The 130,445-nt window shown below is 44.2% G+C and overlaps 2 protein-coding genes across 3 annotated transcripts; one reads left to right on the forward strand and one right to left on the reverse strand.

Moving 5' to 3' along the window:
• Positions 1-18,905: 18,905 nt before the first annotated feature.
• Positions 18,906-113,908, reverse strand: BICRAL (BICRA like chromatin remodeling complex associated protein). Of its 2 annotated transcripts, none has more exons than XM_075925436.1 (12): positions 113,861-113,908; positions 68,513-68,561; positions 61,052-61,100; positions 60,884-60,952; positions 54,562-56,262; positions 50,261-50,366; positions 49,166-49,260; positions 34,572-34,633; positions 34,279-34,424; positions 33,995-34,089; positions 28,635-28,737; positions 18,906-26,243 (listed from the first exon to the last, which is right to left on the reverse strand). In XM_075925436.1, exons 2-12 carry the CDS (start codon positions 68,554-68,556, stop codon positions 25,444-25,446), a joined length of 3,270 nt encoding a protein of 1,089 aa, XP_075781551.1. In that variant the 5' UTR covers positions 68,557-68,561; positions 113,861-113,908; the 3' UTR covers positions 18,906-25,443. The 2 variants fall into 2 exon arrangements, with proteins under 2 accessions (XP_075781551.1, XP_006122149.1); XM_006122087.3 differs by lacking the exon at positions 113,861-113,908 and adding an exon at positions 92,740-93,129 and having other exon boundaries at positions 18,907-26,243.
• Positions 113,909-113,935: 27 nt separating this feature from the next.
• TBCC (tubulin folding cofactor C) lies at positions 113,936-116,328 on the forward strand. The gene has a single exon (XM_075925437.1). It carries the CDS (start codon positions 113,978-113,980, stop codon positions 115,061-115,063), a length of 1,086 nt encoding a protein of 361 aa, XP_075781552.1. The 5' UTR covers positions 113,936-113,977; the 3' UTR covers positions 115,064-116,328.
• The last annotated feature ends 14,117 nt before the right edge of the window (positions 116,329-130,445 follow it).

Here is a 130,445-nt window from a genome sequence, read left to right on the forward strand (position 1 = left end):
AAACCTTGAGTCTGGACACAGCCTTAGAGAGCCAGGAGTTTTCACATTTGTTGGTAAATAAAAAAAATGACATCAAAGAAAATACCAGTCTCCATCAATTTCTACTTTCAACTGGAACCCAGAAAGCTAAATTCAGTCTGGCATAAGCAGGCATTTCTCAGACTGAAGTGCATACTAGTGGTGCCCCTCAAGGCCAGAGCTAATTTAGTCTTACATCCTGAAAATAATCTCTCCTGCAGAGAACATTATTGTTGACTCTATTAACCCACAAAGAAGAGTTCCTGAATTAGCCACTGCTGTCTGGTTGGGCAGTCATCATTGCATAAGATACTTATTACATTACATTTTATTGTCACTGCAGGCCTGTTTCTTGCATTTGGTACTTTTCACTTATTTTAAAGAGGAAAAAGCACACAACAGTTATGGTTCTGAGAGACAGCTGGTCACATCACAGAAGTACAGAGTAACAACCAGGCAACCTGCAAAAAAAATGTTGTTATTTTTAGTATGACTGCAACAAAAGGATCATCTCATTTCATCATTTGAGCCTGATTTTGCATAGGACATCCTGAAAGAGCAAGATAAAGGAAAAAAATAATTTTCATCATAGTGGAATTTTTCTCTGTGTGACCTAAATATTTTCACTGCTTCCTCTGATATTTGCCCAAAGTGTTCCACTCTCTGCCATTATTTAAGTCCTTGTACAACCAGCCAAACCCTGTACAGACTTGCCAAACAAGCAAAACCATTTCACAGACTGATACAAATTCACCTTCCCACTGAGGCCACAACTCACCACATATATAGAACTTAATAGAGAGAATGAAATGGGGGTACGTCTACACTACAGCGCTAGTTCGAACTAACTTAGTTCGAATTAGTTAATTCGAACTAAGCTAGTTCGAACTAACGCGTCTAGAACTAAAAACTAGTTCGAACTAGCGTTTTGCTAGTTCGAACTAGTAAGTCCACATTGAGTGGACTCTGAACAGGGCTTAAGGATGGCCGGAAGCAGTGCCGGCAGGGCATAAAAGGAGGACTTAGAGCATGGAGATGCTGTCTCAGGCTAGCCGAGGGCTGCGCTTAAAGGGTCCCGACCCCCACCCCGGACACACAGTTCTAAGGGGTGCCCCGCTTCCAAAGAAGTTCTGGCTTGGAGTGCCCGGAGTACCCACACTGGGCACATCACACCACTCGGCCATCAGCCCGGCTGCACTTGCCGCAGGCTGCCATCTGGGGAGAGGGAGTAATTGGGGGGCTGCAGGAGAGCTTCCACCCCCAGAAGCCCACAGAGCCAGCCCAGTCCTCCCCATCGGGGGCTCGTACCCCATTCCTTCCTCACCTCCTTCCACTTACCCTTCCCTAGCCCCTTTTCTTGATGTACAAAATAAAGGACTATTGTGTTCAAAAATGGAATCTGTCTTTATTGACCAAAACTGGGGGAGACTGGGAAAAGGAGGTGGGAGAGGGGAAGAGAGAGGCTGGGAGAGGGGAGGGCAACTAAAATGATCAGGGGTTGGGAACAGGTCCCATGTGAAGAAAGGCTACAGAGACTGGGACTGTTCAGCTTAGAAAAGAGGAGACGGAGGGGGGACAGGATAGAGGTCTCTAAAAGCAGGGGTTGGGTGGAGAGGGTGCATTCAGAAAAGTTCTTCCTGAGTTCCCATAAAGAAGGACTAGAGGACACCAAAGGAAAGGAATGGGTAGCAGGCTTGAAACTAGTAAGAGAAAGTTGTTCTTCTTGACAAAGCAAATAGTTAACCTGTGGAACTCCTTGCTGCAGGAGGCTGTGAAGGCTACAACTAGAACAGAGTTTAAAGGGAAGTGAGATAAAGTGATGGAGGTTGGGTCCATGGAGTCCTATTAGCCAGAGGGTAGGAGTGGTGTCCCTGCCCAAAGTTTGTGGAAGGCTGGAGAGGGATGGCACGAGACAAATGGCTTGGTCATTGTCTTCAGTCCATCCCCTCCAGGGTCCCTAGGGTTGGCCGCTGTTGGCAGACAGGCTACTGGGCTAGATGGACCTTTGGTCTGACCCAGGACGGCCATTGTAAGCTCAGGGCTCAGTGTCGGGGGTCTCAGTGGACCCCCTTGATTTTCATGCACACCTGGTCCTGGGTGGCCAGGCTGGCAGCTCTCCTGCCCTAGACAGCCACTTTCCTGTGCCTAGTGCGGAGATCGTGGACGAGGTCCACGATGTCCGCACTAGCCCAGGAAGGTGCCCGCCTCTTGCGGTCCAGGGCAAGCTCCCGGGAGCCGCCAGCCTGGTCCCGGCAAGAGGGGGTGGGCTGGGGGGCATCGGGTGGGTGGCTCTGTGCCGTGCCAGGTGCAGGGTCTGCTAGCTGGGTGCTGGCAGGCTTGCACCTGGCACGGGCACCGTAGCCAGCCCGTGCCCCTTTAAGGGGTCCGGGGCCGGGAGGGGGGCATAGAGTTTCCCTGGTGTTGGCCAGAGTGGCCACCAGGGAAACCTGGGGAGGGCTAGCCTCCCACTAGTTCGAACTAAAGGGCTACACAGCCCTTAGTTCGAACTAGCTAGTTCGAACTAGGCGTTAGTCCTCGTAAAATGAGGTTTACCTAGTTCGAACTAAGCGCTCCGCTAGTTCGATTCAAATTCGAACTAGCGGAGCGCTAGTGTAGCACCTATTAAAGTTAGTTCGAACTAACGTCCGTTAGTTCGAACTAACTTTGTAGTGTAGACATACCCTGACTCTTTCCATTTTCGGGCTGGAAACCCACAACATATGGTTTGAATTAAAGATCCATCATGCTGAAACAAATAACTAAATGAAAAGACATGGGAGTCTTGGAATTGCATGCAAATCAAATTTGGGTGATAATTAGCAGCAGACAACTGAAGTCTAATATTCATTTGCACAGAAACTGATGTTTCTGAGCTGACTTAAGTGGACATGTGCAGAGCTGATTGGACTATTCACTACATTAGAAATTAACTTGATTGAAGTCATTGTGATAATTAAAAGCTACAGAAGTGTAAGGGTACATCTACATAGCAGGGCTAAAATGGAATTAAGCTATGCAACTTGAACTATGTCAACTGCGTAGCTGAAGTTGAAATAGCAGCAAAAGCTGAATTAAGCTATCTCCACAGCAGGGAAGTCAAAGGAAGAACACTTTTCCTTCGACCATAAGAGTAAGAAGTCCTTCAGCCTGACATTATTTCGAAATAATGGCTTGCTGTGTAGACGTGCACTATGTTATTTCAGAATAATGTCAGTTACTCTGAAATAACACTGATGTGTAGACGTACCCTAGTTGGGCAGGCAAGGAGACCAGAATTATCCCCCTCCTTTCCATCAATTGCTTTCAGAAACAAAATAGAGCTATCACAAATCATTCTGTTGCTCTTACCCCACACATTCCAAAATAGCCTTCTGAATAAAGCAATATGCTGGGATACCAGGACTGGGAAGTGGAAATATCTTTCCACACATATTTTAACCACTATCTTAGACCTGCTTTATGACTATCCTAAACCTGACCTTCTTTTCAGGCTAGTAATACTCTTAGGGCATGTCTATACGACCAAGTTTTGTTGCCGAAACCCACCTTTTGGCAAGAAAATTCCAATAGCGGTCACACTACCACATTGTGAAAGTCACAAAAAACACCCAGTTTCAGAGACAAAAAACTTCCACTTCCACAAGGGGTTTTTTTCATCTCCCTTCCCTCTACTATCAACAATCAGGCAGTGTGTATTACAGGAGGCTTTTTTTCTTCTTTATTGAACTCCAAACTGTACCCAACTAGCTACTCTGGCTAGCGCTTTAAACTCTGCTGCACTGCAGCCAGGTACACAGCAATCTGCCCCTCCCCCTTGCAAGCCCCAGGAAAAAACTGTTACTTACTTTGTAACTGTTCGAGATGTAACTTCGAGATGTGTTGCTTATGTCCATTCCACCTAGGTGTGTGCACACCGTGTGCATGAGTTCCCGATACTTTTTACCCTTAGCAGCACCCGTTGGGCCAGCCAGGGAGCCCCCTGGAGTGGCGCCACTATATTGGCTCATAAATACCCCAGCCCTCCACTCCCTCAGTTCCTTCTTGCCAGACATTCCGAAAAAGGGGAGGTGGGTGGGATTTGGAATGGACATAAGGAACACAGTTACGAGGTAAGTAACCATTTTCTCTACTTTGAGAGCTTGCTTATGTCCATTCCATGTAGGTGATTCCCAAGCTGTGCCCACAGAAGAGGGGTCAGAACCTAAGAGGAAATGGATTGCAACACAGCCTTGCCAATGGTTGCATCCTCTCTAGCTTGCTGAGTAATCACACAGTGGTTAGTGAAGGTATGAACCGATTACTAGGTAGCCATCCTACAGATGTCTAGAATTGATACCTGCACTAGAGGGGCCATAGAGGAGGCCTGAGCTCTGGCAAAATGGACAATAATAAGAGGGGCCGGTTTCCCCTCTTGGTTGTAGCACACCTTAATATACACTGTGATCCATGAATGGCTTTGTCCTGACTAAATAAAATGCGAGAGCTCTCCTTATATCTAATGAGTATAGTGCCTGTTCCTTCCAGTCTGAATGGGGCTTGGGTTAGAAGACCAGTAAGAAAATGTCCTGAGACATGTGGAACAGGGATACCACCTTGGGCAGAAAGACCGGATGTGGGCACAGCATCACTTTGTCTTTGGAGAACACGGTGTACAAGGATTCTGATGTAAGGGCTCTCCACCCCAAGACCCTTCTGGCCGATGTTATAGCCACGAGGAAGGCTACCTTCCATGAGAAATGGGAGAGCAAACACGTGGCTATAGGCTCAAACTGGGGGCACATGAGCCCCTTGCGCATGAGATTTAGGACCCACTGGGGAACCGGCTATCTAATCTGGTGATAGAGTCTGTCCAGACCCTTCATGAAATGCTTCACTATAGCACTGATGAACACAGACCCTCCCCAGTCACCGGGGCGAAAGGCCACAATGCCGGCTAGGTGTATCCTCACTGAGGAGATGGACAAGCCCTGCTGCCTAAGCTCGAGGAGGTAATTCAGGATCAGAGGGATAGGGGTCCAAAGGGGATCCTTCTGGGCTACCCAGGTCAAGAACTGCTTCCATTTGGCCCTATAGGTTGTGCTGGTGGAGGGCTTTCTATTCTCCATCAGTACTCGCCTGACCAGGTCTGAACAGAGAAGCTCCCTCAACCACGGATCTTCCAGGCCATGAGGTGGAGGGATTGAAGGTTTGGGTGGCACAGGTGACCCTGCTCCTGCTCCTGCATTAGCAGATCCGGCTGGAGCGGCAGAGCGATGGGGCCCTCCACTGATAGCAACATCGGAGTGGTATACTAGTATTGCCATGGCAATACTCTCCATACCCTCAGAAGGACCTTGTGTATGAGTGGAAAGGGTGGGAGAGCATACAGGAGACAATGGGGCCACCACATTAACATGGTATCCCCCACTGACCTTGGGCACTGGTTCAGGTAAGAGCAGAACTGGGCACATTTTCTGTTGGCCCGTAAGGCAAACAGATCTGAGGGGGAGTCCCTCTCCTGCAGAAGAGATGATACACCATCCTCCCTGAGGGACCACTCATGGGCTGAAAATGCCCTGCTGAGCAAGTCCGCCAGAGTGTTGAGAGTCCCTGTTAGGTAGGTGGGCTGGAGGTGGATCCCCTGTGCGATGCGGAGGTCCCAGAGGGCTAGAGCTTCCTGCCAGAGGGGAGAGGATCGAGCACCACCATGTTGATTGATATAAAACATTGCTGTTGTGTTGTCCATCAGAACCAAGAGACAATTGCCCCTCAGCCAAGGCAGGAATACCTGGCAAGCCAGACATACTGCCCTCAGCTCCCTGGCATTGATATGCAGTAACCACTCTGCCTGGGACCACATACCTTGCATCCAGAGATCAGCCAGATGGGCTCCCCTTTCTATATCCTATATCTGTCACCAGCTGCATCAAGGGGGGTTGCTGGGCCGCACACCTCGCTCTTCTGCAGCCATCAGTCTAGCATAGGCAGGAAGGATCTCCAGTGGGACAGTCACCACCATGTAGATGTGAGCGCAGGCTGGCCTGTAGACCTTCACCTGCCAGGCCTTTAGTGGGCACAGGCACAATCTGGCGTATTGCACCACGTAAGTGCAAACCTCCATGTAACCCAGCAGTCTCATGCAGTTTCTCGCTGGGGTCAGAGGCACAGCCTGGAAATTTAGAATGTCTCTCAATGCCGCAAACCTGGCGCTCAACAAAGACGCCTGTCCTCTCATGGTGTCCAGCCTTGTCCCCAGAAAGGGGATAGAGTATCTCACTGCTACCATCTCGAGGACCCACCGGTCCATAGCGATGGAATGCCAAGAATGGTGGAAGGGGGACAGTCTTTTTGTGAAAGGATGGTCTAGGAGTGAGGCTGATAATCCACCTTTGGAAGCAACTTCAGAATCCTGATCTTCAGCCCTGGATCTCATTCAAGGGCCCCTGCACTTGATCAGGGGCCGACCGAGATTGTCTCTGGTTGTCCCTGCCATTGTTGCCCCTGTTCCGCCTCCTATTACCATTTTGTCTGGGGCCCTGCGGGTAGGGCCCCTGCAGCCTAGGCTTCAAGGGACGATATTGTGGGGCAGGGCTTGTGTATGCCCAAGGACTTCAAGGTTGCCCTGGAGTCCTTCAGGATGTGCAGTTTACTGTCTGTTTACTCTGAAAAAAGCTCTGACCCCTCAAAGGGCAGGTCTTGCTGGGTGGTCTGGACTTCAGGTGGGATAATGAGTTCTGGTGCATCACTGTGCCTGTGGCCATTGACCACTCTCTGACAAGTCTGCAGCGTCCAACACAGGACACCACCCTGCCCTCTTTGGGAAGGCCTCCGAATTCCTGCTGTGACTCATAAGAACATAAGAACGGCCGTACTGGGTCAGACCAAAGGTCCATCTAGCCCGGTATCCTGTCTGCCGACAGTGGCCAGCACCAGGTGCCCCAGAAAGGGTGGACCGAAGACAATGATCAAGCTATTTGTCTCCTGCCATTCTTCTCCAGCCTCTGACAAACAGAGGTCAGGGACACCATTTCTATCCCTTGGCTAATAGCCTTTTATGGACCTAACCTCCATGAAATTATCTAGCTTCTCTTTAAACTCTATTATAGTCCTAGCCTTCACAGCCTCCTCTGGCAAGGAGTTCCACAGGTTGACTACATGCTGTGTGAAGAAGAACTTTCTTTTATTAGTTTTAAACCTGCTACCCATTAATTTCATTTGGTGTCCTCTAGTTCTTCTATTATGGGAACTAATAAATAACTTTCCTTTATCCGCCCTCTCCACACCACTCATGATTTTATAGACCTCTATCATATCCCCTCTCAGTCTCCTCTTTTCTAAACTGAAAAATCCCAGTCGCTTTAACCTCCCTTCATATGGGACCCGTTCCAAACCCCTAATCATTTTAGTTGTCCTTTTCTGAACCCTTTCCAAGGCCAAAATATCTTTTTTTGAGGTGAGGAGACCACATCTGTACACAGTATTCAAGATGTGGGCGTACCATAGTTTTATACAGGGGCAGTAAGATATTCTGTGTCTTATTTTCTATCCCTTTCTTAATAATTCCAAGTATCCTATTTGCCTTTTTGACCACTGTTGCATACTGTGTGGAAGTTTTCAGAGAACTCCAAGATCTCTTTCCTGATTTGTCAAATTAGCCCCCATCATACTGTACGTATAGTTGGGGTTATTTTTCCCGATGTGCATTATTTTATACTTATCCACTGCTTCTTTTACATGGTGGTGAAGCCACGGTGACTCTTTTTTAGGTTTCTTGCTATGTTTTTTAATTTGGGGAATACATTTAAGTTGGGCATCTATTATGGTGTCTTTAAAAAGTTTCCATGAAGCTTGCAGGGATTTAGCTCTAGTCATTGTGCCTTTTAATCTCCGTTTAACTAACCTCCTCATTTTTGTGTAATTCCCCTTATTGAAATTAAATGCCAGAGTGCTGGACTGCTGAGGTGTTTTTCCCACCACAGGAATGTTAAATGTTATGATATTATGGTCACTATTCCCAAGCAGTCCTGTAACGGTTATCTCCTGGACCTGATCCTACACTCCACTCAGGACTAAATCGAGAATTGCCCCTCCCCTTGTGGGTTCCTGTACCAGCTGCTCCAAGAAGCAGTCATTTAAGCCATTGAGAAATTTTATCTCTGCTTCTCTTCCTGGGGTGACATGTATCCAGTCGATATGGGGATAATTCAAGTCCCCCATTATTATAGAGTTCTTTATTTTGGTAGCTGCTCTAATCTCCCTCAGCATTTCAATGTCAGTATCGCTGTCCTGGTCAGGTGGTCGGTAATATATCCCTACTGCTAATTTCATATTATTGGAGCATGGAATTACTATCCATAGCGATTCTATTGAACATGTTGATTCATTTAATATTTTTATTTCATTTGATTCTACATTATCTTTCACATACAGTGCCAAGAGGTCAAGCTTTTTGGGCTCCTTATTCTTAGGGATAGATCCAGGCTGACCCTGCCCTTCACTGTGGTATGTGGCCTGTACCACAATGGAGCTGAGGAGATGGGTGGGCAAACAGGTGTTCATGCCTGGACTACGGAACGAAGTACCACCTCTCTACCCCTTTCTGCATCAGTGGAATGGATGCCGGTGCCTGCCAAAGAGACTATATAATTTTGGCCACTGTCTTATTGAGAAGAAGGGTAATTCTGGCCGGGGCATTTGCCGTCAGCATGTTCACCATCAAGTCAGACTCCACCACCTCTTCCGCCTGTACCCCCAGGTTTTGGGCCACTCTCCTAAGGAGCTCCTGGTGAGTGTGAATGTTCACGGCAGGCATGCATTGTTGGGGGAAGAGGATGAAGAGTCCCTGGGCATTGCCAGTTCCTCAGAGGCATCTCCTGTTAAGCCTGCAGCAGGTGCAGCTGAGGAAGGACCACCAGGACTGGCTGCTGAGCGAGCAGTTCTTGAGCCCATACTCTCCCTGATGGACTGGCCCTGAACTCTAAAGGCAGAGCACGGGTAAGTAGGGTGACCAACGGGGTCCCCCATTCCCTGAATACATCAACACCAAGGCCAAGGCTGAAGCCAACCTTGACACCCTGCCCCAGGGCCTGATGGTATGCCCAGGGGATCCAAAAAGGCCACTGGGCCAGCAGTTGTCACTAAGGCAGCCAGATCTGGGACAGCAGCAGGCTGGCAGGCCTGGAGTGGCGACCCGATTGGGATCAGTGCCATGAACGGGACCCAGTGTGGCAAGCAGGATCATTGGGATCAGGTGGGCTGATGTGAGGAAGCCCTCAACACCATAGACTCCGACAAGTACTCCAACAGCGACCACAGCGGTGCGGCAGGCGATAATGGAGCCCAGTGACGGCTATAGTGAGCCATTGCCACAGGTTTCCTCCGGTGTGGTGCTGGCGGTGCCAATGGTAGCATGCTGCTATGCCCCAGTACCAGTCTAGCCTGAGGGCAAGGTGCCATTGGTACCGGACAGACCCCATTCTGAGCATCAGTAGACACCTTCATTGATGGGGCCAGAACCAATGCGGAGGCCAGTGCTGGGCCTGAGCCCTGAGTCATCATGGGAGGAGACAGCACAGTAATCAGTGCCAGCGGTGAACCCCATGTGAGCTCGATTAGCTCATGAGCCATGGCAAATGTGTCTGGGGTCAATGTTTCCAGGACCTCCTCCACTTACAGGTTCTGAACCTCTGGACTGTTTGCCCACATGGAGCATGACCTGCGCCAAACTTTCAGGTGACTGCAGTTTCAGCTGCTGTGGCAGTTGGGACTGAGTGCCTGACCTTTTGTTCCCTTGATTGCTCTCTTGATTGCACCTGGTCAGCCTTCCCCTGTGTGACTCACAAGGGGTCAGGCCTGGCCTGGGCAAGCAGGCTTTAAAAGCCAGAGGCAGAGAGCGACCAGGGAGCGAAGTGGACAGGAGCTGCATACAGGGGAGTTTGGCAGAGGGAGGCCTATGATGGTCAGGAAGACCCGCAACACCTGTGCCAGCACTGCTTCTGCCTCCTCCACTGGCACCTGTAGCCAGACAGAGCGCCTGAGCATGGATGCCTCTACCCAGATCCTGGTGTGGTTTTGCAGGGACTGTGGCTTGCAATTCCCACTTATTGATATCCAGGCTGGGGAGATCATCCAATGCGAAAGGTGCCTGCTGGTGGAATCTCTCAGGCAGCAGGTGGGAGAGCTACAGGAGGAGGTGGCTAGGTTGAGGTACACCCGCATCCATGAGGAATTCCTGGACCGTGTTCATGAGGAGACAGCTGAGGTAGCTGTCCCGGTACACAGGACTGCGGGCACACCACTGGTAGAGGAGGAGACGGCTCAGGGTAGACAGTAGCAGCTGGTTACTTCTGGCAGCAGGCACTGCTCCACCCCTGCTCCAAACCCGCCCTCCGTGGTACTAGGAAACCGTTACGCTCTTCTTTATACAGGAGATAAGCAATCACCCCCTACACCGGAGGAGAAGCCCCGTACCTCCAAGGCTGGGAGGTCTGCTGCCACCACTGCGAATAGGAAACGTAGGGTAGTGGTGGTCGGAGACTCTCTTCTGAGGGAGACGGAGGCGCCCATATGTTGTACTGACATTTCATCTCAGGAGGTATGCTGTCTGCCGGGGGCCCGTATCCGAGATGTTACGGAGGCATTGTCAAGGATTATCCGGCCCTCTGACTACTACCCCATGCTACTCACCCATGTGGGCACAAATGATACTGCGAGGTGTGACACTGAGCAGATCAAGAGTGACTACAGGGCTCTGGGAGTACAGGTGAAGGAGTTTGGAGCGCAGGTGGTATTCTCTTCGATCCTTCCTGTCGAAGGTAGGGGCCGGGGCAGAGACAGGTGTATCCTGGAGGTGAATGCCTGGCTGCGAAGATGGTGTCGCCAGGAGGGCTTTGGCTTCCTCGAACATGGGATGCTATTCCAGGAAGGACTGCTAAGCAAGGATGGCGTCCACCTTTCGAGGAGGGAGAAGACCCTATTTGGACACAGAATGGCTAACCTAGTGAGGAGGGCTTTAAACTAGGTTTGACGGGGACAGATGAGCAAAGCCCACAGGTAAGTGGAGAACATGGGGACCTGGGAGATGGGTCGAAAATGGGAGGGAGCGTGGGCTACAGTGGCAGAGAAAAAGGAGGGTCAGGGCAAAACTGGGAGGCAAGGTCAAATCAGGATCTTAGATGCCTATATACAAATGCGAGAAGTATGGGAAATAAGCAGGAAGAACTGGAAGCGCTGATAAATAAGTACAATTATAACATTGTTGGCATCACAGAAACTTGGTGGGATAATACACATGATTGGAATGTTTCTATAGAAGGGTACAGCTTGCTCAGGCAGGATAGACAGGGAAAAAAGGGAGGAGGTGTTGCCTTATACATTAAAAATGAACACACTTGGAGTGAGGTGGAGATGAACATAGGAGACAGAAGTGTTGCGAGTGTCTGGGTTAGGCTAAAAGGGATTAAAAACAAAGGTGATATCATACTAGGAGTCTACTACAGGCCACCTACCCAGGTGGAAGAAGTGGATGAGGCTTTTTTTTAATCAGCTAACAAAATCATCCAAAGCCCAAGATTTGGTGGTGATGGGGGACTTCAAATATCCAGATATATGTTGGGAAAATAACACAGCGGGGCACAGACTATCCAATAAGTTCTTGGACTGCATTGGGGACAACTTTTTATTTCAGAAGGTTGAAAAAGCTACCAGGGGGGAAGCTGTTCTAGATTTGATCCTAACAAATAGGGAGGAACTAGTTGAGAATTTGAAAGTGGAAGGCAGGTTGGGTGAAAGTGATCATGAAATCATAGAATTCACAATTCTAAGGAAAGGTAGAAGGGAGAACAGCAAAATAGAAACAATGGATTTCAGTAAGGCGGATTTTGGTAAATTCAGAGAGCTGATAGGTAAGGTCCCATGGGAATCGAGACTGAGGGGAAAAACAACTGAGGAGAGTCAGCAGTTTTTCAAAAGGACATTGTTAAGGGCACAAAAGCAAGCTATTCCAATGTGTCGGAAAGATAGAAAATATGGCAAAAGACCACATTGGCCTAACCACGAGATCTTGCATGATCTAAAAATAAAAAAGAAGTCACATAAAAAATGAAAAGTAGGACAAATTACAAAGGATGAATATAGGCAAACAGCACAGGAATGCAGGGGCAAGATTAGAAAGGCAAAGGCACAAAATGATCTCAAACTAGCTACGGGAATAAAGTGAAACAAGAAGACTTTTTATAAATACATTAGAAGCAAGAGGAAGACCAAGGAGAGGGTAGGCCCACTGGTCAGTGAGGAGGGAGAAACAGTAACAGGAAACTTGGAAATGGCAGAGATGCTCAATTACTTCTTTGTTTCAGGCTTCACCGAGAAGTCTGAAGGAACACCTAACATAGTGAATGCTAGTGGGAATGGGGTAGTTTTAGAAGGTAAAATAAAAAAAAGAACAAGTTAAAAATCACCTAGAAAAGTTAAATGCCTACAAATCACCAGGGCCTGATGAAATGCATCCTAGAATACTCCAGGAGCTGATAGAGGAGGTATCTGAGCCTCTAGCTATCATCTTTGGAAAATCATGGGAGACAGGAGAGATTCCAGAGGACTGGAAAAGGGAAAATATAGTGCTCATCTATAAAAAGGGAAATAAGAACAACCCAGGAAACTACAGACGAGTTAGTTTAACTTCTGTGCCAGGGAAGATAATGGAGCAAGTAATTAAGGAAATCATCTGTAAACATTTGGAAAGTGGCAAGGTGGCATAAGGAATCTGTCAAAAAAAGCTTTCTTCCTTGACAGATCCCCCTCTAGACTGCCTCTTTTCACTGACAAAGTGCTGAGTCAGCAAAAATGGTGGCCATTTTTATGCAAATTAAGCATGGGATATTTAAATCCCCGCTTCATTTGCAACGTCGACCTTCCTAACCTGCATCCCTCTGCTGACAGAGGGATACAGTTTAAACCTACCCATAGTGACACATTTCTTGATCCTTGTGTGAAAAAGGGTGTCTCGGGATGGGAAGCCTGGCCCCCTGGGAGGCAGATCTTCTTAGGTTCCATCTGGGTTGCTCCACCCCATAATCATTCCACCCATCTATGGCCACTATCAGCAGGGCTGTAGGCCCAGCAGCCCAGTCAGTAATACCCCAGTCAGCAGGGCAGTAAGGCCCAGTGGCCAAGTCAGTAAAGTAGTTGAGACACCCCTTCCCTTCCCCTTTGGGAGGTCGAGATGGGGTAGGGGGACCCAGGCCCTCCCTCTCCACCATGCTCCAGCCCAGGGCCCTGTCAGTGGTGGGCATGTCCCACCACTAGCTCAGCGGGGAATCTGCCAAAACACTCTGAGCTCACAAGGCCCTTCCAGCTCCCCACTGGGCTACTTCCTACCCTGTCCGATGGCCAGTGTCTTTCCCTACCTGCGTCCTCTGGGCTAGTCGTTCCCCCCACTCAGTTCTTGCTGGCAGGCCACCACCTCCATCTGCAGTAGCTGCTGCTGTGGCTGCAGCTGTAGAGCCTACGGCTGCGGAGGCTGGTGGTGGTGGTGGGCATTTGGGGGCTCAACCGGGCAGTTTTTTGCTGTCCCAGTTTCCCCAGGGCTGTGGCGAGGGCCTTGTAGTAACTGCCCAGCTGCTCTGGGGGCCAGGGCTACCTAGCAGCAGTGGCTGCTCCTCTGGCAGCTGGGGCTGGAGCCAAGGCTGTATGGTGGCAGTGGCCGCTCAGGCTGCAGGGGCCAGGGCCACATGGCTACAGTGGCTGCTCTTCTGACAGGCAGAGCTGGGACTTGGGACGTGGAAACATAATTGATCCATGGTTAAAAAAGCATCATGGATATTTTAAAATTGAATCACAGGCAATCAGAATCCTTAGAACCAATCTGGGATTAAAAGGCATTAATTTAATACAAAGCTGCATACAACCTGAGTGACTGACCAATGTAGAAATGTAAGAGGGCTGGGGAGTTTACATTCACTTTCCACTTACAACCAGAGCATTAGGCTGCAAAAAGACCCTTCCTGTCCCAGGGCTACTGTTCCACTCTGTGCTACAATAGTGGCCACTGTACTCCACTTATACTGCAGCCAACACATTTACTTAAATATGGATCTGATGATCCCTCCTCTCACCAGCACAGACTGTTTTTGAAGTACCCAGGATACGTGCAGAGCTCCCGGCAAAGTGGCTACTGTGCACATAACTCGCCCTCGTATGGCCTCCAACTTGGGGCTTAAATATTGAATGTGGCTGATGTCCATATCACTAGTGCTTTTCATCCTTAATGTATAGTGCTGACTGGAAAAGCTATTGCTCTGACAATCTCCAGGTTCCCATACATGCACTGGCCTGGTGTTACTCCGAGGCACCCAAAGCCAGAGGAAGGGAAGAAAAGCTATCAAAATAGTATATTTTAAAAGTACAGAAATCCCAGCAGCAGGAAGAATTGGTTCTCAGCCAATAATAGTGGTATGATTGACTTTAAAATGTATCAGCGGCATGCAGATCTATAAATATAAGTTAAATTTCGGCACACCACTTCTGAAAGGTTGCTGACTCCCTGCTCTAGGGTCTTCCAAACCTGTTTCCTATGCTGAATTTCACCCTGAAAGTAATCTTGTTTCTTAATATTAATCATATGTTTTTATTTTGTCTATTTACCAGCAGATGGTGCTACAGGAACACTGAATAATGAGTATATTCAAATCCAGCAATTAACAACAATGAGTTATTACCAAAATTTAGTTTGTTTTGCTTGTTCTGCAACAAGCTAAACACTTTAGGTGCAACCATTTAAAACACAAATTTCATAGGTAATGGTCAATAAATAGTAACAAAATTTGAATTTACCTAGAAATTTAATAGATCACCTGTTAAGCAAGTTGTAAAATATCTGAAATTAAGAAACATAGCAGAACCCAACTGATTTCTGTATGTTGCAAGAATTAGTACTGTGGTAACCCAGGGCTACGTCTAGACTGGCATGATTTTCCGGAAATGCTTTTAACAGAAAAGTTTTCCCTTAAAAGCATTTTCGGAAAAGAGCGTCTAGATTGGCACGGATGCTTTTCCGCAAATGCACTTTTTGCGGAAAAGCGTCCGTGCCAATCTAGACGCGCTTTTCTGCAAAAAAGCTTCGATCGCCATTTTTGCGATCGGGGCTTTTTTGCGGAAAACAAATCTGAGCTGTCTACACTGGCCCTTTTGCGCAAAAGTTTTGTGCCAATGGACTTTTGCCCGAACGGGAGCAGAATAGTATTTACGCAAGAACACTGACAATCTTACATGAGCTCAGCAGTGCTTTTGCAGAAATTCGAGCAGCCAGTGTAGACAGCTGGCAAGTTTTTCCAGAAAAGTGGCTGATTTTCCAGAAAAACTGGCCAGTCTAGACACAGCCCAGTTGAATTAGCAAAAGTGAAACAGATCTAAAGAAAACAATTGTGACATTAATAAATACTTTGTTATCGCAGATCTAGATCAATATAATTCACTAAGATGTATCTGTAAATGGAATTTTAGAGACTGCGTCAAGTTGCAGTAATGAAAAAGGTCAGAGAAATTACATATTCAGACACATTTTCTAAACCTGACTTTCAATGTTTGCAATTTGTGTGTGTGGAAACAGGTAACTGTGTATACAAATCAGATTAGTTCAGTACCTGCTTGATAAATGTGAGTAAAAGAGGTATTTTCTCACAAACTTAGTTGCATCAACCAGTGCCATTTTAGAGACTGGTAGGAGAGATGTTGGAAATTACATTTGAAAAGATTCATAAATGGTGTAATGGTATTTTAACAGAGTATTAGGAGGAACTGATCATCAGCACCTGCAGCCAGGCACTGTAAGATGCTACACAAGATTGTGCAGGCACCTCAGCCAATGCACTTCATTCCTGAGCTACAAGATGCTGCTATTGCAGACTTGCACCTAAGAATGTAAGAACAGTCATACAGGGTCAGACCAATGGTCCATCTAGCCCAATATCCTGTCTGCCGATAGTGGCCAATACCACATGCCCCAGATACCTATCTCAAGCATTATATCTTATCATTCAGTAATGTTGTTACTCAGTTCCAATTGTGTCCAATGCAGGCTAATGCATCAATGGACTGCATGGCCTCTCTCTGTACCATTTCTTAACAAATATTAATGATATATAGTCATTAATTATGACCATTTTTGTATAGTGCTAGATCTTGGGATCAGCATTTGGCCCAGAGTTCAAACTTGAGGTGAAGTTCAACTTTCTGCTTGGCTTTCAAAATCATCTAATTATTGCAAAAGGGTTACTACTTAAAGGAGATAATAGGTAGTCAATAACTTGCACATATAAATCACTGATATTTCATTTATTCTCTGCCACCACCCAATAATTTTAATATAATCACTTAATAATTCTACCAGCTATCTCTGTAGATACTTACATGATGCCCATCAGTGCAATATTTCAGCATATTCACATGGTATTTTCCACTCAAGGATGTCAAAGGCATTTGCAAATATTAATTGACTTCACACATTTCTTTGAAGAAGCAGAATCCTCCTCATTAACACAAGCCTGACTTGATTAGCCTCATTAACACAAGCAACGTTTTCCTTATATTCACCTCTGAATCTATTACTTCCACTCCATTTCATCGGATGAAGCAGGCTTTACCCACAAAAGCTTATACCCTAATTAATCTGTTAGGCTACGTCTACATTGGCCCCTTTTCCGGAAGGGGCATGGTAATTTTTGAAATCGCAATAGGGAAATGCGCGGGGGATTTAAATATCCCCCGCGGCATTTAAATAAAAATGTCCGCCGCTTTTTTCCGGCTTTTAGAAAAGCCGGAAAAGAGCGTCTACACTGGCCCCGATCCTCCGGAAAAAGCGCCCTTTTCCGGAGGATCTTATTCCTACTTCAAAAGGGCGCTTTTTCCGGAGGATCGGGGCCAGTGTAGACGCTCTTTTCCGGCTTTTCTAAAAGCCGGAAAAAAGCGGCGGACATTTTTATTTAAATGCCGCGGGGGATATTTAATTCCCCCGCGCATTTCCCTATTGCGATTTCAAAAATTACCATGCCCCTTCCGGAAAAGGGGCCAATGTAGACGAGCCCTTAGTGTTTGAGGGTGCATCTACACAACACAATTATTTCAAAATAACTGAAATTTTGAATTTGTTTCAATATAATGGAAATGCTGTGTAGATGCTTGCATTATTATTTCAAAATAACGGACGGCTTATTCTGACTTCTGTAAACCCCATTCCACAAGGAATAACGCCTATTCTGAAATAGCTATTGAGGATGCTCAACTGCTGCTATTTCAAAATAGTTCCTCCCCAAGGCCATTCAAAGTAATTACTCCCCAGTGCTTCCCGGGGCTCTAAATCGAGGTAGTGCACCCACATTAGGGATCCCCGCCACAGACTAACTTTGAGCTTGCCACAAATTATGGGTAGTGTGAATGATTAGCGTGAGTGAATTAACAGTAAATGATACCCATTTGCAGGGCTCGACAAACTATGTAATCTATTCGTCCGTGGCGAGTAGATTACAATCCGGAAGAGCCGGGTTCGGGCGATCTGCGCATGCGCAGATCGCCAGACAGCGTGACTGGCGAGCAGGGCTCACCGTGGTTCGGCGAGCCCTACCCATTTGGACATGCTCTGGGCAGAGATAGCCTTGCCCTTTGATCATGAGCAATAGATATAAAAAGCTTAGGGAGCTAAGTGGTTTTGTATTGTTGAGAGAGAAAGATAATACTCTGTGAATGTAAAGCATGTGCATTGCTGTTTCAAAGGCATTAGCATGTGATTTTGGAAAGAATGTTGGTAAATGGATAGGTTCATTTAGGTGGAAGGTGGAGTGCACTTTAGGCAGAAATTTAGGGTATGTAGAGAGTGTGACTTTGTCAATGAAGAAGGTAGTATTTGGGGGTTCAGCTATAAGTGTTCCAAATTCTCCGATGCATCTGGGAAGACATAACTGCTACTAAAAAAGGTGGTTTTCATGGATAAGTGGAGAAGGGACCAGCTGGCAATAGTTCAAAGGGTTTGTACATCAAGGCCTTGAGAACCAGGTGCAAATCCCAGGGCTCAGCCAGTGGTCTTATATCTAGGAATAGCATTTAGATGCCTTTTGGTGACAAGGTGAGCAAATACAGTGTAAGTATCAACCTTATGGTAGAGTCTTATGATTGCTACAAGGTGAACCTTTATGGAACTAAGAGAAAGGCGTGATTCTTTAAGTTCCAGAAGGTAATCCAGAATTGTTGGAAGAGGGGTGGAAGCCCATTGACTAGCCAGGCTTTAAGTTGAAGACAGTTTATGTGGGGTGATATAACTGGCCTCTGTGATGTTATGGTTGTGAAGTAGGGAGAGGAATCATGGGTTGGATGAACAATCTTGATAGAAAGGGGTATCATGATTATCTGAACCATGCTGGTGCTATTAGAATGATGTGGCATCTGTGTGTCCTTATTTTCTCTATCACTCTGTTCAAGTGGTATTGGTGGAAATCTATGTGCCAAACACTACAACAGAAAATGCTACGGTATCTATTTAAAAAAAAAAGTCTACTAGAGTTTTCTCATCCTTCTAGTAAAACCAGAGCACCATTGAATTCCACCCCAATCACAGTAAAAAGGTACTTTAAAGGGAAGACAGCTGTGTAATAATCTATGTCTCACAAGTATTGGATATCTGGGAGACTTTCTTGGTGATTCTATCGCTGAAAACAATGCTTAGCCACACTATTTAATAAAAGGATGCAAACAACATTTAACCAAGTCATAAAGCCAACTTCATTTTGTTACAGGATGAATCCATGTGAAAAGCATCATGTAATTACATTTAAATTCTTTGCCTTGTTGACACAAATTAAAGTAGATTATAATATAAATCATGAAGATTTCTAATAACTGATTTCCTTTTGAGCTCCAGCAACATTTTCACAAGAGATGATAAGCAATGATATTCATGTGAGTTCATGCAAAGTAGCTGTGTTTAAATGAGGGGTAGACAAGCACCTTGTATTTTCCTTGGATGTCAGTATGCAGCTGTCCTCCTTTAAAGGTGATTTGGATGCTGGTTTCATTAATTGCAAATACCGTCCCTCAAGAGGACCACAGCATGGCTTAAGAATGTCTTTCATTATTAATGGGGAACCCATGCAATTCCATGATTGTCTTCAGACCTTTTAAAGGCATCAGGCACATAGCACCAGAGTAACTGGGCAATCGGCTGTTATTACAATGGTGAGGTTCCTAGTTTCCCTATTGTTGTGAGCACTGGTGTATGATTCTATCAAAATTTTCTGATGTTCCACTTGCAGATTTATTGTTACCTCTGGCCAAGCCCCTTTCATAGTTAGTAAGTTCTGTAAAAGCTAAATACTTCATTAGTGTGGCGAATTAAAGCAAAGCAAACCAGGTGGAAGGGGGTTGGTACCCCGCTCCCAGTCCTCCTTTTCATATGGTATACTCCTTGCTCCCTCAGTCAGGCTCCATAGGGGTAGCAGGAGCTGCAGCAGGAACGGTCTCATGGTTACCCTTTAGTTCCTTTTCTTGTTTACCTGTGGAAACATTGTTAGCATTCACCTAGCTTAAACAATTACTAAACTATTATCCTTCCACTAAGTTTTTTAGAATTGCTGTTTGATTGGACTAAACAGTTTTTTTTTCAGTTGCTCTTCAGCTGGTACCAGCACTTTCTGATGTTCTGAAAGACAAAAGAACATTTTCCTACCATCATGGAGGTGGCACATCCTATTTTTAAATGTTTCTTTCTGTTACAAGTATTCTTGCTGACTTCTTGATCAGCCTGTTGTTACCCAATAATTACTTATGCTTTTGTTTTTTAAACCAGCTTTTAAGGGTTTGGGTAAAGTACTTCACTGCTCAATTAAGTTAAAGATGGTATGCCTCAATTTCCCTTTTACACTACAAACCAGGTTTTTAATAATCTATCTGTTGTGAAGCTCCAAATGTATTCATAGGTAGTAACTGAGAGGCTTTACTGCTATAGTGATTTTCCTTAGCACAAGGTGTTTGCTAGTTACCTTTCCAGCAAGCCTAAAAGGCTTTCTCTTTGAAGTACATCAGGTGTTTTACAGGTTTTATGTAGCTTGTTAGCATAAAAGTTTGTTTTCTTAGAACCACCTTAAGAGTTAAATGTCCCAAGAGAAGCAGCACTAGTCTGGTACAAAGTGTCTTGTCAGTTTGCAATTTTAAGTGAGAGGGCATTATCCAAAACAAAATAAAACCAATTCGTTTGAAACCTACCAAACAGATTCACAAATTTACAATGCATTCCCTGTTATGCATCTGACCAGTTAAATTCCAGTAGAATCCCTTATTTCCCATTTAGCAAATTTAACAATAGTGTCCATAGCCAACTACTTAAATTAGTAGTTTCGTTGCCTGTATTATTTACACATTGCTTCAGAGAGAGGCCACACAAAAACAAGTAGTCCATTATAGCAGATTTCCTTCTAATACATTACAATTACTTAATATCTTCCACACTCCCACAAAGTCAACTTCACACCTTCTCATACCCTTAAGCATTTGCATTATCCCTCAAATGAAAACTTTCCTCATTTCCTAGTAATTTAACTTTCTAATGCCTGCACTACTGCTTTCCTTATTCTTTCTACTATGCCCACACAGGGCCCCAAACCTCTTACCCCTTTTATACAGGCTTATTTCCTTCTTATGGTCTGTACCTGATTCTGCTTTTCCTGCTAAATGGCTACTTTCCATGGACACAGGTTTTGTCCATTATTAATTTAGTAAGAAGGATGGGCTCCTTGATTAGCTATCAGACCTTCTGATTCCTTTACTTAGGTAAAAATCCAAATGTTCATTTTTGCAGTCAGCTAATTTTTCTTAAAATACTCCTCAGTACATGGTTTTTCATAACAACCAAACTGCAGCAATATCTTTTGAGTGAGATTAAGGGTTTGTAAACATTTGCCAATTTGCTTTCAAGATCTGCATAATATAAACAAGCTAAAGTATTGTCAGACCATAGGCCATGCCTAAACTTTTGCAATACTCGTTTTAAAAACATAGTTTACTCCTTCTCCTCTTCACATACACTGCAGAATGCACTTAGGAACAGCCATCCAGCCTGACACACCCTCTTATCCTTCTTATGCACTTCCAATGCCTCCAGTACCTTTTGGATACCAGCAGGACTGACCCCATCAGCTAACTCCCCCTCAAACCGCATGGCAGGCATTACATCATACCAGATTTGAGCAACCGAACCCCAGGCTGATGTGCACAGCCAGACTAGAATTTGGCACTCTACCCTACTCTCTCCCTCGCCCATCTGCTTCCCCTTCTTCCACATGCTGAGCGATTTTTACCAAGAGAACCCTGCTTGCTGCGCCAAAATGTTGCCGGCAAGACTGTCTCAGGTCCGACACTGGGTTCTCAAAGTACAAAGACATGCTATCCAGGTATCTGTCAAACACAAGCAGTTTATTTCCTGATAGCTATCAGCTGTGCCCCTTAATTAAAAGAACAACATGACAGGAAAAGCAGCATTTCTTACATCCCTTCTGGTAGCTGGGGAACCCATTTCAGCTGTGGATGAAGTGGGAGACTGTCTCAGCTTCCGAGGCACCGGTACCCAAAGTCCATCGGTGAGGTCCAAATTGCTGTGCTCTGATGCAGCTTTAATCTGTGTCTCTACCTTGTTTGTGTCAGTTTAGAAATTTCCGGGGTTACTCATTGCTTGTTACAGTATGGCTCAGTTGTACTGCTTGTCCTTTGTCTTTATTTACATGATCAGTACATTTAGGTAAACAAGATTGTTATGTTCCTGCCCTTATCTACAATTCGTTCTTGCTACAATGGCGTATGTTCCTAGAGCCTTGCTTCTGGCTCATCAGTAGTAGGGAAAGGGGGGAGAATGGGAAAGGGAGGGAATGCAGGCCTCACCACCCCTGTACTTCACACGGACAGAGTTCTTCCGCAATTGACCCCTACACGTGGCATCACTCATGTTTCACCAAGATATGCCCTCTCCAAGGCAACTAGCACTCTTCTCACCTGAATTTCTTAGTCCTAAAAGTTTATGCCTCCATTGTGTGAAGATTTACCAGAGGAGGAGAAAGCACTACCTGTACAGCACACCGTGGCAGAGGAGAGATGATTTAGTCCATAATACCATATTGTTCCTTCTTTCAGACACCATATCACTTTAAGAAAGGAATTTTGTGATAATATACAAGGCATAGCCAACTTGAGCACTTTGAGAGAAAAGATTAAAAATAATGATGTTTTTATGCTCCACATGACCCGTGGCTTATTAGCATTTCTTTAAAAAATTACATGCACAGCATGAAAAGATGGGCTATTAAACAGATTATTTCTTAATACAGTTGCACTATAAAAAAAACTGCAAGTCAGAATGTTCTGCAACCATATTACTTGAAACTGAAAATAACCCCTTTTTTGGAAATGTTATCACTCATCTTGGTTAAATCAAGACAATCACAGATATTCTTTTTTCCCAAATCTTTGGCTGTATTGCAATGGTTGTTTCAATCTGTAATCTCCAACTAAACATTTCCTATCCATGGATTAACAATATATTTACTGACTTGTGTCTTTTAACAGTATTTATCCAACATAACAAAATAAACTGCAATTTGTTATACTTTTTTTTACAAAACATTTTATAAATATTTTTACAAAATGTATACAAAGCAATTTCAAGTGAGACATACTATACAAATGAAGGTATTTAAGCAAATAAAGTCCATACCACACTGACAATAAGTGACACATCCTCTTTAAGTGAAGTCAGTCTGTAAGGCCTCCCTAATCTAACAGATAAATTATGCTAAACTTTTCAAAGTTAAAATATTTTTGTAATTGCCAGTTTCAAAATTTATTTCAACTTTAGGCAGTAGTATTCAAGAACATTGGAAATCATCTTGCTGATCCAGCAAAATATTTTAGCATGTGCTTAAAATCATGCGTGTTAAAAATATTTGACTGGATCAGATTCCAATTCATACTTTTTAAAACCAATATTTCATGTATGAGATTATTTTATTTCATTATACAAAGTACAATTATTCCTAAAATTCAATTCAAATTAACGAATAACAGAACACTAATGATCCAACAGTAAGTTTGCTGGCCTTTGCTCAATGGATTCCTGACATAAAATGTTTGGACAAACTTTTGTCTGAACTAATCAACAATCATAAAAAACATTTCTTAACCTTAATTTTTCACTCTCTGTAATTTACTGCCCAGAAAAAATAAATTTACATAGTGGACAAAACTTTCTGATATTTGGGTTATATGTTTGCTATACAAATGCTTGAAAGTTTATATGCTATTGAGAGGATACCAAAAGTGACAAGGTCCATAAACATGCCTTTTTTCTCATAAGATAAAAATTAAACTAATTTATGTGGCTGATATAATTTACAGCGTTCCTTTCTAGACTGCTCATACTGGCAGAAACAGAATGAGCAATAAGATACATAATCCTCAGGATTCACAATCACCATCAGTATCTTTACGAAATTTCAAAGGCAATCAGCAAAGACTATACTGTCAGTATCATTAACTAGAAAACAGCTAACTGCCAAGTCTACTGTAATGATGCCCAGCTAGAAATTTAAAACTGGCAATATTGTGTTATTATTTTAAATGTTTTATGAGACATTTGGGAATGTTGGATTTTGACAAATTTGTACTTTAAAATTGGCACAATTTTTTTAAATGGCAATTAATAATGTACAAAATATTTATATTTCCATTCACATTGAAGGGGAACTGAACCTTAATTATATATTAAATATTGTTATCTTTCTCAGGTTGCATTACTAGATTTGGTTTTCTTATGTTATCACATAGTAGACTGCAGTTCAGCACAATGAAGTGCATTATAATTTTGTGCTCTCAAGGGCCAAATTCTGCTCTCTTTTATGAGGGTACAAACTCAGTGTGTAAATGATAGCAAAACTTGACTTTTTGTTTTCTTTCCTGGAAGTTCTGGCAATCTGACTGACAACCACAGTTTGTCACAATGAGTCTCTAAATTATGATAATGGCAATCAACAAGTTCTGAAATGTGGCTGTTTATTTTTGTGAGCAACAGGAAGTAAGAGGGAAAGAGAGAGAGAGCATGCCTTAGAAATCACAACCACTCTACTCTTCTGAGTATGCTAGATTCATTTTGCTAATGGCAGAAGACTGTATGCACAACAGTACTAATGACCAAAGTAAGCCATTAGAAAAGAAGCACAGGGCATTAAAAGGGAAAATGACAGATATTAAAAATAAATAAATAAAATAACAAACTTCTATTTCATCAATGTGAACACCAGCCAAATACAAATCACACAAGGATTTCCTTTGGCTCTGAAAGGTGAATTAAAAATTATACAAGTTTAGATATGTTTTAATAATGGGACAGCTGATTAACTTTGGTCTGTACATATTTTGGTAGTTATGACTGCTGCTGTGGATGACTAATATTTTCTGGCCGCGAGAAGCAGAAACAAGCAAAAACACTGGCCTTTAAACTTCTCAGGTTAAGGATAATGTCCTCTTGAAGTACAAACTACTAATTTAATCTGTTTTCAAATAAAAGTGCTTTTGACACTTGTTCTTTAAAAAACATTTATACCTCTTCAGAAAGACTTAGTTTGATCTAATTCAATTATAAAATGCAAATCCTTCTCCTCAAGTGTTAACATATCTGTATTTATATATATATAAAATTCATGGTGCTATTATGACCTCTTGCCACTTATTGGTTTCTGTTCTTCTTTCTTTAGTCGGTCATACATTATTTCATATCATACCGTTGTGACTAAGATTATACAGTATCATTCCATAGACTAAATTCACTCACTACAGATATACTCATGTTCTTTCTGCTCAGTGACAACAGAAAAGCACTTCCAATATGATTCCCTACAAATATACTGATGACATTCTTCCAACTTGAAATCCTAGAGCAGTTGGATTCAGTAATGAATCAGACAATCATTTCTGAATAAAGGTAAAATGGGTATTTAACAACTAAATTTTCTTGGAAAAAAAATTAAAATCTAGTGATTTATGAAAGGGAGAAAATTGTTGCTTCCATTTGTCTTTTAAAGTTTTCTTGAATCTGTCCTTTCATTTGACTGTGATTGTCAGTATATTACCTTATTACGTAGGGCCTGGTGAACTGCAATCTCATTAAGTTGCAGTGTTAGACAATTACCATAAGCACTGTCATTATAATACTTGAAATGTGTAGGCCCCAACAGACTGCATTCTAACAAGGATTAACTTTACTGTATATCTCACTGTAATCACAATGAGTATTGCTCTCAAACACAGAACAGAATCTAGTTTAGAAAGATTAACCTTTGCCATATGTCAGGCTGTACTTGCGGTGTCATTCACATTTGCTTCTAATACGAGAAACAAAATTTGTTCATAGTACTGTAACTATTAACACTCTAAGATACTATTTACAGCTGCTTCTAAAATAGAGTCTGTTTCTACAACACCTTCACTGTGATCCGGAATAAATTTTTCCAGGCAGTTTTCCTGTGAAGCAACTGGTGAAAAGTTTGAAAAGTCTAATTCTACAGAGCCACTACCAGTGGCCTCACTTTGTGGCTGTCTCCCAGTTTTTTTCAGTTCCAGAATGTTTTTGAATGTAGTTTCTAAACTCTTACTCAGGAGTAATTCCTGTTGGGGTTCACCAGAGCCTTTCATATTGTCAGGATGTAAAATCTCATTCTTTGGAAAGGTCCTCTGAGTTTTGTCTTGAAGGGAGTTATTACATATTCCTTCTGAGTGAGATTCAACTGTATTCCTTGACATTTTATTGTGTGTACCATGATTGGCTCTTGACAAAGGTTTTGACAGTTCTTCAGAACTTGAAGAATTTTCACTGGTCTTGGTAAGACCTTTACCAGCTAATTTCTCTTCATAAACAGCCATGTATTGACTGTCAGGAGAACAGCTAGCCTTCTCAAACTTTAAAGCTTTAGTGAGGCTTTCTGGTTTTTTAGTAGAAAGTTTTCCTTCTTGTGTCATAACGTTGTTAGGCACTAAATGAAGTTTATCGTGATTTGTAGACTCCGCTGTGCTAGATTTTGATCGGTCTCTTGTTTGGGTCTTGGTAGTTTGACTGTGAGAAGTCAATGTTTTACTACACTGATGATCACTTTCATTGGGCTGGGCTTCGTCAGCAGTTTCATCAAATTGTTTAGCGGAACAACAAAAATCAGCCAGATAACCATCTGAAAATTTAAAAAAAAATTAATATGGTGATATGAAATATCAGATAGTAAAACATAAAAAGTTCTAATGTGCTAGCATTACTGACCGTGAATAAACAATTATTTGCTCACATTGCCATCCTTTGTTTGAAAATGGCTCTAGTATTTACTGTACATTTACTGGATAACAGAACCTATTCAGCGCTGAAAGTCTTTTTTGGCTTTCACAAAAACATTTGTGGCAAACCAGAGCTCAACTCAGCAAATAGACCATTCATCTGTTGATAGTACTCTAGGAAAATGACTTCTACAAGTCAGCATTTAAGCATGTGACTTTAATGGAATCATAGACATATGGTTAAATATTTTTCTGGTTCAATGATTAATATTTGAAATTTTGACCTAATTAACCATGGGCAAAGTTTAGCGCACTCTACTCTCAGATAAAGCCAGATACAAGCTGGACAAATTATGTATGATGGGGAAGTTTCAGTATCTGGAACAGTCTCAGACTTTCCCCTTGACAATTTCTAACATTGCTCTGAGCCTTATATGTACTGGCTGTTTCAAGATTCTGAAGCTCTTCTGTCCCTATTGAAAGTTTCTGAGTAAATGGGGGATATGCAGTTTTCCATGACAAATATCTTCTCATAGCACATATTAATTCTACAGAAAATGAGCTTGTATTCAAACTTCCTATTTTGAGTTAATTCTCAGTAGGGTTCAGAAATGGTTGGGTGAAAAATCAATAAAATCCTTTTTGTCAAAATTTTCCAATTTGTTCAAATAGAAATGCTCTTCAATACATTGAAGATTTTTTTAAAGTCATGTGTTCCAGGCTCATAGCTTTATGGCAGTCATGGTCTTCAGGATCCCCTGCTCCTGGCATTCTGCCAAAACGTCTAATAGACCTGAGCAGAGAAGGGTAATTCTGTTTTACAGGCAATTTCAAAATTTTTTGTTTTCCTTCTGAACTGGAATTAAATCAAATTTCAAAATCATGAAATCTTCCCTGAAACAGAATTACTGGGTTCTCTGCCCACTTTGAACAGGATGATATAAAGTGCTTAGCAAATAAAAAGGAGACCCCATAATTATAGTAAGATGCATGCATCTTTCCTTGTGTATTTCCATTACCCAAGATATCTCTCAATCCATGCTATATTCCCTGAAGTTTTGTTCTTATAGCAGTCTTTTTCATGTTTTACTTTCATTACAAATAAATAGTATGTTCTTAAAAGAATTTTAGTAAAACTAACATTTCAAATAAAATTAGAAAGGAAGGCACTGTACATCTGGGGTCAAGCTTGGGTATGGGAGGTTACAAGTATTACCAGGGCTTGACAAACTGTGGCAAGAGTTACTTGCTAGGCACACTGCACATGCGCCAGAGCGGCACTGCGCATGTGTGCAGCGCCGATGAATAGGGCGCACAGAGCGACCAGCTGAAATCTACTCATCACGGGCAAGTAGAAACAACCATTTGTTGAGCCCTGAGTATTACATCTTTGCTAGTGGACTAAGTTTATAATAAACCCACAAATTACTGCATCCTGAGATGTGGGCAGGATCATATACATTTTACCTATATCCTACATCTCCTATTCCATTAAGTAAGGTTTGTAAATTAAGGCACCAAAGCTTTTTCAAGCAGCCTAACTATCTGAGAACTTAAGAAGTTTCATCTGAAGAAGTGGGTTATGCCCACAAAAGCTCATGATACAATATACATTTTGTTAGTCTCTAAGGGGCTGCAAGACTACTGATTGTTTTTTAAGTTTTTCCAGTTACAGACTAACACGGCTACCCCTCTGAAACTATCTGAATATAGTGTCTTGAGGAATGCCATTTCATAGAATATTTGACTGCCCAAATATTTGTATTTTACATTTTTAATGTCTTTTAAGATTAACAGAACATTAAGATGCAACTATACTACAGAAGTACATCTGTTGAATGTTTCTGGTTGTGTCAGTCAATAGTGAATTGGTAAAGAATGCTAGAATTTAAGTGGTCACTGGGCTCCAAAAGTAACACTTCATAGAAGTGAATGAGGGAATTCACATTCTCGCAGTATTGCAGTACCTGGCCAGCTGCAGACTCAAAGAACCCATCCAAAGGTTATTGCAAAAATGATAGCAAAAATGAATGTTGCAAAAAGCATTTTTGCATAGTTTCCCGCCAGTGTGCCCATTTTTTCCTAAGAAAAAAATTAACATATTTTGATGCAAAACACATCAACTGAAAATCTGATTTCACCACGAACCATTAATTCTGAAGCAGAATCCTATGATTTCAAATAGAACTGCACTTAATTATCAATAGCTCAGTATGGACCTAATATTTTTAATGCCTGTAAGATTATACAAATACATTTCTACTTCACAGTGCTGAAGCTAAAACATTTCTCACCTGGATCCACTAGTGCAAGACGCTTATCCCGAGACAGAGATGCCCTTTCTTCCTGATTAAACATCCTGTCAATCATAACCATTTCTGCAGAGGGATTTATCCGCTACAAAAGAAAATTCCTAGAAGTCACTTCATATGTTTCAAATTAAAAAAACAACAATCCCATAATAGTGCCGGAGCAGCACTTCAAAGGGGCAGTGCAGCATTAATGCCTGCGATTAACGCATTAAAAAATTAATCACAGGCGTTAACTCAGGTCAATTGACAGGCCTAATTTTAAATGAAAATTTAGGGTTTTTTTTCTTTTTTTTATTCCACTAGTATTTTTGGGCAATGACAGTCTATGAATTTGTACAATGCCTAACAGAGTAAAATCACAAGTTTGGGATTACCATGACGCTTTAAACAGCATGAAGGAACTTGATCAAACTCTGTGCATATTTTCATTAATTTCTTTTTCTCAACCACAACATAAATTTTATCAACTTAAATTTACTATTGGGAAACTGACATTACTGGCAAATTAAAAAGCAAACAGTTCTTTTTATGAATGGGTATATGTAGTGATAAATAACAATAAAAAGTTAAAATTATATAAGATATATATGGCTCGATTAATTGCAATTAATGCACGATTAACTCAAAAATGTATTGTGATTTTTAAAAATTAATTGTGATTAATCGCAGTTTTAATTGCACTGAGATTACTGATTGAAATTTCTTGCATATTTTTGGATATTTTTCTACATTTTCAAATACATTGATTCCGATCACAATACTGAATACAAAGTGTACAGTGCTCATTTTGTATTATTATTTATTACAAATATTACACTGTAAAATAATAAACAAAAGAAATAGTATTGCAAGTCATCTTATACAAGTACTATTGTGTGATCTCTTTTTCGTGAAAGTGAAACTTGGAAATTTAGTTTTATTACATAACAACACTCAAAAACAAAATAATGTAAAACTTTAGAATCTACAAGTCTACTCAGTCCTACTTCTTTGGTTACATGTGCAGGAGATATTTCTACCTGCGTCTGGTTTACAATGTCATCTAAAAATGAGAACAGGCATTCACGTGACACTGGTATAGCTGGCATTGCAAGATATTTATGTACCAGATGCACTAAAGATTCATATGTCCCTTCACCCACCATTTCAGAGGACATGTGACCATGTTGATGACAGTTCTACTCAATAATAATCCAAAGCAGTGCAGACTGACACATGTTCATTTTCATGATTTTCTTTTTTAGTGGTTCAGGTTCTGTAATTTTTACATCAGAGTGTTGGTCTTTTAAGATTTCTGAAAGCATACTCAACACTTGAAACCTTTCAGATTTTGAAGGCACTTCAGATTTTTAAATCACAGGTCAAGTGCTATAGTACTTTTAGAAAGAGTTACCTTGTGCAGTAACGAAGGTTCTTTGAGATGTGTGTCCCCGTGGTTGCTCCACTTTAGATGCTGGCCTGTCCTCGTGCCAGTGATTGATGACCTTTTTTAGCAGTGCCCTGCCAGGCCACACATGAGCAGTAGTGCCCCTCATGCCATGAGTGTCAGTTGATTATGCACGCCTGCATTACTTCTCTACTTTGAACATAACCCCGAAGAGGTTCTGAAGAATGGGAGGAGGGATGGTAGTGGAGCACCCACAAGGATACACATTTCAAAGAACCCTTGTTACTCCCCAAGGTAAGTAACTCTCTCTTCTTCTTCAAGTGCTGTCCCCGTGGGTGATCCACTTTATGTGTTTGAAGAGCAGTGTCGGCTTTGTGGAGGTGGGTTTTGGAGCCAAGACCCAGAAACAGTGGAGAGGACAACATGCCCTACTGATGTTGGGATTAAACAAGATGTCAACACGTTGTGTCTGGCGAACGTGTGTTCAGAGGAACAGGTTGCTGCCCTGCACATGTCCCCAAGTGGGACATTGTGGGACATTGTGGAGGAAGGCTGTGGTTCATGCCACCCCCTTGGTGGTGGGGGTGTGATAACAAGTGGTGGCTGCTTGTTATGGATGGTATGGAAGGCATAGACACAGGAGAAGATCCATTTTGATATTCATTGTGCGGAGACACCTTGTGCTTTTGAATGTTCGGTGAAGGAGATGAAAAGTCTTATAAACATCCTCCAGGACTTAGTGCTGTCGAGACAGAAAGTGATCCCCCACTGGACATGGAGGCTATGGAACGCTTCCTGGATCGCACTGTCAGGTAGCTTTGGACAGAATGCAGATAAACGTATTTGGAAACACCTGCATACTGTTACAGCTGATGAAGCCTGTACTGTGTTAATGAGGGTGGTGAGTGACTCAAACCTGTGTTCAGGCAGTGTTGCTCTGGCTATGATAGAGTCTACTCAAGCTCCTATCAATTCAAGAGTCTGCATGGGTTTTTCATGGTTAATATGGAATCTGAGGCTGAGTAGTAGAGTGATGGTTGTGTTGACAATATCCTGGGTATCGTGGTAGGATGTGCCTTGGATAAGGCAGATTCATCTAAGTCAGGAAAGATTATTACTCCTGCACAACAGAGGTGTGCTGCCACTACTGCCAAAGTTTTGGAGAAGACTCTCGGAGCTGTTGATAAGCCAAATGGGAGAATCCAGTATTAGTAATGGTTGCCGTCCACTTTAAAGTGTAGGAATTGTCTGTATGCTGGATGAATGGTTATGTGAAAGTAAGCATCTTGGAGGTTGAGATCTGAGAACTAATCTCTGCTGTCCGATCCTGGGGTGATGGTTACGAACATGACCATTTTGAACCTTCAATTTGTTATTTACTTGTTGAGGTTTTTTAAGATCTAGTATCCCATATCTTCTTCTGCATGAGGAAGTATTTTGAATAGAATCCTCTTCCTTGATAGGCCAAAGGGAGTGGTTCTATGGCCCTGATTTGTAGAAGATGTTGTACTTCTAGTTGTAGCAAGTTCTTGTGAGAGGGGTCCCTGAAGAGGGGCAGGGAGTAAGTAATGGGAATGGACATGAATGGTAAGGAATAACCCAAACTGATGATCTCTAGAAACCACCAGTCGGATGTTATCTTGGTCCATCGTTGGAAAAAGGAGTACAGCTGGTGGGTAAATTGAAGGTTGGATGGTGTAGAACAGTGGTTCCCAAACTTTTTGGCATCATGCCCCCTTTTTGATTTTTGAAAAACCCTCACACCCACCGCCCCCCCCCCCTCCAAAAAAAAGCAATAAAACTTGTTGAGGAAAAAAAAAGGAACTGACTGGGGCAGCAAAACTTGATGTGGGTGGAGGCTGGGTCAGCTCACACCTCTCCCCCCAGAATTACTTCACGCTCCCCGTTTGGGAACCCATGGCATAGAAGATGAACTAATGGAGATGTTACTTGAGACCCCGACCAAACCTTCATATTTGCTGCGTGTGCGTGGAAGGTTGGTTTGTAATGGATTATCGTTGACACTGCAGTCTGTGCTTTTGATGTCTCTGTCTTTGTCTAAAATTATAAGGTCTGTGTGACTGCATGACTTCTGTGGTCTTAAGTATGAGTTGTATCTCTGATGCTTGTTAGGTGGAGTATACATCCCTAACATTCTGAGGGTGGTATGTGAGCCCTTCATAGTGTGCAAAACCTCATCAGTTTTTCTAGCAAACAGATGGAACTTGTCGAACAGAAGACTTCTACTTTCAATTGGAGCTGCCTCAGTATACCTGTAGCTTGGAGTCATGAGACTCTGCACATTACAATTGCTGTAGCAGTGCTATGTGCCACAGTGTCTGCCACGTCCAGGGCTGTCTGGAATGCCATGCAGGCAATAGCGTGACCCTCTTGCATTACAGATTGAAGCTGGGGGTGTTTCTGCTCCAAGAGGAACTACATGAGATCCTGAAGCTTTGAGTAGTTTGGTATGGTCATAAATTGGCCCAGAATGCCGAATAATTAGCCACCCAAAGTTGCAAGGTAGCCGAAGAATATACCTTCCTGCCAAGTATATTAAAATGTTTATGGTCCTTATCCTGGGGGTTGAACCGGAATTGCGGATATTTGGTGCTGTTATGTATGGCATCCACCACCAAGGAATTTGGAGGCGGATGCGAGAAGAGAAAATCCATACTCTTGGGAGGGACAAAATATTTCCCATCTGCCCTTTGGTTTGTGAGTATAACTGAGGCTGGTGTCTGACAAATAGTGTCAGTCAAGTCAAATATGGCTTCGTCCATGGGGAGAACTACCTTATATGATGTGGACAATTGTAAAATGCAGAGGAGCCTCTGTTGTTTTTCCTGTACCTCTTGGAGAGCTATTTCCTGTGCATTGACCACACGTTTGAATAACTCCTGCAACTGCTTTAGGTCATCTGTAGGAGTTGTACTTGTAGGGATGATCGCTTCAGCAGGGGATGAAGATGAGTTGTGAAGGGGAGATCTGTCATCCTCCTCAGACATGGGCTCCTGCTCTTCTGACTGTGGTTGTTCTGGAGAGTCAGGCACGGCTCTGATGATCCCAGTGAGTGTGGCGCCAACTGAATGTCCATCTGGGTTTGTTCAGTTGGTGCTGAGGTGTGCCTCAGTGCACTTTTGTGTGGTGCTGCTTTGGTAGGTGCTTGTCATTTCAACCAGAAAGGACACTGTCTGAATGACCTGCTAACCTGCATCCTACTTCAGAAGACATTCAAATCTGCACTTGAAAGGGAATCCTCTGAACTGGCATTCATGCTAAAATTCAACACTCTCCGCAGAGGAATTAACAAAGACTCCAACTATCTTACACATTACAAAGATAGCTTCCCCAATTATCACCTCTAATACTATTAACTCACAGACATCTTCCGTTCCCCACCTCTAATATCATTAACTCACTGGCATTCACCTTCCTTCCCCCCCCCCCCCACATCCCCCTTCTGTTCTGTAATGTGATTTGTCCTTTTCATGTGTGTTCATTTTTTTTAAATTGTATCCTTTGGTATATATGGTTGTGACTATTTTCTTCCATTATTTGATCTGAGGAAGTGGGTCTGGCCCACGAAAGCTCATCATCTAATAAACCATCTTGTTAGTCTTTAAAGTGCTACATAGTCCTGTATTTTGTTTCACTTAGTGGATTAGTTCTTCTTGAGTTCCCCTGGCATTGTTCACCCTCTTTACCCACATTCCATAAGCATGACACCAGGCTCTGCTAGCCCCCAAAGTATGAGCTGATAGCTTCAGATCCACTGCAGATACCTACAGCTGCTCACTGGTAGCCACACAATATTTGTGGATACAGAGGGAAGTAATACAATTCTAAGATCACTCTATTGTGGAACATTAAATCTGTTTAAATAGTTCATTCCAATTTGCCCTAACTGATCCATACATTTCACAAAAATACTTTTCTTGCTTATAAATCTTACCATTGCATCTTCTATGAGCAAACATCTGTACTTATTTAACATAGCTTGTGTCCTTTTCAGAAGCTGTGTGGCTACAGATTCAAATTCACTGTCCACTAAAAAAAGACACAAAATATATTTAGATTATATTCTTCAATACCTAGCACAGTCTCACAAAAGTTTTCTCTCTTCTCACTCTGATTTACACAATCCTTTTTTCAGCACCAAAGTAATATTTAACTGCTTAAATATTCTAATAAGCAGCAGCACCACTTTTATCATACCAAATTTAAAAAATAAATTACCTTTTCTTAAATCCTCCTTCGTTGGCAGTGATCCCTGACACACATGATATGAAAGGAGTCTCTGGACTGCATCATTTAATGATCTGAATTGACTTTTATCTGGTGTCACAGCATGTGCCTGGTCCTTCTGTAACTGTTGTAGAATACTAAAAGGAAAATGACTAATATCAATAATTAACATTTATTCTAATATACAATGGCTATATTTACAGTTTACAAAATGACAGTGTAAAACAGGCAAAGATTAGTAGAAATAGCTGTAACAAAACTATGTATAAAAAAATACAACTTACAAAGCTCCTTTTGTTAACTGTTTAGTAGCAGGCCTCTTTTGTCCAACTGTATGAACATCCAACTAGGACCAAAACAAAACTCAATTAACTCTCATTACCTTTTCCTTCGGAAAAAATAACTTACAGGATTTCCTTGCACAACCTGCTCATTGAGTATAAAATACTTTCAATTGCTTTTCACATATATTTTCTGTAGGCTTCTGCGTGAGGATATTAGATGTAGATTAATTAACTAATCGAATAGTCGATGCATTTGCATAGATTATTTGATTAGTCGATAAGGGTGCTTGAGTCTCCCTCTGGCCCCATGCTCCCACAGTGCTTCTGCTTTTGAAATGTAGCAAGAGCCCTAGTCTTGCTACATTTCAAAGGTGGAAGCACCACCAGTTCCCCCCAGCTGGCTCCTGAACCCCCATTTGCTGCCTCTCTCTGATAGAGGCAGCAAGGGAGGGAGAAAGTGACTAGTCAAGTCACTAGTCGACTACCCGATAGCATTTGCTTATCGAATAGTTGACTATTTGTTTACATCCCTACTTCTGCATCAACGAAAACCAATTATCCGAAGTCTGAGTTAGCGTAAATGATTCCTGCTTTGCTTTGAATTGAATAGACAATGCAAAAAACTGCATATCTCATCTTATACAGCCCCCACCAAAAAATAAACTTTCCACACAGGTGTTAAACATAAGTGGTAACAATTGAATCCCACTACATAAAGAATAAAAATTGCTATGGTGTAAGTAGGGGGTGTACCTTAGAGCACTTTGCTGACTGAACAGATAGCAACAGCAAAGCTCAGAGTATTGAATTAGCAGATATATTTTTCACTCTATGTCGACATTACCAGGTTATTTCAAAATAAGATATTTCAAAATAATAACTCCTGAAATAACTATTTCAAAATAAGCTTATTCCTCTTCACAAGAGGAGGTTACTCACCTCGCTAGTAACTAACGTTCTTTGAGATGAGTGTCCCTGTGGGTGCTCTACATTAGGTAGGTGCACTGCCACCGAGCCTCAGAGAGGAGATTTGATAACAGTGTCCCTCGGGCTGTGCACCAGCAGCTGCATGCTGTTAGGTTGCAGGCATCACGATACATGAGCTCCCCCCACCGCCTGCTCCTCAGTTCCTTCTCTACCCCAGAACCATGGCTTGAGAAGGCCAGAATCGCAAAGTAGAGGGGAAGAAGGGAGGGTTGTGGAGCACCCACAGGGACACTCATCTCGAAGAATGTCAGTTACTATCAAGGTGAGTAACCTCCTCTTCGAGAGAGAGACGTCCCTGTGAATGTTCCACATTAAGGGCATGTCTAGACTGCACCCCTCTGCTGGCAGAGGGATGCAGATTAGGCTGGGCGAAATTGCTAATGAAGCGGGGATTTAAATATCCCGTGCTTCATTAGCATAAAAATGGCCGCTGCTTGTTTCCGGCACGGAGCTTTGAAAGAGAAAAGCATCAGTCTAGGCTGATCTATCACTAAAGAAAGCCTTTTCCGATAGATCCATTATGCCTCGTAAAACGAGGTATACAGGATCTATCGGAAAAGTCTTTCTTTAGTGATAGATCAGCCTCTAGACTGCCGCTTTTGTCCTACAGAGCTCCGTGCCGGAAAAAAGTAGCGGCCATTTTTATGCTAATGAAGCGCGGGATATTTAAATCCCCGCTTCATTAGCAATTTGGCCCAGCCTAATCTGCATCCCTCTGCCGGCAGAGGGTGCAGTCTAGACATACCCTAGGTGACTAAAAATCTAATTCCCCTTTAGGGAGGTAGGGACTTCGGATCTGGCAGAAAAGCGGTGGAAAGAACCGCCTTAGCTAGTTTCAGGCTGGAAAAAGGTCCCTGTACTGCTTTGCAAATGTGTGGTTGGAGGACGATGTGTACTGCTTTGCAAAAGTGTGGTTGGAGGACCATGTAGCAGCTGTGCAAATGTGTCTTATGGGTACTCCACGGAGGAATGCTATTGAGATAGCATCAAGGCACACTCAACCAGATCCATGGCTATCTGACTGTGCATAAGAAAGCTTGATACAATCCGAGATCCAGTGGGAGAGTCTCTGTGATGAGACGGCCTGGCCCTTACCGTGGTTTGCTATTGAGACAAATAGTCTGGGAAATGCCTGAAAAGGAATAGTTCACTGCAGGTAAAAAGAGAGTGCTCTGCGCAGGTCAAGGGTGGGCATTTTCATCTTGAAAGAATTGGCGAGTGGTTTGGGGAAGAAGGTGGGAAAGTGTATTGTCTGATTGAGGTGGAAGAGGGAGGAATTTGGGATGGGTACGTAAAGTGACCTTGTTTTTTAAAAATGTGGTGTATGGGGGATCAGCCATTAGGGCTGCAACCTTCCTACCCGTCTTGCCGACATAATAGCTACGAGGAAAACAGTTTTCATGGATAAGTATAATAATGAGGTGATGGCCATTGATTTGAAAGGCGGATGAGTTAGAGCATTCAGTACTAACAGCTGGTCCCACGGTTGTATTGATGGACTGATGTCTGGTTAAAGAGTGCAGACCCTTTAAAAACCTCGTGGTGAGTGGAGGAGCAAATATGGATGAGTTGTCTATCTTAGAGTATATCTACATAGCAAAGCTGTTTCGAAATAACAGCTATTATTTCGAAATAACTTTACTAGCATCTACACAGCCAAACCGCTATTTCGACATTAATTCGAAATAGCAGAGGGCTTATTTTGAATTTGGTAAACTTCATTCCATGAGAAATAATGCCAAATTCGAAATAGCTAATTCGAAATAAGTGCTGTGTAGAAACTTATATTGAAATAGGGGGCCTCCAGCCTTCCCAGGGTGCCCTGATGGCCACTCCGGCCTCAACCAAGAACACTCCTCTCCCTCCCTTCTCCCCGGAGCCCTTAAAGGAGTTGACCCTAGCCACAGTGTCTGTGTCAGCTCCAAGCCTGCCAGCCCAGAGCCAGCAGTCGCTGCCCCTGACCCAATGGCCTCAAAACATGAGCCAGCAAGCAACTGGCAGTCAGCCCTCCACCACTCCCCACGAGCAGTCTGCCAGCTCCCTGGAGCCTGCCAGGGCCCGGAGAAGGCATGCAACTTCCTGGTCCAGGGTGGAGATCGTGGACCTTATTCAGGTTTGGGGGGATGCCTCCAACGTCCATGATCTCCGCACTAGACGGAGGAATGCAGCCATCTATGGCAAGATAGCTGCCAGCCTGGCGACTGTAGAAGCTATTTTATGTTTAGCTAGAAGCCATCTTGTATATCAGAAACCATTTCAGCTTTTCTCTCAAGCACGTAGACCAGAGTGAACTTTCTGTCACCCCGTGAGAAGAGGCCTACAGGATGGGCTATTGGTATGTGTTAATTGGGCTGGTTGGGACAGGAGATGTACTCCCTCGTACCTGTCCGCCATCTTGTTGATAAGGCTTTGTTTTTCCAAATTTAATTGAGGGTTTCTGTAATTGGATGCCCTGACATCAGACTGTTTGGCTTAGGGTATAAAGATTCTAGGATTGATTGTATTAGCAGCTTTACTGGGCCCGACTTTGCTGGGACCACGTTTGGCTCACTTTGCTTTACTGATCAATAAAGCAAATCAGTTGTTAGCCGCCTAAACAGAGAGGAGCGTGTTTTTGCTTCGACACGACCAAAGGCCACATGCGAACCCAGGAGCAGGTTTGCATGAAAATCAGGTTGGTCTGGCGAGACACCCTAACCCTAAGCCCTGAGCTTCCCCTGCCCCTTCTTCCCCTTGTTTCCCCCTTCCAGCTCCCTCCTCCCAGGTTTCCCTCTCCCTTCTCCCAGCCTCTCTTCTCCTCTCTCCCGCCTCCTTTCCCCAGTCTCACCACAGTTTTATCCTCCCCCCCCCCCCGTTTTGTTAAATAAAGAAAGTTTGTGTTCATGAAAACACATGTATTTTATTTGACATCAGGAAGGGAGGTTACAGAGGGGTAAGTGAAAGGACGTGAGGGAGGAATGAGGCACAAGCCCTCAGTGAGGCAGACCAGGAAGGCTCTTAGTGCTCCTCAGGATGGAAGCTCTCCCCCAGGGCCTCCTGGATACTGACAGCCCCCCGATGGACCTCCTGGATGGCAGCCTGCAGAAAATGCAGCCAGGCTCTCAGCAATGCATCCACGAGAAGCACCAGAGTGGCCAGGGGCAACTCTGGCTCCATGCTGCAGAGTGCTGTGGTGTCCCAAGTGAGGGCAACAAGAGCACGCAGAGACAAAATGCTTTGGTGTCCCTCATCGAGGTAGGCAAGCAAGCAGGGAAAGCTGAGAACCAGCTGTCCGGGGGGGGTCCCTTTAAACAGATATTTCGAAATAACGCTGTAGTGTAGACATACCGTTAGAGTAAAAGGTAGTAATAGCAGCAAGGTGAACTTTAATGAAGCTTATTGCAAGGCCCGCTTGTTTAAGGTGCAGAAGATAATCGAGGATGGTAGGTAAGGAGGATGGTAGTTAAGTCTTATGGGTGCTCTGGGCTCCACTGTATGAAGGACCATTTGTACTTCTTGTGAGCAAGTCAACTCACTTTAGCAAAGCTTTTGATACAGTCTCCCACAATATTCTTGCCAGCAAGTTAAGGAAGTATGGATTGGATAAATGGACTGTAAAATGGATAGAAAGCGGGCTAGAATGTTGAGCCCAACAGGTAGTGATCAACGGCTCGATGTCAGGTTGGCAGTTGGTTTCTAGCAGAGTGCCCCAAGGATCGGTTCTAGGACCGGTTTTGTTCAACATCTTTATTAATGACCTGGATGAGGGGGATGGACTATATCCTCAGCAAGTTTGAGAATGACACTAAGCTAGGGGGAGAAGTAGATACACTGGAGGTCAGGGATAGGGTCCACAGTGACCTAGACAGATTAGAGGATTGGGCCAAAAGAAATCTGATGAGGTTCAACAAGATCACGTGTAGAGTCCTGCACTTGGGATGGAAGAATCCCAAGCATTGTTACAGGCTGGGGACAGTTCTGCAGAAAAGGACCTGGGGATTACAGTGAATGAGAAGCTGGATATTAGCCAACAGTATGCTCTTGTAGCCAAGAAGGCTAATGGCATATTAGGGTGCACTGAGAGGAGCACCGCCACCAGATCTAGAGAAGTGATTATTCCCCTTTATTCAGCTCTGATGAGGTGACATCTGGAGTACTGTGTCCAGTTCTGGGCTCCCCACTAAAGAAAGAATGTGGACATATTGGAGAGGGTCCAGTGGAGGGTGACTAATATGGTTAGGGGGCTGGAGCACATGACCTATGAGGAGAGACTGAGGGATTTGGGTTTGTTTAGTTTAGGTTTGAGGAGAAGACTGAGGGGGGATTTGATAGCAGCCTTCAACTTCCTGAAGGGAGGTTCCAAAGAGGATGGAGAAAGGCTGTTCACAGTAGTAAAGGATGGCAGAACAAGGAGCAATGGTCTCAAGTTACAGTGGGGAGAGGTCTGTAGGTAGGGATGCGGTGGCCATTGTGGAGCCATGTTCCTATAAATTGGATCTTTTGTGTAGGAGACAGTGTAGTTTTCTCAGATACATTGTGACAACCGCCAGAACCTTTGAAAACACCCTCAGGGACGCAGAGTGGCCAAGTGGATGCACCTCGAATTAGTAGTGTTGAGAATCTACAACGAAACGAAGAAAACTTCTGTGAGCAGGGTGGATGGCAATGTGAAATTCTGTGTCTTGCAAGTCAAGGGATGAGAACCAATCATCCTATTCCAATGCTGGTAATATAGTAGCAAGCGTTACCATCTTGAATTCTTGTTTCTGAATGAATTTATTGAGGGCTCAAAGATCTAGGATGGGTCTTCGACCCCCCGACCTTTTTTTATTGTCAAGAAGTAATGGGAGTAGAACCCCTTGTCTCTAAATTGTGTGGGAACTGGTTCAATCGCCCCTATTTGCAAAAGGTGCTCTACCTCTTGTTGAAGTAGTATCTCATGAGAGTGGTCCCTGAAAAGAGACAGGGAAGGGGAGTTGGAAGGGGGTAAGGACACAAAGGGAATAAGATAGCCTTTTTCAGTTATCTGCAGGTTCCTTCTATCGGAGCTTATACATTGCCAGTTGTTAAAGAAGGGTGATGGAACAGATTTGCTCGTATCGATGGCTCCGGAATAGGTGGGAGGCTCTCCAGACCCTCGACCTGATGTTCAAATGTGCTTATTGGAATGCTGCAACTGTTGGTAGAGGAAGGGCGGCACTGCTGGGTTCTGCCTCTGCTCTGTTGTTGTTGGTCTTGTCTATTGTAATGTTATGCATATGGAGGGTATCGAAGTCTCGAGTAGGGCTGATACCTATATTGCCCTCTTCTAGGGAGTTGGTTATAGAACTCCAAAGACTGAAGAGTCACTCTGAAGTCTTTCATGGAGTGGAGAATTTCATTGGTGTCAGTTGCAAACAATTTCTGACTATCAAAAGGCAGATCTTCCATTGTAGATTGAATCTCTCCGGGGAATGGAGTGGAGCTAACCCACGACACCCTTCTCATTATTACTGCTGTATCAGCCGTGTCTAACACAGCTTGTAATGCTGTTCTAGCAGTCGTGTGACCTTCCGATACCAGTGTTTTGTACTGTTGTTTCTGAGCCTCGGGAATATCTGCAGTAAAGTTGTTCAGTTTGGTATAATTTCTGTGGTCATATTTGCTTAATAAAGCTGCGTAGTTCGAAACGCGAAATTGTAAAGTAGAAGACGTATCTATCTTGCACCCAAATGCGTCAAGCCTTTTGCTATCGCAGTCCGATGGAGTGGATCGGTATTGTTGCTGCTTGGATTTTTGTTGTGCAACCTCCACTATGAGGGAATTAGGTACTGGGTGAGTTAAAAGAAATTCAGAACCTTTGGGTGGGACATAATATTTCTTATCTGTTCTCTGATGACAGATTTTGCCACGCCATCTTTGCCGGTTCCATTATTGCTGGATTAATTGGCAGTGTTATTTTTGACAGTGTTACAGAGTACAATATGTCAGTTACCTCATGTTGATTTTCTACAACCTCCTAAAGGGGAATGTTTAATTCAGCAACTACGTATTTAAAAGGGTCTTGGAAATGTGCAGCGTCATCTGAGGTAGTTGGAGCTGCGGCCAGAGACCTTCCCTCCACTGGGGAGGAGGGAGTCAGTTTAGTTCAGAAAGAGTGCTGCCTCCTGTGTGGGTGTGACCCCTTCTTGTATCTATTTAGAGGGGGATACTGCACTTTGTGTCATTTCCGGCCATGCTGATGTTTCTGATAATATTGCCATTTCTGATAGTATTGCCAGTAAGGGTATGGGTCGGTTGGGGGTATACCCAGGGACTGCCATAATATAAAGGCATATTCCCAAATCTAGAAGAGTAAATAGTCTGATCAGTGTAAGGAGAATTCATCGTCAGATTCAAATGAAAATCTTTCCTGAGAGAGTGATCTCTGTGATAACATAGCGAGAGAGAGCTCAGAGGCTAAAAATGGTGAGTTATAAGTCGATGAAACTAATAAGTCTCTGTGTTGGGTGTAATGTCCAACTGGTGTTGTCAATGCCATCGTGGGAGTCACAGAGGTATCTGAGGCACTGAATCATGCCTCGGTACCGAGGAAAGGAAGGTTACTCACCTGTGTAGTAACTGGAGTTCTTTGAGATGGTTGTCCTCAGAGATTTGGGAAAGCAGTACCCCTGGCCGGCCACGCATGCAAGGAGCCAGTGTGTGTGTTCTGAAGAGGCTACTGCGCATGCGCGGCTGCGCTCTCCCCTCAGTTCCTTCTCTGATCCGGATGTGCTGTATTCTGAAGCAGAGGGGAGGAGGATGGGTGGTGGAGCACTCACAGGGACAACCATCTCAAAGAACTCCAGTTACTACACAGATGAGTAACCTTCCCTTCTTCTTTCAGGAGTGTCCCCGTGGGTGCTCCACCTTAGGTGATTACAAAGTAGTATTTGTAGTAGGAGGTGGGAGCTTTGAATGCTAAGCCTTTGAGGCCGAGAGTATTGCGTGGCCAAATGTTTTGTCTCTGTCTTAGCGAATGTCTGTATCGCATAATGTTGGGTGAAGGTATGTGTTGATGCCCATGTGGAGGCCCTGCAGATGTGTTCTGTTGGGACATCCTGTATAAATGCCATTGTGGCTGCAATTGCCCATGTCAAATGAGTTTGCACAGTTGTTGGGGGTTCTCTCTGGGCTCTGGCATACGCTAGTTTAATGCAACTAGACGTCCATTTTGAGAATCTTTGTTTCGATATAGGCAACCCCTGTGACCTCTCTGTTGATGAGACAAACAGCCGTGGGGTTTTTTGAAAGGGCATAGTCCGCTGTAGGTAGAATGCCAGTGCTCTAAAGACATCCAAGGTATGGAGAGCTGCTTCTTTGCTGTCCTTGTGCAGTTTAGGGAAGAAAACAGGTAAGTATATGGGTTCGTTGCAGTGGAACATGGTAGGTACTTTGAGTAGAAATTTGGGATGGGTCCTAAGTGTGACCTTATTCTTATGAAATTTGGTGTATGGTGGGTCCGCCATTAAAGTTGCTATTTTGCCAACATGCCCTGCGGAGGTAACTGCCACAAGGAAAGCTACTTTCATCGACAAGTGTAATAGTGAACAAGTGGCATGAGGTTCGAAGAGTTTACCCATGAGCACCTTTAGTACTAAGTTCAAGTCCCATCCTGATGGTACTCATGAGAGGCCCGTGTTGTGTAGCTCTAACAAGTATTGTAGAATGTGTGATACACCCGTGTGGAGCGGTTCATGGCTGTGAGCTGTACACCATGCCACGAACCTCTTCCATTTTTGACCATATGTCTTTCTTTTTGCAGGTCATCTAGAATTTGTGAGGACGAGCCGTACTGCTTCCAGAAAGGTCTTTTTCCATGGGATTCAACCAACAAGTATCTATGCCCGGATGTGAAACTTGTGGATTCACGGATGGGGAATTTAATCGTTTTGTTGGGTCAGCAAAGCCCTGACTGATGGGAATCAATGTGGTGGCCGGATGCTCATCCGTAACAGGTATGGGTACCACGTTTGCCTGGGCCAGTTGGGTGTTATGAGTATTACTCTGGCCCATCTTGCTTGATCTTGAGGATCACTCACTGTATCAGTGGAAAAGACTGGAACACGTATGCCAAGTGTGCGTTCCATTCTATATTGCAGGCATCCCCCAAAGAGCCAGGACCTATGCCCGCTCTGGAACAGTACTGTGGGCAGCAAGCATTGTTGTGTGTTGCAAATAGGTCCACTATTGGGAATACCCATTTCGTGAAGAGGTGAGTGAACACTGATTGGTTTATCTCCCACTTGTGGTTTTGTGGGAATAGTCTGCTTAGATTGTGTGCCAATGTGTTGTCTTTGCCTGGTAGATAGGATGAGACCAGGTGTATGTTTCATAGAATACACCATTCCCAGAGGCATAGTGCCTCCTGGCATAGGTGATATGAGCATGATCCTCCCCGTCTGTTGATGTAATACATCATAAAGATGTTGTCTGTGAGTATCTGTACCATTTTGTTTTGAATGAGAAGAAGAAAGTGCATGGAGACATTCCTTATAGCCCTTAACTCCAGTAGGTTTATATGGTATTTGGTCTCGCGTTGCGTCCATTGACCCTGTGTTGTAGATGGGCTCCCCAACCTAGGAGGGAAGCATCTGTAGTGATTGTTATTGATGGCGGAATCCGTTGGAAGGGGACTCCTACACATATGTTGTTGTGTATTGTCCACCATGCAAGGGAGGGCTTTTATCTTGTTGAGCACAGTAAGGCTTTTGCTCAAAAGATAAACACGAGGTCGGTAGGTTTTGCGTAGCCATGCTTGAAGTGGTCGCATGCATAATCGAGCATGAGGTACTACAAATGTGGATGCTGCCATTTGCCGCAGTATTTGTAGGCATGATCATGCTGTTGTGCATGGACTTGCCTGCGCTGTTTCTATGGGGAGCCTAAGTGAGAGCAATCTGCGGTATGGTAGGTAGGCTCTAGTCTTTCACGCAGTCTAGGTGTGCCCCTAAGAATTCCAGTGTTTGAGTAGAGGACAAGGCACATTTTGGCACATTTAACAGTAGACCTAATTTGTCGAAGAGGGTTCTGGTTGTCGAGACTGCTTGCTGTATATCTTGTTGTGTAGAGCTCGTTACTAGACAGTCATCCAGGCAAGGGACTATCGTAAGGGTTTTTGTGTAAGTGGGAAGCGATTACTTTTGAAAAAACTCGTGGGGCTGTCGAAAGTCCGAACGGTAACACTCTGTATTGAAATTGCCTGTGCTATATAGTGAAATGGAGGAATCTCCTGTGTGATGGATGAATTGATATGTGGAAATAGGCATCCTGTAGGTCAAAGGTAGACATCCATGCTCCTTTTTCCAGGTCAGGTATAATTGTAGCCAGCATAACCATCTTGAAGAATTGGTATTTGATTAACTGGTTGAGTTTGCGGAGATCCAAAATGGGTCTCCAGCCCCCCAACTTCTTGGTGGTAAGGAAATAATGGGAGTAGAAACCCTTGTCCATGTTGTTTGGGGACTTCCGCTATAGCCCCTACAGCTATGAGGCGTTCTGCCTCTTGCAAGAGTAAGTTCCTGTGAGAGGGGTCCCTGAAAAAGTAGGATGGGAGAACAGTTGTGAAAGGAATGCAGTAGCTGGTTCTTATGATTTCTAACATCCACCTGATGGCAGACCAGGCTGGATAGAAGCTGACTAGTCTGTTGCCAAATAGCATAGATGATTCTGTTTGCTGCCTTGGAAATTCCGGGGTTGTCAGACCCTTGACCAGGACTTCAAATCTGTTATCTGGATGACGATGGTTGCTGGTTGGAAGGCTGTTCAGATGTCTGTCTCCGTCTATTTTGATGCTGTTTATGTCTATTATCAAAATGTCTCTGCTGTTGGTTAAATGTTGGAGGTCTGTATCTTTGCTGGAATTATCTATATTGTCTCCTTATGACAGGTACTTGGATGTCCAACATTCTGATTGTGGCCCTTGAATCTTTCAGAGTGTGGAAGGATGTGTTTGTGGACTCCGTGAATAGTTTCGTGCCCTCAAATAGGAGGTCCTCTACAGTGGTTTGAACCTCTCTCAGAAAGCCTGAGAGATGAAGCCATGATGCCCTCCTCATAACCACAGCTGAGGCTGAAGATCTGGCTGCTGTGTGCTGAGTCTAGCGCATTTTGTATAGCTGTGTGCCCTATAACTGTACCCTCTTTAATGTTTGCTTTGAATTGTTCTATCTTTGTGTCTTCAACGGAATCAATAAAGGACGCTAGTTGATAAAATATGTGGTGTGTATATTTTGCTAATAATGCAGCGTAGTTGGCTATTCTGATCTGCAGGCTTGCTGATGATTCTTTCCCATCGTATCTAGCCGCTTCCAATCCCAATCGTTGGGAGCAGTATGCATATTTTGTTGTCTTCCTCTTTGATTGACTGCTTCTACCACCAGAGAGTTCAGTGTTGGGTAGGAGAACAGGAATTCTGCTCCCTTGGGAGTATTTTCTGTCCATTCTTTTGTAGATTGGTGAGATTGTGGCTGGAATGCTCCATACGCTTTTGGCCGGATCCATAAGAGCCTCGTTCATGGAGATGGCTAATTTTGGATGGAGAGACATTTGGAAAATGCTTTTGAGCTTATGTTGCATCAGTGGAGCATCTGAGAAAGGCTCTCCCGGACCTCTACCATTCTCTTGAAAAGTTCCTGGAACGTTTTAGTATCATCCCCTATTGTTGATGGTGCAGGCATTATCGCGTCATCAAGTGACGTGGTTGAAGTGTGTGCGGGTGGAGAGGAGGGTGGACTGTGTTCCTCCCCCATAACATCTCCATCCTGCTTGTCTGTGCCTGAGCTGTAACACTCTGTGGACTGTATGGTTGGTGCCTGGGACCTTGGTGTCACGGGTAGATATTGTTGTGTGGAATGTTGTCTGTAGCAAGCCCAAAGATCCCTATATGGCCAGTTGGGCATGACCAGTGGTGGCATCCACTGTGGTGGCTACCATTGCTGAGTCTGTTGCAGAGGCTTATGAGGATAATGCCTTGGCGTGTGAGGTGGTTTATGTATGTCCTCCTCATCATTGCTAAAGCTTGCTGCTATAGAACTGACTGGAGTGGCTGAGAGAGAGCCCCGCAATGTGTTAGGATTACGGTCGGTACCGGACAGGGGAGTCCCCAGTACCGAGTGAACTGTCAGTTCAGCTGCTGTTGTGAACTGAGGCATCGGGAGCGGAACAAGTGGTATAGAAGGGCAGGAGGCGTTAATAGTGGCACTAACAGAGAGAGAAGCCATTCTGACCAAGCTGTCGGTACCAGCGGTGCCATGTCAGGTATTGTGCTCTGGCTGGGTGCTGTGTGTGAGCGCTGTTTGTTTCACACCTCGGGTGTTGACACTGTTTTTTCTGCTGGTGCTGACTTGGAAGCTTTGCTGTTTGCTCCTGTCAGAGCTTTGTCTGACGCACGGCGTGTGTGCTTGGGATCTCGGCCACTCTCCTTACCGGTCCCTTTAGATTGCTGCTTGTCTGACCCCTTTGCCTGGGGTGGAGCTGCAGCATTAGCCTGGGCTGATCGCTTCCTTGATGGCGACTCAGTCCCAGAGGAGTAGGAACTTTTCGTAAAGCTACTCTTCTTCCGTTTCTTTTGGCTCGACCCCATGGGAGCCGCTCTTTCCGACCCCGTCCCAAGGATCTTTGTCTGAGAGGGGTGGATTGATCAGAATCAGTGGGTGGTCTTGAGCCGTTCTCTATTTGGACATTTTTAATTGAAGCTTCCTCACCCTTTAGATAGTGTGGAAAGTTGTTTGATGCGTGATGATGCCCGAGACTATGGAGGGACTGATTGTGGCCGTCAGAAATTGAGATGGAAAGTTTGCAGGTGGTACACCTTTTGAATCTCCAGCACGTCCCGGAGGATCTGCAGTAGCGCACAACAGTTAAGCACTGCTACCTGAGTGAGGCGATCGCCGCTTCTCTGTCTCTCTTTTTGTTGTTGTTGTTGAAAGTTTAAGAATCTAACAATCACTATCCCTAAGAATATAACAATAACTGAACTTATCTAAAGATAACTATATACAAAGAAGACGGTCTTAAGTAAGGTGAAGGAGAGACTGCTGAACTGTGACCACAGCCGGTAGAGGTAGTGAAGGAACTGAGATGGGGGGGCTGGCCACCCATGCACAGTAGCCTCCTCAGGACACACACACAGGCTTCCCTGCATGCGTTGCCGGCCTGGGTACTGCTGTCACAAATCTCCAGCTTTGAGCCCAGCGGCACTGAAGCAACTAAGGTGGAGAACCCATGGGGACACTCCTCGAAGAAGAAACTGGTGCCGCATCAGGTGTCACTGTGATGAGGACTGAGGCGCCTGTTAACATGGTTGGCGCCGCACTCTCATGCTTCGTCGGCAAGATTATATCAATGCCGAATGGTGCCACAGCTAATGAGGCAGGCAACTTGAAGCCTGATGCCTCAGAGCGCAATTTAGCGTATGCCCGCTATTTATCTGCGCTGGGGATTCCGAAGACGCTCACAGTGTCATATGTGCTAGAGCACGGTGCCGCCGCTGCCCTTCGCACCTGCCGTGAGGGAGACAGCTGTTTCAGTGCCATAGCTCCTTGAGGTAATGAGGAGGCTCACTTTTTGGCGGGCTTTTTGGTTCCACACTGTATATGTTCCTTGGGCTGTTGGCCTAGGACAGAAGCTGGTCTAAGAGAGTTTTCAAGTAAAAATAGCTTGAGGCGGAGGTCTTTCTGCGCCTGTGATTTTAACTTGCACAATGAGGACATTTTGGGGAGTTATGCTGCTCTCCGAGGCAGCGGACACATTGTGAATGACCATCTGATATCGGGATAGGCTCTTTACACGATGTCCAGCGCTTAAACCCCAGTGAGCCAGGCATGTCTGTGAAAGCAGTCATAAACTGCAGGAAGGAGTTAACTAGGAGAAACCCCCTAAATTAATCTAGGGGGGTTTTTAGGTTTTTTTGTTAAACTAACTACCTAACTAATTAACAAATAAGTAATTAACTACTACAATATAATTAACTGGTTTTAAAGACATATAATCATGAAGACACAAAGAAGCTAAGGAGCACTGCTGAGTCCATCTGTAGCCAGAGACAGTAGAGAAGGAACTGAGGGGGAAGAAGGGGCTCGCGCATGCATGATGCCTGCAACCTAACAGTGCATGGCTGCCAGTGCACGGCCAGAGGGACACTGCTATCAAATCTCCACTCTGATGCTTGGCGATGGTACACCAACCTAATGTGGAGCACCCACAGGGACATCTCTTGAAGAAGAAGCAGGAGTTATCATTTTGAAATAACTGGCTTGGTAGTGCAGATGCTCTGCTTGTTATTTCCAAATAAGGGGAATTATTTTGAAATAACTGCCCAGTGTAGACATGCCTTCAGACTGCTATCTTTATTTTCATTTAGAAAATAGAAAAAGGTTTTTGTTTTTAAAGGTTTAAAACTGTAAAACGGCTCCTGGAACTTCGCTAAGGTATTGGAAAACAACTTTCTTTCCTCCCACCAAAGCATACTTTTGGAAGATTAATGACTATGTTTAGGATAAGAATCAATAAGAACAACATATAGGAGATTATTAATTATTACACTGTTCTTGGTACCTTATCTTCATTAAAATTAAGAAAAAACAGGTTAACTGAAAAATGTTCCCAACCTGCAAATTTTGTTGAACAGGAGACAATCCCAGTAGTTTTTCCTGCTGTGTTGCTCCTAAAGATTGCTGCATGATTTTACTTCCAGAATCTTGTCCTGTAAAAGTACACATTAAAAGGATTCTATTACTCATTGCTCTTAAAACAATAATACAAAGTAAAAAAAAATCAAATATCGTAAGCATCATCCCAGAAGACATTTTTTTTAAAGATAAACTGAATCATTTTATTAATAGTTCACCAAAATTTTAAACTCAAGACTCTGCAGCAGCACTATAAACATTTGTGAATGAGTGACCAGATCTCACACTGTTACAAATTCAGATGGGTAGTCTCCCATCTGACTGTCCTGCTGTACAATTTAGAGGAATTCCTTTAGTCCAACTCACCCATCACAAATGTAACACAAATAGTATTGCTACACTTTGTACAGAAACAAGGTGTATAACATGCACATTCATTGTAATGTCTTAAATAAAATTTGAACTAGAAGTCTATTGACATTTCATAGGAACTTTACATTTGTAATCAGAATACTACCATTTCAAGAACCTACTTAATATATTCTTATGTTCAGTGCATCACACTAACTGGAAACTGATATTTACATTTTCTTTATAAAACAATAATTGTTGATTAGCTTCCAAGACAACCTGTGCCAGTAAAGATAAAATGGGAAGTAATTTGAGTGGTTACTACACAAGGCTGACTGGAAGTCTGAAAGACATAACTCGAATTTATAATTCTCACTTCCTACATGAAAGGAGCTTAAATACAGCACACTGATGACACACTTGGATTGTGGAAAAAGATTTTTGATTGCTCATTGCACAAGTACATCTTTGTCTATGATTCTAGCAAACAAAATTAGACAATTACTAACAATCTTTGTTAGGAACAGACCATATGACCAACTGCTAAAGATGAAGTCTGTGGGCTTGGTACTGTTGTTCCTCAAATGGAGGGAGGGGAAACATAATAATCTTTAGGATCCCCTATCACCACAGATCATCTGTCAACACCTGACATAACAAAGGAGAATCCACTTCAGTTGTCACAGGGATTGGTGAAACCATCATGAAAAGACTTTATCTGACCTGGCAATGTGTTACTCAGAAGACCTGTTAGCTGGGGTTGTCTCAAGCTATCCTGTGACTTCGATGCAGAAACTGGTGAGGACTGGTTCATAACTTTTTTCTGAGCCTGTGAACATGCAATAGGGAGATAAAGGTTAGTGTGAACATTTTAACAGACCTAGTAACAATGCAAAAAAGAAACCTACAACTTAGCTCAACGCTTTCCCCCGATTATTAAAAAAAAAAAAAACATAACTAAGCTTTCACTACATACTCACTTATTCTGAGGAGATTTCTTACTAAGTTATATTTTCTCTATATAGGCCACTTTCATTCAAAGAACTCTCCCTCCAAATCTAAGTCTTCTAAAGCAGTTCATCATCTTAAAGGTTAACTGTGGCATGATAGCAGTAAGTCTAGTTTTACTTTTCTTAGTACCAACACAATTACCCCCACAGCTAGAAATTTTGAGAGAGAAAGAGAGAGAAACACGGTTATTTAAAAAATTAAATCTCAGATGAGCGGGCACACATAGCAACTAATAGTTGTGATGTGATATTTTAATGAAATTTGGATTCCCAAACATGAAAAATAATCCTGTGGTGCTGACTGGTTGGAAATTAATTATTTTCCTATACTACCTTCTCCTCTATACTTTGTGCTCTGACATATAATAATACTACTAGGACTAGGAATGACCAAATGAAATTAATAGGTATCAGGTTTAAAACAAAAAAAGCAAAGATTTTCTACACACCACATACAGTCAATCCTTGTCAGAGGATATTGTGAAGGTCAGGATTTTAATAGGATTAAACAAAGGACTAGACAATTCCATGGAGAATAGGTCCGTCAATGGCTATTAGCCAGAATGGGCAGGAATGGTGTCTTTAGCCTGTCAGAAGCTTGGAATAGGTAAAGGCAGCAGCGGACATAGGGCAGGGTGAGCGGGGCAGCTGCCCCGGGCCCCACGCCTCAATAGGCCCCGCGCCAGTGACCGGGCGGACTAGCCTGGCGGGATACCAGGAATTTCCCGGTGGGCTGTCTGCTGAAGGGCCGGCCAGCGGCTGCTGGAGGAGGAAGGGGGGGATTGTGGCAGGGCGCCGCAGCCCTGCATTTTTGAAATTCCCCGGTGCTGACCAGTACGGGCCACGTGGGGCCGAGGGAGCGCATGTGTGGCGGAGACGCCCGGGCGTGGTGTGGCGCAATGCCACAGCCTGGGACTTTAAAACCATGCGGCCCAGCGTTGCACCGCATGGTTCGGCACGTGGCCTGGCGCCTGGAGCCCGGGCCGGAGCCGCCACCACCCTGCACACTGGAAGGCAGAAGGTGGATGGCAGAGGAAGGGGCTTGTGCTGAGGGGACCGGGGGAGGTCAGGAGAAGAAAGAGGAGGAGAGACAAATGCCAGGGGGCCAAGTGGAGACAATGAGGAAAAGGGCAGGAGAGGAGGTGTTAGTGGGAGGGGGGACAGGGTGATGCTGGGAGAGGAGAAGGTAAGGGCATTGGAGGCTAAAGGAGGGAGGGAGAGGTGCTGGGAGAAGGCTTGAAAGGAGGGGTGGGCGTGAGGAAGGCGGGGATGGAGCAAGGCATGTGTGATGGCACAGGGGCATGAGGGGAATGGGGGCAGAGGGTGGTGAGGGGGTGGGCATCAGGGAAAAAGAGGGCAAAGGGCGCAGGGGCAGTGAGGGAAGGGGGAGGCACCAGGAGGGTACAGAGGTAAGGGAAGGTGCAGGTGCCAGGGGATTCTGGGGGTGAAGCAGAAGGGCAGACACCTGCAGGGGAGGGACCAGCACCAGGAGGAGAGAGGCAGGGCAGGTGTGTAGAGGGAGGTGTTAGGAGAGGGGATAAGGAGAGGGTAGCTCACATAATCAATGCGGGGCTACTGGAGGAAAGGGCATAGGGGGGACCCCTTTTTTGTTTTTTCTCCAAAGGGGGGCCACCACGATATTGTGCTGCTCTGGGCCCCGCAAAACTCTCATCCGCCCCTGGGTAAAGGGGATGGATCACTTGATTATTACCTGTTCTGTTCATTGCCTCTATGACACGTGGCATTGGCCACTGTCATAAGACAGGATACTGGGCTAAAAGGAGCTTTCTTGTGTTCTAACGCACAGTGCCATGTAGTCCTCAAAAACACACCGATTACTGATGTATAACATTTCCTGTGTAATTACCTGGCTCTTTTATTTGTCCTATCAACAAACAGAACTGGCAGCATTAGAATGCTGAAATGTTATGGGAGGCCCTTCCACAGCTAAGGAAGGAAATCTCCAACACTACTGTACAATATCCCCATAAAAAAAAAAAGACTATCCAGCCCTACCCAGCATAATAAGTGCCTTCAGTACTAGCTCTATAAACGCCACTGTCCTAAATATACAAATTTGAAGAGTTGCATGAGAGTACAACACTAAGGAAGATGACATTGTATAGAAAGTTATCCTTTGTGCGATAGCTAAGTAACTACTTTTTTCCTCTTGGAAGTGGTACCTGCATGTTCTTAACTTGTGAGGGTCTCACAAGCTGTTCAAGGTTTCTGGTCCTCAGAATGGTACATACCCTAACACAAATAATCAATTAAAATATAATTTAACAGAAAAATAAGAGTAGCTTGAAATTAAAAATATGGCTGAGGGCATTGAAAAAAAGCTAGAGCTAATCATAGACAAGAACTGGAATAGGTGGGACTACAGAATTTATGACCCAGAATTTTCAGTGCTAACAGGAGAGTGTTTTTGGGTGGCTCCAATGGACAAAGCTTTTCCAAATTCACAGAGTTTTCATCTGACAAGTGGGAAAGTATAGAGGCCACCTCAAAAAAGAACAGGTATGCAGGTCTGCACACAATCAGCACACAAAATGTAAAAACTCTGACTCAGAAAAAATCTGGTCCCCTTGACAACACATCTTTATATTTTTTTTAAAAGCTATTAAAAAAAGTTTCATCCTTTTTTTAGCAAGTTTTTTTCCTTTGGAAAAAAATTAAGCAATGCTCCTCACAAAGAACAGTGAACAAGAGATAACACAAGTGTATAAGGAAACAGTTACCTTACGTCACCATTTTACCATAACTGTAAGCTGATTTCAGAACTAGTGTAAATTCCCACTGTTGATCAAATGAGACTATTCATTCACTTATTGCCCCCACACCACAAATCAATCCAGCTTAATTCCCCATCCCAAAACACATATGCAGTTTCTGATTCATAGTTGCATAGAATATCACTATTTTAATTTTATTTATCTCTTACAGAAGATGGCATTTATAAGGCTTTTCTTTCACAACTGGTAAGAGATTTTTTCTCTCTAAAGAGCTCCATGAAATTAAGCTCTTTGTGACTCTTTCAATCATCTACACAACGAGTGTAGACAACTCTCTGCCCCAACTTCAAAATTGAAAATCCAAACTGATTAAGACATTAAAAACCATACTGAACAGAGTACTAAATAAAGAATGTTGTAGGGAATAATTCTATGCTGGCAGGGAAATGGCTTAGAGCATCTTTTCAATTTCCAATTTCTGTGGACCAAATGCTGTGAGGCTCTTAGGCATGCATAATTCTCACTGAAGTCAAAATGACAGTCAGGTATTTAGCACATGCCAGAGTTTTGCCTTATGACTCTAAGGGTATGTCTACACAGCAAAGTTATTTCAGGATACCAGAGGTATCCTGAAATAGCTACACCCACATCTTTTTAACATGTTCGCTATTTCAAAATATAGCGCTTGCACTATTTCGCCATCTCTGTAAACCTCATTCTATGAGGAGTAAGGGATGGCTCGAAATAGTGCTTTATTTTGAAATTTGGTGCTGTGTAGACATCGCCAAATGACGAAATAATCGATTTCAAAATAGACTCAAAATAAGCTACGCAATTTGCATAGCGCAAACTGCGTATCTTATTTCAAGTTTTGGGTACTGTGTAGACATACCCTAACAGTGCAATTTTCAAAATGCAAAGTTGGCACAGTTAAAACTCTGATTTCATGGGAAGCAGAAATAGGCCCATGGTGAACACCTTTGAAAATCCCACTACTAATCAACAAAGCAAGACTATCTAAATTAATGGGAATGATAGATTCCCTCAACATCAAGAAACATTCAAAAATGTTTTTAGATTACGTTGTTGCAGCATTAGATATTTTCTCAGTAGATCAACAATATCTGTTTGTAAAACAATTAATGAAAGCGTAGTAATATGAGAATATTTAAAGGTATTAAAAAAACACTACCAATTAATGTCCTCCCACACCACAGAAAAAGGGAATGCTTTAGAAACATTTTGTGCAGTTTAGTTGGTACTTAAAAGGTATTCATACCTGAGCATAAGTGAACTGTTGTTGTGTTACTCCTACTCCTGTGTGGCTGAAAGTGCTGATAGATTTAGAAGAGGAAACTGGAAGACGATGTGATACACTCACTGAAACCTGTGTTCTGTTCTGCTGTGTAGGTTGATCTCCAGTAAAATTTCCTCCTGTTGCAATAGACTGAACTGGTGGCCCCAGGCTATGTATTGTGCCAGAAGAACTTACAACAGTAAACCGATTAGATGCTGATATATTTGAGACTGTAGATTGTCCAGGTGACATTGTAGTAAAACCGGATCTACCTTGAGAAACATTACTTTGACTAGGTGATAAATGCAACACTGTTGGTGATGCCTGTTGTAATGGCACCTGTCCACCAACAATTTGAGAAGTTCCATGATTTACTATAACTTGGCTTCCAGGAGCTGTGAATGTCTGTCCTGAAACTAACTGAACAGCTGTATTCTGATTATTCAGCATCTGTCCTGAATATGAATGGTTGGCCCTGAGCATGTTTGTAGAGTTCCTGTTCAGCATAACATGCTCAGCAGATACTTGGCTAGAAACTAGCTGGGAAGGTTGAGTCTGAAGAAGTTGTCCATTTATGGTCTGGACATGATGAACTGAATTAGAATTGACAGAGAGACTTGTAGGTATGAGAAACTGGTTTTGAGATGCATGAGGCTGTCCCATAGGAGAATGGATAACAATACTACCACCAGCATTACTAACTGTTTGAGGAGTAACTGATTTTCTTGGGTTTTGTTGATTAACAATATTAACAGACATATGAGGACTAACTACTGAATTCTGAGGTGAATTTGCTGAAGCAAAAGGAATCCCTTGTTGTACATGATGCTGCTGTATACCTAAGTTATTCACATTGTAAGCTGTTTGCTGAGCCATCTGAATAGGCTTTGGTTGAATATTAATTGGAACTTTATTAGAATTTGGTGCTAGGCCCCTCTGAATAATGATATTATGGACTGGTAAAGATGTCTGAAAATTTGTGCTATTAAATGGGACTGTTACGGGTTGTGCTACTGGACTTGTATTTGAGTTACTAAACAATGAGTTACCATTAGGAGTCTGTCTATGAACCAAGAGTCCGCTGCTCATGTTTGCAGGTGCTTGCTGTCCACTGCCTTTCAGTATAATCTGAGATCCATCAAGATTGTTAATAGTCATCATGGAAGGTTGATTACTAAATGAACCAATTAACTGTATCTGCCCCGAACCACTAATTTGACTACTATTAGACAAATGCTGGCTGGGAACACTAATTCCCACGTGTTGCATAAAGCCATGTTGCACACCAACTGTATTGCTTGCAAAAGATGCTCCAACTGGTTGCTGTACCACTTGAGTAACTCCTATAGGTTGCAGCGTCTGACCTGAGTAATTAGAAACATTAGAAGCCTGAGTATAGGATGCTGATGAAGAAGGATGAAGCTGGGCTTGTGCAAACTGTTGGCTAGAACTTATACTGGCATCCAGATATGCCTCCTCTGCCAAAGTCTGTTCAGTAATATTGGCCTCCTGTAAGGACTTCTGAAGAATATCAAAAGGCTGATCCTCACTGAGATCAGGTAAAGGAGAAGATTCAAGTTCATCTTCAAGAAACTGAAGGCTACTTGACAGTTGTAGTCCATCACTAGGCCCCTCTCCAAGCTGATTGCTTACACCTTTGATGGATGATTTAGGATCAGTGTTCTAAAACAAACAAACAAAATTACATTGCATTTTTTAAATAATGTAAGATACAAACTATTTACAATTAAAATTTTTCCTGCAAAAAATAATGCCCCTCTATAATACCATATCTTTGTAGCTAAATATGAAGAGTAATGTTCAACCCATGCACAGGGCCAACACAAGGCTCTTGAACCACTTATGCCCTCAAAACAGACTGCTGGAGTAGCATTGCTAAGATGCAAAATTCAGATCTCAACCCAGTGAAAGCCAAGATGTTTTCCAAAACCCAATTCCGTTTTTACCCATGATAAATGCAAGGTATGGGTCTGAAATTCAGAGCCAGGTTTTGATTCTGAACTTAGCTTCAGCTCTCAAGAATAGGGAGGTTTTGGCTTTTGAAGTCTCATAGTGAAAATTGCTGCACAAGACAATTGACATATTAGAAAACCCACGTTCTACATTTGCTTTACTTCCCTTTCTTTCACTGCCATACTACTCCATGAGTATACATTTATTTTATTTTATTCAATTTAGGTTTGTGTCTGCCTTTTACTGAATCTAGCTTATTTTATTAAAGCATTTCTCTCATTTTGAAATACTATGGGTTATGTCTTCCTATTTTATTAAAGATTTCCAAAAAAGTAACAGAAACCTTTCAGTTTCACCTGTAAAATTATAATATACCATACATGCATGAAAATACAAGGATTACATCTGCCACAAATACTTTATCAGCATCTCAGAAATATAAAAAATTTAGAAGCCAGATTCTCTGTTGTGTCCACCTTCTACTAAGAACAGCAGAAGGGGGGATAGTTGGTACCTGGTTGTATCTCGATTCTCTGGCTACATAAGAGCAGCAGGGGGTCTGCTCCAATATGTGCCAGCTGACTACACTCCCCAAGGGACAATCCATCACCTGGAAACTGTGCTCTGGCCACTCCTTGACCTGTGCATCAGGGGCTGCAGGAGTCCATGTGTGGAGAGTTCAGGTCATTGTGGAGCACTGCACCCTAAGAAAAGGCAGTGATCGTAGCTGAGGGTATATGAAAATCTTAAAATAGGGCAGGATAAGAGACATGGGCTAACATAAAAACAAATGGCTATAAAATGGCTTTGAACAAATTCAGGTTGGAGATCAGAAGACTGTTTCTAACAATCAGAGGAATGAGGTTCAGGATCTGCCTTTCAATAGGAGCTCTAATAACTTAATTAGAGATTAATCAATTTATGAGTGGGATGTTTAACATCACTGCTTGTGATGGTGTGGGATATTCTTAAAATCTCACACATCTGCTGTCACCTGGAAGGGTCATGATGGAATTTCCCCCTCAATGTATTCTTGTGTTGGTTTAGCTGTTCTGATGTTTATTGTGGTTTTTTTGTTTTGATTTTTGTCTCCTTTGAAGCATCATAAGTGGCCATGGCTGGAGTTGGGACCCTGGATGAGGCTCTGGATGGCACTGAGAATTCTCTCTCTCAGGTACTTGGCTCTCACACACAGAGTCTGATTGCCCTATGTGGATTCAGAAGGGAATTTTCCCCCTGTCAAACCAGCATTGATCTTTGGGATTTTTTACCATCCTCTGGCTTGGGGTGAAGGTCCCTAATCTTGATCATCTGGGTGTATCTCAATATCCTGCTACTGAAGGGTCCTTTGGTACTGGTACCCCTCAGTCCTTTCTATTTTCTGATGATGGTTTATAACAGTTCAGTTTCCTGTAACTCCTGAACTAATTTTAATTGTTGGGCTTAGTGTGCATGCATTGGCGGCTTGTGATACACACATCAGAATAGATATTGATATGATGGGTGGCTCCTGGCCTGAAATCCTATTACTCTAAATGGGAGTGAGGGAAGAATGAAGGATACTGACCCAAGAACCTACAACCCAAAGCCCTCTGCTCCAGCTCCCACTGCCCTCCTGACTAAGCACACATCACAGGCATCTCAGGCAATAGCAGGGTCTCCTGCTTCTCCCAAAGCACCATAAGAATCGCTCCTCCCCCCTGCAAACAATCCCATTCTCCTCAGTAACATCCACCTTCCCCACAGTCTCCCATCTCCCCTTAAAACCCTATTTTCTATGGGCTCCTCCTAATCCCCCATTTCAGATGTGCCCAAAATAGGCTTTTGTCTCCTCTCCTACCCACTCCTGCTGATCAGCAGGACCTAAGGGAGAAATAAGTGACTGTCACAGGAAAGAAATATCACAAATTGCCCACTTTTTCCAGGAGAACCTTCATGCTTTCCCTCTGACATGTGGCAAGTGTTCCTAGTGAAAATCCACAAAGCCACTGCTTTCCTCTTCTTCAGGTGCTTCCTAAAATCTCACTTCTACCATGATGCTCACAGGAATCTGCTGTCTAATAATGGCTAGACAGGTGGCAAATCATGATCACTGTTCCTGACTAGATGAAAAAGTGTGAACACCCTAAAATCATTTTCCTGATTTTCATCCAACAAACATGTTTATCTTATCCTCCTGACACATCTTTGTCTTTTAGACTATAAGCTGTTCAGAGCAGGGAAAAATGTCATTCACTTCTTATTTGTCCTGCAATATGTTAATATATAAAACAATAAATAATAAAGGGAGTGGAGGAGGACAGACAATTTGCCTCTGTGTGACAGACTGTGTTACCGTCTGAGGCTGGCATAGCCTCTTTGCACTGGGAACACCATTTGAATCCTGGTGTCCCAGGCATGATGAAATTAACTAGGCAAACTGCCGCACTCGCAGAAATTGACTAGAACGATGTCTTTCTCTCTTTTTTTTTTTTCAAAACTAACTAATTAATTAACAGGAAACTAACTACTGAACAAAGACTAACTATTTTACAATTCTTTCTGACAGGATTTGCTCTGCATATGAGGAGATCACAAAGCTCCGCCAGCAACCTAGGACGGTTGAGAGGAACTGGAGGGGGGGGGGCCAGTCTGCGCTCGTGATCAAAGGCGCAAAAGCCACGCGCTGCAGGGGGCATGTGCAGACTGGACGAAGATGGCTCTGAAATCTTCCAACCAGCGGCGCCGGGATTGACCCGACACCTAGAGTGGAGCACCCATGGGGCCACTCGAAGAAGAAACTGGGTATACAAAAAAGTTATAGGTGCTTTTATGATACAGTAACAGAGCCAGGGTCTAGATATGCTGATTTTATGTCAGTTATTAACAGCCCCATGTTTACAGTATATCAGTCTTTTTTGGCATAATTCACTATGCAAGCTATAAAACTATGTGTAAAGAGCCTTCTTATTTAAGTATGCAGTATAATGTAAGACAAATGCTTCTCTATACAACTTACTGTGTGGAATTTTAAATAAAAAACAAACATTACATCAGTTTCAAATATCATCCATAAATAAATTATTTAAATAGAACTACAATAAGCCAGGGGTGGGGAACCTCAGGCCCAGCTCCCAGCTTGCCTGAATCTGGCCCCCGAAGCTCAGGGTCCCCCTCAGCATTGGGGAGTCTGCTGCAGCCCCCTTTCACCACCTTCCCCCAGGATTGGAGCACATAACATCTACCAGATCGGGCATCCCTAGGCTCTGGTGTGGGAGGGGAATGTGGGGAGTGCCAAGGGTTTTGTGACACGGCATGTTGTACCATGAGATAATGAAAAATGTAGCAAATCATGAACTAGAGATAAGAGCTCATATCTGAGCAGAAGTCAATAATTTCCGCAAATAGCTTACAATAAAAGGGACTATGACTACTAGATAACACTTCAAAGGTATTTAAATCAGTGACACTCATATCTTAGTGATTCATAAGCCAAATTAACTATCAACATTATCCAAAAGAGCCATAGTTATATTAATTCATTGTTTCATTTACTATTTATTATGTAATTCTCATAAAGTATTATTACTTCCTCAACTACAACTGGTTAACATTGTAAAAGTATCTTGACTCATCAATAATTACATCACATGGTGTTTTAATATCTTGTGCCACAAAAGCCACAGAACACACGTTTAAGAGCCTCTGCTGGCATAAAACCCTCCAAAGCCTAATCCTGAGTATCACTGATTTAAACATTTACAATAGTTTAAGTTACTTAATCTTATTGAAGCATTTTATTGAAGCAATCCAAATACTAAAGTTATAACAGAATGTACTTCATTGCTCATTCTTCAGCTATACTGTACATTATTTGCTCATTTAAAGCATGAAACGGGGATTTTAATTTTTAATGAATGATAAAAAGTAAGCCTCTACCCTAAATTCTATCAGGAAATAATGTGAGATAATAGACTAATGCACGCAGAATATCTGAAAAAGTATATAAACCACAAAGTTTCAATTTACTAGTTTACAAAGTTTCAAATAACAAAAACTTACAGTTCATTTACCAGAGTAAACATGGAAAACACACAGCTTTCATTAAATTGTTCTTCTATGGTAACCACAGAGAAAAGAGTCATGCCATCCATTTTTTAAGGACAATTGCCCATAGAAATCAATGCATAAAAGTCAATGTAACATTGCTGGAGGTCAGAATTTTGAATTTCATCATAAAAAGACAATCAAAACCTCAATCTATTCCCTTTAGTTTTATATAGAACACAGAAACCATGATGAAAGCATGTACATACACAAAAATTACACAATTTTTCTTATGAATACTTACATTGGAGTTGGCGAAAATTGAATTAGAATTGGCCGCAGAGTATCCTGCATTAGTCAAGTCTTCATTGCCCTGTTAAGGCACAAATATAATAACATAATATTAAACTAACAGTAAAGCAAACACTGAAGTTCACATTATATTAGAATAGTATAATAAAATACTACTTACAGATTTACTACTAGGTCCATGTAGAAAATAATTCAGTGCCTGTGGATCTCTTTAAAAAAAAAAAGTTATCACTTTAATTACTTACATTTGTTTAAAAAGCATAATTAAGATAAACAATAATAAAAACTCTGAGCCAGATGCTCCATTCACATAATTCAGTGTAGCTCCATGGACTTCAACAAGCTATGCCAATTTATATTAGCTGAGGATCAGTCTTTATTGTTTTCAGTAAACTATGTCAATATGTAAATTTGTATTTTTCACCATATTTTTTAAAAGGGCTTCCTCAAAGACAGGGATTCTTATTACATTTCAAAATTTCAGGAGTTCAAATATTCAATATTACAAAAAATTATAAATCGCACTTTACATGTTTACTTCCATGAAACGGGGATTTTAATTTTTAGGCCACTACTGATTAAACCAGTAGTCACCAACCAGTAGATTGGGATCTACTGGTAGATCTTGGAGCAGGTGATCCTGACTGGTTTGGCCAAGAGACTATAAAGTGCGGACACTTTAGCTGCCCCTTCCCCCATTGCTGCGCACCTCCTGCCCTCTGCCTTGGAGCTGTCTCCTCTAACCCCTGGGAGCCTCCTGCTTGCTGGGGAGGGGAGGGAGAAAAGGGGAACTGATATCAAGGTGCCTCCTCTCCTACTCTGTAGCCTATCCCCACAGAATAGAGAGGGGGCACAACAGGGCTTGGGATGGAGATTGCTGGCTGTTTTGGGGAATAGTTCAGGGCCAGGACAGGGGTGAGCCTGCCTTAGCCCCACTGCACCATCACCCAAGAGCCACCAGAGGTAAGCAGTTCCAGGTCAGAGCCCACATCCTGAAACCATACCCCAGTCATGAACCCCCTCCTGAATCCCAGACCCCTACCCTAACCCCGAGCACTCCAGCATCTAAATGCCTTCCCAGAGTCTGCACCTAGAGCCCTCTCTAGTACCACAACTACCTGCCCCAAGCTCAGTTCAGAGCCTCTCTCGCACTCCAAATCCTTTAGTCCAAGACCAGAGCCTGCACCTCAACCTTCTGCCCCTGCCTGGTGAAAGTGAGGGCTGATGGGAGAGGAAGGGAGGATGGAGTGAGCAGGGCAGGGCCTTGGAAAAGGGAGCACAAAGGAGGCGGGCCAGGGGTATTTGGGTGTGAGTTAGATCTTGGATTGCACTTAAATTCAAAAAGTGATCTCATGCTTAAAAATGCTGGAGACCACTGGATTACACTATCTGTTAGAATAAATACCCAATAGTCTGTAATACAACAGAGTTTGCATTAGATGGACAAACATTGGTATAAGATCAAGAATCATAAGAACTAATATAGGAATAATCTCTTCTAACAATCTATATTTTCTGCAAATTAGGGTCCTGATATAGTGCTATCATATTTAATAAATAAATAAAATTAAATATTTAAGATATTTTCTTGCCAATCTATGGATAAAAAAGAAAAATTGCTCAAGTACAACATTATCTGCTCTTGGGTAACAAGCTACATCTTTTTCAAAGAAGTCAACTATATAACTGACTAAACCTCGGTCATGCAAAACGCAACGCTATCCACAGCCTCAAAAACAACTCTGACATTATACTGTAATCAAAGAGGCTGACAAAGGAGATGCTGTAGTTTTCATGAAGAGGTTAGATTACAAACAGTTGCTCCCAGGCAACTCACCAACAAGCACATTCTACAGGCCTCTTTCCTCTGATCCTACTGAGTGTGACAGGGCGCTTGCCCTGCACTAGCCCTTTAAAGGCAAACCCCAGTCCGGAGCAGGGCCTGGGCATTTAGCCCCAGCTGAGGCCGAGTCAGCTGATTAGGGCCCAGCTGGGCGCTATATAGGAGGATGAGCTGCTGCTCGGAGGGGAAAGAGCAGTAAAAGCCTGGTTGCTGGGGGAGTAGGAGGCTCCCTGAAGCTAGGGCAGTGCTGGGGGGGGCAAGGCAAGGCTAGGGAAGCTCTGGCCAAGCAAGCTCCCAGACTGCAGGGCCTGACGCACGACCCGCGGAAGAAACAACAACCCCCGGAAGGGGAGCTCAGAGACTGATGTGGGCATTGCCGGAGGGCAGTGTCCTGAAGAGGACGCCGTGGCCTGGAAGGAAGAAGGGAGACACCACCTGAGGAAGGCACCCAGCTGGCCAGAAGGAGCTAATTCCCAGGACAGACGGCTGGTGGCGCTGTGGTGGTGAGTAAAACCCCTTCACACTGAAGAATACCAAAAGAAACTATACCATCTGCTCAGGAAACTCCCTGCTATAGCTCGGGACCATATCTACACAGACACATCTCCAGAGCACCAGCCAGGAGTATTCTATCTGCTACCCAAGATCCATGGAAATACTGGCCAGCCCATCATCTCAGACATTAGCATTCTTACAGCAGGATTATCCGGCTATGTTGATTCTCTCCTCAAACTCTATGCTACCAGAACTCCTAGCTGTCCTGAGGAAACTACAGCGCATCAGTAATCTTCTTGAAAACACCACTCTGGCCACCATGAATGTAGAAGCTCTTTACACCAATATTCCACAGGAGAATGAACTATTAGCTATCAGGAACAATGTCCCCAGTGATGCCATGACACACCTGGTGGTGGAGCTATGTGACTTTGTCCCCGCCCACAACTATTTCTGACTTGGGGACAATTTATATCTTCAAATCAGCAACACTGCTGTGGGTACCCACATGGCCCCACAATATGCCAATATTTTTATGGCTGACCTCGAACAACGTTTCCTCAGCTCCCGTCCTCTAGCATCTCTCCTCTACTTATGTTACATAGATGACATTAGCATATGGACCCACCAGAAGGTGACCCTTAAAGAATTCCACAGAGATTTCAACAATTTCCATCCCACCATCAACCTCAGACGGGACCAGTCCTCACAAGAAATCTACTTTCTGTATAGTATAGGCCACCCTACTGACTGCTATTCTTATCTACAAGCCTCTAGCTTCCATCCAGGACACATTACGTGATCCCTTTTCTACAGCCAATTTCTAAGATATAATCGGATCTGCTCCAATCCCAGACACAGTAACAAAGACCTATAAGATCTTTATCAGGCTCTCTTAAAACTAAAATACCCACCTGGGGAAGAAAGGAAACAGACTGACAGAGCCAGGAGAGTACCCAGAAGTCACCTACTTCAAGACAGGCCCAACAAGGAAAATAACAGGGCACCACTGGTCATCACCTACAGCCCCCACCTTAAACCTCTCCAGTGCATCACTGACAATCTACAAACTATCCTGGAAAATGATCCTTCACTCTCACAGACCTTGGGAGATTGTAGGCAAGGACTGGCCTGACAGCCCCCTGCTCCCAACCTAAAGCAAATACTTACCAGTAGCCATACATCACACCACAAGTGTGGATGTGAATGTGTACCTCTGGACTCATCAGTTAACCTTCAGATACACAAAGCCTTCGCTCCCCTGAACTGCTGCCTCTGTATCAGATACTCTCATCAGAAGCAGCAGCAAGGGGGAAGGCGGGAGCTCATGCATGTGGGGAGCCGGCTTATAAGCTGGCTCCCCACACGTAGGCTCCCTCTGAGTACCAGCTCCCTCGGAGCTGCTTGCCACTCATGCTGTTGCCTCAGATACAGAGGCAGCATAGTGGGGAGTAGGCAGGGCAGGTGCTGATAGGACCCAGTTTTTAAGCCAGCTCTCCATGAACACCAGATCCTGTTCTCAGCCCCCACATATACAGAGTTTTTTCCAAACTACACTATAGAGTTTTTCCAAAAAAAGGCAGTTTTTCCTAAAAAAAACATGAGTTATGTCCATACTGCAATCGCGTTCTTCCAAAAGAAAATTGAAAGAACAGAGGGATTTTCCCAACATTAGTAAACCTCTTTCTATGAGGAAGAAGCCTTTTTTGGAAAGAGCTCTTTCGGAAAAAGGTGTGTGTGTGGATGGGGAAGAGGAAAGCGGAAAAAGCACAGGTGCCTTGGTGGCCATTTTGCCCATAGTAATCACAGCTTACATGCGATACAGTATCCATTCAGTGTGGACTATCTTTCGAAAAAGCAGATCGCTTCTTCAATGAGCTTTGGCAGTGTGGACGTGCTCTTTCAAAAGAAGTTTTTTCGGAAGATCTCTTCCGGAAAACCTTCTTCCAAAAGAAGCCCACAGTCTAGACATAGCCTTACTGCTAAAATTTTCAGTGGCTACACGTTTACAAAAATAAACACATTTTAGCATTTCTACACAACAGACACACTTACCTAGGAACCCACCCCTGCAACAAACTAGATAGGTAAGCGACTACTCAAGTAGCTGACTGCCCCATAAGTCAACTACCCAGTAAAGTTAGGCTTATTACGTAGTCAAGTCACTACTCAACTTCTCTCTTCCCTCCACTTGCTGCCTCTGTAACAGAGGCAGCAAGTGGGGGGAAGAAGCAGAAGCGGGTGCTGGGGGGAGCCAGTTTAAAAGCTGGTTCCCCCCAGCACCATCTCTGCAGTGCAGGGGAACGTACGGGGGATAGAACTGCAGCCGTCCTGGAGCCGGCCCAAGCCAGGACTGCTTAGTACCGGCTCGTGCCATCCCTGGGAGCTATCCCGCTGTGACTCTGCATTTTTAATATAGTAAGAGCCGGGGTGCCTGCGAGCCCAGCTCCTACTACATTTAAACTGAAGAGCCACTGTGGGGGTAGCAAGTGACCTCCCTTATTAACTAATCGAGTAGTCAATGGAAATTCCATCTACTACCCAATCAAATAATTAACCACTACTTAAAATCCCTACAACAAACCCCATTGCCAATTCTGTCCATATATCTGTATAAGTGACAACATCACAGAGGGTCATGTACCAGCACATCCACTAATATGATATATGCCATCAAGTGCCAGCAATGCCCCTCTGCCATGTATATTGATCAAATCAGTTAGTCTCTGTGCCAAAGGATAAATGGACACAAATCAGACATCAGGAATGGTAATGCACAAAAACGTGTAGCGTAAGGGTTGGGAACCCCTTTTTGCATCAGGGGCCACTGGCCTACAGAAAAATCAGTCAGGGGCTGCATAAGAGAAGGAAAAAAAAACCCTCACTGATGTGGCCCCCAAGTGAGAAAGAAAAAGACACATTCCCCTTGCACACCAGAGCCTGGGGGGGGGGCAAGCTTCTTAGATTTTGTGTGCGCCAACCCTGCGGTGAGGTGGCAGGGGAGCTGGAACTCCAGCACAGGCTCCCCAATGGTGGGGGGCCCTGAGCCTTGGGGACCAGATTCAGGCAGGCCAGGAACAGCATCCCGTTCCCCAGGGCTTAGGTTCCCCACCTCTGCTGTAGGGTAACATTTTAACTTCCCTGGACATTCAAAAATGGATTAAGAAGTAGCTATTCTTCTACAAAGGAATTTTATCATTTGATTACTGAGGGAGACATCCGAACTGGATTTAAAAGTTCAACACTTTCAACTTAGGCTTAAATAAAGATCTTAACTGGTTAACTAATTTCCCCATATTTGACTTAATTAGAGTCATTAACACTAGTCCTACAATTTGCAGATAACTTCTTTTGCTGTTATATAAACGCCCGGGATTAAATATAAATATGGAAGGGTATGTCTACACTTGCACCCTCTTTTGAGAGAGGGATGCAAATGAAGACATTTGAAATTGCAAATGAAGTCGGGATTAAATATCCCGTGCTTCATTTGCATATTCGCAATATGGCGCTATTTCGAAATAACAGATGCTGTTAAGAAGCAGTTATTTCAAGAGAAAACCCTTCTCTCAAAATAATTGGTAAACCTCATTGTATGAGAAATAAGGGTTATTTCGAGAGAAGGGTTTTCTCTCGAAAGAGCCACATCTTAACAGCATCTGTTATTTCGAAATAGCGCTATTTCAAAATAGCGTCATAACGCAAATATGCAAATGAAGTTCAGGATATTTAAATCCCGGCTTCATTTGCAATTTCAAATGTCTTCATTTGCATCCCTCTATCAAAAGAGGGTGCAAGTGTAGACATATTCTTAGTCACTAAGGTGCCACAAGACTGCTCATTGTTTTTAAAGTTACAGATTTTCACAGCTACCCTTCCAAAACGTTTTTTCTTTGATAACTTGATACTCATTCATTGAACAAAATATTGATATAAAATTTTAAAAAAAGAAGTGTAGTTAGATGAATTAAGTATTCTGAGTTCAAGTGTATTAAAGTACACATTCACGTAATGCAACTCTGGTGGTAAAAACTCTCAATGTACGCACAGAAATATGTGACTTAAAATTACAGGGATTGCTTTGTAATTATCTTCTACTATATATTTGAGAGAGTATGTCTGTGAGTCTGTTTGTTCAAGAACTCCTAAATGGCAGAGCTAGGACCAACACGTTTGTGGCTTCCTCATATCATAACCTAAAGCAAGGTAAGGGTTTGGTTATGCCAGGACAATACAATGTGCCTGGAATGTGATTGTTTCTCATAAAACAGAAAGGAGGCATCTGCTAGCAGAGATGATTATACTGTATAATGAGCAGCAAGGACCATAAATGGGGCAGCAAGGACCATAAATGGAGTCCAGGATAGCTATAACCCCACTGGGCCAGCAGTGGGTAGGCTGGCGAAAGGGATAGCTATCTAATAAGGATGTAAAGGAGTAGTCAACTAGTTGACTACACAATAAGCAGGAGCTTATCAGGTAGCACAATCAACACTTGCTTATTCTCTCCCCCTCCCCCCACCCCCGGCATTTTAAAGGGAAGTCAGAAGGAGAGGATGCTGGTTGAATCTCTGTTCTCGGGTCTCAGCACAAACACCACCCGCTCACTGCCACTCTGAATTTTTCAAGGGAAGCCAGCATGAGTGCTGAGACCTGGGACCAGGGAATCAGCCAGTGCCCTCTCCTGACAGCTTCCCTTTAAAAATGCAGAGTGGCAGTGGGAGGTTGTACTGAGACCCAGCAAGAGCAGGGAGTGAGCGCTGACGCCGCCCTTCCTTATTGACTGATTGAGTAGTCGATGGAATTAACTGCTACTTAACATTAGCCAATTAACTGCTACTTAATATTCTTACTATCTACTATATATTTCAGAGTTTATCTGTTTGTGTGTCTGTATGTCTGTCCTCCAGATGCTTTGTAATCCAGCACATTCAATTAAGCGGCCACCCCATGCCCTATTTGTGCCAGATAACAAAGCCTTCACTGTATTTCCCTCGCATTAAAAACGTAGAGTAGGCTGCCCTATTTGCTAATGTGCCTGAAAAGTGATTTGACAGGAACATTATTGGGCAAGAGAGTATTCAGTGTCATGCCAAAAACAAGTGGACTACCAATTAGGTGCAATCAGAAGTTATGCTGTCTGTTCACTCCACTTATAGGGCTCCAAACTCTCTCAAGACATCAACTTTCAAAGACTACTGGTAATTAATCTTTTATATGGATTATTTTTATAATGATTTTTGCATAATTTTTCTTTTAGAATTTTTTAAGGGGGGAACTTACCCAATCAGATCAAGGAGACAGGATTCATCGTCATCATCATCCATGACAACTAAAGCAAAAAGAAAAGGATTGATATTTCATCAAAGTCAGAGAAAAGATTTCCTTCAAATGATTTAAAAGCACAAAGTCAATTTTTTTCAATAAACAATTTGTGGGAATTGCGTGATATTTACTTTGGGCCATATTCTTAGAAGAACCTGTACATCTGATACTGAAGTTAATACAAATCCTGTAAGTAATATAGGTTCTGCAGTCTTATTTGAGTGCAGAATTTAATCCCATGCATTATCAGTGCAAACATAATGCAGTATTTTAACCCTGTAGTTCTGTCATTATTTTACAAATGGAGGAAAACAGTGAACAGAACAAACTGACCAATCAGACCATTTTGTAGATGAAAAAATGTTCATTATAGATTCATATTTCTATCACAATAAAATGCTTTTCTAGGAATTTTATTTATAGTGGCAGCTTCTCCATCATAAATGAGCAAATGAATGCTGTAGAACCTGAAACATTGGGGACTACTTTGCATAGTATTTTGTTACTAAAAATAAATAAATAAGGTGGAGTAAATTGAGGGGAGTTGGAACCACAGCTCAGTGGGCTGGGAAGAACATTATATGCCCAGCCTAATTCATAAGGCACTGAGCAGCTGGCTGAGAAAGATGCTTTTTTCTCAGACCCCTTTAAGCACACATTTGTGTCAGTGGCCAGTCCCCCAATATATGCCCACTCTTAGTTTCTTCTAAGTGGCACTTATAAGCATTCTTGAATAAGATCCTGGATAATAGAAGAAGTAACTGAAAAGCCTAAATAAGATCTGATACACACATATTTTGCATTAACAGAATTGTATTTTATCATTTGTGCATTAACTGCACCCTATCCTATTTACCACTTGTTCAGTCTGGCATTTATGTTCTTCTGCATTTATAATGTTGATCACTTTCTCCTCTGCTCTTTAGGCTTTTGATATTATAGGAGTCTGGTTTTCCTACCACAATAAAAATCATTACCTCATTTGATTGCTCTATCTCAGGGGTTCCCAAACTTTTTGACACGGGGACCAGTAAATCCATTCACGAACTTTTGGAGGACCGGTAATTTTCATTTGCATATTCATTAACCAAATGATGAATATTCAAATAAGTTGTTTCTGGTCCTCCCAAAACCCCCAGTGCCAGCCTTAGCAAAGCTTTTGATATGGTCACCCACAATATTCTTGCCAGCAAGTTAAGGAATATGGATTGGATAAATGGACTGTAAGACAGACAGAAAGCTGGTTAGACCAGGGTTTCCCAAACATTTTACTTTAGTTGGAACCCTTTTTTTTCAGTACTGCTTTTTGCAGCCCAAAAATATAAACACATAAAAAACAAACTGAGAAAATACCAGACATATAGCATGTCTGGTATTTTCTCATTAGGTAAGTTGTATTATTACTAGATGTATCAGTTTGTAGTTTCGAACTGCCTGGCTGGTAAATGTGCTCAGGCTGCATGAGTGTGTCTACCAGCCAGACAGTTCACAACTACTCGAGGCGGGGGCGTGTGGGGGGACAATAGAATCCCTGGGCCGGACTAACTCATGCTTTGTGCTTTGCGAGGGGGAGGGGGAAACGGGGGCAGCGCCCCAATATCTACATATGGCCGGGTCAGTCCCACTCCCCGCAGGCCGATTCATTCTTCCCCCCGCTGCACCTCTAGCCAGCCCCAGTTCCCCTAGCCCCCTCCTGGGCAGCCAGTTCTCCCCCGCTTCTCCTCCCAATCTCCCTTGGTCAGTCCCACTGCCCGCATTCAGCCCTCCTTCCGGCGGCCGCTTCTCTCCCCCCGTCCCAATCTTCCCCGGCCAGCTCCCTGCCCCCAACCTCGCACCCCCCGGCAGCCCTGCTTCCACCGGCCTCCCAGTCTCCCCAGCCTGCCCCGATTCCTCCATCCAGTGCTGCTTCCAGTGGCCAGCTCTCCCCTCCTTCTCACCCCAGAATCCCCTGGCACCTGCACTTTCCCTTAGCCTGCACCCTCCTGGTGCCTCCCCCTTCTCTTACTACCCCTGCCCCCTTTGCCCTCTTTTTCCCTAATACCCACCCCCTCACCACTTTCTGCCCCCATCCCTCTCTGTGCCCTCACACAACTTGCTCCATCCTGGCCTTCCTCATGCCCAGCCCTTCTTTCAAGCCTTCTCCCAGCACCTCCTGCTCCAGCCCCCAATGCCCTTTCCCTCTCTTCTCCTCTCCCAGCATCACCCTGTCCCCTCTCCCACTGACACCTCCCCTCCTGCCCTTTCCTTCATTGGCTGCACTTGGCCCCCTGGCATTTGTCTCTCTCTCCTGCACCCTGTCCCTTGGTGCCTTCCCCTCCCATCCCACCGCCGCCACCGCCGCCTCGCCGCCCAAGCCCGTTCCCTACCTTCTGCCTTCCACATTGCAGGGCCGGAGGCTGTGCTCAGGCCCCAGAGGCCGGCCCCGGAGGCAGTGTGGCCCCGCCACGTGCCTCCGAAGAGTTTTAAAATCCCGGGCCGTGACATCACGTCACGCCCGAGCATCCTCCTCGCCCACGTGCAACGCCACACATGGGCAGCAGCAGGTGGTGAGGAGGAGCCGCGCACGGCGGGGACGCTTTGGGGGCGGGGTGGGAGGACGCGCGGGGGGCGGGCCCAGGCCCAATCCCGCTCCAGGCAGAGCCGCGGGAGAGACCCAGCTCCACATATTGGTGGAGCAGGGCCTCCTGGCTCTGTAATTCGCCGACACTTCCGGGTTCAGAGACGCGGGGCCCAAATCGGCCTAAGGCCGGGCCTGCCGGCAGCCACTAGCCATGCTGAGGTATTTTTTTCCTGCGGCCTGGTAGCGGGCCGCAGCCCATAGTTTGGGAAACGCTGCTCTATCTCCTTTGCCTTTTCCCACTCCATTGACATCCCTTAACACTATATTTTTCTACTATCTCTCTTGCTTTCACTATTTAAGACTCCCATTCTATGCTGGCGTTTCCCAAATCTACCTCAACAGCCCCAATTTTAATCCAGCTATCCAGTCTCATGTTCCCAAATGCCTTCTCCTCAGAAGTGTCCTGCAACCACCTCAAATTTAATGTGTCCAAAATGAAATTTCTTAGTAATTTATCAATTTATTCTGTTCTCTACCTTGCTGACAACTCCACTATCGCTGCTAGGGATGTAAGTGACTAATCGACTAGTCGATTATCCAATAAGCAAAAGCTAGTCAACTAGTCGCTCACACCCTTCTCTCCCCCCCCCCCCCCCCCAGTGTTTATGGGGAAAGAGGCATGCTACTATTTCTATGTTTATAACACTTCCTAACCCTGAAAAGGCTTTTGTGCAGAAAGGACCGTGATTCTACAATAAGTAACTTCTTCTGTTAGTAAGAAGGCATAGACTGTGTGAATATAGGCTTGGATGAAAAGGAGTGTAGTTGTTAACATTGATTTTGCAGTATACTTTGAATACTCATCGAGGGATTTGTTACACCTATTTCTAGGTTTCAGAAACAATTAGGTACATAATCTCTAAATATCATATAACCAGAAAAAAAGAGCATCACAAAATACTAATAACCTGAATGACAATCCACACACGACAAATCTTTACAGATGAAATGTGTCAGTGAAAGATACCTGATTTACAACCAACTTTATTATTTTTCCCATTCCCATTCAACAGATATGTGCAAAACAAAATATCAGCAGTCTTTACACAATCAATACAATAGTGCCTCATACAAGCCAAAAATAAAGATCCTATTTTTGGATATCCTGTATCCAAAACCTGTTACATTCTGCTGAGAGCATCATTCATATATATTATAAGCGCCATATGCACTTGAGACTTGATACAGTTCAAATAACAGAAACCGTAAAACTTCCTATTATTTATAGCCTCAAGTGACTGCCACAATTTCCTGCTTACTATGATGCCATACTGAATTGCAAGAGAAAAAATGAGCTGCTAAAGATCTGAAAACAGCATATAGAGGATGTGGTCTGTGGAAAAGTGATTCAAGTTTAGTACTAAGCATGAAACCCAGGGTATGTCTAAACTTGCTCCCTAGTTCGAACTAGGGATGCAAATGTAGCCAACCGAAACTGCTAATTAAGCGGGGATTTAAATATCCCGCATTTCATTAGCATAATCTCGCTCGCGCGCTATTCCGCTCACCAGCTGATTCGAACCAGGAAGTGCACTCCGGAACGCGTTAGTTCGAATCAAACCCCTTGGTTCGAACTAACGTTACTCAAAAAATGAGGAGTAACGTTAGTTCCAACCAAGGAGTTTGATTTGAACTAATGCGTCCTGGAGCGCACTTCCTGGTTCGAATCAGCTGGTGAGCGGAATAGCGCGGGGGCGAGATTATGCTAATGAAGCATGGGATATTTAAATCCCTGCTTCATTAGCAATTTCGGTCGGCTACATTTGCATCCCTAGTTCGAACGAGGGAGCAAGTGTAGACGTACCCTCCGAGACTAGTTAGATATTTAGGCTAAATTCTGCTCAATTCACTGGTGTAAAGCTGGAGTAATCCTACTGACCTCAATTAAATTATTCCAGATGAGCCTCAGTGTAATTGACAGAATTTTACTCAGAGACCTAGATACTATAGTATTTATTATCAATCACAATAAATTAAAAGATACTTAGCCAAATTCAGTCTGATGCAAACAGGTGAAAGTCCTTAAATTTACTTGTTTACAAAAGGGAGCAAATTTAACAAGTGATGTGTAAAATGCTGCAAATTTAAACTTTATACATATTTACTTCCATTTACTAATGTGTTTGCGGACATTTAAGTTTGTATAATATACACACCAAGAAGCTAGAAAAAGTGGAAAAGGTATAACTTTCTACAGGATTTATTATTTAAACATACAACGCCTTCTGCTTGGTGTGGGTCGTGGGTTTCTTTGGGGGGTTTTTGGCACACTCCTCCATTTTAGCTCTTTAGCATGCACTGACAGAATACGGCCAATCATCCCTAAGTTTTACATACCTAAAAGAAAAAATAACAAAGTCCCACTTATAAGCAGGCTTCCACAAGGCACAGACTGGTCTGTGAGTTGTTACATCTAGTCTCACTGCCAGTGAAGTGTAAGCTGAGGCTCTAAATGGTAAAAATATATGAAAATTAGGGATGTCAAGTGTGATTGACTACACAATTAACTTCTAAGTCTGGAAGCTGGGGCCTCTAAGGAGCTGGCTTTCAGCAGGCTTTTCACGAGCACCAGATCCACCTGCCTCTCCTCCCCTTGCGCTACTGGCTCTGATCGAGAGGTAGCAGCACAGAGGGTGAGGTATGTAGGCTGGAACCTATACACGCAGAGAGCCAGCTTCAAGCAGGCTCCCCCGCACATGCCAGCTCTGCCAAGCCACCTCCTCCCCGCTTTGCTGCCTCTCGAAAGCCAGTTCCCCCAGCACCAGCTTCACGGTGCCACCTGCTCCCACCCCTGTGCTACTGCTGCCTTCCCCTGGACAGGGGCTGCTGTCACCCTGCACTGCTGGCAGCCAGTCTGAGCAGGCAGCCAGTTTTTAATAGGTGATTGTAGAGATGTACTCAAATTCTAAAACTACTCCGTGATGTATAGCATACATAATGGCATACACCCACCACAAGGTAATTTTCTCATCTTTTATCAATCATTTATCAGTAAGGAGGTATTATGCAAATTGTTCTAGTGCAAAATTTAAATTACATCTTTCTTGTCATAGAAGTGCTTTGAGAATATTAATAAAATATTACTATTTATTTCCACAATCACACAATTGATTTGCAACCTTATAATCTAATCTAAGGTAGGAACGTGAATGGTTAACCAGTTAACTGGTAAATATTCTGGCGGGGGGGAGGTAGAAGAGGGAGCACTGCACAGGATCAGCTCCAGTCCAGCCATGCTGGCCCCCATTTATTTGGTTAACCAGTTAAACATAATGTTTAATTGGCTAAGTAATTAAATGGGATTTTATATCCCTAATTTAGGGGCCTCAAACTCTTAGCTCATGGTCCATCTACAGCCAGAGCATTTTTCCAATCATGCCCAGGAATCCTGGTGTCCCGGAGGGGGCAGGGCATATTTGTCGTTATCCTCCAAGCTCCACCTCTTCCCACCACCACCACCACCAACCCTCTCCCCCCACATTGCACCCATCCTCTGAGGGATGTGGCATCAGAGATTATTGTGGGGGTCGGAATAAACTTTGCTTATTTCCCAATCTTAAAAAGTACAAATAGATTGAGCAATAATTTGTCTTAAGATCTAAAATATTTATAGAATAGTTTTTGTTCTTGTCCTTCTTAAAAACCAAACCAACTCAAATCAAGATATCTTGCTATGTTGTGAATTTTAAAATATTATAAACAGACTTTGGCAAGAACAAAAACAATGATATCCAGCTAAAAACCTGTGAAAAGTTTTAGTTTGATGTGATTTGAAATGGGTTAATTTATGCATACATAAATCTTTAACAACGTGTTACTTCTATAAAAAGGAGAATGAAGTATTTAAAAATGGAAAAGAAAACTGAAAAAAGCAAAATCCAGTGAAGGTAGTGTAACATTGCAAAACTGATTTTAATATGTAATATTAAAATAATTTAATTTGGAGAGAACAAGGACTTTTAAAATGTTAAAATATAACATAGCCTTGAGTGCCAGTTAAATTCAGCAATATGGAATGAAGTGGATTGTTCCCCACAGAGACACCGACCTTCTGATTTCCTGAGGTTTCTTGACCCTGCTCTGTCTTAGGTCCTGCCTCACTCTAACCCTTGCCCCCCATTCCACATTCTTCCTTGAGCATGTCCCTTCCTCACTCTGCCTCTTCCGGTCCCTGTTCCTCTTCTCCCCAGCACCTCTTGCTGAACAGCTGATCTTCGGCAGGTGGAAGAGGGCTCATTGGCAGGGTCCATTGGTAGAGCCCTGCAAATCCACAGATGTAGATGGGGATATCCGTGGCTCATTTTTGTGGAGACAGGTGCAGATGCAAAATTTTGTATCCACTCAGGTTTCTACCAATTGGTGGAAGGAGGTGCTGGGAGGAGAAGAGCTGATTGGTGAGGTCCACCTGTGGGTTCTGAGCAGCTGCTGTTTTTTTTCTGTGAGTACTCCAGACTTGAAATACTAAGGTTCTTAGATGAGGGATTCTCAAACTTCATTACATTACAACCCCCCTCTGACAACAAAAATTGCTACACAACCCAGGAGGGGTGGGGCCAAAGCAGATGCCCAAGGGCCTTCTGCACCAGCTATGGTCCTATAAACTGAGCCTTGCCACCCAGGGCTGAATGAAACACAGAGCTTGGGCTCTGTGTGGGGGGCTTGTGCTCTCACTTTAGCTCTGGGCCCCACCAACTCCAACACCAGCCCTAGAAACCTCATTAAAATGGGGTTGCTATCCTTTTTGGGGTTCTGACCCCCAGTCTGTAAACTGCCATTCTAGAGTATTTGTAATAAGTAGGCTTAGAAGGATATTAGATTTTTATTTGCAAATGTAAGTTAATGTCAATTTCACCCTATGACCAAACTGACAAAACTATTTCTATTAATAATAATTTACAATAGGCAATGCAAGAAAAATGCAGCTGAAGAATTTGAGTTTGTTATAAGGTTCTGTCATGTTGACAGTTTGTCTTTTAACTGTTAAAACTTTCCTTGTCTGTCTCCTGTCATTAAATAATTATTGTCTTACTTCCCTACAATTTCCTGAAACTGTAAAAATGTATATGGATAAAACTGAAAAAAAGCTTATGCACCATATTTTTGCACAACTGTGAAAATTTAAACAGATAAAATAGAAAAAAGTGCTTAAAATAAACAACAATGTTATTTCAAAACATTTCCAAACATAAGACATCCAAAAGTTACATCATAGTGTGTTTTTGGTGCTCATGATAATATAAACAGTTGAACGTAATCAGACATTACTCTGCTGTGTTAATTGGATTGTACTTGCTTAGAACAGGACCATATTTGGTGTGATGATAAAATATTGATTTTTGACAGATTTAATAGTATGGAGGTAATAATATTTACATGTTTTACATGTTATATTGAAGTGGTTCCTGAGAAAGGTTATGATGCATCTTGTCAGTTCCTTTGCATTTATTCTACATTCAGTGCTCCCCATTATAAGTCCTCTTTATGTTTGTGGATGCTTTGGGCATGCATTCATGAGAGCATAGTTTTTGCTTTAAAAGTTTTCAGTAAATACATAGAGCATAATATAGCATGTCAGAAAATCATCTGGAAGCGCAAGAGAATATATATATTGCTATTTCAGTAAGAGGCTAAATGAATATTTTTAAAGAAAAAATAGCTTGCTTTCAGGTTATGAACCTGTATGCTACATTTTGGTCTGAAACAATTTATTGAAGAATGCTAGTTCATACAGTTCATCTTCTACCTATGCAGGATAAATACAAAAGAAAATTAAAGTAAAGGTCCAACTTAGCTTTCATTTATTTAATTTGCTGAAGGTGACAGAACACAAGTAGCTCATCCAGCTTTTCTACTGTAGGGCTGTGTCTAGACTGGCAAGTTATTCCGGAAAATCAGCCGCTTTTCCGGAAAAACTTGCCAGCTGTCTACACTGGCCGCTTGAATTTCTGCAAAAGCACTGACGATCTCATGTAAGATTGTCAGTGCTTTTCCAGAAATACTATGCTGCTCCCGTTCGGGCAAAAGTCTTTTTCCGAAAGACTTTTACGCAAAAGGGCCAGTATAGACAGTACAGTACTGTTTTCCTCAAAAATGGCGAAAATGGCGATCGGGGCTTTTTTGCGGAAAAGCGTATCTAGATTGGCCACGGACACTTTTCCGCAAAAAGTGCTTTTGCGGAAAAGTGTCCTGCCAATCTAGATGCGCTTTTCCAAAAATGCTTTTAACAGAAAACTTTTCCGTTAAAAGCATTTCCGGAAAATCATGCCAGTGTAAACGTAGCCTAGGTGTTTATGGAGATTAACTATATCCACATGCTATGTCTACACTATAGTGTTTTGGTGCAAATACGGCTGTTTTTGTGCAAAAACTCATGGAGCGTCCACACCTCAAGCGCATTTTTGCGCAAGAAAATTTACAGTAAAACAGCAGAACAGAGGGCTTTTTACGGTGTAGGTATACCTCCTTCTACAAGGAATAACTCCTTTTTGCGTAAGAGTTCTTGCGCAAAAAGGTGTGTGTTGATGCTCAACAGGGGCTTCTTGTGCAAAAAGAGCCTATCAGAAAAAGCACATTCTATAAATGGCAATCAAAATTTTCTTGCGCAAGAGTGTCCATGCAGTGTGGATGCTCTTTTGCACAAAAGCACATCACTTTTGTGATGCACTTTTGAGGTTTGGATGGGCTTTTGCGCAAGAAGTTTTTGCGGAACATGTCTTCTGCAAAGAGCTTCTTGAGCAAAAACCCTTCAGTGTAGACCAGTGTTTCCCAATTGGTGTTCCACGGAGCACAACGAGGGGTTCCGCGGGGAGCCGGCGCTCCCCCGCCCCCTCTGAAAAAGAGAGAGAGAGAGCCCGTCCCTGCCGTGCGAGACCTTCCGTGATCTCCCCCCTGGCTGGCTGCTGCTGCCCTGCGCAGCACACGCAAACCAGCAGGTGGAGAGACGCCTGGACGTGACATAACGTCACAGCCTGGGATTTTAAACTTGCTGGGCGCTGTGATGAGCGCATGGGTGAGTTGCGGGTTCGGAGTCCGGGGACAGAGCACAGACTCCGGCCCCACAAAGTGGAAGTCAGAAGGTACGGGAGAGGGAAAGGGAGGGAGAGGGAAGGGGCTTGTGCAGAGGGAAAGGGAAAGGGATGGGAGAGGAAGGTGCTTGTGTGGAGGGGAAGGGGAAGGCACCCTAGGAGCGCTGCAGATTGGCCGCCCGCGCTCTGGGTGCGCAGCGCTTGGGGGGGAGCGCTGGCCCCGGGCACGCGGCACCTGGGAGGGGGCGCCGGCCCCGGGCACGCGGCACCTGGGAGGGGGCGCCGGCCCCGGGAGCGCAGCGCTGGGGGGGGGGCGCCAGCCCCAGGCAGGCGGTGCTGGGGGGGTCGCCGGCCCTGGGCGCACGGCACTTAGGGGGAGGGGGCGCCGGACACAGGCGTGCGGCGCTTGGGGGGGGCACCGGACACGGGCGTGCGGCGCTTGGGGGGGGGCCGGACACGGGCGCGTGGCGCTTGGGGGGGGCGCCCCCAGGCACGCGGCGATGGGGGGGCCCTGTCCCCGGGCGCGCAAGTGTCCCCGCCCTCTGGCGCCCGGCGGGCAAAAGGGACAGGGGTGGAGGAGAGACAAATGGCAGGGGGCCAAGCTCAGACAATGAGGAAAAGGGCAGGAGGGGAGGTGTTAGTGGGAGGGGGACAGGGTGATGCTGGGAGGGGAGAGGGTAAGGGCACTGGGGGCTAGAGGGGTGAGGGGAAGTGCTGGGAGAAGGCTTGAAAGAAGAGGTGGGCATGAGGAAGGCTGGGATGGAGCAAGTCATGTGAAAGGGCACAGGGGCATGAGGGGAATGGGGGCAGAGGGTGGTGAGGGGTGGGCATCAGGGAAAAATGGAGCAAAGGGGGCAGGGGAAGTGAGGGAAAGGGGAGGCACCAGGAGGGTGCAGAGGTAAGAGAAGGTGCAGGTGCCAGGGGATTCTGGAGGGACCACCATCAGAGGAGAGACGCAGGACAGGTTTGTAGAGGGAAGTGTTAGAAGAGGGGATGAGGAGGGGTAGCTCACATGATCAGAGTGGGGCTACTGGAGAAGTGGGCACAGGGAGGAGAGAAGGGCTGGTGAAGGGGGGCAGGTTGCAGGAGGGCTGAGGACAGTGAGAAGAGCAGGAGTCAGGACAGCAGAGGAGGGTGAGGAGTCGGGGGGCAGCAGGCACCAGGGGAGCTGACATGGCAGCAGAGGGAAAAGGTAGAGGTTTAAAAATATTTATTAAAAACTTGGGTGGTACATCCAAACAAGCCACATGAACTCAATACTGGTGCACAACACAAAATTCATTTTGCTCATGTAAGGAAACTCTTAGGCTATGTCTACACTGGTTGTTTCTTGTGCAAGAACATCTTGTGCAAGTGTTCTTGTGTAAGAACACATCCACTCTTCCATGTGCGAGCTGTGCTTTTGCACAAGAGCATCTATGGCAGCATGGACACTCTCTTGTCCAAGGAAGTGCCGATGGCCATTTTAGCCATAGCGCTTTCTTGCTCAAGAAATTCATGTTGCCTATCTACACTGGCCTCTTCTGCAAGAATAGTTGCTCAAAAGGGCTTATTCCTGAGTGGGAGCATTGTAGTTCTTGCGCAAGAAGCCTTGATTTCATACATGAGAACGTTAGTGTACTTGTGCAAGAACACACGGCCAGTGTAGACAGGCAACACATTTTTGCGCAAGAGCGTCCGCTTTGGCGCAAGATCGTGCCAGTGTAGACACAGCCAAGGGGAGGGAGGAAGGCAGGGGCAGGGAATCAGCACTGGCTCAGCATGTCTACATGGTTTGGGGGAAGGTGCAGGGAAATTGAGCTCAGCTGGGTTGCAGAGTGGGGAGGTCTGGGGAGCTGGGCTGTGGGGTGGGGTGTGTGTGTGTGGAGCTCAGTTTGACTGCAGGAGGAGGGAGGTGCCGGGAACCGGGGCTAGACTCAAGGGGAGGGAGGGACAGGGAATCGGCTCTTGGCTCAGCAATTTTGTGGGGCTTGGAGGAGGTGCAGGGAAACGGGGATCAGCTGTGCTGTGGGGGAGGCATGCAGGGAACCAGTGCAGGGCTCAGCTGGGCTGAGGTGGACACGGGAGGGCATACAGAACAGACGGGCAGCTCAGTTGGGCTGTGAGGGGCTGCAGGGAACTGGTGCTGCATTCCCTTGGATTGTGAGGGATGGTTTTGGGGGAAGTGCAGGGAACCAGCAAGGGTGGGCAGCTTAGTTCGGTTGCAGGGGATAGAGATGCAAAGAAGCCTAGTAGGGAAAGGGGGGGGGGGACCAGGAGCCCTGAAATGACCTCCCCTGGTCCAAAAATTCCTCAGCTGGGACCAGTCAGGTCTAGAGGGTGCCAGATCAGGGAGGTCCAACTCCTACCCAAGTCCCCTCCTCGCACCCTCCCTCATAGCCAGACACCCTACATCCAGCCTTCTTCTGCACCCTACCTATCTGGTCTGCACCCTACCCAGACCTTGGCCCCTTCCGCCCCCCAGCTCTCTCCCAGATCCTGCACCCCATCCCTATCCCGCTCCTTGGCAGCCCTGCCATCCACCCTAGCACCGCCCTGGCCCCAGCACCTTGCCTCACACCCCAGGACTCAGCACCACCCTGGCCCTGGCCCCAGCCCCCTGCCATCCACGCTAGCACCCAGCAGCACCCTGTTCCTTGTCCCAGCACCTTGCCAGTCACCCTAGTGCCCAGCAGGACCATTCCCCTGACCCCAGCACCCTGCCACCTGCCTGTCCCAGCACCCTGCCACCTGAGCCAGCATCCTTCCACCCAGCAGCACCCTCTCCCCAGCCCCAGCACCCACTAGCACTCTGTCCCCTACCCCCACCAGCACATTTGGGACCACATTAGTGAGGCTTGGGGGTTTTTTGGAGGAGCTTTTTTTTGTTTTTTTGCATCTTACTTGTGTGTCCACAACTGACTTTTCTGTGGGTCAGTGACCTTTGACTCAAAACAGGTTAGTCACCCCTCTCGCATATAAAGACAATGCTAAAACCTTTTGAGTTTGACATAATATTTTATTTAAAAATGAAGCCAGGCCAACAAGCCCCTAATTGGGACCAAACCCCCATTTCACTGCAACATCATAACACTCCTGCACCACCTGACCCCAAATCTGAGCCTATCATACACTGGAACCCCTGTCCTGAGCCTCTTACATCCCCACACTCCTGCATCCCCACATCCTCAGTCTTCTGCCACAACATTCCTCCACCATCCACACATCACAAATCTGTGTCCTGAGTCCCTCACATATCCAGCCCGAACTCCTGCACCCTCACATCCACAAGCCCTGGCTTGCTCAGCACCCCAACCTTCCACGTGAACCCAACACTTCCCAGCATAGAGCCCCCTCCCTGAGTCAACAGCCCTTTCTCCTACATCCAAATTCCCTCCCAGAGCTTGTACTTCTCACCCCTTCCCACACACAAATCCCTCATTCCCACCCCACACCTCACTCTCACTAGGTTGAGACAAGTATAAGGGCTGGATATAGCAAGTGATGGAGAGGAGGGGAACAGAGCGGATGAGGCCTCACAGAAAGGAGATGGGGGGGTGGGGTGTCTTGGGGAAGGAATGTGAATTTCATGAATTGGTGGGTCCCTCTCTCCTCCCCTGCCCCACCCCACCCCCCCTTTTTTTTTACTTGACAAACCTAGGGGTTCCTTGAAATTTTGAAAAGCTGAAAAGGGTTCCTCAGCCAAATAAAATTGGGAAACACTGGTGTAGACAAAGCCTCAGTGTTTTTCTGTCATGCTCTGATATCTGTATCTAAATTAACTAGTTTGTAGTATAAGCTGTTTAAATGTAAATACCTGACTCATTAAACTGTGGATGTATCTAGACTACACCTCCCTGTCGATAGAGAGATGTAGATTAGAGACATCGAAATTGCTAATGAAGCTGGGATTTAAATATCCCACAATTCATTAGCATAAACATGGCCACTGCTTTTTTCAAAACGGAGCTTTTTTTTAAAAAACGGCAGTCGAGATGCGGATCTGTCAAAAATAAATCGTTTTTCGACAGATCCTGTATTCCTTAAAAAATGAGGTTTACAGGATCTGTCAAAAAAAGGGTTAATTTTTCGACAGATCCACATCTAGACTGCCATTTTTTTAAAAAAAGCTCAGTTTTGAAAAAAAGCGGCCAGCCATGTTTATGCTAATGAAGCGCAAGATATTCAAATCCTGGCTTCATCAGCAATTTCGATGTGCCTAATCAATATCTCTCTTTCGACAGAGAGATGTAGTCTAGACGTAGCCTGTGTGAAAAATGTCAATTTTCTGTGCTCTTTTTCTTTTGGTGCCCCTCTCCCTCTTTTTTCCGTTTCCTGGGAGTGTAAGGAACGGATCTTTTAAGAAATGTTTAATAAAATTAAAGTAATAAAAAGAATTATCAAGTAGTTAGTGTCTAATATATAATATTGTTTAAAATTACTCATTTATAATGGAAAGCACTCTGCATTTTCTTAGTATGTACTTATTTTTAATAGTTTGGGAGGCTAATAGATTTTTTTTCAATATTTGTTGGAACTTTAAGAAATGGGGGTGAGAATGGTAAAATGCACTTGGTGCTCGTCAAACATAATTTGAAGCCAAATGCAGTTCTTGAGACAAAGTAAGAAATGAGTCAAAGCAAGGGGGGGTGGAGATTTATATAATTCACATCTTCCGGTTCTCATCCAACACCTTCAGTTTAAATTCACTTATGTTCCTGTAGATTTATTTATTTTCACTAGGGATGTTAGAGATTGTGTAATTGAACAGTCATGTAACCACATGAAATCTTTGCGGTTACATGACTATTGGATAGTACCCCAGGGTGGGGCCAGAAGCCAGCAGCACAGGGTGGCAGGAGAGCACTAGTTCCCCCCAGCACCATCTCTGTGCGCAGAGCAAGGAAGGCAGTAGCACAACTGGGAAATGGCACGAGCAGGGATTCCTTGAATCCCTGCTCACACCAAGTCCTGACTACTGTGCCTCTGCCTCTGAAATGTAGCAACAGCCCCATGGGATTCTTTCTACATTTAAAAGGCTTGATTCCCTGCTTGGCCAGGTTCCCCACTGCGCCTCTGCCTTTTAAATGTAGTAAGAGCGGTAGGCGGCTCTTACTACATTTAAAAGGCAGAGGTGCAGCCTGGATAGCGAGTGCCCCAACCCCTCTTCTTGATTAACTCAGTAGTCTATGAAAATTCCATCAACTACTCGATTAGTTGATTAATCAAAATTTAACATTCCTAGTTCAGGGTTGGGATAGGGGTTCAGGAAGCAGGCTCTGGCAAGCCACCGTTTAACTGAGATGGCTTCCGTGTGGTGGAGCAGTGAATTTAAGCCATGTGCTGCCCATCATCTATAGGCACCCACAGATTCTACCGGTCACAGTTTTTCCGTTATTGATCAATGGGAGCTGCAGGAGTGGTGTCTACAGACAAGAACAGCTTGTGGAGAGCCTCCTGCTCTGCCCTTCTCAGTGGATGCAGGAACATGCCAGACACTTCCAGGAGCAGCAATTACCAGAGGGATAATTACTCCACCCACAACAGGTTAGGTATTTTACAACTCACTATTCAAAAAATTAAATTTAAATGCAAAAGAGAAAATTATGAAATGCATACACCAGTCAAAAACCAAAAATAACACACTTTGCAAGCAGTAAAATAGTAACAACCCCTCCTCCCATGTATATGTTGGGTCGAGAGATGAGAGTGAAAGACAGTGTTTGTGAGAATGACAGACACACACACAGTGGGTGAGAGTGACAGAGATTTGCACTGTCAAGCTCCTTCTATCCCCTTCTCTCTGTGTGGAGATAGGGAACTGAAGTCCAGGGAGGAGGGATGCCCTGACATCAGCACCCCTCCTCTTCTCCCTCCCACACTCTGCACAGCAAGCAGGAGGCTCGTGGGGGGGCCAGCTCCAAAGCAGAGGGCAGGAGCAGCATGACAGTGGATGGAGAGGCAACTGCAGTGTCAACACTTGATACAGTAAAACTCCATTGATCCGGCATCCAATGCTCCGGCACTCCCGATGGTCCAGCACCATTGGGAACCCAGAAGTGCTCCAGGCAGCCAGACAATTGGAGCTGCTCTGCGCCCAGCTTCCCCAATTCAGCCGCTGCTGAAACTGACCAGCAGCTGAATCAGGGAAGCCGGGGGCAGAGCAGCTGGGGTGCTGCCGGGTTGGTCCCGTAGCACCGCCCCTCGGTGCTGCGGGACCAACCCGGCAGCACCGCAGCTGCTCTGCCACAGGCATCCCCGATTCAGCCGCTGCTGAAACTGACCCGCAGCGGCTGAATCGGGGACGCCTGGAGCAGAGCCGGACTATCGGAAGGGGGGGCTATGAGGGATCTAGGGTGGCATCCTCCCCACCCCACCCCAGATCCCTTATAGCCCACCCTTCTGATAGTCCAGCATATTTGATAATCTTGCACCCCCTGGGTCCTAAAGGTGCCGGATTATATGAAGTTTACTGTAGCTTCCTGGCCAGATCAGTCAGGACAACCTGTCAGAGGCTGCAAGGTCTACCTGTAGATCCCAATCTTCTAGTTGATGACCACTGCTGTAAACTAACTTTATGGGACTGCAGGAACCTTGGCTACACCCCTAAGGCCTGTATGAGCTGAAAGAAGCTAAGCCAGGAGCAGAGAACTGGCTGCTGTTCCTCACTCTGAAGCACTTTGCAGACAATAATGATGTTGTTAAACCTCTACCAGGGATCATGGGCAATGCTACTCAGAGCAAGGAGAACCTGGGAGGAGAAATAACTTATGTGTTAATTGTCTGCTTTAAATGCTGTTTTGATTTTAGCCAAACTGTTTCAGTTCACTTTCTCAGTCAGTGTGATTCTTCAGCTCCTCTGTAAATGTAGCAATGGGGAGAGTCATTTCTATTTTGCTATTCTCAGTTTTTGTATTTTCTCATAATAGGGTTTTCTTTAAGCCTGTTCACTTGTGAGTTAACTGATTAGTTAATCAGTAAGCTGGCTGACTAGCAGTGATCCACAGCAGAGGAAGAGTCTCTTGGACTCCAAGGGTACGTCTAGACTACAGGGTTTTGTCGACAGATACTGTCAACAAAGCTTCTGTCGACAAAGAGCGTCTAGACTACATTCAGTTCTGTCGACAAAGCAAGCTGCTTTGTCGACAAAGCAAGCTGCTTTGTCGACATAACAGTGTGGACGCAAAGGACAGTTTAGATGCAATAATGCCTTCTGTCGACAGAACTCTGTCGACAAAAGGCCTTATTCCTCGTAAAAAGAGGTTTACCAGTGTCGACAAAACTGCTGAGTTCTGTCGACGTTATGTCGACAGAACTCAGCGGTAGTGTAGACGCAGGTTTAGTTTTGTCGACAAAAGTCCACTTTTGTTGACAAAACCCTGTAGTCTAGACACACCCAGACTGAGGATTCCCTACAAGCAAGAGGAGAGATCATTCAGGCTCAGCATATGGTGCAGATTTGATGATCAGAGGCACAAACTGAGACTTTGGTGAACTAAATCTAAGCTTTTGGGACCTCTCAGTCTTTTCTTATTGTGTTTGTGTGGACTGAACTGTTCCAATTCTACTATCAGTTTTCTCTTTACTTATGTTTACTGTAACTGAACATTATCTGTGGGTTATAAAATAGCTGTGTCCTGTTGTAAGAATTAGATTATTTGTTTCTCCATAAGATTTTATGAAGTTATGTAATTAAATTAATTTATTTAGTTTCTTTTTTAACTTGAATATAGAGAGGCTGACACCGGGCAATCCTTGCTGAAATTCCTTACAGACTGAACTCTGTGTCTCCAGTACTGCTATCGTAGTGGGGGAGGAGGGCTTAGACACTAGAGAAGGTCAGTTAAGTCTAGCCCACTCTAGGTTACACAGGCACTGAGTTCACAGCTTCTACTGGCCACGGTTTCCCGTTATTGATCAATGGGAGCTGCAGGAGTGGTGTCTGTAGACAAGAACAGCTTGTGGAGACCTCCTGCTCTGCTCTTCTCAGGGGCTGTAGGACATGCCAGCCACTTCCAGGAGCAGCAATTACCAGAGGGAAAATTACTCCATCCATAATAGGTTAGGTATTTTAGAACTCACTACTCAAAGAATTAAATTTAAATGTAAAAGAGAAATGAAAATTATGAAATGCACAAACCAGTCAAAAACCAAAAATAACACACTTTGCAAGCAGTAAAAGAAGTAGCAACCACCTCCCATGTCTGTGTTGGGTCAGGAGTTGAAAGTGAAGGACAGTGTGTGTTTATGAGAATGACAGACACACACAGTGGGTGAGAGTGACAGAAATTTGCATTGTCAAGCTCCCTCCATCCTTTCCTCTCTGTGTGGAGATAGCGTACAGAAGTCCAGGGAGGAGGGATGCCCTGACATCAGCACCCCTCCTCTTCTCCCTCCCACACTCTGCACAGCAAGCAGGAGGCTGCCGGAGGGGCAGTTCCAAGGCAGAGGGCAGGAGCAGCATGACAGTGGATGGAGGGCAACTGCAGTGCCAGCACTTGATAGCTTCCTGGACAGATCAGTCAGGATCACCTGTCAGAGGCTGCAAGGTCTACCTGTAGATCCCAATCGTCTGGTTGATGACCACTGCTGTAAACTAACTTTATGAGACTGCAGGAAACTTGGCCACATCCCTAAGTGGGCATCCAGCTAACTGAAATCATGCTGGACCATGGATGTTGCCAGACCAGAGTGTGCTGGGCCAGAGAGGATCACCTGTCAAGAGGCTCTAAGAACTACCAGTAGATCCTGATCTACTAATTGGTGACCATGGGCCTAGACTTATCGGGTACTCAGGTCAACTACTTGCATTCTCCCGCTCCCTCCCCCGCCCAATGTCTCTGTATGAGACAGCAAGGGGGGGGAGCAGGAATTGGTGCTAGGGGAAGCTGGCTTAAAAGCCAGTTCCACCCACACTGTCTCTGCCGTGTCGCCTACCCCCATGCTGCTACCTCTATGAGAGACAGCAGCACGGGGGGGGCTGGCAGCAGGACTGGTTGCCACAGAGCAGCCTCTGCCCATAGCAGGCCCAGGGTCGCTGTAGTCAAGAGGCTGCTCCATATTTAAACTGTAGACGTGCAGAGGAGCGTAGGTCCTGCATCCAGTTCAATACTGGACTGAGCAAGTCCTTCCTTCTTGACTAATCGTGTAGTCAATAAAAAACATCCTTAGTACTGGCAACACCACAGTTAACCAATATAAGCGATATCTACCTTGTCTTTGCTGTACAAAGCTATACTGTTTCTACACCATCCTAGAAGAGAAGCAGTTTACACTGTCAAAGGAACAGTCAATGGGTGACTGTAGCCCCCCCCCCCCCCATTGCACCTCTTCATTTAAAGTGTATTAGGAGCCAAGCTTGCAGGCAGCCTACCTCAGTTCCAGCTCATCCCAGGTCAGGGAGCTCAGACCTCCCCTCCCCTGGACGGGGGTTGCTGCACAGGGTGACAGGCAGCCAGCCTGCAACGGGAGCCAGTGTTTAAACTGGCTCCCTCACAGACAAGCTCCCATCTGGCACCCTGTGCTGCTGCCTCTGATAGAGACACAGCAGTGTGGGACTGCAAGGGGCTCCCTTGGAGTGGGGTCAGAATGCACTACTACCAGCTCTACCCCCGAGGACTATAGAATAGTCAACTAACAGATAAGAATTCAGGAGGTCAATCGACTATTCAATTAACTGATATTTAACATCCTTATTCTTAATCAGAATAACTATGTTAGATAAAGCCCCTGTATAAATGCAGCTATACCAGTAAAAAAAGTCCTTTTGCTGGAATAGCTTGGTTTTGTTTGGATAACTAGTAGGGATGTGAGCAGGTGACTGGGTATGCAGTAAACATAAAATTTAACAGGTGATGCTTACTGGATAATGGTTAACCATTACTTGGGAGCAGCCCACAACCCTCCGTGGGCTGAGAGCGGCTCTAGCTCTGTGGGACTGCCAGCTCCCAGCCTCTGAAGCAGCCCAGCCGTGACAGATGGGGGGGAATGGCTCCTCCCCCCACCTGTTTTAATCAGGTAACCAGTTAAACTTAAGGGGGAAAAGGAGGAGGTAGTACAAAGCACTGCTTGAAGCCTGGGTCCAGACTTTGAAACACCATATGCAGCCCAGGGCCAGCTGGGGTGTCTCCAGGATGCACACGGTGTTTCAAAGCAGCAGTGCTGTGTGGAGCCTGGGATCAGCTGGGGACTCCCCCACTGACTCTGGGCTTCGTGTGGCGCTGTCACTTTGAAACACCCAAAGGAGCCCAGTATAAAGCTTTGTGCAGCATTTCAAAGTGACAGAGCCACATGGAGCCTGGAATCAGCTGCAAAATGCATCTACTATTCGATTAGTCAATTAGTTGACTTAATAAATGGGGTTTTACATCTCTAGTAACTGGTATAAACCCGTGGTAGTCAATATTTTTTTTTGTCAGGGTACAAATTTCTTGGTTAAGGTATAGTCAAGGTTTTGGCTCTAGAGAAAATAATAATAATAATAAATAATTAAAATCCAGTAGTGATAAGTACATAAAAAGACGTCAAGGTCTGTTCAAAACTGTTGGTCCCAGACCCAGTGGAAGCCAGGACTGAGCTGGGCTGCTAGCCAGCCTGCTAAAAAATGTATTGGCAAGGGGCAGGGGAGGAGGGGAAATGTGTGTAGTCTATAGCATTAACCTATAAGCTTTTTCTTATTGGTTAATCGACTACACTATTATATACCTATTAAGGATGCAGTTTTTCCATACTCTGTCCCAGCAAAATTTGCCTGGTCTCGTCTTGAAAGAAGTGACACTTGTTAATATGACCTTTGTGCATTTAATTCCTAAGCTTGTAAATGTTTGGAATTATTCACAAACATATGTGTGTGTTTAAGCATTTGCAGGATTGAGCAATTAGTGATATATTATTCTTAGTATTGTTACTATATTTCTATCACTTACTTACTAATTTTTTCAAATTAGTACAAAAATCTACAAGAAATCTCCCAATCACTAGCACAAAGTAGATAGATTCACATTATAAATAATCAGTACTACTCAAATTACTTCTCACTATTACGATTTCAATATTATTCTTAGTAAAATAATGCCAAATAACAGCTCTGAAAGAGACGTGTTTTCATTTATATTAAAAAAAAATAAAATTCAGAGATAATCGAGAATTCCACTACCTTTTAATTGAATTCAAATAATGAATTCAAGGAATTTATTGTCCTGTCAGTAATAATTGTCTTCAAAAAACAAGCTTTAATATGGTTGTGTCAAGATGTGCTATAGACATTAGTTTATATAAAGAATTTAAAAAAAATAAATTAGAAAAATGTTTAATTTCTCACTGACAATATAACTCAACATTCATTTTCTTTCATTAATAGGAAACGTTTTTTTATAAATGCCTTAAAATTAATTCCAAATGAAAAGGACTTTCACTACCATCATAAAAAAATTAGAGGCCAGAGTTGGAACAGGAACATGTTGTATCAAAAGGCATAAAATTAAAAGGTAAACAAACAAATGTGCCATGAGCTTCAATCGTTTTTTTACAGTTTGACAGAATTCATTCCTATCTCCTGAATATAGATTGTATCCTTTCCCTAAATGCACATATTAATGACTACACTTTAAACTGTGTAGAATTTGAATGCTATAGGCACAGGTTTTTTAAAAAGGAACATTTCAACCATCTCATTCAAATTAACACAGCTCAAAAAAAAAAAAAAAGCCCCACCGCATCAAAACATAACAGCCATTTTTCAACCAATGGGAGGGAATTCTCAATGAGCAATTTCTTTTAAATATCAATCTTAAAAATGATAATGAGAAAATACCAGCTCCCTCCCCTCCCCCCCCCCAAAATACTCATTCATGTCTATCACAAACAGGGTAACAAAAACTACTGGGTTACTTGCCCTAAGCATGTGGCTAAGTAGAATTTTGCTAGGCTATTTAAAAGCAGTTTTCATAGTCTTTCTAGTAATGAAGAATGTTTTGTTTGTCATGTCTTCGCAACAGGTATTTTTGAAATGTCTGATGTTTCCTTTTAATTTATTAACACACCTTATTTTGATTATCAACAAAGCCTGAGACAGCAGCCTTCACAAGGAGGTAAATGCTTTTAAACTCGCTGTGATATTAATTTCAACTGTAGGAGTATCTCCCTCCCAAGTTTGGCGCATATTATGGATTCAGAGGTAAACAAATATTTAATTCACATTATCGCCCTTGAAATAATAGAGTTTCCACCACCTCTGGGGCTCCTTCACACCTCCCTCAAGTCATTTGGCTTTGAAGGCATTTCACACAACTCCCAGGAGTGCACCCCTCTCAGATCTGGCAACAGCCCAGGGCTGTGGGGATCATTTGAGAGGTGAAGGAAGGGAAGAGACTTCCAATCAAGTAGAGAAGACACAGAAGGGCTCTTCCTGACACATCTACTCCGAGCAAAATAACTGTGGCGTGTTTCCTTAACACACAGCCACACTAGCTTTCCTCTCCCCGCAGACACGCACCCCCGCCCCTCTCAGGGGAGGGAGAGCGCTTTCCCACCCATCCCCGCAGCGAAGGAGACCAAGGCGAAGGAGGAAGGAGACCTCTTTGCTGGTCGAGCAGCGAAAGAGCAAAGGCAATGCCTTGAGCTAGGCACAGGAGGGCGACTGCCGAAACATTAAAGAAAATAAGACCAACCATCCAGGGCTTTAAAATGGCGCCTGTAAAGGAGGAGGAGGCGGCGGCCAAATAGGGAGGAGAATCACAGAGAAACTGCGCAACAAACGCTGGCAGGCGGCCAGGCAGCCAGCGCCATCTTCTCCTGCTCTCCCGGGCAGTCAGAATCACACACGAGCCGCCCAGCGCAGCAAACGACCAGCCCAGCGCGCCCAGCTGCGGGGCCGGAGAGATCCTTGTTCTTCCCAAGTTGTTACATCCTGAAGAGACTGGAGCGAGCAGCGTGGCAGGAAAAGCAAAAGGCCTCCGCAGCCCCCCTCGCCTCTCCTCCCCCCCTCCCCCCACTGGTTATTAAATAACACTTTAAAAAGCAAACACCCCAATATCCTATTTCCCCTTCAAATGTGAGTTTCCTTTACAAAATATGGCACGTTAGTACATTCCCCCCGCAGCCTCGTGAGCTAAAAGATTAAGAAAGGTTGAAGAAAGCAACTGAAATTAGGCAACCCCTCCCCCCAACACACACAAATATCCAACAACAATGACTTTCCCCTGCCGCAAGGAAGCCCCCTCCATAACGCCAGGGTTTGCGTTAGGCTAAAAACGAAATTTTTTCAACAAAAAAAAAGTTCAGAGAAATAATCCAAGAATCAAATGCAGCCCTTAAAAAGGAAAACCAAACGGGTCACTAGAGAGAAAGGCGGTTTATTGCTCCGTTTTACAATAGATATACAGGTAAATACGTTCAAGAAAGCGGCGAGGAGAGCCTGATCCTACAAAGGAAAAATAGTATTAAACCCAAACCCACCGCCCAAAAATCGCGCGCGCCCTCATCAGCTCCACTCCTTGGGGGTGGGGGGGAAAGACAGGCTATTTCAGAAGGAATTTCAAATAAACCAACAAAATCTAGTGGCTACAATAAAAACGAAGAAAAATAAATCCGCAGAAGTCCCAAATCAGAAAGACGAATTCAAAGAAACTGCAAGATCAAGGTGGTGGAAGCAGGTAGCGGGGGGAAAAAATCAAGCCAGGAGTGAGGAAAAAAAGAAAAATCCTTCCCAGCCCTACACAGCCAGGAGAGAGAAGTGTCTCCATTTTCCAGTGGAGGAGGAAGAAAGAGTGTTTCACAGCCCAGAGAGCTTTAGAGAAAAGCAAAGAAACGAGGGGGGAAAAAAGAGGGAGGAGATTTGAAAAGATTATTTTTCTTTCTCCCTCTCACACTCTCTCTATCCCCCTCTCTCCTCTCTCACACACACACACACACTCCCTCTCCCTCTCCTCTTTCTAACCCTCTCTTGATGGCCATCAAGGGGGCGGAAAATAAAAAAAAGACCAACAACTAATTTTAAACCAGCTCAATCAATGAGTCATTAAAAGATTTTTTTCCCTCCTCTCCTGCATTTGCATGGCATCAGCAAGAAGAGGGGGAAAAACACCCCAAACCTCTCCCCTCTCTGCAGTTATCAGCCTGGACCTGAAACCTTATCCCTCGCCTCTCTCTCTCCTCTTTATTTTAAGAAACAACTTTTTTTTTTCCAAGTGGCCTCAGCAGCCACCACCGCAGCCTCGCTGAAAAAGAAATAAATATTTCATTTCCATGTGAATTAGCATCTGCCCGACACCAACCACCCACCCAAATATCCCTCTTCTTTCTCGCTGTCTCCCCTCTCGCTCTCTCTAGATATATATTTATATACATAGCCCCAGAGCCAATAGCTCTCTGGGCTGAAACCTAATATCCTGGTTTTGGCAACTCCTGGTTGTTAATTTGCTCCTCTTTCTTTTCTGTCTGTCTGGAGATAGATTTCCCCCCTCTCTTTTCCCTCCCCGAAGGAAGGGAGGAAGGAGGTTGTGTGTTTTTTTTTCCTTGAAATTTTTATCACAAAATTATAATACACTCAAAGGGAAACTCACCGTCATGAAAAAGCAGTGCCTTGTCAACGGGGTTTCTTCGCCATCACATCAGGGGCTGGCAGTGTAAGAGAGAGAGAGAGAGAGCGAGAGACAGAGAGAAGGGAGGGAGGCAGGGAGGGGGGAAGAGAGAGAAAGAGAAAGGGAGAGAGGAGAGCACTGCACTGCACTGCACAGCTCAAGCACAGCACAGAGCAAGGGTTGCCAGCCACACGGAGAGAGAATAAGCAGAGGGAAAGAAAAAGACATGCAGCCACCGCACACAGACATTATTATTTTCCATGCTCTATCTAACACTTTGCTTTTCATTTTTTAAAGTTAGACACTTTTAAAAGTTTTTTTAGACAACTGTAGATCTGACCATCTAGAAATGGCTGAGCTGTACACTTTAAGTTCAAAGTTGTAATCTACTTTGTATTTTTGTTTAAAAAGCAAAATAACCTTGTTTTTAGAGATAAATGCATACAGAAAGCCTCAAAAATTTCTTCCTGACTGAAGCTATAAAATACAGGACAATTGTATTTTTAAACTAAAAATGTATAAAACAGCAGCCTTTGCATTAAAAGTTGCAATTTACTGACTTTTCTGTATTAAAAAATGTGAATTATGAATGTGTCCCACCTCCAAAATTATATTTTAATTAAAAGCAAGTTAAATTAGAAATGTCTAACAGCAGTAATAAAGTGAACTTTCAGATTCAGTCTCAAAGCCATTGCAATACAAGATTGCTCTTGATTTTAAAGTTTTGAATAGTCTCGAAAGACAAGATGCAATCCAAAGTTTGTGTCAGAGTGAACTTATACTGAATTCTGTAATAATTTATTTTATTTACAAGTAGTAATATTTTTATTTTTATTGGGTTTTAATGTATAATACAATTTAAAATAGCTGAAATGTTTTCTTTCAGAACAAAGTAGTAACAGTAAAATAAATTTTCCCATAAAATACAATTTGGACATGATCTTGTAAGTCTTGCTTACAAAAATCTCTCATTGAGGATTGCATCCCGATTCTTACATTTAAAAGATTTACAGGTAACATTATAAAAATAAAATAGCTCTTTAAAGACCAGCTTCTCCTTTTTTCTATTGCAAGTTTTAGTTTTCAAAATGAATAATTTGTAAAAAAAAAAAAAAAAAAAAAAAATCTGGGGACTAAAATTATTCTCCCTTCACCTTTCCTGAAAAATTAGTTTTGTTAAAGCTCTTTAGAGACCAGGATTTGGCGACTATTTGGCAGCACTATTTTTCCTTCATTAGTTATTAAGTTCCAACAAATACTTACCAGTTTTTATATAAAATGGCCAATTTCAAAAATGCTTATGGTAATATAAGTAGAATCTCTCTAAGAAACAAAGTGCCGGATTATATTTTTGATTAATTTACAGACAGTACCTTAATGTCCTAATTTCAAATGTAGACATGGTTTATGTTTTTAATGATTTCAGATAGCCCACCTTAAAATGAAACACATAAAAGGCTCTCCTCTGGAGTTCTTATTCAGGCAAAATACCATTTGGGTCAAGCTCTTCCTGGAATTACACCCCATTCAATCTTACTGACTTAAAAGATATTTTTGCATGAGTAAGAATTCTTGGACTGCATTAGGGTTGCCAACTTTCCAGACCATATGCCAAGTTGGCAATCCTAGATTGGGTTCCAAATGTAGGTCCTTATGTTTCTTCTGATTTGGTGAGCAGAACGCCTGGCTTTGGAAGGGTACAGAAGCATGAAGTACTGGCTCCTTTCCCACAGAACACCACCATTAGTGTTCCACAGGTAGGGAAAGGGCCATAAACACGATTGCTTCCTGATTGACTCCGTAAGGAACCAAGAGATGAAATGGTGCTCAGAAATGAGGGGAGCAGAAAAAGGAAAGCTTGTGGAGGCTCAGGGGAAATCCTTGGGAGGACACAGTGTGGCAAGGGTATGAAGAAATGGAGGAGAGGTGAACAGTGGGGGGCAGTAGACGAGTGGCAGTACAGAGTGAAGAGCAGAGTTTGAGCTAAGAGAGAAAACAGTGGCAAGAGAATCTGCACTTTGATGAAACACTGCTCCCATTCTTTTCCACCCGCAGATCTTTCCCAGTATTTGTCCATTTCTCTGTTCTTCACCCCCTCCTGCCCGTCTTCCACACCTCCAATCACTCCCCCATACTCTCTTTCCTCTACAACCCCCATGACCCACTCCTCTCTCTCTCAAAATGTCTTGTTTTGATTGATGCCACTCAATTTAATCCCAAAACAACCTACAATCTACACAAATTTGACATCTCCCTTTATTTTTACTGTTGAAAATTAAGATGTAATAGAATTACAAGAAAAAAGATTACAGCATTATCTATTTGCATTAAAAATAATTAGTTTCACAGCATTCTAAATTTCCTTTATGTCCTTAACTTTGTGTCTTTATCACTTTGCATTGCACATTTGGGGCTTAGCATCAACCCCCAAGAAAAGGTAAGCATCAAACACCCACCTTATAACCCTACTCCTTGAAGTCACTTCTGGACTTCCTGGCCCCCTTCACCTCACTGGTGGCCTACATTCCTCCCATGACACCATAACAGCTATATTCCTTTATGAGGTTACCCAACATCTCAAATGTTTACCACATCCCCTTTTTCCCCTACGTCTACTACTTTTAGATGAAAATTTATAACAACATGAATATGTACAAATATGTAGGTCTGTATCTATAGACAACAGATCAGCAATTAAAAGCTGAAAGTAGTAGGAAAGTAGGGGGCAGTGATAAGAAGCAGAGATATAGGTGAGGTGAAAGTATGCAGATAATCAGACAGGGAAGGGAACAAGAGCTCTACAGAATGACAAGAGAGAAAATATATCAGCTTTACAGGAGTTAAAAGAGGAAGCTGAGCTGTAAAGAGTCATTAGAAGGTGCTGGTGGGAAGGCAAACACAGGACTGTACATATCCTGTGGATAATTGTTCACATTAATAGCTATGACATATCTACGCATACTATTGACACATTTTAAAAACTAGGAAATTCCAGTTTTAAACTTTGAGTTAAGATTGCTAGTCTGTATCATCCTCAAATGCAAACTGTAAAAACTCATTCAATACCTCAACTCCACTCAAATACTTTCCATCCAGCACAGGTGTCTTCTTCATTCTGATGAAAAAACTGAACTCTGACCATAAATACATACCAAAATACCACAGTGATACTAGGAATGTTAAGGAGTGGGTATCTGGCTAATTATGTAGTCAATACAATTTGTATTGACTACACGATTAATCAATTAGGGGAGGCGCTCTACAGAGCCACAGCATGGGTAGCTCCCGGAGCTGAGGCGAGCCTGGATTTAGCAGTCACAGCTCACACCGGCTGTGGGACCACTGCGGCTCTGCATTTTAAATGTAGTAAGAGCTGCTGGGCTCTTATTACATTTAAAATGCAGAGCTGCAGTGTAGGTGGCTCCCAGAGCCAGTGCAAGCTAGGGATATAAGCGAGTAGTTGAGTCGAGTACTCGACTACTCACTTCCCTACTTGCCTCTGTATCAGAGGTGCTGAGGGTGAGCTTACTAGCCAATTCCGCCTCGCAGCCACCTCTGCCCGCAGCCAGCCTGGGCTACCACAAACAGGGACTACTTAGCAAGTGAGGAAGCGAGTAATCAAGTACTCAACTCGACTACTCACTTACATCCCTAACTGATACGTCCACATAAAAATTACTACTAATTTCAATTACCAATATACATTATACATTCACAGAACTTTCTAAATGTTTATTTAAAAAAAATCCTCCCAGATACTTTTGTTAATCTGATACTGTCACAGTTACAAACCAATACAAAACCATGTTCAGAATTATGTACACTGTAACTGATGATAATGAATAATGGGTTTGTGTTGCTTTCATATCAAAACATGAACACATATGCCATATACATCCCAAGGGTATGAAGAGTGGTCCTCCTCCGTCTTCTCTGCAAAGTTTTTGGCTGTCGAACAGGAGGTTCTCCACTTCAGTCTGCAGTTCCCATGGGACTCCAGCAATTTGTAACCACAAGGCCCTCCTCATGACTATCGTGGTGGCGGTGGAATGAGCTGCTGTGTCCGCCACATCTAGTGTGATCGGAAGCCCAGTTCTAGCAGATGCATATCCCTCTTGGACTATAGACTTTAGTCTGAGTATTTTGACATCTGGCAAATGCTCCATTAGTGCATGAGTTTGGTGTAATTGTCAAAGTCATGGTTGGACAATAATGTGGCATAACTGGCGATGCGTAATAAAAGCATTCAGGAAGAATATATCCTGCCAAACAGGTCTAGACGTTTACTTTCTTTCTCCACTGCAGTGTTCTTATACTGCGGAGTCTTTGACCTATGCTGGGCCGCAACCACGAGTTGCGGTTGCAGGTGTGAGAATAGGAATGCCATACCCTTGGTCAGGAAAAAATATTTTTTGTCTACCCTTTTATTAGTAGGCGGAGAAGAGGCTGGGGTCTGCCAGATCTCCTTGGCCGACTCCATAATAGCCTCGTCTATTGGCAATGCTATTGTTGCATGCTGTGAGCGTTGGAGGTTTTTAATGAGATGATATTGCTTCTCCTGGACTTCAGTTAGCTGGACCTCCTGGCTAGTGGCCACTCTTTTTAACAGTTCCTGGAACTGTTAAGATCATCCGTAGGTGACGTAACCCCCGGGATGATGGCTTCATCTGCAGAGGACAAGGAATGATCAGTGGGAGAGGTATCAGATTGTTGATCATCGGGTTCTGATGTTGGGGAATGGTGAAGCGTCACCAAACCTCTGGAGGAGGGGGGAGGAGAGAGAGATATGTGCCTTGGGTGGGTGGTACGATGGAAAGCACGCCCCGGTATTGGAGGTAATGGAGAGAGAGACTTGCGGCGTGGTGGTGGTGAAGAGTATGGTGCCGCGAGAAAGTTGGTGACGGAGGGCTAGGACTACACGGTCTATCTGATTTTGCGTGCACCTTCCTCAGTGCTGGTGAGTCTGGGGGTGTACGTCTAAACTACATGGCTCCGTCGACGGAGCCATGTAGATTTGTTTGTTCGGCAAAGGGAAATGAAGCCTTGATTTAAATAATCGCGGATTCATTTAAATTTAAATGGCTGCCCCGCTCTGCCGATCAGCTGTTTGTCGGCAGATCGGGACAGTCTGGGCACTCCCCTGCCGACATGAAAGCCCTTTATCGACCTCCCCGGTAAACCTCATCCTACGAGGCATAACGGGGAGGTTGATAAAGGGCTTTCAGGTTGGCACCGGAGCGTCCAGACTAGCGCGCTGAGCAGACAAACAGCTAATCAGCTGTTTGTTGGCTCAGCGCGGCAGCCATTTAAATTTAAATGAAGCCGCAATTATTTAAATCGAGGCTTCATTTCCCTTTGCCGATCAGCCTAATCTACATGGCTCCATCGATAGAGTTTAGACACACCTGGGGAGAGGAGGGATGCTCGTACTGATGCGGTCGGTAGTGCTGGTGCCAGAGTTTTTGTAGGTGCTGATGGTGCCTTCGGTGCCGGGTGCCAATTGTCGGTTCCCATTGTCAATACCGACAGTGCCCTGGGACGGTTTTTCGGGTCCAAGAGGTCCTTTGGACAAGTGGAGGCAGTGCCGGACGAATCAGGCTTGCCTGCAGTGCTGACCCTGGTTGTCGGTACTAGTAGTAGAGAGCATGCCGGAGAAGTGCGCTTTTTAGGCAAAGACCCAGAAGAGGCCCTACATTTTTGGGCCGTAGGGGGGGTCAGAAGGAGCTGTGACAATGTTAGGTCCAGAGGCTGAAGCGCTTTATCGAAAAGGAGCATGCAGAGTCGCATCTCCCTGTCTTGGCAAGCCCTGGCTGCAAGTTTTGAACAGTGCAGGCACATGTGCCCCTCCAAGACATCTTATGCAAGAAGAATGCCTGTCTGATGCCGGCATGGGTTTGCGACAAGTGTCACATTTTTTAAAACCTGTTGAGCCTGGCACAGTATGAGAGAAACTAAAGTGGTTCACCGCAAGTTTAAGAATTTCTTTTTCTTTGAAAAAAACGGCCAATAAGCCAAAAAACTTTTTTTTAAACAAATAAGATAAACTAACTAACTACAGATATAATTATGAACAAGAAATAACAAGTAACTGACTACAAATTTCTTATTTTGTGACTAAACAGTTGAGGAGAGGAGCTCGCTCCATCTGCGACTGAGGGTGGCAATGAAGGAACTGGCGGGAGCCGGACCGCACGCATGAGGAAAAGGGCGCGAACGGCGCAAGACACTGACCGCGCGTGCACGGTCTGGTTGACTACTGCTCTGCAAAACTCCGATCTGTGGCGCTGGGACGAGCCCGACACCTACAGTGGAGCACCCATGGGGACATCACTCAAAGATTTTTTTCCCATGTCTGGCCATGTTTGTAAGAAAACAGAAAAACAAAATGGTAATTCACCTTCTTATAACTTATTCATGTCTGTTCCAATCATGTGTATATGCACTCACATGCATGGTAGCTGGAATTTTTTTTTTCACAGCACCATCTATCAGGTCAGGTGGGCGCTCCTTGAAGTCACACCTCCATAGCATTCAAATTATAGAACCCTGCCAGCCCGCCAGCCCCTCAGTTCCTTCTTGCTGGCTACTCTAAGGATATGTCTACATATTACAGAGTTTTTTCAGAAAAACCCGTTTTTCCAAAAAAATCTTCATTTATGTTCACACTGCAATCATGTTCTTTCGAAAAAAAATCGAAAGAACAAAGGGGTTTTTCCAACATTGGTAAACCACTTTCTACGAGGAAGAAGCCTTTTTCCAAAAGCAGAGGTGTCCTGGTGGCCACTCTGTCCATAGTAATCCCAGCTTAAATGCAAGATACCGTCTACACTGAATGGACGCTATCTTTCAAAAAAGCAGATCGACTTTTCGATGCACTTCTCTTTTGGAAGTTTTTTCGGAAGATCTCTTCCTGAAAAGCTTCTTCTGAAAGAAGCCTGCAGTCTAGACGTTGCCTGACAGAGGGGTAAGAGGGTGGGTATTAGAATGGACATGAACAATACACCTTGAAGAACAGTAATAAGAAATTGAGTAACTGTTTTTTTTCTTCTTTGCATGGTTGTTCATGTCAGTTCCAATCAGATGACTGAGAAGCCCAAGTTCAGGAGGTGTGGTCAAGTTGTCCACTGATTGGAGCACTGCTCTTCCAAAGATCGAACTGTCTCTGGCCTGCTGGGTGACTGCATAGTGCATGGTGAAGGGGTGTATGGACAACCACTTCGCTGCTCTGCAGACTTCTTGGGAGGGAAACAGGGTTCCCTCTAATTTTTAATGTCCTAGTGCAAAATTACTTACATAACAAATTTATTTCTGCACACAGATGTGGCAAGTGTGGGGCCATGGGACTCGGGTGAGGGCTCTAAAAGGGATTTCATCTGTAAATAAGGGCTTTGGGTATAGATGGGTGCTCTGGAGCAGATATCTGGGTTGTGGGCTCTGGCTGGAAGTGTGGGCTCTGGAGCGTGGCCGGGATGAGAGGTTTGGGGTTCAGGAGGGGCCCCAGGCTAGCGGGGGGGGGGATGAATAAGTCAGAATACAGGAGATGGCTGTGGGTTGAGGCAGGGGGTTGGTAAACAGGAGGGAAGAGGGCTCTGGCATGGGCCCAGGGATGAGGGATCTGCAATGCTAGAGGGGGGTTCCAGGTTTGAGGGTTAGGGTTAAAAGCATTTCCGGAAAATCATGCCAGTCTAGACGTAGCCTTTGTGTTTAATGACCATTTCAAGTCATATGGCTCTTGAAGCTTATTATCCTTGAAGTGTCTTTTGTTGGGGACTCTAAGGTTATGTCTACTCGGCAACATTATTTCAAAATAAGTAGCCTTATTTTGAAATAACTTAGTACACATCTTCATAGCAGGCAGTTAAAATACTGTCAAACTGTCAAACTTCTTACTCTGACTCCTGTAAGTAACCCTCACAGTACGAAGAATAAGGAAGTCGGAGGAAGAGTGCTCTATTTTGAAATAAGTGCTGTGTAGACGCTCCCAATTTCGAAACAAGCTAAGCAATTGACATAGCTCAGTTTGCGTATCTTATTTCAAGTTAAGCTCTGCTGTGTAGACGCACCCATGTGGACTAAATTCAGTCCCTGCTTCCTGAGGATAGCTCTTCTTGGTGTACATTGATATATTTATCTATACTTGCTATTTGTGACTCCCCGCTCTCTAATTGGTTCAATACAGACTAAGTTTTAAGACAATTATATTCCAACCAAAGTGTAGTTATTATTTTAAATATTTCAAAGGATTACTTTTCAAAGCCTCCTTTTATTACTCATGGCAACCAGGACACACCAAGCAAGTTTTACAACTAGTGCTCTAAAGCTCCAGTTAAACAGTGATTTCTTTTCCTTTTTGTTTTAATACACAGTCTTGCATTTTATTATAGACAAACACACATAATTTTAATCCAAAACAACACAAAAATTAAAACTAAATGTTTAAATGATTAGTACAGTAACTGTAATTTTTTGAAACGATTATGAATAATTCATATTTCAAAAGAAAATAAACCTCCACGTTTTGGATTATAGAAAAGGGCTTGAGCTTACCATTTGACAAGCAGAAGAAGTAGGTGATTATGCTACATATAATACAAGGAAAAATATTACCCTATATCCTTTCAGAATATTATGTCTGAAGCACATCCCCTTATCTACCGCTGAGGTAATCAATGATATATAACAATTCACAATAAAATAAATATTGTGATACAAAACATGTACATTTAATTTTTTTTCTCCCTTCCGGGGTGGTGAACTCAGCTTGTTGTTTTAGAGGTGGGGCAATGCTGCTATAGGCTGGGATTTATTGGCCTGAGAGATGGTACCTTGATGGTACCTTGAACCCTGGGACAGTGGGAAGGGGGAAACAAGGGAGGAAAAATGTATTATTGAGATGTCTGACTTAGGGATATAAAGGGTTAACCAGTAAGCATATCCCTTGCTGGCATGCTTATCTGGGTAACTGATTAACTTGTGGGGGAGTTGCTCTGGCCAGAGCAGCCTTCTCCCCCCACCCTTTGAAGCAGGCTCCACCTGGCCTGGCCGGAACAGCCCCCGCCAGTGTCATGATGGGCTGCTGCAGTCCAGCCAGGCCACTCACGCGGTGTGTGGGGAATGCTCCTGCCCAGCTGGACTGGAGCAGCACCCTTGTCCCCTGCCCCCAGCACAGCAGAGCCCACCGCAGTTAACCAGTTAAACGCTGTAACTAGTTAACCACCTAACTGGAATTTTACATCCCTAGTTTGACTTTTTTGGTTTTACCAAAATTGTTCTCAAAAGAGAGGATGTCAGTGGACATTGATCTTATCCTATTGTCCAGCTGATTAATGCAAGGTCAACTTTGAATGAAGTTACAATGATTCAGGATTTAGTGAAAGATGAGGCCCCTCACTTTGCACATATTGCCATAACTTGTTTGGATGTACTGCAGTATTAGTGCCAACACGAGGCAAACGAAGACCAGTGCCGTGTAATTATTTTGTTTACATCCAACCAAAGCTGCAAGAAATCTACTCCAAAACAGATCATGTAGTGTGTCTTTCATGTCTGCGAGTCCTGAAATTGTGTTAAAATGACATTGGTATCAGTCTGTTGTCCTGCCGCACAATGGAGTCTGATAATGATGCTCACCACAGTATGTTTGAAGACACCAAAACTGTTTGAAGAGATCACATCCATCTCCATGTGGATGGCAAATTCTCTGAATAAGCTCAGAAATTCATGACAATGGTGAATCTATGCCAGATGGTTGTTGGATCCATTCATATGCTGGGCAGTACTCTTGATGCAATGGAATACAAGTAACAGAGTGGTCAATTGCCTTAGTGCTTGAGAGCTATCTGATTAACCTAGATTGACGTTGGTTGTTTGAGGAATCAACCAGAAGACATAGTAAAGAGCATTTCTGCCTGCCTGAATTAGGCAAATTGTTGATCACTTGTGGAACAGGCACACAATCTAGCAGTCTGGCTAGATTCCTAGGCATTTATTGGGCAACCTGTGGCTCACTGGGGTTCTGTGTATGGCCTGAGACATTTTGTTTACTGTTGCCCAAATGTACAGTTGCCAGATTCTACTGATTTCTAGTTGCAGTTTTTTTCCTACCCATATTACTTCAGTGACATGCACTGTGCATCTCTCTCCATTGATAAAGAGGGAAAATTTATAAGCTTTCTCTGTGTAAAATTTTACACAAAGTACGACTAATTTATTTGGGTTTTGGGGCAATGTTCCTGGATTCTGTCAACAGCCTTACTGCGGACCCCTTCCAAAGCTGAGCTGTTGTTCTGCTGAGGGGCTGTTACCCGAACTCGATGTCTTGGCCGGGAGAAATGCAGGACGACAGGATGGGGGGGGATGCCCTAGAGGGCAAGTAGGCAGTCTCAGGGGCATGATTAGCACACAGGTTGACAATCCCAAAGGGAGCCCTATGATCCAACCTGTCTCACATAACCATAAAGTCATTTATGGTTGCCTAATAATAATGAGCTAATTTCTAAGCTCAGGCTGCAGTATTTGCAAGACCATACCAGATACTATAGGTAAGTTATGCTAACAAAATGAATTCAGATCCATATGGGACAAAATTTAAATGGAGTATAAAATTCTGCTAGGTGTTTTACATTAGAGAAAATAAACACTTTTTTTGTTCCTATTCATGTTAGGGAAGCCAACAAAAATGGCTTATTACCCCTAACGTTTTTCCCCTGTGAGGGGAAATGGAAAATTGAGATACTAAGACAAACAAATGGATATTTTTTTCCCCTGAACATTACATGGTCACTCTCTTTCTCTGAAAGACTGAACACAAAGATGTGCAGCTCCACCAACCAGTATCTAAACGAATACAATATGTAGAGCACTGCAAATCCACAGAAATCACTTTATATCCATGAGTATTTGCATCTATGGATATGGATGCAGATATCCATGGATCATTTTTGCAGATGCAGATATACATTTTGTATCCACACAGGGCTCTACCAATATGGGTATTAGCTAAACGTACAAAGCATCCAGGTGAATAAAGAAAACACATATCTGACCTATCTGTTAATGACATGAAAGAACTTCTTTGAGTGCTATAAAAGGAACAGAAAATATACTTGCTGTGCAGCAGCAAATACAGAATTGCTTTAAATCTGCTATTCATAGCAGCCTTAGTACAGTGGCAGTGAACTTTCTACTAATTTATAATTTGCACAATGCAGTGGCCTGAAATTGTCACGAACAAATAACTTTAGTATGGGGAAATGTTACTATGTTACATTCCTATAAATCTAGGTGACTAGTATGCTTAAACATCTCAAAATATAAATGTGGTCTAATATTACTACAATGCACTCTGCACATGTGATCCTCTAGCGATCTAGCAGAGCTAGTTCCAAATCCAAGCAAGTATTTTAAACACCTGTACCAAACAGAAGGAATGAGAATAAGAAAGATAAAGAGGGATTAATTTGGAAAACTGAAGATCTGCAATGGTAGGGGAATGGAATGAAAGAGGACCAACCACCACGGGCAATACACCAAGAGCGAGATCGAAACCATGTGTGCACACCTCCTATTCATGCTTTCAAATACTGATTTTCACACTCTGAGTGACCAAACCTGCATCGGTTCTGTTGCAAGACAATCTATTATGCATGTAACAAAATACAGGACTATGTAGCACTTTGAAGACTAACAAGATGGTTTATTAGATGATGAGCTTTTGTGGGCCAGACCCACTTCCTCAGATCAAATAGTGGAAGAAAATAGTCACAACCATATATACCAAAGGATACAATTTAAAAAAATGAATGGATTGTTCACTTTCAGTCCTTTGGGTACGATGTCCATCTTCTTGCACTTGCACTATTATGCATGTGAAAGCAACAGTAGGAATTGCCCCTAAATGACTAATAAATGTAACTTCTCTCTGCTCATACTGTGAAGATCCAAGTTTTGCTATTTGCACATGAACCATCTAGTCACACACAAAAACCCACTGACTTCAAGTACTACTCTTCATGAATAAGAATTGCAATGTTGGGCCCTATATAATTAAACAAACGCAGGCAGACAAAAGAAACTGAACTGTTTTAAACCTGATCCTTACACTTTATTCTTGTTCAGGCAAAAAAAAAAAAAAAAACACACACACAACCACACACCTAAGGAATCTTTTGCTGAAAGAAAAAGAGTGCACAATTGGCCCATTGCTGTTTTGAACCAAATATGACAACTAGCTCTCAGAGAAATACACTTCTATATTACCTTTTTCAGGTTTCATAGCAGAGAATCATTATGTAATGCCTTTAAATAGAGATTTGAAGCTATGGGACAGTCTCTATTTCATGATAGCATTAACTTGAAAAATACCGCATTAGGACTCAACCTATTCCACATGCATGGTATGGAACCTACATTTAAGACAGAGGCATAGAGATTTGGGTCCTATTTACTTAAACATAAAAGCCTTAACATTGTCTTCTAAATCTTCAGTATTTAACAGAAGGTCAGCTATTCAAAATACAATCTTTAGTTGAGATCAAATATATGACTACTTTACACTTATAATCAACCATGGATCACAAATGAGACAAATAGCTAACCGTCATAATACACCTACATCTACATAATAAAGTAGATGACTAGAATAGCTATTTTATAGAAGGAGAAACTGTAGCAAAGAAAAGTTGCCTCTAATTTTCCATGTCTCCATTTTAGGCCTAATTTTCAGAGGAGCTGTGCATTCACAACTCCAGTTGCAGTCAGTGGTAACTACAGCAGCTCAGTATCTGAAAATCAGTCACAAGCCACAGTTATTACAAGTTGGTCATTCGAAATTAGCAGAGATAATTAAAATGTTGGGATTTAACCAAGATCACACAGCGAGTCAGTGTTAGGAACAAAACTAGGGCTTGTGACTTCTCAATCTGTGCTGAGCCCTAGATCTGCGCTAACATGCAAACATGAAGCTTATCCTCTAAATATTTTGAAAGAGATTTGAGCATATGAAATACAGGTTTGCAACAGAAGTGGAATTTCAGTTTTAATATGCTTGCCACTTAAAACTCTATAACAAATGGAAGATACTAGATTACTTTACTTATAAAGGGTTTCAACATTATAAATGCAAGTTGTAAATTCATGCTAGTAGTGGTACAAATCTGACTGAACGTTTTATAATACTAAATGTACAGTTTAAATTTGATTTAAAAAATTAACGGAATTTAAGTGGTAAATACAAAAATCCATAAAATGCTAAATCTCTTATCTGCCATCCACTGCACCGTGGGAGGTACTAATGCAATCTTTCTCACATTGCCCTGCTGATTCTCCTTTAGGAGAAAAACTGCTTCTAAGGGTAAAAGTGTAAAGCAATGTTGATACCAATTCAGTCCTTGGCTTCTTCAGTGATATCATTATGTGACCAGTTAATATTGTGATGATGGTTTATGCCACTAGGAACTAGACTGAACTTCTTGTTTTCCATACAGAAACCAGTAATAAATTGGTAACTATTTTCAATCATTACTGAGGCCAGATTAAATCAAAGACCAACATGTGAAAGCTGAATGATAATGGGTTATGAAATCTAATTTTATCTAACCAACTTAGACTTCTGCCGGTTTATCTAAAGTACCCATGAAAGCCCTCATTGTTGCCTTGGAGAATCTGAGCCACCCAGTTCCCTCTGCATAATAAAAAGCAGCAAAATCTAAACTTGAAATCTTTGGAACTACTTATGTAATGGAAATACAGAGTAGACAATTTTCAGATTTCAGTATTTTAGGATATTTTTTTTTAATTTGCAATATATATTAGAAGGGAATTTCCGGTGTTTGGATGGGGGGAAAATTGGTCTCCTATATTTAGTTTTAATTTTAAATCATTTTAAATTACAAATATAAACAGAAGCCATAAAGCATTAAAAGCAGCCTAAACAGGTAACCTATATCAACTTGTGACATATTCAAGTTGATTGAAAAAGCTGTGTACACTGAAGAAGGAATCATATCCTATCACCTTTACCAAAAAGAATTACTAGAGTGCCGGACTTCTCAGGAGAAAATACAAGAAGTAAAGTGGAAAAGTCCAGGGCATATTTCTCTTCATATACTGTCTCCCGAGAGCCATAAAAATCAGATGCCTAGCCCTGCACATAGAAACAAAAACTTAAGTAGTAAAAAGCAATGGGAGGTGACTATCTCTCAAGCATACATTACATAGACAAAGACACACATATCCAAAAGGAAGCAAAAGAACAAAGTGAGAAAAATGAGTGTGTTGTAACAGGACTAATAGAAGAGTTTGACGTCTCCTTAGGGAATAAAGGAAAAAGAGTGCTTGCAGGGAGAGTCCTATGGCAAGTTTCCTTTTACAGTGAATATGAAGTTGCATTAAAATAGAATAGCATTTTAGACTCATATAGTGCTTTTCATGTAAAAAGTATCCAAAAGTGCTTACAATAGTATGTTAGGTAGTAGGGGCCTGATTCTCATTTTCAGCAATATTTAAAGTCTGTCATGTAAAAGATCTTACAGTAGGGATGTAATAGCATAGTCGATTAACCCATTAACTGATAAGCAAAAAGCGTATAGGTTAATGCTATAGAATTACATGCATTTCCCCCCCACCCCCTGCCAGTAAATCTTTTAGCAGGCTGGCCAGGAGCCCAGCTCAGTCCTGGCTTGCACTGGGATCTGGACCTACCCACACTGCAGCTTTGCATTTAAAGTGTATTAGGAGCCAGGCGGACAGATAACCCAGCTCAGTTCCGGATCCTGCCAGGTCTGGGAGCTCAGACCCCTCCCTCCCCTCAGCCCCTCTTGGGGCTCTTGTACATTTCAAAGGAGGAATGCGAAAGTGCCTATCAACTAGCAAATGCTTATCAGATAGTCGACTAGTTGACTAGTCTTTACCATCCTTAGTTCACACCACTATTTTTAGCATGCTCGTTAAAGCACTCAAGTCTGTCTTCCCCTTGCTGCTCCCAGCTCAATCCCAACTACAGTGTAGACATAGCCATAAAGACTTTCTTGTACAAAGACAAGAGCATTACACAGATACCTTAAGGTTATTTTTTAAGAATACAACCTCTACTAATTAGAATTTACCTAAATTAATGTGCATAAAAAACATTCTCATTTTTTTTAATAATGGATCATTCTAATGTATTTCTAAATTCACTAGTTCTTTCTTCGAAGGGCCATGACTCAAGAAATTTAAAAAAATCCACAAAGTATTTCAAATTTAGATAATGTTTTATATCTGTAACAATGTGATAAAGATTAGTTGGGGCCTGGGAGGATGCTTAATACAACTGACATTTAAGAACTCCATGGGGCTGTTGCATGCTCAGCACAAATGAAGATCTGTAAACCACTAAGATGTCAGCGCTTTAGACAGAACTTTCAAAGACTTTAGCAGCATCTAAAAACCTCTGCTCTTTGCACATGCTCAATAATTTCAGAAGCTTACAACTAAACCAAATTAGACAACAAATGGTAACTCCCCCAGACCACAGGCCTATCTGATTGCCAAATTTCAAGTTCCCCACTCAAAGCATGAAGCCACTAGACCGCTTCAAAGAAACAACAAAAATTAAGATTGGCAAAACTATCTATTTTTCATTAACTATGTTCTCAGAAATATCTAGCCTGTTTTTGTTGAAATTTCCCCAAAAATTCAGTTTGAGGCAGAGCAAGCATGAAAAATTTCAACTCAAATGGTGAAAGTTATATAATGTTACAAAACAACAGAAAAGATGAGGAAAATTGAAGATAAAGACTTTGTTGCTCCTTTTTCTGTAACCTTTCATTACTAGTTCACAGTGTCACCCTCTGAAATCCATGCAACTCAAAGTAATTTGGTACCAACACCAGATATCAGTTCTGTGGCTTACCACTGTCAAAAATTTCATTCTTTATGTGAATATCATACTCACAAATACAGTTGGCTCTTACTACTTTGCACCATCAGCAAACTGCAGAAAGCTCCCCAGTAAGATTACCAAGTTTTGTGAGTAAACTAAATGACAAAAGTAATATACTGCATCACAAGAAGTATTTAATATATTTTGACAAATGTAGTTTAGTGTCATGCTATTTCTAACATTTCAAATTACCGTTTTGCAAAGGTAATTAAGTTTTCATAACTTAATACTTCAAAACAGCACTCTCAAAAGCTCTTTCCTGAGATGATGAGAAATGGAACAAGACTGGTGTTTTTTGTCAGAATTATGTTCATTGGCAAGTGCTTTTATGATTGTACAAGTGTATTATTTGTGTTACCTGAATTAGTGAGTGCATAAGGTAGGAAACTCTGCCTGTCATGTGGCATTTTACATACATCTACCTCTTATTTTTAACGGTTAATACTAATGTTAAAGGAAATTTTTACTTTTTTACATGAAGATCATTAAATAATCAGATAACTCCATAGCAGTTACACATGGGAATGATTTGTTTCTGCTGTTAATTGGCACAAGTGTCTTTCTAAGGCAGTTTTGCCCACAAAGGCTCATATTATAGTTTTGTTAGCCTCTATGGTACCACAGGACTACTCTTTGTTTTTAAAGTTACAGATTAACACAGTTCTACCTCCATACTCTCTAAGGCATGTTTATATATATTTCAGTGAACCTACATTTTGTATTGATATAATTCCTACCAAATATGGGGAGGAGGGGAAGACTGTCAGAATTTCTTTCTAGTTTTCATGATTCAGTACAGGTTGAACTTCTCTAGTCTGGTACCCTCAGGATCTAATCAGTGCCAAACCAGAAAAAGCTGGCTCTCTGTGCGTGCAAGCTTTGCAGAACCACCTGCCTCCCCCGCCCCCTTGCTACCTCCCAGAGACAGCAGTGGGGAGGGTGGGGGAGGAGCCAACACACATAGGGACCTGGCGCCTCCCCAGCACCAGCTCCCACCTCCCCTACTGTGGGAGGCAGCAGGTAGGGGAAGGCAGCTCTTCAGGAGCTGGCACACACAGGGATCTAGCTTAAAAGCCAGCTCCCCACGGGCACGGGATCCTGCCTCCCTCACCCCCTTGCTACCTCTAGTATAGACAGGATTGTAATCATTATGATTAGCCAATAAACCCAGGCTTATTGGTTAATCACATTACGAACTACACACTTACATCCTTACTGCTTACTGGGCTCTTAGAAAACATTTAGGGGCAAATTAGACATAAACAGCAGCACAGAACACTGAGAGCCAGGTCTGGTGGCTGTAAACAAACTTTATGGGACTGTGGGAAACTTGGTCACATCCATGATAAGTGGACATCCAGCTAACTAAACTCATGTTGAACCATGGATGCTGCCAGACCAGAGTGCCAGACTAGAGAGGTTCAATACATACTCTTTTTCCAAAAACATGAGATATTACTTATAAAGATTCAAAAACTCTTATGTTCCCTTTAGAAGCAGAATTCTAGACCCATTAAGTCTGCAGTGTTGAGATAGCTAAGTGCTGTAATGCATTAAAACACTACATTACCCTTTTATATTCCATCTGAATAGACTATTACCTCTGCTATGCTAGAAATCAATTACAGGAAAGCAATGTGACTCCACTGCAATTACTGTGTCAGTGTCAGTATTACTTTCGCCTCATGCTTACCAACCTGCTGCAAAGTACTTATCTTACTAGACAGTCATCCTTCAATTTTTATATCATAACACCAAAAGGAATGGTTCCACCACTACTCCCCTCTCAGTTGGAATCCAGGACACTTTAAAACTTAGTTTTTGCAAAATAAGATGGGCAATTCACTACCCCCTTCTTCTATGGCCCAAAATGGGTTATCTTTACTACATACAAGATTCAGATATTCCCTAAAAGCAGTGAGGAGTCCTGTGGCACCTTATAGACTAACTGAAGTGTTGGAGCATAAGCTTTCGTGGGCAAAGACCCACTTCATCAGATGCATGCTTTTGCAGATTCAGACTAACACGGCTACCCCTCTGATACTTGACAGATATTCCCTAGTAGCTTATACGATAATTTTACTTTTGACACAGAAATCAAACACACCCTCACCAAAAAACAGATATATTATAAAAAAAACAACAAATGGTCTGAAAGCACTTTATAGACTAAAAAAACATGTAGATGGTATCATGAGCTTTCGTGGGCACAGCCCAATTCTTCAGATAACCAGAGTTCTGAGTTTAGCATGTGCAGACCCAAAATAAATAGGAGAGAAAAAAAAGGAGGGGGGTGTGAGACAGGGAGCAGAGGGTATAGAAAATAGGGGGGTTAAGAGAATCAGTGAGTTTCTGAAGATTGGGTAGTCAAAACAAAGCAGATAAGAATCAAAGTCAATTGATAGTAGCCTTCCTGACAGGAATCTACAGAAAAAGCTGTTTGAACCTGCTCCCTGTCTCCCACCCCATTTCTTTTTTTCTCTCTCCCCTTCTCTCCTATTTATTTTGGGTCTGCACATGATCAGAACTCCCATCATCTGAAGAAGTGGGTTATGCCCACGAAAGCTCATGATACCATCTACATCAGTGGTCTCCAACCTTTTTACACCCAAGATCACTTTTTAAGTCTCAGAACAGGTGAAGATCTACCGCCCCACCCTTCCTTGAAGCCCCCCCCCCTCTTGACTCCTGTCCATCACTTGCTATCCCCAGCCCTTATACACACTGTTAAACAGTTTATTTTTAAATTATGCAATATATAAAATTAAAATCACATTTATAGTTATGAAATAAATGGTCTGTTTTTAATTCATGCTATTTAAGTGTCAAATGAAGCATTTACATTTATACATTTTCTTCTCTGCTATTTTGTAAATCTAAAATCAAGTATTGATAATTATATATTTTTTCTTCCAATAACAAAGTCTCAGTGTGACACCTGTGACTGAACAGTATCTGCCAGTGTCTTGAAGTCTGGGTTGTAGTCTGAGATTGCTAGTCGTATACAGTCCATCAGATGGGCATCTGTGATCCTGCGTTCAGCCTGGGAAGCTTGCTCCAGCACAGCTGGAGCTAGACGCAGCCTCCCTGGGCTGAGCGCAGGGCAGCTGGGCTGGAGGCAAGAGAAGTAGCTGCCCGGCCAGCTGGCCATGACGCTCAGCCAGGGTGCACCAAGCTCCACCTGGGCAGGCACAGAGGAGAAGCCGCCGATCAGCTGGAGCGTGGGGCAGCTTCTTTCAGCTGAAAGCCACAGTCAGCTGGCTGGGGTGTTTCAGCCCTCCCGACCTCCCACCATTCCTCACAGCTACTCACCTGTGTTGTTGCTCAGTGAGTAGCTGCTCCTCAAATGAGGAAATCTAATGTAAATGTACTGTGCAGGCACGCAGTTCAGAGAGGGCTCAAGAGCTACTCTTAGAGCCCCTGAGATCTACCTGTAGCTCACGATCTACTGGTTGGTGACCCCGGATCTACATGTTTTGTTCATCTATAAAGTGCTACCAGACCATTTCTTGTTTTTTTTCTGTACAGACTAACTCTGCTACCCCCTGAAGCTTCTGAACATGCACAATATATTATAGTTTGCAAAGAAGTCAGTTAAGATTCAATGTCCACTCCTTAACTGACAAGCAATCAGTTATAGCAGACAAAAAAACAGGTATTTTACATATAAAAGATATCAAACCCTGTCCACCTTCGAGAATTTCACATTTTCAATTAAATGGATTGTTTGTGAGGTAGCTGGGGAGTGGGTCTTAGTATTATTTTAAGCATTTGCCACATGTATATAGGAAAATGACAAGTGGTAAAATTCAACACAGAGTTATTTTATTATTAAACAATCTTGCTCATGCTATATAAACTTTGAGTTATAGAATATTAGTTTACAAAAAATTTATGTTCTGTTGAGACTTGCCAAATCATGTGACAAGTGACCACTGGGAAGCCAGCTGGTTTAATTTATTTATGTAGCCTCAGCAGCAAATGTACCTGAGAAATATCCCTGGACTGTAAAATAAACTTAGGAAATGAAGTAAAAAGAAAAAAAAATACCCTGAAATAAATCCTTGGAAGTTCTATGTTTTTCCCAACACCTTCCTAACGCTAGGCACATTAGGATCCACATGCACACCCTTCACCTGCACTTTCTCTTCTGAACAAAGCACTCAAGGAATCCTATCATGAAAAACACAGCTGCAATCCTGGAAACCGAGCATTTGCAGTATAAATGGCTACTTCGATCCCTATTTATTTGGGCATCCAAATACTCTATTCGGCTTTTGGAAAAAGTCACTTGACCCATGGACATAGTTGTAAGGCTGCACTACACACATATCAGACTGCACCAGGTGAAATTTAGTGCAGGAAGTATGAGAAATCTTGGTCTCACCGATGCCACTTTGAGAGTGGAGGAGGTACCTTAAATTTTACTCTGTCTGATAGCACTTTTAATATGGGCCCATTTATTTTGTCCAGACCTTCCTCTTTGTATTCTACAATGCCAACACAGTCACAACACATCATAACGAACAACAATAATTCAGCGAGCAGCCATCGCCGGATCAGGCCAGACTTTATTTTGCTCAAGTCACGGCGACACCTCGAACTGCAAATTATTTACAACAAAATCAACCGGGGTCGGGGGGGGGGGGGAAGAGACCCCCCCGCAGCGCATCCCTCAGGCTCAGATTCAATACAGGCAGGCGGAGCAGGCCTGCACTGGGGATTTTTAGCTCTGCCCGGCCCCTGGGCCAGGCCCAGGCCGCTCTCAGCGGATTCCCTCCCACGCCCGTGGCCGGCGGCGCTGCGGCAGCGGGACAGAAGGACCCGGCTTAGGCCTCCACAGCGCCTGGACGCGAGGCCCCCAGAGGAGGGAGCCGAGGCTCCGTCTCCTCGCCCCAGCCCGGGCCTGTGCTGGCGGAGGAAGCCTGGCGCGGCCGGGGCCCGAGCGCAGGAGCAGGGCCACGCCGCGCTGCCGGCCCGGCCGCAGCCAGGAGAGCCGCGCGCGCACCTGCTGCCGCCAGCGCGCGCGGCCTCCTCCTCCGCCCGGCTCAGCGGGGGCCGGCCCCCGCGCGCGCGCAGGTGGGGGAGGGGGTCACGCGGGGTTATTTACGGCCTGGCTCTAATTTCGGAAGGCCAGTAACAACAAACCCGCAGTCGGGCTCATCTAATGCCGAGACTCACCCGTCCCGCAGAGAGGCGCCGGCCCCTTTAAAAACACTCGAGGCCACGCCCCCTCCCCCTCCTGAAGGGCCGGCCGCCAATCGAGGGCGGGGACACAGCCCCGGGTGCCGGGAGCCAATGAGCAGGCCGGTTAGTGCAGGGCAGAGCGGGACGGGAAGGAAGATGGAGACAGCAGCGGCCGAACGGGGCCCGGCCGCCGCGGGCTGTAGCGCTGCCTCGCTGGGGCCGCGGCCGGTGGCGGTGCCGGAGCGGCTGCAGCGGCGCGAGGCGGAGCGGCAGCGGGAGGCGGAGCGGCGGCGGCAGGAGAAGGCGGCCCAGGCGGTGCAGGAGGAGCAGAGCGGGTTCTTCGCGGCCGCCTTCTCCCGGGAGCGGGCGGCCATCGAGGCGCTGCTGGGGCCCGGCCCGGCTGGGGCCGAGGCGGTGGAGGAGGCGGCCGCCCGGCTGCAGGGGCTGCAGAAGCTCCTCACCGACAGCGTCCGCTTCCTCGCGCCCTACGAGGTGCGGCAGGGGCAGGAGGCGCTGGGCCGGCTCCAGGAGGCCCTCGCGGCCGGGCGCCAGCAGCTGCAGCCGAAGAAGCGATTCGCCTTCAGCGCCCGCAAGAAGGAGGCGGGATCTGCCCCGCCGCCCGGCCCGCTCCCCGCGGCACCCGCCCCGCCGCCCGCCCCGGCCGGCCCGCTCCCGGCGGAGGGCGAGGGGAGCGGCCCCCCGCTGTGCGGCTTCAGCGGGGCCCAGGCCCAGAGGCTGGAGCTTGGCCCGTCCGAGCTGCTGCAGCGCGACGTGCTCCTGGCCGAGCTGAGCGACTGCCAAGTGCGGCTCCGCGGCAACCCCAACACGCTCCGGGTGCGGGACTGCCGCGGCTGCACCGTGCTCTGTGGGCCCGTCTCCACCTCCGTAGTGGTGGACGGCTGTAGCGGCTGCGTCCTGGCCTTGGCCTGTCAGCAGCTCCGCACCCACCGCACCCGCGACACCCTGCTGTACGTACAAGTGACCAGCCGGGCTATGCTGGAGGACTGCAGCGGTATCCGCTTTGCCCCCAACCCCTGGAGCTACCCTGGTATCGAGGATGACTACGAGTCCTCCGGCCTGGACCGAGGCAGGAACAACTGGAACCTGGTGGATGACTTTGACTGGCTGGCCAGAGATGAAGCCTCACCCAACTGGAGTGTGATCCCTGAGCAGGAGAGAATCACCCAGTGGGACTGAATGGGGGCTGCAAAGGAAAAGTCTTCCTCCTCCAAAAGGGCTCTCTGAGACTAGAGGCATCTTGTGACTGCTCAGCAAGTCCTAGCATAGCTACAAATACAACTCACAGTGATTCATTATAAAACAAACATTAATTGGCAATCAGTTAACCTGTGGTAAAAGTAGTCTAAACAAGTTCTTAGAGGATACATACATAAGATATGCATAGTCACAAAGAAGTGTATATACACAGAGATACATACATAAGGTATGCAATGCATTATGGTTGATACCACCGGGGACTTGATCTAGTAATACAGTACAGGTGCCCAAAAGGGTTGAATTCCAGTGAGGTGTTTAGGGAGGAGTTTAGTTTAGAGAGGTTGTTTTGGGTGTAATCAAAGAGGAAGAATCTTAAATATAAACTCTTGATTCACTGGCTTCACTTCTGTAATTCCATGGGCTATTTATCAAAGCCTCTTATGATGTGGTAGCAGTCTTTCAGAGGCATATTATACATTTTGCAGCATTATATGCTTACATTAGAAGACCATATGGAATAGTCTGCTGTTTTTGTCCTTTCAGTTAAAAAAAACAAAAAAACAACACCCTATATATAGGATCTTCCTTTGAAAGAGGAGTTGCTTACTTAACTAGGAGATATTGGTATAAGGCTGTGGTAGTTCTGTTTCAAATTTTCTTATTCAGAGATCATTCATCATAACATTACAACACAGGAATATCTCTACTCTAAAATATTAGAACATATAACTACTTAAATATAAACACTGCCTTACCTACCCAATCTTTCTCCTCCTTTCTGTCCCCCCCCCCCCCCCCCCCGCCCCAAGCAAACAAAGCAATCCCTGCTTTGTCTTAAAGTGTAAGGTCCTAAAACAAACAAATGTATAATCACTCAAAAACCGTATCTGTCAAGGTACTCTTAACTAGTTGGCTGTTTTCAGAGCAAGTAGCTTGTCTATTCACTGTTTGTTTTCAGAATTAAGTTGTTAAAAGTTAACTTTTAAATGAAAGATTGGATTTAAGGTATTTTTGCACTTTATTTATACTAACTTAAAAATGTCTGGATAGTTTCAGGTTTAATACCATGAATGTTCTTTTGCAAATGTACTTACCTCAGTCCTGTGTCTAATTTTCTGCAGATGTTGAAACTTTTCTTTTTTTGGCACTCATAAATATGTTCAAAGAAAATAGTCAGTGCCTACTGTATCTCTAAATGAGGTGTTACTTCTAAAATTTGTGTCTAATAAATAGCCTATAAAGGAGTGATGAATTACATTTCTTTACCAAAGTGCCTTTTTCCCTAATTTAATTATTCTTGCTCTGATAATAAAGCACTCTTCACTTCTGCTGTAGTTCTATATTTCGATACAAACTAAGGATGTAACAAGTCAACAGGTAAGCCTCCTCCTTAGTTAGGGAGACTGATTGGTTCCAGTTAACTGGTAGGGGCTAGAGCAGCAGCCCCCCGCCCCCGCCCCGGGCAAACAACAGGCAAGGGCTGCTCTAGCAAGCCGGAGCAGCCCCCGTAAGTGGCAGGCCCAGTCTTGGACCCTGCCCCACCACAGGTTATGTGCTGTGGCTCCCCCACTACAGAACCCACAGCAAAACTGCCTTGGGAGCAGGCTGGCAGCCCCAGTTCTGGGGAGGCTTTGCTGCATGTCTGCAGCGCATATACAATAAAACTCCATTAGTCCGGCATCCAATGCTCCGGGACTCCTGATGGTCTGGCACCATCAGGAACCCAGAAGTGCTGGGGCAGCCGGACAGGCTTCCCCCATTCAGCTGATGCTGAAACTGACCAGCAGCTAAATCGGGGAAGCCGGGAGCAGAGCAGCTGGGGTGCTGCCGGGTTGGTCTTGTAGTGCTGCCCCTCGGCGCTGCGGGACCAACCCAGCAGGACCCCAGGTGCTCTGCTCCAGGGGTCCCCAAGTCAGCTGCTGCTGAAGCAGATCAGCAGCTGATTCCAGGAAGCCCCGGGCAGAGCAGCTGGGGTCCTGCCGGGTTGGTCCCGCAGCGCCCTTCTTTGGTGCTGCAGGACCAACCTGGCAGCACTCCAGCTGCTCTGCCCCAGGCATCCCCAAGAGCAGCTGGGGTGCTGCTGGGTTGGTCCCACAGCCCCGAGGGGCAGTGCTACGGGACCAACCAGCCAGTACCCCAGCTGCTCTGTCCCAGGCATCCCCAAGAGCAGCTGGAGTGCTACTGGGTTGGTGCCATAGCGCTGCCCCTTGGCGCTGCGGAACCAACCTGGCAGCACCCCAGCTGCTCTATTGCAGGCATCCCCGATTCAGCTGCTACTGAAATTGACCAGCAGCAGCTGAATCAGGGATGCCTGGGGCAGAGCCAGACTACCATGGGGGGGGGGGCTATGAGGGGTCTGGGGTGGCATCCCCTCCCACCCCACTCCAGACCCCTCATAGCCCCCCCTTCTGATAGTCCGGCATATCTGATAATCTGGCACCCCCTGGGTCCTAAAGGTGCCAGATTATTGAAAGTTTACTGTACTTAAGATTTATGACTCAGACAGTTCAGGGATGTACAATCTTGCACTACTGTTGAATGACATGTAGGATAGAGTTTCTCAAATTGGTGGATTCAAAATTGTCAACAGAAGAGCAACTTGCAGTTGAATACCTTCTTAATTTCCATAAATGAATAATGCAAAATATTTTCAAAAAAGCCATTCTAAGTTTTCAGTCTCATAGCTTATGACCCAGGTGCTGCCTACTTAGAGGGGAGATGAGACATAAGGGCTCCCCATTATTTCCCTAGTATTGGTTACCCATACTTCAGATCTCTTATAGAAAAGATGGTATATTTACACTGCAATACAAGCCTAGGACTAATGGGACTCAAATCAGTGGACACAGGATTAGAGAACTCAGAGTTGTGTGTCTATATTAATTGGAAAGCATAGACAAGATTTGAACCCAGGCTCCAAAAAAAGACTGTAGCATCTACTGTGCAACCTGAAAAGTATATCATTAAGCCAGGAATGTCAATGTGTAGCCAATTACCAATTAACCTATAAACCTAGGCTCATCAGTTAATCCTAATTGACCATGCATACTCTTCCCTACCTGTGGTCTCCCTCCTCCTCTCTCCCCCCCCCCCCCCATCAGAGGCAGGGGCCTCCCCAAGGGTGCATAGGCTTCTAATATCTACATTAAGTCAGTGCCAGTCATGCCAACTGCTGTTACCACACCAAAACAGCCTTAACAGAACCAAAAAATAGTACCTGATCAAGTGCAAATAGATAAACCAGATACAAGACAAAAATCTCAGTATTTCTTGTCCACCCATTCTTTCCCTTCTTACCATGTTTGCTGCACCCTTGCCATTAGGGGAGTAGTGATGGAAGCTAGGGATGTTAGATAATGATTAATTGAATAGTTATGTAACTGCACAAAATCTTAGTGGTTACATAGCTATTCAATGGGTCTAGGTAGTACACCCTTCTCCCAAGGAGACTCCTGCCATCCTGCGCTGCTGCCTCTGTGTTAGAGGCAGCAGCACTGGGTGGTAGGAGAGCTGGTCCATGAGGGGAGCATGTTTAAAAGCCATCTTCCCACACAGACCGGCTCCTGCTTGCTGGCCTGCACTGTTGCCTCTGTATCCAAGCTCCCAGTGGTCAGGATCTGCGCCGGCATCCCACAGAGCAACCTCTATCTGTGGTGAGCCTGGGCCTACCGCAGACAGAGGCTGCTCCACGGCAGCAACCCATGTTTGTTACAAGCTCCCCATGGAAAGAGGCTGCACTAGCAGCCCACAGAGCAGCCTTCCCTCCCGGAGATGTAGCAGCACAGAATGTGCGAGTGAAGTGGCTTGCATGAGCCAGTATGTGTGGGCAACTGGCTTGAAAGCTGCCTCTGTATCAAAGGCAGCAGTGCTGGGGTGGGGAGGGCAGGCAACTCCACAGGATGCAGAGGCAACAAAGAGAGGAAAGTGCATGTAGTTGATAAGATTAATCTGTATGTCTAGATTAATTGTGTACTTGATTACAAGCTGACCACTAATGGAGGCATTAAGGGTATGTCTATACTGCAGAGTTTTTCCAGAAAAACAGCTGTTTTTTCATAAAAACTACACTTACATCCACACTGCAATTGCATTCTTTCGACAAAGTAAAAAACTCAGGGTTTTTTCTGACAGCGGTCAACCTCTTTCTACAAGGAAGAAGCCTTTTTTCTGAAAGAGCTCTTTCAGAAAAAGGCATGTGTGGACGGAGAAGAGGGTTTTTTTCGAAAGAAGAAGCTAACATCCTTAACAGCTTTCTAAGTACCATTGCAGGTGGTAAGTAGGAACTGAGGGGGTGGAGGGCCAGCAGGGGTATATATGCACCAGCATGCTGTCACCACTCTAGGGGGCTCCCTGGCTGGCCCAACAGATACTGCTATGGGAAAAAACTCTGGAATCTGTGCACACAGTGCGTACACACCTAATTGCAAGCACTTGAAGAAGAACTCTATTTTATCACAGACATTTTTAATAAAAATCACAGACAGTTCTCAGCTTCCATTAATTTTTCTTTAATGCCCATGACTTTTACCAAAAATATATGAGACAAAAACCTTAGCCTTACTTGTAATGACAGGTAACATTAATAATATCTACAATGTAAAAGAAGCAGCCATGTTAGCGTGATAGAGAACTGGAAGGGACCTAAAAGAGGCCATCTAGTCCAATCCCCTGTACCCATAGCAGGACTAAGTATTATCTAGAGCAGAAGAGACCAACCGCAGCTCATGAACCGCATGTGGCTCTTCAAAGAAAAAATTGCAGCTCTCGCACCCATAACTCTTAAAGGGGCAGCATGGGTTTTTTGTTTAGGTTTTTTTTTTTTGCTCAACAACTTTACGCTAGACCAACTGGTGCGCCGCAAAGGCAAGGGTTCCGCGAAGAGCCGATATTCCCCCGTCTCCTCTGAGACAGAGCTGGAATCGCTGCATCCCGTGTAGACTTCAAAATGGCCACCTTAAAAGGTCAATGCCTGCTCTGCTCTTAAAAGGGCAAACTGTTTTGTTTTTTTTAACTCAATGAAAAGCAGTGGCTGAGGCTTTTTTTTTATGCTCAACAACTTTTTTCATAGAATCATAGAATAATAGGACTGGAAGGGACCTCGAGAGGTCATCGAGTCCAGCCCCCCACCCTCAAGGCAGGACCAAGCTCCGTCTACACCATCCCTGACAGATGTCTATCTAACCTGTTCTTAAATATCTCCAGAGAGGGAGATTCCACCACCTCCCTTGGCAATTTATTCCAATATTTGACCACCCTGACAGTTAGGAATTTTTTCCTAATGTCCAATCTAAACCTCCCCTGCTGCACTTTAAGCCCATTACTCCTTGTCCTGTCCTCAGTAACCAAGAGGAACAAATTTTCTCCTTCCTCCTTGTGACACCCTTTTAGATATTTGAAAACCGCTATCATGTCCCCCCTTAATCTTCTTTTTTCCAAACTAAACAAGCCCAGTTCATGAAGCCTGGCTTCATAGGTCATGTTCTCTAAACCTTTAATCATTCTTGTCTCTCTTCTCTGTACCCTTTCCAATTTCTCCACATCTTTCTTGAAATGTGGCGCCCAGAACTGGACACAGTACTCCAGCTGAGGCCTAACTAGTGCAGAGTAGAGCGGCAGAATGACTTCACGAGTTTTGCTTACAACACACCTGTTGATACAACCTAGAATCATATTTGCTTTTTTTGCAACAGCATCACACTGTTGACTCATATTCAACTTGTGGTCCACTATGACCCCTAGATCCCTTTCCGCCATGCTCCTTCCTAGACAGTCGCTTCCCATCTTGTATGTATGGAACTGATTGTTCCTTCCTAAGTGGAGCACTTTGCATTTCTCTTTATTAAACCTCATCCTGTTTACCTCTGACCATTTCTCTAACTTGCTAAGGTCATTTTGAATTATGTCCCTATCCTCCAAAGAAGTTGCAACCCCACCCAGTTTGGTATCATCTGCAAACTTAATAAGCATACTCTCTATCCCAATATCTACATCATTGATGAAGATATTGAACAGTACGGGTCCCAAAACAGACCCTTGAGGAACTCCACTTGTTATCCCTTTCCAGCAGGATTTAGAACCGTTAACAACAACTCTCTGACTACGGTTATCCAGCCAATTATGCACCCACCTTATCGTGGCCCTAAGTTATATTTGCCTAGTTTATCAATAAGAATATCATGCGAGACCGTATCAAATGCCTTACTAAAGTCTAGGTATATGACATCCACCGCTTCTCCCTTATCCTCAAGGCTCGTTATTCTATCAAAGAAAGCTATCAGATTAGTTTGGCATGACTTGTTTCCCCTGGGTTCTTTGCGCTGTATCCACCACTATTTGGTTCTTCATCTGTAATGGGTTGGCCACCCCTGATCTAGAGCATCCCCTGACAGGTGTTTGTCAAACTTCCCTGAAATACGTCCAATGATGGAGATTTCACATCCTCCCTAGAAAATTTTATTCCAGTGGTTAGAGTATGACAGGTTTAGTCACAGGGTCCCCTTGCAACCATCACTTAAGGTGCTGAAACACTACTGAGCCCACCTTCCTGCCCTCATGGGCACCCCTCAACCATCTCTCCTGTTGAGCCAGACTCTCGCTTCCACCAACATTGGCACAGAGATGGGGTCCCAGCCCTCAACAGTGAAATACAAATGCTAAGATTGGCTCAGTTAACAGGACTTGCTACAGCACCTAGATGCACAGCCCCAGTGGGATTAGAACCCCTGATTAATACAACTTTATACAGAATAAAATGGATTTAAGGTTTATTAATAAGCAAAAGTTATTGTATTAAGTAGAAGTGGTTGCAAGTAATAGCACACAGAACAAAGTAAGTTATTTATTTTGCTAGCGGGCAAAATAAAACAGCACCCACCAGCTAAGCCTAAGACACTTGTTCAGTGCAGTACCTTATTGGTGTGGGGCACTGTGCCCATCTCCCTGAGGGGATGGTGTCACACCCTCACCACCCCCTTCAAATAGCATTCAACCTCATGTGTATTGGTTCTACCCACAGTCTTCTCCAACTGTCAGGGCTGCCATGTCAAGCTTCTAACCCAATCTCTCCCTCCGAGGGCAGTGTGGCCTACCAGCCTGAGTAAGTGACAATGCTTCTCTCTCTAAGGGCATCACAGCCTAACAGCCAGAGTCTATAACAATGCCTTTCTCAGGGCAGTGTAGCCTAGCAGCCAGAGTCTATAACAATCAGTGTAGGTCCTCTTGTGTGGTTGGTGAGAGGGGGCGGGGACAGTCCAGGCTGGTGCTCTTCTGTGCCCCTGGAAACTGGAGCCCATGGGAGCAGAAGTACATGCAGTCATGGCAGTGGTTGGACGGTTGTTGGTGGAACTCATCTCCTTGTGTATCGCAGTGTGCTGCTCACTTGCAACTCTGGCCCCCTGGGACAGGACGTTCTTCTGTTCCTGTAGCTTTTAGCTCACCAGGAGAGTAGTAGAGGTGGAAGTTCTGGCCAGAGTGGTCAGAGCGCAAAGCTGTAGAGGCCAATTGCATTGACTTTCTAGCAATGTTGCATCTACACTAGCATAACTGTGCAAGGTTCAGTATAGCGTAACTCCCGGTGAAAAGCAGCCTCTAAAGGTGATGCAATAGGCTTGGTAGTGTGGATGCATCACTTAGAAAATCCACCTTATGGGGCTAAGGTTTATGTAAAGTCCTAGAGTAGACCAGGCCACACTGAGTGCTTTGAGAAGTCTATCCTATTCATATACATTACAGTCGGATCTACAGTCATCTAAGCTAACAGCATATGCGTGCCTGGTGAAAATCTAGACTTTGCAATCTCCACACTGAGCTACATAACATCTGTCCCCTCTGTGGGTGCACCTAATGTTTCTAGTTTTACTCTTCAATGAGCAGCAGAATGTGTTTTCATTATATATCATTTCTATGTTCCTGACATAAAATTGTATCAGATGATAGAGCTTCACTTTATCCTTTCTGATGCACAGGGAAACTCATTCAGGTTTATTTGTATCTAATTCACTTCAGATTGCAAAAGAAATACTGTCCAAACAACCTATAGAGTAGCTTCCGATTTAGCTCATTTTCCCATTTTCTTGAAGCACATGAGAGATGGTGACCTGAACTGTAGGGTTATGTGACATTTTTCTGAGAAATCAAGGAAATCTTCAATGCTGTATCTTCTGTAGAGAGTCTCAAACTGTCCCAGAAATAGCATTTCGCCTTCCACTATATCAATGACCTGCTATTCTTTGTCTTGAAACTCCCCCCCCCCCCCCCGTCCCATAATCTGAAGCACCCACTCTGTAAGGCAAAAGAAAGCTGGTGAGCGGCAATGCAAACAACCATGTCTGCTGTTAAAAGGGAAATTCCAAGTTCTTTGAGGAGTGTCCCCGTGGATGCTCCACCTTAGGTGCTTCAGCGCAGCTGAGCCCATGATCAGAGAACAGTGACAGCAGTGTCCCGTGGCCAGCCACGTGCACAAGGAGCTGGCGTGTGTTCTAAGGAGGCTATTGCGCATGTGCAGCCGGTCACCCTCCTCAGTTCCTTCTCAACTGGCAACTGCTGTCACTGATCAGCAGTCTCCCTTTACCTCATGTATTACCTACTTACTTATCTATAGTTTGGCTCAGAAGCCCTTCCTACTTTATTCCTCCTGACTCCTTACTCTCCTTCTTAGTCATCAAAAAAAAAAAATCACCAGACAAGTGCATGAAGGCGCATACTAACCCCATGCTTATTGCCGGCTCTCTAAGATATGCTGGGTTTGTCCAGATTTCAACGGTTTACTAACTGCAGGCTATCCATTTCAATTCTGATGGGCATGCAGAGTGTGTTCGCTGTCTGGGTGAACAGCATGCCTCAGAATATTGCCCACATTGTCAGAAACTAACAACCCGATCCAGGAGATCGAGAGATTTACAACTCCAAATGCTGCAGATAGAAAAGAAGGCTCGTCAGCTTCTAACTTTGAGCAATCTACTCCTTCCAGGCAAAATCACTTGGGACAGAGTCGGAGACAGCAGCTCACATGGTGTCGAGCCCTAAGGACTGGGAAAACAACAAAGCAAAGAAAAGGTCCTATTCTCCCTCAGGGACTGAGTCCCTCCTGAGGAAGCATGCTCCCCACAAAAATGCTCCAACTCCACAAACAGGGTCTGATAAGCAGCTCACCAGCAGGACTGGCAAGGATAAAAGCTGGAACCCGAAGCACTCACAACGTGCTTCAGAGAAGACACTGTCAGAGGCAAAATGCAAAGCCCCATTGGCAACACCGACTCAAACACCCATGGCACTATCCTCCATTCAAAAGAGGCACCTGTAGCCAGACATGAACCCCATCTTGGTTTCTGCCCCCACATCCAGAAAGCAAGAGAAAGGCAGTCAGCCTTTGATGCCCTGGGAACGCAGGTGTGCTGCCTGTCCCTGACTCTACCATAAACAGAAACCAGACAGTAAATGGGCTAGCTGACGACCCGGGGCCTCCCGCCGCCCTGATGGCTAGTACCAGTAATTGACACGCCTGCACTGTCCCAGGAGAGGAATCTTCGCCCATCACATACCAGAGGTGCCCATTGTCTGCATTTTCCCAGGTGTGAATTATGCTTTGCACCCTTCATGGGAAACTTGGTGTTCAAAGTCATTTTTCCTAATTGGCCACTTGAGACCAGGAAGAAGGCTACGTGACCCAAGGGGTATAAAGAGGGGTTTAGTACACCACCCCATTTGAGCTACAATCATCTACACCTGCTGGCAGGTATTGATGGACTCCCAAGGTCTGTGGGATTCCCAACCTCGCCCTACTTCTTCCCAAGGGATTGAGAGAAAGACGCTGGCCACGCCACGTCTGGAACGCAGGGGTGAGAATATATACCTGCTAGGTGTCTATTTTGCATGCATTTAATAAGAGCTCAGAGAACCAAAAGGGTTTCATGGTACCTGTAAGTGACTTATTAGTGTAATTTCTGTCCTGTCCTTTGTAGTGGCTGTGTTATCTGTAACACTGTAGTACCATTTAACAGCTAAGTTTACCCTGTAACAATAAAATAGTAACTGTTTAAGCTGTGACCTGACTCCTTCAGTTGCTGTAACAGAGCCAAGCACAATTTTAAAAAGAACTCCAGCCGGTCATAAGGGACAGATATAGGGAGAGCTTGAGCATTGGATCATGTCACTTCCAGGGGACAGATCCATTGGGGCATCTCTCAGCCTCCCCAGGCTGCCCGCTGCGAAGGGATCGTGTATCTTAGCAGTCAAAATCTGAGGTGTAATAAGCTCTTCCTATAAACTCTGGGGCGTCTGTTGGCTGCCCTCCGCGACGGGACCCTGGTCCTAGCGGTAAAGCCACGGATGTTAAACTCCTCAGGGCGCCCGTCAGTCTCACCTAGACTGCCCACTGCGACGGGGCCTTGTGTCTCAGCAGTTGAAGACTCGGTTGTAACACACACACATGCACTGCCCTGACCATCGGCTGACAGCACCACTTACAGACGGCACCGAGTGCGAGCAATTTAACGGAGGCGGCACTGCTGGCACCACAAAATTATTCGGTACTGGCTTTACATGCAAAACAGCCGATCTTCCACTTAACATTGCCGCATACTCCACATGCTTCCCACCCCCTGCTGCTACCTGCTCCTCAGCTGCTACCACATTTCACAATGGTAGCGGAGCTCTCAGTCAACCCAGTACCAGGGACACCTCTCCCCAGCATCGACGGTACCCTGAATACCTCACCGTGCTCCCACTCACCCACACCTGCCAGTTCAGTTGCCTCTATATTCACCAACAATGAAGATGTAGTGTCCAAACTGCCACAATTACCACAACACTCCTTACATTAGTCATGGCAACAAAGTTAACAATGGTAACTCCCACAGTGGCTCCCACTCTTGGTCATGACTAACTGGCCATACTAGGACCCCTGGGCATCTTACAGACAACAACAGTTTGCACAGACAGCAGACACATCCAACACCAAGGTCTCAGACATCAATGAGGCAGGTCATAGAACAATACAGCTCAGACTCAGAAGAACAGGACAGGACCTTATTGGGGAAGAACAGAGATCACCCTCTTCTCCACCCACACATAATTCATCCACATCCCCAGATGATACGATCATAACGCCATCATCAACTATGGGGGATGATTTTAAGTCGTTCAAGATATTTTCAAAAGAGTGACTGACACCTTAGAGATCTCTCCTTCAGACATGCCGCAGACGCATTACAAGCTTACAAACATTCTACACACATCTCCCCATGCAAAATTGGGCATCCCCATGAACGAGGCACTCATGGACCCCGCCAAGAATATATGGCTCATGCCAGCCACAATCACCTCGACATCCAAACAAGTGGGCAAAAAATACTATGTTGCTCTCAAAGAGGCAAAATTTCTGTTTTCCCTCCTGGCACCAAATTCCTTTGTAATAGAAACTATTTCCCTCTTTGATTCACAACAAGCTACATGTATAACTCCATATGATAAAATTGGAAAAGGCTGGATACAATGGGGGAAAAGGCATATTCAAGAACAAGCCTACAAATTAGAATTGCTAACTATATCGCATTATTAGCAAAGTACACGCACCAGATTTTTGATCAACTAACATCTTTTATTGACTCACTCCCAGACAATAAAAGAACAGTTTAAAGCAAGTATCAAGGAGGGCACATTAATATCCCGTACATCCCCTACAGGCGGCGCTCAACTCAGGCCGACACAGCAGCCAGATCCCTTGCCTCAGCCATCATAATGAGATGAGCTTCCTGGCTTCAACTTCTGGGTTTTCTGAGAGAAGTCCAGTCCACTATAAAGGACCTCTCATTTGACGGCACAAAGTTTTTTGCAGAGTCCACAAACACCTCCTTACATACCCTGAAGGACCCAAGGACCACCTTCAGGACTTTAAGCACTCAGGTGTCTATTACAAGAAGAAAGCAAAACAGATAATTCCACCAAAGATTCCCCAATTATCACCTCTAATATCATTAGCTCACAGACATTAACCTACCTCCCCGCCCCCACATCCTCCCTCTGTTCTGAAATTTGATTTATCCTTTTTATATGTGTTCACTTTTTTTTTATTGTATCCCTTTGGTATATATGGTCATGCCAATTTTCTTCCACAATTTGATCTGAGGAAGTGGGTCTGGCCCATGAAAGCTTATCACCTAAGAAACCATCTTGTTAGTCTTTAAAGTGCTACATAGTCCTTTTTTTTCATTCCACCAAAGATACAGACATACACTATTTAAACAACAACAACAACAACATGACAATAGATGCTGACCAAGACAAAACAGATGGAGACAGCCCTCAGATAAATCCTCCGCCCAGCAACCGTCAACATCCAGACAACAGTTTTGAAGTCCTGTTTGTGGGTCTGACAACCCCAAAATTTGCAAGACAGCAATCCACATCATCCATACTATTTGGCAACAGTCTAGCCAACTTTTATCCAGACTGGTCGGCCATTACCATCAACAAGTGGGTGTTGGAAATTGTGAAAACAGGATACTGCATCCTGTTCATAGCCATCCCCCCACTACACTGTTACCTACCAGCTCAGTGTTCTGGGGGAATCAGAGCATGGCCACCTGTCAGCCCTGTGCTCTTGGGGAGCCAGGGAGTGATAATCATGGAAAACAATCCCCCTCCCCCCAGCCTCTGTTTGAATCAAAGACAAAGCAATGAAAAGGCAGGGGAAGACACAACTAAACTCCTCCAGACAAGGGTGATAGACTTAAAGAAAAAACCCAGCCTTCTCTGCATAGAAGATAGAGCAAAGAGACATCTCCATTAGCATACAGAATGGAGAACAGCTCTTCCAAAGCAGGAACCGCACTGAACTATGGGATATCGAAAGCAGAGACGCACTGCCTGATGGGAAATCTCTGCTCCAGATGTTCATGAACCCAGGCCTGCTCATACCCAAATTAGTCATTATCAGACCAATTCTAGTAATGGATCCTACTGATATCCTAAATACTGAAACTGCCTAGTTGTATTGTGAGCTTGTTCAGGAACATCACCCATAGCCAGGTGTGATCAGTTTCTATTGTCTCACCTCTGTTTACCCCATAAACAAATCCCGTGTTCTCTCTGAACTATTGTCCTGTCCCTACAAAAACCACCTCCCTTTGCTCAAGAAAAACTGTTCTGATGCCTGGATGAAAACTTGGCATCAGTTCTACTGAGACTTCATCATCTCCTGCCTGATCATGCTGAGGCTCTGCTCTGCTCATCTCCTGCCCTTTGGACCCCCAGCTACCAACACCATCTGGGAACCCCGATCAGTGCAAGCGCCATGGAGAGGTGAAATCTCCCTCTCTCTCTCTTCTCCCCCACCTACCTCTCTCTAAGCATAAGCCTCCTGACCCTGCCCTATGTAAACAGTTACATGGTTTGCTAGCCCTAACATTTGTAATCAGTTTCAATTTAGATTTAATATTGTAACTGTTTTGTGTGTTTGGCTCCTTATATATATATATATACGGTATATATATATATTCACTACCCAGAAATAAGTAACTTTCATTGTTAAGCTGGTTGCTTCTCTCTTTTCCTTTCTCTCTTGCTTATTCTTCCTTGGGGGTGTTGTTTTGGCTTCCCCATTCACTCTGCAACAACGCTTCTTGTACCCAAGCTAAAGATCCTTGTAGTGCCCAAAATCCTGTGGGGTTTGCTCATCATGTGGTTTTTCAGCAGAATGATTGTGGTGTGAAAGTGGGGATAGGGAGGTGCTGAACCAGGAGGCATATGAGGATGGCAGCTTAACATGTTGTTAAATCCAGCCCACTGAGTCCAAAGGCACATGAGGATGCAGCGTGGCATTGCTGTTAAACCCATCTTGCTGAGTCCAGGGACATATAATGGGTCAGCTTGTGAGAGCTGATTAACCAGTCCTCTCAGACATGCTCTGTTAGTGGGTGCGAGTATCCGTGTGTTTCTAAGGTGGGAAGAACCCAGAAGAGCTCCATTGGGAGGGGGAATTGGCAGAAGGGAGAATTCAGCTCCATATGAGAGCACAAGTAGCACAAGCAATGCACTGATAGAATTATTAAGGCCCCCCCCCAACCCCATAAGAGTAACCCTAATAAATGAGCATACCTAAAGTAATGGGCAAATCTGGTAACACCACGCCCCTTCCCCATCCCCTTTCAGGGACCCCTCTCATGAGAAATTGCTTCTACAAGAGGCAGAACATCTCCTAGGACTTGGCACCATAGAAGTAATACCAAAAGAATACAGGGGCAAGGGATTTTAACTCTCACTATACCCTCACCACCAAAAAGTCAGGCAGCTGGATACCTATATTAGACTTCTGCAAGCTCAACTGTTTTGTCAGATTCTAACGATTCAAGATGGTCACTCTAGCCTCCATCATACCTGCCTTGGAAAAAGGAGCACAGCTGTCTACCCTTGACCTCCAGGATGCTGATTTCCACATATCAATACATCGAGCACACAGGAGGTTCCTCTGTTTTACTATAAAAGACAGACACTTCCAGTTCAGAGGACTACGGTTCAGACTCTCAACAGCCCCAAGAATATTCTAAAAGGTACTGGCAGTAGTAGCCACACATTTGCACAAAAACAGCATTTCAATATTTCCGTACCTAGACGATTGTCTAGTAACGAGCCACACACGGCAGGGGACACACGATGCTGTCTCAAGAGTGAGAGCACTCTCCAACAGTCTAGGGCTCCAGATAAATGCTGCAACATGCACTTTGACTCCAACTCAATCTCTGGAATGTATAGAGGCACATCTAGATTGCATAAAGGCCAGAGCTTACTTACCTCACCACAAATGGATCGCTATAAGGGACCTGATAGCCAAAGCCAGCTGAAGCTACAGGCTGACTGGGCAATTGGAAAAATGGAAAAGGTTCACAGCCTGGTATGCAACCCATACCTATGAACCTGCCGAGACAGGAATCTCACATATTCTCCAGTACCTACTAAAACTACCACAATGCAGGCCTATCCATGAGCTCCATAAGGGTACACCTTGCCTCCATCTCTGCTCTTCATGCCCCTATACAAGAACACAATCTTCACGCACCTGTCTGTCAAACATTTTCTACAGGGTCTCCACAATGTTTCATTTCCTCCACTCACGGATCCAATCCCTGCACGGGACTTGAACCTAGTGTTGAAAGCCCTCATTGCTGAACCTATCGAACCTCTTGCCACTTGCTCACTACTACACTTATCAATGAAGGTGACCTTCCTTGTAGCGATCACATCTGCCAGACGAGTGGAAGAAATAGCTGCATTAATGGCAGATCCCCCTTACACAATATTCCATAAGGACAAGCCCCATAAGGACAACAAAGAAGCAGCTCTCCATACCCTCGATGTCCGCAGAATG

Source organism: Pelodiscus sinensis, chromosome 3, assembly GCF_049634645.1.
Source record: "Pelodiscus sinensis isolate JC-2024 chromosome 3, ASM4963464v1, whole genome shotgun sequence".
Lineage (NCBI taxonomy): Eukaryota > Metazoa > Chordata > Testudines > Trionychidae > Pelodiscus > Pelodiscus sinensis.

Coding starts and splice junctions, on each gene's coding strand:
- TBCC (XM_075925437.1), top strand. CDS start 113,978: ATGAGCAGGCCGGTTAGTGCAGGGCAGAGCGGGACGGGAAGGAAGATG.
- BICRAL (XM_075925436.1), bottom strand. CDS start 68,556: ATGGATGATGATGACGATGAATCCTGTCTCCTTGATCTGATTGG. Junction 34,425..34,571: donor CAGTTAACAAAAGGAGCTTT/GTAAGTTGTATT, acceptor TTTTCCTTTTAG/TATTCTACAACAGTTACAGA. Junction 28,738..33,994: donor TGCTCATAGAAGATGCAATG/GTAAGATTTATA, acceptor TTTCTTTTGTAG/CGGATAAATCCCTCTGCAGA.